Raw genomic sequence first — 119,175 nt, forward strand, 5'->3', positions numbered from 1 at the left:
AGCCTCTAGGACTTATTGCTGCTGTATAACTTTGGCACACCAGTTCACACCTGAAGACTAATCTCTCTGAAAAAGTCCTTTCTTGAAATAACCACGTTTACTCACAGTTAACTGCAGATCAGAGGCCCCACTGGCAAAGAGTCCCCTGGTACTAAGATTAGCAGTAGGTCAGAGCTGGCTCAATGGTGTACAATGCCCTCTTTCAGCACCATTCAAGGTAAGAACTACGTTCTCTAACATGGGTAACACAGGAAAGGGAACTAAAACCGGCTTACAAAAATGGCCACTACCGCATGGACTACAACAGGAAACAAAACAGGGCACACTCTGACCCAGTTAGCAGGGGGGAAAAGCCCCATGGGAGTACAGCCCAGTACCCTACACCCACCACAATGCATTGCTAATGTGACTCTGCAGGGCACTTAACAGAAAAGGTGTCACACTCACCCGAGAGCCACATCGCAACCAGGGAAAGGCTGTCGGAGTATACAACACATTCTGCTGTCATGGAGGTGGGTACGGCATTTGAGGCTGGCATAAAGGCTGGCAAAAAAGGTTTTTAGTTTTATTTTTTTAGTTTGGAAGGGGATTGGTGACCACTGGGGGAGTATGGGGAGGTCATACCCCATTCCCTCCAGTGGTCATCTGGTCAGTTGGGGCACCTTTTTGAGGCTTGGTTGTGAAAATAAAAGGACCAAGTAAAGCCGGCGAAATACTGCTTAACGCCGCTTTTTTTTTCCATTATCGGCGAAAGCCGGCCATCTGGTAGCCACGCCCATGCCCGCCCATGTACCGCCTTCGCTAATCTACTGACACGCCCCCTTGAACTTTCACCGGCGAAGCGATGGGAAAGCGGCGATGCTGTCAAAAATGCCGCTTTTGATTATACCGATTTCGCCGCTTTTAAGAAATCGACGGCCATCTCCCGATTTGTGTCGGAAGATGGCCGGCGATCACTTTCGATTATAAGCTGGATTGTGTCATCATATTAGAAGAAATTTGATCTTAGCTTTCTTCTGGTGGGAAAAGGAGATAGAGGAAGGAGCTGACACTCAGATCCCTGTAAGATAGGAGCTCCTCAGAAATTGGAGAGGAAAGAATGAGAGAGAGAGAGAGAGAGAGAGAGAGATTTCTAAGCTTTCATCTAGTGGGGAAAGTGCTACAGAAGCCAGCATCTGTCTTTTCCCTAGAAAATGAGCACTTCAGGGTTTGGTGATCCTGACAGAGGAAAGAAGAGGACCTTTCTTTTGCAAAAAACAGAGAGAAAGGGATTGAGTTTAGGATTCCAAACAGGAAAGAAAAAAGGCCCCTAGTCCTAAATTGCATTTTTTTAAAAAAGCTGTAAAGAAAGACACTTTCAGGGAGAAGGAGCAGGTAGCTACTGCAGCAGAAGGTTGGCGTGAAAGCTGTGTCAGCCTGTAAATGGTTATACCTGCAGGCAGCTCAGTGAATAAAATTCATATGAATAAACTGCACTAACTGTGATGTTCATCAGTAACCTTGACCTGACCTATCACTGTAGGAACAGAGAAGAGCACCTGGACAGTTTGCTGTAAATATTTTCATTCAATAAATATATTCAGTAAATAGACTTTTCTTTGGGAACCACAAATGCCAGTGTGCTCTGTATTATTTTTGCAGGAAAGATAGCTGAATTAATGGAGATTTAGACTGTGCTCCTGTAACAATACTTTAAAAAAAAAAAAAAGGAAAAAGAATTCATAGTTAAGTGGAATTGCAATGTCAGTTAAACCAGGCTCAGCAAGCTGGGAGAGGGTATTCCGGGGCACTTGATAGGGCAGTGCCACTGAATATTTCCTCTGACCACCCCATGGGCATAGTTTGCACAAATTCCTGGAGGAAAAGTCCACAGTCTGCTATTGAGACAGACATGGGTGAAGCCTCTGCTTGTCCTGGGATCAGTAGCATGGAATGTTGCTACTAATTGGGTTTCTGCCAGGTACTTGTGACCTGGACTGACCACTGTTGGAAGCAGGATTCTGGGCTAGATGGGCTGTTGGTCTGATGCAGTATGGCTATTCTTATGGTTCCGGACATTATGTGGGTGCTGGCAGTATTCAGTAGCAGTGCTTGCGTAGGTAACTGGGAAAGCAGGACTGCTTAAATTTGGCATGGAATGCTTATATAGCAGCTCTAACTAAATATTCAATGCTGGTGCCTGGAAATGACCCAACATTGAAAATCCAGGTCTAATTTGGCTGGTGGTGGTGAGCATTAAAAAAAACCAAACAGTTCAACCAGATGGATAATAAAATGTTATAGTCTATGCACAAATTTGTAAAATCTAGGCATGAGCATTTGCATTGGCTCTGTGGTTGGTATAAGTGTTTCCATCATGAATAAAGTTGTGCTTTCATCCAATATATGGTAGTATTCTTTTTCTTTTCTTTTCTTTTTTAATTATTCACCACAAAAGAAAATACAGTTAGAGAAAATAAGTGATCACAACAACAAAAAACATAAGCTAATTAACAAGCCCACATAATGCTGTTTCATTCAAGTCTAAACCCCAACTGCCAACTCAAACTATCCCTTTCAAAATCTCAGCTGTTTCTGAATGGACCATCAGCTGATGTTAGCTGAATATTATCTAGGAAACATTTTTAGCTTGCTGGACCAGGCCAGTTAGAACTCAAAGCAATACCGAAGTCCAAAAATCAGATCACTACCCTGTCGTCCAGTGCTGTCACTTTATTAAAGCCTTGAAGAACTTTTGGCTGTTAAGTTTTGAGTTCCTTTTGTCTTCAGAATTTTTGACTCACGTCCTTTGGCCAGTGGTTAAAAAAATGTGGGCAATATTGATAAATATGTTGATACATAAAAGTAGTTGTGGTAACAAGATTTTGATGATATGAAATTTCCTGAGTCATATTTGCAACCACTACTGCCAGTTTCTTACATATGTGATCAATCATCCATGCTTTCATGGTTTATACAGTAATCTTCATTGTTGTTATACTACTATAAATCATTTCTATAGCGCTACCAGTCGTACGCAGCGCTTCACAATTTTACATGAAGAAAAGACAGTCCCTGCTCAAAAGAGCTTACAATCTAAATCAGGACAGACAGACAGACAGACAGGACAAATAAGGGATAAGGGTAGAACAGACAGGACATAAGGGAAGGGACTAATGAAGAGAGGAAGACAAGATAAAGGTTACCAGCAGGTGACAAGTTAGGAATTAAAAGCAGCATCAAACAGGTAGGCCTTTAGCCCGGATTTGAAGGCGGCTAGGGATGGAGTTTGACGTAATGGCTCAGGAAGTCTATTCCAGGCATAAGGTGTGGCGAGATAAAAGGAACGGTGTCTGGAGTTAGCGATGGAGGAGAAGGGTGCAATTAGGAGAGATTTGCCTAGTGAACGGAGTTCCTGGGAAGGAGTGTAGGGAGAGATGAGGGTGGAGAGGTAGTGAGGGGCAGCAAAGTGAATGCACTTATAGGTTAATAAGAGGAGCTTGAACTGTATATGGAAATGGATAGGGAGCCAGTGAAGTGACTTCAGAAGAGGGCTGATATGGGCATAGCGACTTTAGCAAAATATTAATCCTGTTATCTCTTTCTACTTATAAGAACATAAGCACTGCAATATATTTCAGAGAGATCATACAGGTTCATTCCTGTCATGCTATGCACAGAACTAACACAGGCTGCGCTATCAGTTCACGCCACAGTTTTAAAGGTGGAGAAAAAAAGTCTCAGACATACGTGGAACTGACAAGGGGGTGTTTTACTAAAGTGAGCAAGCTGAAAACACTAACGCACCTTTAGTAAAAGACCGCCTAAGAGCAATACAGTCCCACTTCTGGGACTGTGTTTCTCTTAGTTACTATCACATAAGTCTGAGGCTTTTTTCATCCACCTTTAAAATTGTGATGTGAACGGATAGTGCAACCTATGATAGCTCTGCTAGACAACAGTGTATTTAGCTTTGCATGTTAGCTCTGTTGTCCCCTTTTGCAATATTGTGTGATACACACCAGTGGCGTAGCTACGTGGGCCACGGGGGCCTGGGCCCCCGTAGATTTGGCCCTAGACCCCCCCTGCTGCTGACCCTCTCAGCCCCCCCTCCTGCCGCCAACCCTCCCCCACCGTCACCGTCGCCTACCTTTGCTGGTGGAGGACCCCAACCCCCACCAGTCAAGGTCCTCTTCTTCCGGCGCAAGGCTTCGGTCTGTTTCTGTGAGTCTGACGTCCTGCACAGGGGGGGGGGGGGGGTCAAAACTGGCGGGGGAGGGGAGCTAAAATGTGCCCCCTCTCCTCGGGCTCTGGACCCCCCCCCCCCCACCAAAGTCGCTACGCCCCTGATACACACAGCTAACCCATTTGGAGAAATCCCCCAGGACAGACCAAGGGTGAATGTGGGAGCAGCATGGGCAGGTAAGAGCCATGCCCAGCATTTACGTTGCAAGCTTCTAGACCAGTATCAGTTACACCTGCAACTGCAACATTTAAGTGTGGTCATTTACACCAGCCATTGACATGGCGTAAGTGGACACAACTAAATACCGGTATAAAAATGCAGACTTACACTAGTACTCTATAATGGTGGTTACACATTGTGAGGAAGGGGGGGATAAGCAGAAGTGGCAGGGGAGAAAAGGTGCCCTTCTTCCAAAGGGGAAAGAGGGAGACTACAGAAACTACCGATCCCAGAAGGCCGAGCAGGGCCGGGGGAGGGAGGAGAGGAGAAACTACAAGTCCCAGGAGCCTGAGTTGAGGAGGACACAGGAGAGGGAGGACTTGACCTCGCAGAGGAGCCAGGGGGAGGAGGCTGATTGGGAAATGAGATCTGAGGAAGGGAATGAGGAACACCTGCTGGGGGAGGGAGGGACCGAGCATATGGACTGGCAAGTGGGAGAAGAGGGGGGAGAGCAAGAGGAGATGGATATCTCAGCTTTTGCTCGTGGCCAAGAGGGGAGACTGAAGAAAAGTAAGTCCTGGGAAAACACACAGTATGAGTTCTAGACCTGTGCGGGAGGTTGTCAGGAGTGAGTGCTGACAAATGAGGGAGGTGGGTCTCTGGGTTTAGCTGAGAAGGCATTGCTAAACCTAGGGGAATTCATACAAGAGTGAGGAAGTTGGGACTGGATATTATTTGAACTGAAAAACTGAACTTTAATGTAGAACTCTGCATTGGGTAGAGCAATGAACTGAAGGGGCCTGTGCCAGGAACAGGACCCGTACAGAGGCATTTTTGCTTCTGGTAGCCTGGCTGGGGAGAAGCCAGGGATCATACCGGTGGAGTTACAGGCCTAGAACGGAGAAGGCTTGGTCTGCTCAAAGGTAGATGACGACTGGCTAGAGTGAACCTAGCAGAAGAAGCCTGATCTGTGTTCGAATAACCGCTAGGAGGACTACTAGCGGGACAGGAAGCTTACAAGTGGTGGCAGTGGTGGGATCAACGGAGCCCAGGTTCCAGTGAGCCGCAAGCGCGGAGGCTACACCGGGAGTCGCGCCCGAGAGCTGGGGAGCTTGAACCCGAAAGCTGACCAACCTCCAGCTTCTGGTGAGCAGTTTGGGAGCTGGGGGGAGGGCGGAGTGGACAGAAAACTGAGAGTATTGTGAAGAGACCGCACTTGGTGTTTTTTTTTGTCTCTCTTTCTTGGCAGGTGGAGAGTCCGGGCGGTCAGGATGGATCCGAAGGAGATGTTTGCCTTTATGACGCACCAATTCCAAAAACAACAGGAGATGGCACACAAACTTATGGAGGAGTCGTTGGCGGCGTCCAGAGCTCAGCAGCAACCACTTTTGGACCTGTTTCAGGAATTCCTGAGAGCCGGAGGAAGAGTGCCGGGGCCTGGCGAGAGTGGTGCCACTTTTCGGGGCGAAGGGCCAGCTGGACTGGTAGGGCATGCTGGGGTGAACTGGCTTCCGTGGGGAAAGTTGACTGATGCAGATAATATTGAAGATTATCTGGGGGCTTTTGAGAGGGTGGCGGTGGCCGCGGGGTGGCCGCAGGAGCAATGGACAATAAGGCTAGCTCCTGCGCTGTCGGGGGAGGCTTTAGCTGCTTTTCGGGCGCTGCCTACTGGACATATAACCGATTACCCAAGGCTGAAAGCGGCTATTTTGGACAGGTTTGGACTAAGCAAGCATGCCTACAGGAGGAGGTTTCGGGAATTCAAGTGGGTGGAAGGGGAAACCCCAAGGGTGCTAGCTCAGAAATTAAGAGCTTTGGCGGGGAAATGGTTAGAGCCAGAACGACGGTCAATGCAGCAAATAATGGAAGACCTAGTTCTGGAACAGTTCTTGGAGTCCTTGCCCCGGGGGCTGCAAGTAGATTTAATTAAAAGGGGCTGTGGAACCCTTGAGGAAGCAATTCAGAGTATGGATTGCTTCCTAGAGTCCCAGCATTGTGCTCGCAAACTGACCCAGAAAGGGGGGGGTTTGGGTAGTCCTAAGCTGAGTACGGTACCGGAAGTAAAGGCTCTGAGGAGTGGGGAGGGCAGTAAGGTGGACGAGAGAATGTGTTATCGTTGTGGGAGGAAGGGCCATGTGAGGAGGGACTGTGCGGTTAAACTGCAATTGGTGGCGGAGGGTAGGAGGGCTGGCGGGCATGAGTTCTGCCAGCAAGTCGAAGTGATGCGGGTGGAGGTGGAGGGACTGTTGGACTCAGGAGCAGATCAAACAATGCTGGCCCAGTCCTTATGGGAACAGATGATGGGGAAGGGAGAGGGAAGAGTGGGGAGGAGGGGACGAGAGGTCACAATACAATGTGTGCATGGGGCTGCTAGTAGATACCCGCTGCGGCATGTTAGGATAGTAGGTCCTTTGGGAGCGCATTGGGTCTGGGTGGCGGTTCTGCCTAGGTTGCCGCAAGCTCTTATTTTGGGAAGGGATTGGCCACCATTTTCGGAGTATTTAAGAGAGAGAAAAGGTTTAGTGGTTACCCGGTCACAGCGGAAGGGGGAGGCGGGGCAGGAGCAGTCTTTATCTCATATATTTCCTTTTCAGATGGAGGTATTGGGGGACCCAGGGAAAACCAGAGATACAGGGGGGCATAAGAAGACAGGTCAGCGTCAGAGAGCCTTATCTATGAAAGAACTGGAGCAGGAGACAGATTTCCCTGAGGAGGCAGGCGAGGTAAGGGAGCAGTTCCCTTCTTTTGAGAGGGAGCAGCGGGCGGATCCCACTCTGCAGTATGCCTGGGAGCGAGTAAGGGATGGGGGCAGAGGGGCGCAGGGCCCAGGTTTTGTGATAGACAAGGGGCTGCTGTTCCGCGAACCTGCGGGGGAGGGGACGGGGGAAGTACGGAAGCAGTTAGTAGTGCCACGGGGGTTTCGGAACCTGCTGTTACGGTTGGCTCACGATCACCCTCTGGGGGGGCATAAAGGAGCTCAGAATACTGTCTCACAGTTGTTAAGACGGTTTTATTGGCCGGGGGTATATAAGGAGGTTGAAAAATATTGTGAGTCTTGTCCTTTATGTCAGAAGGTATCCGAGCAGAGTCCAGGGAGGGTTCCTTTGCATCCCTTGCCCCGAATAGGGACTCCACTTGGGCGGGTTGCGATGGATATAATTGGACCTATTCAGAAATCTACACGGGGGTTCTCTTATATTTTAGTGATTATGGATATGGCCACTCGCTTCCCTTGGGCAATTCCTTTACGTAACATTTCGGCTAAAGTTATTGCGGCAGAACTGATTCACATTTTCTGCGAAGTTGGGTTCCCTCGGGAGGTACTCACTGATAGGGGGTCCAATTTTAGATCGCGGGCACTGGCCCAGGTATGGGAGGCCTTTGGCATTGTCCACATTTGTACTGCTGCATATCATCCTCAGACCAATGGACTGGTCGAAAGATTTAATAAGACCCTGAAGACCCTGCTTAGGAAGGGACTGGGCTCTAACTTAGATAAATGGGATCAGTTACTGCCATTTGTTCTGTATGTAACGAGGGAGTGCGTCCAGGCCTCCCTAGGGGTGTCCCCTTTCGAGTTGTTCTTTGGTCGAGCCCCAAGGGGAGTCTTGGATATAGTGAAGGAGCGTTGGGTACCCCCGGAGCTAGGGGATAACACAGTAGTAGCTTACCTGCATGATTTAAAGGGGCGGTTAAGACGGTTGGGGGTCTACTCTAGGGACAAATGGCAGGCCGCGCAGCAATATCAGAAAGCTGTATATGACAAGAAAGCCCAGGAAAGGGAGGTGGGAATAGGCGATAAGGTGCTGATTATGGTCTCTGATAATCCGCACAAATTTAGTGGTAACTGGAGAGGACCTATGACGGTAATCCGGCGGTTGGGGCCGGTTACGTATGAGGTGAGGAATGATCAGGGAAGAAAGCAGACGTATCATATCAATTTGATAAAACCATGGCATGCCCGGGAGGTATGTTGGGCCACTGCAGAGGACTGGGCGGAGGAGGATCTGGGTCCCCAGATATCCGAGATGGATGCTCAGGGGGAGGTACAGCTGGGAGGGGCGTTAGACGGACACCAGAAGGAGCAAATAAAAGCTCTTTTGGGAGAATTTGAGGATGTGCTGACCCCTTTCCCAGGGGAAACTCGTCTGATTATGCATGACATACATACCGGGGAAGGGAAGGTGGTAAGGCAGAGGCCGCATAGGTTGTCGCCCCTAAAGCAACAGGAGGTGAATAGGCAAGTTAAGGAAATGTTGAAGTTGGGGGTGATTGAGGAATCGCACAGCCCCTGGGCAAGTCCGGTCATGCTAGTGCCCAAGTCTGACGGAACATGGCGGTTTTGTATTGATTTCCGCCAAGTTAATGCCCTCTCTGTTCTGGATGCGTATCCGATGCCGAGGATAGAGGAATTGCTAGATAGGCTAGGGTCAGCCCGGTTTTTGTCAACTCTGGACTTGACAAAAGGCTATTGGCAGATTCCGCTCTCTGCTGAAGCCAGGCCGAAAACAGCATTTTGTACGCCTCTCGGCCTGTTTCAGTTCAAGCGGATGCCATTTGGCTTGAATTCTGCTGCGGCATCCTGTCAACGCCTGCTAGATCAGGTGTTGAGGCCACATCAGGCATACGCAGCAGCCTATCTAGATGATGTCATCATTCATAGCCAGGACTGGAAGGCACATCTGTGTCAGGTGCGGAAGGTCCTGAAGGCTTTCCGGGATGCAGGGCTGACTCTCAACCCCCAGAAATGCTATTTTGCTCAGAGGGAGGTGAAATATTTGGGTCATAGGGTGGGGAATGGGCACATTAGGCCATTACAGGGTAAGGTCGAAAGCATTCAGCTATTTCCCCGCCTGGAGTCCAAGAAACAAATGAGGGGGTTTTTGGGGCTAGTGGGATATTATCGAAGGTTTATCCCTCACTTTGCTACTTTGGCCGCTCCTTTAACCGGAATGTTAAAAAAAGATACGCCCAATCGGTTGAGGTGGGGGGAGGCAGAGCAGGGGGCATTTGTGGCACTTCGGCAAGCACTGTGTGAGGAACCAGTACTTAGGGCCGTGGATTTTGACAGGGAGTTTGTTCTGCACACGGATGCTTCTGGCACCGGGTTGGGGGCAGTGCTATCACAGGTTTACGGGGAGGAAGAACACCCAGTGTTGTATTTGAGCAGAAAGTTGCTCCCTCATGAAACAAAGTATGCAACCATTGAGAGAGAATGTCTGGCAGTAAAGTGGGCCATACAGAAATGTCAGTTTTATCTGGAGGGACGGCCTTTCAAGTTGTTTACGGACCACGCTCCTTTAAAGTAGTTAGCGCAGATGAAGGATAGCAATGCTAGACTGACGAGGTGGTATCTGGCATTGCAACCCTTTCAATATCACATTGAACATAGAGCAGGGAGGTTGCTACCACATGTGGACGTGCTGAGTAGGATGACTAGCCCGGAAGGAGAAGGAAGGGGGAAGAAGCGGGCTAGCCATCACTTAAGGGGGGGGGTATGTGAGGAAGGGGGGATAAGCAGAAGTGGCAGGGGAGAAAAGGTGCCCTTCTTCCAAAGGGGAAAGAGGGAGACTACAGAAACTACCGATCCCAGAAGGCCGAGCAGGGCCGGGGGAGGGAGGAGAGGAGAAACTACAAGTCCCAGGAGCCTGAGTTGAGGAGGACACAGGAGAGGGAGGACTTGACCTCGCAGAGGAGCCAGGGGGAGGAGGCTGATTGGGAAATGAGATCTGAGGAAGGGAATGAGGAACACCTGCTGGGGGAGGGAGGGACCGAGCATATGGACTGGCAAGTGGGAGAAGAGGGGGGGGAGCAAGAGGAGATGGATATCTCAGCTTTTGCTCGTGGCCAAGAGGGGAGACTGAAGAAAAGTAAGTCCTGGGAAAACACACAGTATGAGTTCTAGACCTGTGCGGGAGGTTGTCAGGAGTGAGTGCTGACAAATGAGGGAGGTGGGTCTCTGGGTTTAGCTGAGAAGGCATTGCTAAACCTAGGGGAATTCATACAAGAGTGAGGAAGTTGGGACTGGATATTATTTGAACTGAAAAACTGAACTTTAATGTAGAACTCTGCATTGGGTAGAGCAATGAACTGAAGGGGCCTGTGCCAGGAACAGGACCCGTACAGAGGCATTTTTGCTTCTGGTAGCCTGGCTGGGGAGAAGCCAGGGATCATACCGGTGGAGTTACAGGCCTAGAATGGAGAAGGCTTGGTCTGCTCAAAGATAGATGACGAATGGCTAGAGTGAACCTAGCAGAAGAAGCCTGATCTGTGTTCGAATAACCGCTAGGAGGACTACTAGCGGGACAGGAAGCTTACAAGATGTAATTCCTGAGATAGATTTTGCACTTAGAACACTACATCCTTGCACCTAAACTTCAGTGACCTTTTTAGAATTACTTTATTTTATTTAATTTATTTTTTTTACCAAATTTCTATTTAAGTGGGTTACAAGAAATATAGGGGTCCTTTTACTAACACATTTAGCGCATGCTAATGATTAACATACACTAAATGATAAGGTGCCCATAGGAATATAATGGGTGTCTTATCATTTAGCACACACTAATTATTAGAGCTTGCTAAATCCTTTAGTGCATCATAGAAGGACCCCATAAATAATTTCAAACACACAATCGATATATTTCTTAAAACCATATGGAACTAGGTTAACTTAGGATCTCCAAACCTAACAATTTAATTCAAATCATATGCTTGCTTGAATAAAAGTTTTTAGCAGCTTTCTACAAGAGATCCAATGGGAGACTATTCCATAGAACAAGACCCCAATACAGAACTTCTAATAAACTTTTCCCTTGGGAGCGTAATAACCTTGGTGGTTGATAGATTTTCAGACTTGATGCACTAGATCAAGGTGCATTATCATTAAGGAGTCCCTTTGCAGAGCATTGCTGTGTGCTAACCAATTAGCGCAGGTTTAGCGTGTGAGTCCCTACCACTGTCAAAATAGGTGGAGGTAGGGGCTCACGCACTAATGGGAAAATGAGCATGTGGCCATTAATGGAATAATCTGAAATTCAGCCATTGTACCCCTGCAGTAAAAAAAAGGCCTCAAAGACCAGCGTAAGGGCAACCTAAGGCCACTTTTTGCCACAGCTTTGTAAAAGGCCCCCTAAGTGCCATGATAATCATAAGCAATACTTTAAAGGAGGGGGGGGGATTCTATATATAGTACCAAAAAATCAGTGCCAAAAAAAGCATTATTCTATAAGCTGCACTTAAAGTTAGGCATGGTTTATTGAATAGAGCTTAGGTGCTGGGGCCATGCAAAAATTTAGGTACAGCCATTTGCACCAACAAAAATACTAAATTTTACACGTGGAGCTTCAATTATGCATGTAATGCAATGTCTACACTTCCCCCCTGAAGCTCCTATGACCCTCCCATTTCCGCACCACTTTTTTGAGCCACACGTAAAATTTAAATTTAGGCACATATATAATAATTAAATCCAATTAGTGTCTTGTTAAAAAGCCAACTATTGGCAGTAATTAGCTCATTATTCAATTAAATTACATGCACAAATTGGGAACGCACCCCAATTTGTACGCAGAATTTTTTGGTGGGTTTTACAGAATCAGGGGGTAAATGTAATATACTATACTATCAGTAACCAATGAAGATCCTGCAGTATGGGAGTAATTAGGGCAATGCCACACACCGCCAAGGACACTAAGGTCCTCCCAATGACTTTCACTAACTACACCCTCTCCAAAAGACATTACACGATGTGATACCCGCAAGCGAGCCTTCTCCGGAGTAGCCCCCACACTCTGGAATGCATTGCCTGAAAGGCGTCGCTTAACACAAGACTACCTCTACTTCAGGAAGCAGGTGAAAGCTTGGCTCTTCAACCAAGCCTTTAATGGAAGAAGTAACTAACTTGTTAGTCTCACTCACACACACAAGGATTGACTCGGGCTGCACATACTGCAGCGGGACATGTTTATCCACTCCTACCCTAGCTGAGATAATATTTAACCATCTCTCTGACCTCACGTGCAACTTTCTTCAAATCAATCACCTTACTTTCTAATTCTTCCTACTTTCCTACTCATCTATATGTTACAACTTTGCCTTACCCTTCACTACCAATTATAATGTTCTAGTACATATTGTGTTGTCATTGCAAGTAGTATACCATTCTAATCCTTGTAATGTTTACCATGTGGTATTCAAAATATTCTGCTCCAAACATCCACAGCTGATTGTTGATCACAATTCTTAATTCTTAATTTTATTAAGAGGACCTCAATACTTCCCAGCTTGACTGTTCTATTCAGAACCCATTTGCACAATATCTTCATACGTGCACTCAAGCTGTTTGCTGAAAGTAGTTATTATCACTGGATATCTTTATCCAACACAAACAGTCTGTACTTAGCTTCAGGGCTGTTTGTGTTGGATAAAGATCCTCAAATGAAATGCTAATGACTCATGGGAAGGAGAGAATGAATGGGGAGTTCAGAGGTAACCTGTGAGACAGGGAACTGCATTAATAAGCTGGGCTGGATAAGTCAAGACTGGGCACTGTATCAAGCCGTATTCAAGTGTAAGGAAGACAGAATCAGTTGCAGAAAATATTCTGCTTGGTACATTGTGAAGCTGTATTTCCAAGGGCAGGAGTAACTGTTTTTCTCCTAATGGGAGTTTTTCCCCAATTGACTTAAGAGACCTGGCCTCTGAAAGATTTTGATAGCAAATATAGGACCAGTGATAATAACTACTTTCAGCAAACAGCTTGAATGCACGTATGAAGATATTGTGCAAATGGGTTCTGAATAGAACAGTCAAGCTGGGAAGTCTTGAGGTCCTCTTAATAAAATTAAGAATTAAGAATTGTGATCAACAATCAGCTATGGATGTTTGGAGCAGAATATTTTGAATACCACGTGGTAAACATTACAAGGATTAGAATAGAAAACCAGTGGTCTCTATTTAGAGCATTTTGTGGTTTAACACAAACTAGTATACCATGCCATACTTTGTATTGTTGTTTGAACATTTTTACTGCTCTAATTGCCTCCTGCTCATGTTTGATCTATTCTTACTGTACACCGCCTTGAGTGAATTCCTTCAAAAAGGCGGTAAATAAATCCTAATAAATAAATAAATGAGTGAAACACCTCAAGTAATCTGGCAGCTCATTCTGTGCAACCTGTAAAGCGCTCAGGGGCCCTTTTACAGAAATAATCCAGTAAAAAGAACAATATACAAATACTGAAATATGCAAATCAAATCAAATAGAGGATAAGACAAAACAAAATTGTGTATAATAATAAGGGGCCCTTTTACAGAGTGGCAGTAAGCCCAACGCAGACTTACAGCTCGCTCTTCCAGGACTACCGAAAGCCCAACGCGGCCGTCAGCTGTAGTCCCGCCCCGAGTGTGCACCATTTCCTGGGAAAAGAAAACTCCTGGAAATGGCTTGCATGGCGGTAACCCAGCAGTAGTTGGGCATCACCACACATTGCTCGGTTACCACCAGGTTAGTGCGGGAACCCTTATCTCCACCTCAGTGGGTGCTGGTAAGGGCTCCCCAATGCAAGACCATGTGGTAAGAGTTATCTCACTTTGTGGCCATTTTTTTTTTAGGGGGGGGGGTTGCCTGCTGTGGAAAAAATGGCCCTGGTGTGTGAGAAAAATGGCCTCCGTTGCTAACACAGGGCCCTTTTTCCTGCAGCTTGGTAAAAGGGCTCCTCAATAAAGTCTGATGCAACCCATTATAAAGCATGAGCCCGATATTCAGCCAGCGTTTTGATGACCGCCGCTGGCATTATGCCCGAATATTCAATGTTCAGTCTTCAGTATTGAATTTACAGATTTATTTATTATTATTGAGTTAGTTAAAAGATTTATATCCCGCTTTAATATCAAAGTAGGTTACAAAGAAACACTCATAATATCAAAACATACATTAAAATTACAAAACATCACAAAATCTCAATTATCATAATAAAAGAAAATAGGGAAAACTGCTAAAGAAATTGACGTGTCCTTATGTAATAAATGCTTTTACAAAATAAAACGTTTTTAATAATTTTTTAAATTGTTGATAGTCAGTGCAAAGTCTCAAGTAACCTGGAAGATGGTTCCACAAATTCCCCCCAGCTACTGAAAAAGTGTGATTCTGTGTTTCTGAAAAATGACAAACAGACACAGATAGCTTCTTCTTTGACATGGAACGAAGATCTCGTTGTGGTTCATACGTAATCAAATAATCCATAAAATATTGCGGAGTAACACCATATATGCATTGATGAATCAATGTCAATATTTTATACTGTACATGAAATTTCACTGGCAACCAATGTAGACATTTTAAGGTAGGTGTAAGATGCTCAAATCTCTTCTTTCCTGTAAGTAAGTGAGCTGCCGCAGTCTGTACAATCTGCAAAGCCTGTAGTTTACTTGAATTCAAGCCCAAATAAAGGGAATTGCAATAAATTTACATTTAGCAGTTAAACGGTAAGTCTCAACTATATGGTAAGCTGTATTGTAGAAAATCTTTAGCATCATGTTAGTTGAATGTTCTAATGCATGCGTATTAGGTGTATCATTAGTATTATGCTAACATTGTATTATATCTCTGGTATTTGAATTCCAGTGCTGTTAAATGTGTATATTTTTTATACTGTTTTCAAGTTTACCTCATTTATTGTATTTATGTTTATTCTTGGTTATTTTACTATTGTTAAGCTGTTAACAAAATTGTAAGTTTTATGTTAAACTGTACCTACTGTACACTGCCTTCAGTGACTCTCTTCATATAGGCGGTTAATAAATCCCAATTAAACAAAATAAATAAATCTAACTTCAATAATACTAGACTTTGCAGAACTGTTCAAATATTACTCATTGGTATCTACTTAGCACATGAAACTGAAAAAAAGCTGAGCCTGCTAACACTTGGCCAGTTGGGATCTTGGGCAAGTCACTTAAACCTCCATTGTCTCAGGTATAAAATTAGATTGTGAGCCCTCCAGAGAAGTACCCAATGTATCTGGATGTAACTACTGAAAAAGGTAAGCACAAAATATCTGCTATAATAATTTGCACCTCCAATGTTGTGAAGCTGATTCCGTGGCAGACTGCAGTGAAGGGTTCATAGGGTTCGTAACTCAGTAACCATCTCTCTCTGTCCCGTCCTCATGTCAAAACATGATGACGTCGAGGGCGGAACAGTGAGAGGGAAGGGAATGCTGCAGAGTTGCTAGGCAAAGGAACACGACATCACCAGCATGAGGGACGTATCAGAGGCAAAGAATCGGTACGACAGCAGCACAAGACAACCAACCAACAGCCTCAAAGAATCGCGTCACTCACGTGCCCAAACTGACATCCTCAAAGAACTACACCGAAGGAGAAGCGAGGGACAGCCTGTTGGATTATTTGTAGTAAATAATTAGCAGATTTTAGTACACACAGCTTCAGCTTTAGAAATGTTAATTTCTTTCTTCATCTCTCTCTCATTCACCCCTGAATAATTCACTGCTGAGTCACTTTAAAGTTGAAGTAACAAAACATCTGTTTACTCACAGTTTGTAGTTAGATTATAATCAGACAGGCTTTTATATACATATTACTATACATTTGTATTATCAGCTCCTTCCATGTGCTTAGATGGTAATGGATGCTCACACCACCATAGATCCTCTCAGGTTAGGAGAGATCATGAGCTCCATGTGCTCCATGTGCTGCATGTGCTGCATCTATCCCCCACAGGAAGTTGCATAGCTATGTGACCTCTCTAAGTAATTCACATCAGAGGTCACAGAGTAATCACAGAGAAATAATAGGTGACAGGCAATGCATGTAAAATACAATTACATTCCAACAAACCCCTTCTCATGCATAACTGTCATGCAATTATTTATTCATACAAAGTCCAAGCTTTATACGCAGATTCACAAAATGTTCTCTGGGTAACGGTTTGGTCATGATGTCAGCTGTCATCTCACTGGTGTGACAATAGTGTAGACTGATGACCCCTTCTTTCGCCAACTCTCGCACGTTGTGGTATTTCGTTGCGATGTGCTTGGTGCGTGACTGAACCTTGTCATTCTGTGACAGTCGGATGCAGCTCTGATTATCTTCCATTATCTGGATTGGTCTCTTTTCAGCTATTCCAAAATCCAGCAAAAGTTTTTCAATCCACATCAGTTCTCTGCACGCTTCCGATACGGCCACATATTCAGCTTCTGTAGAAGACAAACTCACAATACTTTGTTTATGACTGGCCCATGAAATTTGTACATTTCCATACATAAACACATATCCACTTGTGGATTTATAATTAGAATGATCCCCTGCCCAATCTGAATCACAGTAACATATTAGTTTTGGATTACTATTGGCTGAAATCTTTAATTTACAATCAATGGTACCTTTTAAATACCTTACCATCCTTTTAACTGCAGTCCAATCTGATTTGGTAGGTGAGCTGACCCTTCTGCTCAAAATTCCTACTGCATTTGCTATATCAGCCCTGTATGTGGTAGTTAGGTATAAAAGTTTACCTATGGCTGATCTATATTGGATGTTATCTGGTAAAGGTTCTCTTACTGTTTCATCCTTCAGAAAATCAGTGATCATGGGAGTGCTTACAACTTGGGCATCTTGCATACCTAAACTTTCAATAAGCTCATTTATTTTCTGCTTCTGGCTTAGAAGATAAGAACCATCATTTTGTTTCTCAATTTCTATACCAAGATAGTATGACACATTTCCAAGTTCTTTTATCTCAACATTGAGGTTTAAACACTTTACAATGTCCTTGTACTCTTGCTCACTTTTGCTTGCAATGAGCAGATCATCAACAAAAGCTAAAATGTATGCATATTGTCCATTTCTGCACCTAGTGTACAAACATTTATCTGCTTCACCTTGCTTAAATCCTAAATTTGTCAATATTTCATGCAATTTATCATTCCAACATTTTGCACTTTGCTTTAATCCATAAAGACCTTTGTTTAATTTACACACTAGCTGTCTTTGTTTTGTATTTATGAAACCTGTTGGCTGTTCCATGTACAAATCTTCAGTTATATCTCCGTGAAGAAACGCTGTTTTCACATCAATGTGGTTGACTTGCATGCCTTTTGAGACTGCAATGCTCAGAAGTGTTCTTATTGTCGTGTGTTTCACTACAGGTGCAAACACTTCATCAAAATCTTCTCCATATTTTTGAAGATATCCCTTTGCCACTAATCTGGCTTTATACCTTTCCACTTTTCCTTGTGCATTCCTTTTTAACTTGAATACCCATTTGCATCCTATAGCTTTCTTGCCAGGAGGTAATTTTGTAAGAATCCAAGTATTATTTTTATCCAATGCATCAATTTCTTCTTGTGCAGCTTTATGCCATTCAGCAGCTTCTTCTGCTGGCATTTTCTCAATCTCATCCCATGTTAAGGGCTCTTGAGCTTCTGCTGACTTTGTTAGGTAAGACAGTCTTGGGGGTGGAACACCTTTGTTTTCCCTGGATGAGCGTCTGACAACAGGTTGGTCTGACCTTTCCGCATCCTCTAAATCTGAGAGTCCTTCTCCAATTGATTCCCCTTCTCCAACTGTACTGTCTTCTTCAATGATCCTTTCTGTGTCTGCTTCCTCTGCCTGTTCCTCGTTAGATACAGGTGAGTTGCTTTCAGACATCTGCCTTGGTATGGCATTTATATACACTGGCATGTCTATTATGGTTCTAGTTTCATATTCTGGATGATAAGGCTCATCTGGGATAATCCAGCCTTTATCAACCCTTTTGTTTTCATCAAAATATGTAACATGTCTTATGCCAACAATGCCAGTTTTCAGATTCAAAATTCTATATCCTTTGTGTCCTGGAGCATAGCCAACTAAAATGCCCCTTTCTGTTGTGGAATCCAGCTTATGCCTTCTTTGCTTTGGTATATGAGCATATGCTGTACTTCCAAATGTTCTTATGTGTGACAGGTTTGGCTTCCTACCATGCCATGTCTCATGTGGTGTGCGCTCAGCGCCTTTAGTTGGCATTCTGTTTTGTAGGTACACTGCTGTGAGAATGGCTTCCCCCCATAGTCTTTTAGGGAGATTGCTATCTGACAGCATACATCTGGTCATTTCCACAAGTGACCTAAATTTTCTCTCTGCAACAGAATTTTGCTCTGGTGTATAAGCTACTGTTGTGATATGCTGAATGCCTTCTTGTTCTAGAAATGTGCGCATGCTTTGTGAAGTGAACTCACCACCATTGTCGGTCTGAAGAACCTTTGGTTTTCTTTCAAATTTATTGCTCACCATGGCTACGTATTTCTTCAGCATGTCTGTGACTTGACTTTTTTCTTTCAGCAAATAGGCCACACAATATCTAGAGAAATCATCCAAGAATATTAGCACAAATCTGTTATTTCCCAATGATGGGATATTAAACGGTCCACATAAGTCACTGTGTATTAAGTCCAGTACTTTATTACTCCTATTTCCTGTGTATGCAGGAAATGAGGGTCTCACACCCTTTTGAGTAACACAGTCTATGCATTTCTCCATTTTACCAGCATCTGCACTTATCTGAATGCCGGTGGCCAGTTGCTTACTGTAAAGATCCTGGATCACCTTAGAATCACGATGTCCCAGGCGGCGATGCCAGATTTCCAGACTACATTTACCATCATTCTTCCTTACTTGCGCCATATGTGAGGCTTCACCTGAAATGTTCAGCTTATAAACATCATTATGCATAAAAGCTTCAGCATACACTTCATCATTTTTAGAGATTGTGCACTTACTGTTTTCAAAATGAATCGCAAATCCCTTCTTATCTAATGTAGATACACTAAGCATATTGCAAACTGCTTGGGGAATATACAAGACATCACTTACAGGAATTTCTTTAACTTCATTAGACACTTTGCATTTTAAGAATCCAATACCTTTTGCTTGGATCTTAGCAGTCCCTGCGTTTGCAGTTTTAAGAATACCTTCCTCTGGACACATTTCCTGAAAGAAATCTTTACAATTGGTTAAATGGCATGTGCTCCCCGAATCCAAAATCCAAGTACTTTCATTTGAATTATTATTTACCATAGTCAAAGATTTTTCTGCCATTAGAAAGCCCTTGTGTTTATCTTTGTCCTTCATACATTTCCTGGTTTGAAAATTCTTTAGTTCCATTGGCTTAGGTGAGCTAGAGGGAGTGTTTTGTGTTTCCTTACACCATTTAGATACATGTCCCTCCTTTCCACATGAGTAGCAAATCAGCTTGCCCTTGGGTGGAGTTTTCCCATAGCTCCGCCTTCCTCTGTTCTTTGCCAAGAAATTTGTTTCATTTCTCTCTGACTGACTTTGAGAACACATCTCCTCAGAATCATTTATTATGCATTCCTGCCTTAGTTTTGATGTTGCCTGTTCAAAAGATTGCCCTTCAATGGCCTCATTTACAGACCTAAAAACATCAAACTTCTTTGATAGTGAGGTAAAAAGAAATGCTCTTTTCAATGCATCACACATGGGAATTCCAGAAAGTTCTAACTTTTGAAATGAAGACATAAGATGCATAATGTGATCATTACATTTACTTTTATCCCTTAATTTGGTTTCATTCAACTCTGCTAACCAAATTGGTTGCTGCTTTGCATATGTAGTTGCATACATAGTTCTCAGTTTATATAAAATGTCCTTTGGTGTATCTTTTCCCTCCACTAATATGGCTTGTTTCTCTGAGAGAGCTTCCAAAAGCATGCACTTCACATAATAGTTTGCATTGTCCCATTCAGCCATATTTTCAGCTGTTCTGTCTTGGTCTAAGCATATATCTAATCCTTTTGCTCGAAGGAGACATATGAATCTTAGTTCCCACTGCTGATAATTAAACTCAGTTAATCTAGGCACCTTGAGAGAATAGAACAATAGTGAATTTCTTCCCTCAGCCATTTTCTTAGCCTTCTGTCTGCTGTGTGGGGGGAGAGAGAGACAGACTGAATCTTTCCTTTAAAACTTAAGAGAAAAATGTGGCCTTTTTTTCTGCCTGGTAATATTTCTCTTCTTTTTCAATTCCTGGCCCTGGGCCCATAACCCTTTTGTTGGATTATTTGTAGTAAATAATTAGCAGATTTTAGTACACACAGCTTCAGCTTTAGAAATGTTAATTTCTTTCTTCATCTCTCTCTCATTCACCCCTGAATAATTCACTGCTGAGTCACTTTAAAGTTGAAGTAACAAAACATCTGTTTACTCACAGTTTGTAGTTAGATTATAATCAGACAGGCTTTTATATACATATTACTATACATTTGTATTATCAGCTCCTTCCATGTGCTTAGATGGTAATGGATGCTCACACCACCATAGATCCTCTCAGGTTAGGAGAGATCATGAGCTCCATGTGCTCCATGTGCTGCATGTGCTGCATCTATCCCCCACAGGAAGTTGCATAGCTATGTGACCTCTCTAAGTAATTCACATCAGAGGTCACAGAGTAATCACAGAGAAATAATAGGTGACAGGCAATGCATGTAAAATACAATTACATTCCAACACAGCCGGCATCCAACATCCCTAAAATAGCCTTCCCAAACAAATTGTGATTTAACAGCTGGGCGGGTGGTTCAGATAGAGGCGGGACCAGAGGCAGAGCTGAGACACATGCGAAGGCGGTCTGAAGCGCCACGCGCCTTCACTGTGGACCAGTGGCGTTCCTGGCCTGGATGGCACCCGGGGCGGAGCGCCAATGCGCCCCCCCCCCCCGCTAAATGACACCTTCGCCCCCCCTCCGGCGAAATGACACCCACCCAGGTGCACGCCACTGGGGGGGGGGGGGTGCTGCGGTGCGCGCCTGCTCTGAGTTCGCTAAACTTTGCGACGAAGTCCTGCAAGTTGAAGGGGAGGGGAGGGGGTCCTGGAACTCGAAGTGGAGGGGGGTCCTGGAACGCGAAGGGGAGGGAGGGAGGGAGGCGCGGGGGTGTGGAACTCGAATGAGAATGAGGGTCCTGGAACTCAGAGGGGAGGGAGGGGGTCCTGGAACTCGAAGGGGAGGGGAGGGGATCCTGGAACTCAAAGGGGAGGGGAGGGGGGCCTGGAACTCAGAGGGCACACACAGAGAGAGGTAGGGAGGGGGCCTGGAACTCAGAGGGGAGAGAGATGGAGGGAGGGGGGCCCTAGATATGGGTGGATGGAGGAAAGGCCAGGGGGGAATGCAGAGTTGATGCACATGTAGGGGGGGAGGGCAAGAAACAGAGGAGAACTGCTGCACCATGATGGATGAAGGGGGCAGGGCACAGAGGATGTTTGCTGCATATGGATGAATGCAGGGGAGAGAGCATAATTGGTGCACACAGGACACACACTATACTCTCTCACTCACACAGACAGACACACACATTCTGTCTCTCAATCACACACTCTCTCTCTCTCTCTCTCTCTGATACACACTCTCTGACACATACTCATTCACTCTCTCACACATACTCACTTACTCTCGCTCACACATACTCTCTCCTAACAGTTCCCTTAAAAACATAATTGCCATTAGAGGACAACCTTGCTAGCACCCGTTTCATTTCTTTCAGAAACGGGCCTTGTTTACTAGTAAATATATAAAATAGGCTACCACAGAAACAGGTCAAAGCATTTACCCTCGGATTCTGTATAGTGTGCCTAGCATTCCACACCAAAATCAAACGGCAAACATAACTTAATTGGCTTAACAGGCCAATCAGTGTTGCTAACAGCAATAATGAGCACTAATTGACAATAATTAGAATTTACACACATAAATCGCTAAGTGTATTCTGTAATGCAGGGCGCCTAATGTGCAGAGGCAAAAAGGGGCATGGGTGTTCCAAAATTTACCTGCATAATTATAGAAAAAGACTCAGTGCACCTAAATCTATGCACCAGGATTTACGCCATGTTTTCGTTGGTGTAAATGGACGCATATAGTTTTAGGTGCTAGGATATCAACTAAGTATATTCCATATACAGCGCCTAAATCTAGGCATCACTTATAGAATACGCTTAGGTGGAAATGTTTTCCACGTGGATTTTTTTAGACACCATATATAGAATCTCCCCCTTAGCGCTATTTGCCAGTTTGCACACTAACCCTGTGTGTTACCGATTTTTTAAAAATACTTTTGGAACGGGTGTGTCATAGACAGAGAATAGGCATGGAAGCATTAACCTGCTAGCTTGTCAAACTTAGCGTGTGCTAACTGCAGTGGCATAGCCAAAGGAGGGCCTGGGTGAGCCGGGGCCCACCTAATTAAGGCTCAGGCCCACCCAACAGTAGCACACGTTTAGCGGTAGCTGGTGGGAATCCCAAGTTCCGCCAGCTGAAGACTTCCCCCTGATGGTAATGAAAATGCTATTCTACACGATACTGACACCTGCGCATGCTCAGTTTTCAGTGCATGCCTGCTGCAGACTACTAAGGTGGAAAGAAGCATTTTCCCACTAGATGAGATTTTTGGGGGATGGTGGGTGAAGGGGAGAACACTTGATGCCCACCCCCTTCTTGCCTAGGCCCACCCAAAATCTGTTGTCTGGCTACGCCCCTGGCTAACTGGCTAATGCACAGTTAACCTAGGAGCACTTAGCCCCTCCTACACAGAAGGACGTAAGTGCTCCTACATTAACTCTACGCAAGTACCGCATGCTAACGACAACATTAGTGCAAGACCTGCACTAAAATACATTTTACAAATCCCACAAAGCGCTTCATTAAATCTGGGATTGGCGCATGGTAAAATTCTGCAGGTCCACACGTTAAGCCCAGATTCTTGCACATTTTAGTTAAAAGGCCCCTAAGCTTGTACCTGAGGAAGGTAAAGTGACTTCCCCAAATCACAAGGCACATCAGTGGGATTTGAAACCTGGCTTTGTTGGTTGTCGATCTGGTGCTCTAAACACTAGGCACAAAGCTTAGATTTTAAACCCTCTGGGGAAGGTAAACCCACAGAATACCTAAATATAACTCACCTTGAGCTAGTACTGAAAAATATAAGTACATAAGTATTGCCACACTGGGACAGAACAAAGGTCCATCAAGCCCAGCTTTTTGTTTCCTACAGTGGCCAATCCAGGTCACAAATACCTGGCAAGATCCTTAAAAAGTTCAATACATTTAATGCTGTTTATCCCAGAAATAAGCAGTGGATTTTCTCCAAGTCAATTTAATAATGGTCTATGGACTTTTCTTTTAGGAAGCAGTCCAGACCTTTTTAAAACCCGGCTAAGCTAACTGCCTTTACCACATTCTCTGGCAACGAATTCCAGAGTTTAATTACATGTTGTGTGAAGAAACATTTTCTCCAATTTGTAATAAATTTACTACTTTGTAGCTTCATCGCATGCCCCCTTCTCCTAGTATTTTTGGAAAGTAAACAAATGATTTACGTCTACCTGTTCACTCCACTCATTATTTTATGGACCTCTATCATATCTCCCCTCAGCCGTCTTTTCTCCAAGCTGAAGAGACCTAGATACTTCAGCCTTTCCTCACAGGGAAGTCATCCCATCCCCTTTATCATTTTCATTGCCCTTCTCTGTACCTTTTCTAATTCCACTATATCTTCTTTGAGATGCGGTGACCAGAATTGAACACAATATTCAAGGTACGGTCGCACCATGGACCGAAACAAAGGCATTATAACATCCTCACTTTTGTTTTCCATTCCTTTCCTAATAATACCTAACATTCTATTTGCTTTTTTAGCCGCCGCAGAAGCGGTTTACATATTATATACAGGTACCTGGGGCAATGCAAGATGAACGGTTTCCAGAAAACACAGAAAGAAAACAATGTTAAGTGTATGCTGAATGACTCATTTTGTTTTACTGGTTCTAGGGCTGGATTAAGCATACTGTAGGTAACAAAAGCACATGCCTAGGGTGCCAAATTCTGAAAGTACCCATAAAGGACTATATTCCGTAAATTGCACTGAAAAATCAGCATGGAAAAAATTATGTGTTGAGTGGTATTCTATAAAGAGCATCCACACTTTAAAGAATAGTGCTTAAGCGCCTAATCCACACCAGAATTAGGTGCGGATTGGGCGTATTCTATAAGAGTGCACTTAATTCATAGAAACACCCCCAAAATGCCCCCTAATCACTCCCCCACCAAAAAAAAGTTCACATCTTAGGATTTATGCTGATGTGCCGATTTATGCTCGCAACTTTAGTCACTATATAAAGAATTCATGGGAAAGTGGGGCTTGGGCCCCCTTCCACACTAGTCTTCTGCCTAGTGGTGCTGTAATCCTAAATCCAGCTCACAGCTCCTTTGGGTCCTATACTCAGCCACCAGGGGTCGCTGCTGTGCAATGACTATGATACTTTTCCCCAGAGTATGTGAATTCTACTGTAAAAAGGAACCCCAGTCCTGCCACAACAATGAAATAACATAGTAAGCTTTTCCCAGGCATATTGCCAGTCTCTGAAAAGATGTCTGGGAAAAGCTGCAGAATGTGTGGCCGGATGGCTCTGCCATCAGCTTGTATTGCTATGTTCATCCTCAAAAGAATTTTCATGTTATGCAAAGTGTCCAAAAAGGCAGTGTTACTAAGGGCCCCTTTTACTAAGCCGCGTAAGTGTCTACACTTGCCCAATGCGTGCCAAAATGGAGTTACCGCCCGACTACCGCGTGGCTCTTGCGGTAATTTCATTTTTGGTGTGTGTCCAATCCGCGCATCTGAAAAATATGTTTTATTTTTGGAAGCGCGTAACGGATGCATGCCAAGTGGCTTTTTGCACTTGTAGGTCATTACCGCCCAGATTCTTTACTGCTAGGTCTATGGATGGCTGTAAGGTCTCAGACCCAAAATGGATACGCGGCAATTTTGATTTTGCTGCATGTCCATTTTCAGCAAAAAAATTTAAAAAGAGGCCTTTTATACAGGTGCGCTAAAAAACGGATTGGTGTGCACCCAAAACCTGCACCTACACTACCGCAAGCCATTTTTCAGCGTGCCTTTATAAAAGGACCCCTAAGTGATTTCACCTTCAAGATCCAGGTTTAGTACAGAAATAGGTCACACTGTAGGAGCATGTTTCTCAATACAGAGCTATTTTATAAACGAAGCAATAATAATTAGCAGAAATTGACATTTCTCATTTTCTAGACCTGCCTTTGCCATATTTGCTAATATGTCTGAATGCAAGTAGCAACCTGTACTGATCTGTAGAACAAGGAGAGCAGGGCTTTTTGCTATATGAGGACACTTTCCAATGTGTATGGTAGTTGTACTATAAAGGTTGGGAAAATGTTGGTTGGACTAGTATGTTCCCACCCCCTATATAACGGAGCCAAACGCTTTTACAAAGTAATGCATTTTTAAAGCACTATTCCTTCTTCCAGCAGTAGCAAATCCAGGTCACAAGTAGCTGGCAGAATCCCAGAGAGTAGCAACAATCTATGCTACCAATCCCAGGGACAAGCAGTGGCTTCCTTGTGTCTATCTCAATAGATATGGAACTTGCCCAAACTTGTTTTTTAAACTCAGATACACTAAACCACTGTTACCACATCCTCCAGCAATGAGTTCCAGAGCTTTACTATTCGTTGAGTGAAAAATATTTCCTCCTATTCATTTTAAAAGTATTACCATGTAACTTATGTGCATCCCCTAGTCTTCGTACTTTTTGAAAGAGTAAAAAAAAAAAAATGATTCATTTTACCCTTTCTACACCACTCAGGATTTTGTAGACTTCTATCATATCCCCCCTCAGCTACCTCTTTTAACCTTTTCTAATTCTGCTATAGATGGCCAATGCAGAAAGCTACCACAAGCAGAAGCATGCGATTACTACAAGGCAAGCACACACATTAATGGGCACGCACTGCAGAAAGGGGTTCCGTGCAGTACACATGCACACAGAAGTAAACAGGGGATTTTAACACACGCACAATGCAAGAAATTCATTGCCAGGTCAGAGGCAGTGAAAAAGGGTTAGCAGAGAGGATTTAATGCCAGTTTGGGGATTTACTGCCATTTTCTGCAACCATAGCAAATGCCTGCAACTCTAAAGGACAGAATGAGAGGCCTGTATGCAGGTCTGAATAAAATGAATGTATGTGTGGGTCTGAATATATTGAAAGTACCAGCTTATATCTGTGCATGTTGTTCTGTGCATAATATAAGCCTTGCAAAACTTTTATGTGCAAAAACATTTATGCAAGGTTAATAATTCATGCACAAAAATAACATTCGCAGATGTTTGCTGTTACTTTTCATTTTGTTTGGACATGTGCATAATGAAGGTGCTCTGTCTTACTACAGAACATTTGTGTACATGTCTCCGACTGGCTTTCCCTCATTAGTGCATACGTTCTGTGTGCTTCATATTTGTATATGATTTTTTTGCTGCATGGTCGCAGAATATTTTTTTGTTAATCTCATGGTAGAAGCCGCGCGCGCTAAGCCATCAGTGCATGGCTGTACTGTGAGGTTTTCTGCGTCGGCCTGTCACGTCCCTCACCTGTTTCCCATGGTCTCCAGCAGCATTCCGAGTCAGAAGAATCTAATTTGCTTCCTGGAAACTGTACTTCCTTTATAGCCCTGTAAGAGGGCACTGACTGATCACTTCCTGTCTGGTAGTATATAAGGAAGTTCCTGACTCTCATCCAATGCCTTTGCAATGGGCCACCTAGCCTGGCCTAGTGAGAGTTGCAACCTTGTTCCAGTCCTGTTGTAGCTTTGATCCAGTCTGTATTCCAGCCCATGCCTTGTTCCAGCCGTGTTTCAGTAATCCCTGACTTCGACACCGTCAGGCCAGCCCCACGGGGCTCCTTTAAGAGTTACTTTCTGGTCTAGTCTCCGCAGGGGCATAACTTGCCTGCAACCAGCCAGGGTCTGCCTAACCTGGGTAAGATGCCACCCCGAGGCAAAGTTCCCTCGCATTCCATCTCAGAATCTTGACCCATCTTGGATCCCACAAAGATTCTTGCTGTCTTCCAGTTCACTGTACCTCCGGGGAAGACTCCAGTCCCCAAGCAGTCCAGGAAGCAGGCCTTACACAGGATATGCAACTTCAAATGTACAGGATACCCATTGAAAAAGAAGACCCTCCAATTGTGAATACATCAATACTGGTGGCCCCAAATGTCTTATGGTTTGCAAGATATTCTAGACATCAGTAGGGTAAGGGGGAGACTACACTATCCTCTTGCTTGTATGGGCTTGGGGTCTAAGGATAGTATGTGGGAACCTGCTATCAGTCTTCATGCCCTAGCACTAGGGTTACCATATAGCTCCAGAAAAAGGAGGACAGATTGAGCCAGTCTGGTTTTTACTTCCATTGCTTTCAATGGAAGCAAAACCCAGACTGGATCAATGTGTCCTCCTTTTTCTGGAGCAATATGGTAACCCTACCTAGCACTTATAAGACATTTTCATCATCTTTACCCCTCAAACCCAAAAGTGTGGGTCTGGGGGACGGGTTCAGGGAAGGGTTCTGTTATGCCTCTCACCTGTTTTCCGTGGTCTCCAGCAGCATTCTGTGCTAGAAGAGTCTGATTTACTTTCTGGAAACTCTGCACTTCTTTTATGGCCCTGCAAGAGGGCACTGACTAATGTCATCACTTTCTGTCTGGTAGTATATGAGGAAATTCCTGACTCTCATCCAGTGCCTTTGCAATGGGTCGCCTAGCCTTGGATAGTGAGAGTCGCAGCCTGTTCCAGTCTTGTTCCAGCCTTGATCCAGTCTGTTTCAAGTCCGTGCCTTGTTCCAGTACTCCCTGGCCTCAACTCCATCGGGCCAACCTCAAAGGGCTCTTTTAAGAGCTACTCTCTGGTCTAATCTCCAGAAGGGAGTGGCTCACCCGCTGCCAGCTGGAGCCTGCCTAGCCTTTGTGTTGGGTAGGCAGCGTAAACCCAACTGTGGCCCAAGGGCTCACCTACCCTGAGCCTTCACACGGCCCCATTAAGAGAATAATTTTATAACAGGAAAATTAGGCTGCCAAGGCACATAGATGCATATGCTGGGCTTATTTTATTAAAGGCAATATATGTACCTATGTGCCTTTATAAAACAGCTTACCTGAAAGATCTCACAGAAAGTTACAGCTCCTCCAAGGCAGGTGTTCCTCTGTGTATTCCTTGGTGTTTACGTGTGTATTTTCTAACATATATGCATAAGTGCTGATTGTGCCATATTCCTTCCCCACGTCACCTAGTCTCTGTTCCCCCAGGATGGCCTATGGAAATAGGGGATAATTCTATAAGGAGCCCCTAGATTTAGGTGGCAATTTTGCATGTAGTTATTAACAGGGAAGACCAGCCATAACATTTTCATTTCCTTTTGTTTCCATGCTGTTTGCAGCACTGTCCATTTTGTTTTGGCTTTGCTTTCATTTTCATTTTAGGAGCAATGTCATTAAGAGTGCACAAGTTCAAAAGAGTGCACCCTCTTTGAAAACAGTGCACACTATTTCTTTCTTTCAGAAAGAATGCACACTCTTGGATAGTTTGTATGATTCTAATTTAGCTGCATTGAGCCTGCCATGAGTGGGAAAGCGCGGGGTACAAATGTAACAAAAAATAAATAATTTAAAATGATTTACAAATAAAACGTTTAAAAAATTGTTTATAAAATCTACCAACAGATCCTGAATAGCAGAATAAAAATAAAACAGTAAAAAATGTATGTACAGACCCCAAGATTTTTCTTTTTTTGCTTTTGTTATATAGATTATATTTTCTGGGTTTTTGTTGGTGGTATAACGGATTTGAGGCTAAGTCATGTTATGAGGTTGGTAAATATTTCTAATAAAAAATAAGACAGAAATATGCAGAATATAAGTCAGCAAGACACAAATGTACTAAGATAGTCCAAATAAATCATAGCACCTGCAAGTTATTTATTACCCTTTATTCCTATTACTGATAATCCATAGGAGACAGGTAGGTGACATTTCTGATACCCTCTACAGGGCTTGCAGTCCAGTGAGTACAATGTACCAGTGGGACTACAAACACATTTTCTAAGGGAAACGTCATATGGATTTTCCCTTTGAAAAAGTGACTCACTGTAGAAATGGGGACACAGCTCTTGCACAAACACTGGCACCTGCTTTCAAGGCATGCAGTCTCCCAGGCTTGACTTAACATCCACCCACTTTCAGCCATGGATATGTGAAGTTTGTGTTGGACTAAAATGGATACTTAGTTATACCCACATGGGTGGAAGAGCAATTTTCAACTTGTCCTTTTCTCTTTTTGGTGAGTTAATTGCAGCTTGCCAGTCCTGTTAACATTGCCCCAGGACTGGTTACTTAGGGCAACAGTTCTCTGGAGTATGACAAACAACAGCTGTAGTCAAAGCAAAACAACAGATCTTGATGGCAGAGAAACTCAAAAGCCAGCCATGCTTCTACCTGCAAAGAAAGTGGGCAGTTGACAAATAGCTCATTTTTCTGGGTAGACAACTATTGAAAACTGCCTTAATTATATATGGTGAAGTGGCAATTCATTAACAAGGCACCCTGTTTTAGATGCGCCAATGCTGCATGGGGAAGCACCTATTCTAGAATGGCATCTGGAGGCATATTTTCAAAGAAGTCTAAGTGCTTTGAAAATTATCCCCTCAGTCATCCAGATTCCATTATAGAATACATAAATAGGCATAACTAGGCACCATCAACATATACCATGCAACATGCATAACTGATAGCATTCTACAGGTTGCACATGCAAATTGGAGGAAGGTAAACCACAAAAGTGGAGGACCGGAAAACACTACAAACACAAAACCAACAAAGAGTAGTGTAGCCAACACAACACTTCCAAATGAACCAGGAAATTGACGTAGGTGTAACAGGAATCTTTATTCTGTAACAGGCTGATGATCAAACCCCGGCGCTATTTTGGATAGCGCTCTGGAAATATCGCTCTTCCAGTGGTGTAGCGGCGCAAATCCCTGTAGACAGCGTAGTCAATTGAAGCTAAGTAGCTGGGACGCATGCGCACTAATAAGACCCAACACGGCACCATGTTTCGACAATAGTGCCTGCCTACCTCAGGAGTCTAGGACACATATATAAAGACATATTACATATAAGAAAATGAATCAAAAATATAAAATAATCAATAAATAAAATAGCAGGACTATTAAAATATAATATTCTATACATACAAATGGTAAACAATAAAAGAGCAAAATCATGAAAGAAACAGGAATGCCACTGACCTTTGAGAATAATTGCAATGTTATCATACAGAGAACAATTACAATCTATGAGCAGAAATAAAAACATACATCAGTTTAAGAAGAATAGGTACTGCCTTATTTTAAAAAGTGCATAATCATGTAGCAGGCGAGGGACGAGGAGGAGAAATGGTCATCTCAAATTTAAAAAAAACCCCAAATATATTAAAAATATATCTAGAAAAATCATCCTTGTGCACGTTCAATACTACAAATATATTTAAAAGGACAAGAATACTTATAATCCAAAATGAAGGAAACAGGGTGTTGTAATCAATCAAACATACAATGTTCACATTGGCTTAAAAGCATAGAAAATGTAACTACTAGGTCAGATGCAGAAATGCATTAAAAATGTCTCATATAAGGAAGAATATTTATAATAAAACCTTTGTGACAATGAGTGACATCAACTATGTGAAATGCATATGACAGGGAGATGTACAAAGAGGAACATGAAAAAAATAAGAAAAAAAAGGAGAAGATAGTGCAAAAATAAAGAGGTTTTTTTACTAAGGCACGGTAAAAAGTAACCTGCGGTAGTGTGGTTGCATCTCTTGGGTGCATGCTGGGCCACTTTTTACCGTGGCTGGGAAAAAGGCAATTTTTTAATGGGACAGGAAATAGGTCTGTGCTAATATTAAAACTAGCACGTGCCTATTTATGGCCTGAGCCCTTACCACCACCATTGGCTTAGTGGTAAGGGCTCATTCGCAACCCGCGTGGTAACCTTGCAGCATGCGCCAACATGGGTGTGCTGCTGTGGAACGCCCACCACAGTAGAAAATAGAAAATTATTTTCTACCACAGGATTTGGAACTTGCAAAAATCGGAATTACCGCCAAGTAAGCTTGTTACCCCGGTGGTAGTGCCGATTTGGCATGCACTACCCACATGTCAACCCTCCCGTGGCTTAGTAAAAGGGCCCCCAAAGGTAGCTAATACTTCAAAATCTCAAAAGAAAAGTGAAGAAATAAAAAAATATAAAAATGTGTGATGCTATACTGAAGGAATGAAATGCTTCTCTCAAACAAGTGCTATTAAATGGCAAAAGACATAGGGCCCTGTTTACTAAGGTGTGTTAGAGTTTTTAGTGCACCTACTCTTAGCACATGCACTAACCATGTAGGCGCCTGTAGGGATATTGTAGGCACATACATGGTTAACACGCGTTAAAAATGTTAATGCGCCTATAACGCTGCTTAGTAAACAGGGTTCTTAGTGCCTGGAAAGCTTAAAGTACTGAAAAAAAATCCTCATTTAAAAGCAGTGCGATCACCAAAGGATTGACAGTCATCCAAAAGTCAGTCTCGTCTTCCGCCAGGGTCGCTTTACTTATACTACCCCTCTCCTCAAGTCGCTTCACTGGCTCCCTATCCGTTTTCGCATCCTGTTCAAACTTCTTCTACTAACCTATAAATGTACTCACTCTGCTGCTCCCCAGTATCTCTCCACACTCGTCCTTCCCTACACCCCTTCCCGTGCACTCCGTTCCCTGAATAAATCCTTCTTATCTGTTCCCTTCTCCGCTACTGCCAACTCCAAACTTTGCTCCTTCTGTCTTGCTGCGCCCTACGCCTGGAATAGACTTCCTGAGCCCCTACGTCTTGCCCCATCCTTGACCATCTTTAAATCTAGATTGAAAGCCCACCGCTTTAACATTGCTTTTGACTCGTAACCACTTGTATCCACTTGCCTCCACCTACCCTCCTCTCCTCTTTCCTCTACACATTAATTGATTTGTTTGCTTTATTTTTTGCAGATGGTGTTGTTTTCCAACACGCATGAGATAACGTATGTATACAGAATTATAACATTCTCATTACCCATTAAGTTGACTGCTGAAATAGAAGTGTGGAAATAAAAAATAGCTAGCTTTAATTACAAAGCAATTCTTAAAAGACAGCATTAACAGATGACTCATATTCAGTGAGTCATTTATAATGTAACACTTTTGTATAAATCACAACAACATTCCTGTAAATCATTGACATTGTTTTCTGGTAAACAGTTGACATGGAAAATACGCAGTGTAACTGTAGCAATGCATGGGATGGCTCAGTGTATTGTGCATACCTTCTTGGCCTAATAATCCATAAAGGACAGAAAGAAAACAGGCTTCATAAGTGGGACTTTTGCCCCCAAAAGACAGCCATGGATAGTTAGTATACCCCCACCATCTGCTTTTTGGTACAGGTTGGGTCTGCATTGATTCCATAGAGAAGTGCATGTTCTTTAATGGAGTCTCCTATCAAAATGTTTTTCTAATTTGGGAACTCTTCCAAGGTTCTTAATACAGAAGATCCTGTCAGTGACTTTAATCTCTACTTTGATTGTCCCCATTGGCTGCTCCTTCTAGAGGAGCAGAAAATGGCAGGCATCTGTGATGCATTGTTCAAGTTTACCCTGGGATCTTGCCAGGTACATGTCACCTGGTTTGGTCACTTGGAAACAGGATACTGGGCTTGGCGGACCTTCAATCTGTTCCAGTATGATGATGCTTATGGTCTTATGTAACCTGCAGTAAGATAAATTTACCTTCTTTCAGAAGCCTCTGAGCCCTCAGTGCTAGATAAAGTGGTCCCTGAGTTGTTCTTTTAACCCACTCAAACTTAAGACTAATTCTGGTAATTTCTTGCTTTAACCTAGAGGACTAAACACAGATAAGGCAAAGCATCTAACTGGCCGACATTCAAAGTGAGTTAACCAGCTGGGAATGGCCGCTGACCGGCTAACTCAATGCTCGGCAGATAACCGGTCATTTTCACTAGCACTTAACAGGTTATTGCTGCTGAAAATGACTGGTTAGCGCCGAAAATAAAGTCAGCGATGTTGGAGGCATGACCGGTTAAGTCTCGATATCTGGGACTTCCAAGCTTAGTGAACAAATAAGACCGCATAAAAAGCAGTCCTATCTTTGTCCACTAAGCTAGTGGTTCCCAAACCTGGAAGTACCCCCAGCCAGTCAGGTTTTTGGGATATCTACAATGAATATTCATGAGAGATATTTACATGTACTGCCTCCATGAATATTCATTGTGGATATCCCAAAAACCTGACTGGCTGGGGTGCCTCCAGGATCAGGTTTGGGAACCACTGCACTAAGCCATTGCTGGTTAAGTAAGAATATTGACTTAACTGGTCATGCACTAGCTGGCATTGAAAAAATGGATATTCAATGCTGGTCATTGGAATTGGCCCAGCATTAGTACATAAGTACATAAGTAGTGCCATACTGGGAAAGACCAAAGGTCCATCTAGCCCAGCATCCTGTCACCGACAGTGGCCAATCCAGGTCAAGGGCACCTGGCACGCTCCCCAAACGTAAAAACATTCCAGACAAGTTATACCTAAAAATGAGGAATTTTTTCAGTCCATTTAATAGCGGTCTATGGACTTGTCCTTTAGGAATCTATCTAACCCCTTTTTAAACTCCGTCAAGCTAACCGCCCGTACCACGTTCTCCGGCAATGAATTCCAGAGTCTAATTACACGTTGGGTGAAGAAAAATTTTCTCCGATTCGTTTTAAATTTACCACACTGTAGCTTCAACTCATGCCCTCTAGTCCTAGTATTTTTGGATAGCGTGAACAGTCGCTTCACATCCACCCGATCCATTCCACTCATTATTTTATACACTTCTATCATATCTCCCCTCAGCCGTCTCTTCTCCAAGCTGAAAAGCCCTAGCCTTCTCAGCCTCTCTTCATAGGAAAGTCGTCCCATCCCCACTATCATTTTCGTCGCCCTTCGCTGTACCTTTTCCAATTCTACTATATCTTTTTTGAGATACGGAGACCAGTACTGAACACAATACTCCAGGTGCGGTCGCACCATGGAGCGATACAACGGCATTATAACATCCGCACACCTGGACTCCATACCCTTCTTAATAACACCCAACATTCTATTCGCTTTCCTAGCCGCAGCAGCAGCACACTGAGCAGAAGGTTTCAGCGTATCATCGACGACGACACCCAGATCCCTTTCTTGATCCGTAACTCCTAACGCGGAACCTTGCAAGACGTAGCTATAATTCGGGTTCCTCTTACCCACATGCATCACTTTGCACTTGTCAACATTGAACTTCATCTGCCACTTGCACGCCCATTCTCCCAGTCTCGCAAGGTCCTCCTGTAATCGTTCACATTCCTCCTGCGACTTGACGACCCTGAATAATTTTGTGTCATCGGCGAATTTAATTACCTCACTAGTTATTCCCATCTCTAGGTCATTTATAAATACATTAAAAAGCAACGGACCCAGCACAGACCCCTGCGGGACCCCACTAACTACCCTCCTCCACTGAGAATACTGGCCACGCAATCCTACTCTCTGCTTCCTATCTTTCAACCAGTTCTTAATCCATAATAATACCCTACCTCCGATTCCATGACTCTGCAATTTCTTCAGGAGTCTTTCGTGCGGCACTTTGTCAAACGCCTTCTGAAAATCCAGATATACAATATCAACCGGCTCCCCATTGTCCACATGTTTGCTTACCCCCTCAAAAAAATGCATTAGATTGGTGAGGCAAGACTTCCCTTCACTAAATCCGTGCTGACTTTGTCTCATCAGTCCATGTTTTTGTATATGCTCTGCAATTTTATTCTTAATAATAGCCTCCACCATCTTGCCCGGCACCGACGTCAGACTCACCGGTCTATAATTTCCCGGATCTCCTCTGGAACCTTTCTTAAAAATCGGAGTAACATTGGCTACCCTCCAGTCTTCCGGTATTACACTCGATTTTAGGGACAGATTGCATATTTCTAACAGTAGCTCCGCAAGTTCATTTTTTAGTTCTATTAATACTCTGGGATGAATATCTGGGTTGAATGCTACAACCCTATAGGCACTGGAGTGCAAAATTTCCCTCTTCCAGCAACTGTCAGATTTCTTTTAGTGTTGTTAAATTATAGGGTCCCCCCCCCCCACCCCCAGCCTGTTGGAGTGGAAGGCAGCTGCGTTCCAGGAGGAGCTATTCTGCCTCTTGTGAGTATGGTTGTAACCAGCCCATTCCTAGCTGTATTTTGTATTTCTGATTGGCCCAGGAGGGATCACTTCTAGGCAAGCTTAACAATTTCCGCCACACCTCTGGGCTTGTTTCCGGTAACTTTACTGTATTTTGCCTAAGTTCTTGAGGGCTAACAAATGAAAATAAATCTAAGAAGGCTCAAGGATGAAACAAAGGAAGAAGATAATGGGGTCAATACTGAGCCAGCATCAGTTAACAGTTTTTAAGTCGCTTACTACCAGGAGCTGCACCGAACCATATCCTGCTTCCAACATTGAGTATTAGGGTATGTACGGTTACCTTGAAATTAAATGGGCACCAGCCAATATTCAAACTGGAGCTCAGTTAGGTCAGCAGGTAAAGTTAGGACAGCCTTTTTACTGTCAGAATTTTATCCACTTACTAAAGTGGCTAGCAGACTGAATATTGCCGTTAACTAGTCACGTAGTGACTCCGCCCAAACTCTGCCTGCAGACCGTCCCTATATTAGCCAGTTTCACAATGGCCGATTAGAGCCAATGATCCACTACTGCTCAGCTAAACCCTTCTCAATATCTCTCACTTCTTTATACCTTTCTTATGCAGGTTGTGAGGCAAGGAATGAAGCCCTAAAAAGTGGTAATATTAAAAACGAATGAGGGCAATTTTTAATCTGCATTGTTGAAAAGTTCACAAGTACTTCTTACCCCCATTCTTTTCAGACTTTTACTTTGAAAACGGTCTAAGGAAGCAGTATACAAAGAGATTTGCACTCACCTATTCTGTGTACTGTTCCCAACATTGCCTCCAAAATGCAAAACAGAGAAAAACCCCAAAAGAGACCCTAAATTAAACTTCCTGTGAATGACATGGGAAACTAAACAAAATGAAAATCTTAGGGCAGTACACTCCAAAATAATCTACCAGGCACTTCCAATCTGGACTGGCTACTGCCAGAGATATGATGCTGAGCCTGAATGATCATTGGCCAGACCAAGTACGACACTTTTATTTTCTTTAATAACAAAAAATATAAGGGATCAATGAACATGTAATAATGTATAATTACAACTCAGTTTTGCAAATAACTCTGACAGCATTTAATATTAGCCTTTTCTCATCCTGTCTTAATGAAGATAATTGTGCTTTGCACAGTCTCTCTGCTCTTCAAACTCTGTTCCTTTGCTTGACTCAGTTTAAGAGGATAATAGTTTCAATAGATGAGTGCTCTAACAGGTGAGAGGCTGATTTCAAAACAGCAAAAAGTTTCAGCTTGTTTTCAATACCTTGCTTCTCGCGTTCAGTGATTAAAGTTATGCTGCAGGCACCAGGAAATGAAATGAAGAAACAGAAGAACAGTTCTTCAGATGCGAGATTTTCTTCCCATTTTAGACCATTCAGTTGTTCCCCCAGCCCCTTTTAATGTTGTATAATTCCAGAAGAGGCATTTTGATCCTCCTATAGGTGACGCTTTGCTGCAGGCATGTTTTCATAAAGATCATCTGTCAAAACAGACACAGAAAGTGACACGAAAGTGAGATTATTTCTATATTTGTGTACATTCCACTTTTAATAGATCATTTGATGGCCAAATCATGCAAAGAGCGAGTAGGTAGTTCATAACCAAATTCACATACGTACTGCATAGGTAGATCATGACTTCTTTTAAATTACCTTTATGTGGCCTGTATGTGTCACGATTGTGAATATTAGTGCCCTACACATTCACCATGCTCAGCAGTGAGAAACAGTTTCTCACATGGAATTGAAGGAAATTGATGAATATATAGTGAAACGAGAAACATGAAAAAGTGTCATCTCTTCCCTGTATCTCCTATCCTTTTTTCCTTTCAAACTTCAGCAACTTCTCAAAGTATGTCAAAAACTCTCCAAAACCCCTTTATGTAGCAACAACACAAACCAGGTAGTAAAAGTACAGCTGTACCGAATTGTGGTGTCCTTTTACAAAGGCGCACTGAAAAGTGGCTTGCGGTAGTGTAGGTGCGGGTTTTGGGCACACACAGAATCATTTTTCAGCGCGCATGTAAAAAAGACATCTTCCCCCCCCTTCCCGAAAATGGATGTGAGGCAAAATCAAAATTGCTGCGCATCCATTTTGGGTCTCTGTCCTTACCACCAGCAATAGACCTAGCGGTAAAGAATTTGGGCGGTAAGGCCCTACGCGTGTCAGATGCCACTTGGTGCGCATACCAGACGTGCGCCAAAAATGAAATTACTGCAAGAGCCACATGGTAGTTGGGCAGTAAGCCCATTTTGGCACACGTTGGGAGTGCGTAGGCGCCTACGCGGCTTAGTAAAAGGGGCCCTGTACATTTTAATATTCAGCCGAATACGAGTAATGAAAAATATTATTTGGCTGAATACGAATAATGGGCATTGAGCTTTAACATAACAAATTAAAAAAGAAGCAATGTGAAATCAGAGATCAACACCCTCATGATCAAAAGCAAACGCCGGCACTAGAGGCTGTTAACGCCATACTAGCGCCGACGTTTGCTGCCGCCCCATGATCAGAGCCCTCGAGCGCGTGAAACAATGCACTTGAGGGCTCTTAGCGCAAGTAGCATGCTAATGCATGCTAATCAGCGCTTAACGCATTCATCCCCAATGATCAGCAACCAGCGCGCCAAATATTGGGTCGCTGGCCGCGGCAAAACCTACGCCAGCTCCGAGCTGGCATTAGGGTTTGCAGATCATTGGGGAGGAATGGTGAGCCCTGTCCAGCATGCATTTGCATGCTGGCAGGCCCCCATTCCCCCCAACGACGCAACCCCCCCCCCCCCCCAGCGACAGGGGACAGGATGCACTGGGCAAGGCTGGGCACCGCCATTTTGCAGCATCGAAGGAAGAGGAGGGAGGCAGGCTGTGTCCCTCCTCCAACTAAGGTAGGGGGCGGGCAAAGAGGGAGGGTGGGCGTCAGATCGGATGGCAGAGCGGACCCTTGCCAATGCTGGGGGTTGGGTTGGGGGGGCAGCCCCCCTGTCGCTGGGGGGGGGGGGGGCGGCGGTGGCCACTGGACCACCGGACCACCAGGCAGGGACCATTTTCGTGGGGGTTGGGGTGGCTGGAGACCCACTGGATCTCCAGCCCTCCCTGAATCTGGGGGGGTAGGATCGTTGGGGGGACCGGAGGTCCACCGGACCTCCAGCCCCCGTTTTGCCTTGCTCGAGGCAGGGGTAGTCAGGGCCTGGTGGTGCCATGGATCTCCAGCCCCTGTGTTTGACAGGTTTGGGATTTTGACAGCCCAGACCTGTCAAACAAGTGCGGGAGGATTGTGCTGAGTGCATGCTCGGCACAATTCGCCCGCACTTCTACCCCATGAACAGAGATAATTGTGCTGCTTAAATTTCCATGCATTATCTCTGATCATCGGTGCGGTAAAGCCCCGCGCTGTTCCAGCGCTATTTTTAGAGCACTGTTTGGAACAGCGCAGGGCTTTTGATCATCTGCCCCCAAGTGTTTAATTCAGTAGGATTTAGCACAGCAGAGCACCAGATTATTCGTATTTAAATAATTAGAAATAATGCATTTGGGGCACTATTCGGGGCTGAATTGAATCAAATTCTAATCTGGTACAGCCCTAAGCAAGAGTGCTTCTGAAGTTCTCCTGCCCATCTCTCACCCAGTAACATGAATAAAGAAGAGGCAAAGTGAATCAGAACCATGCTCAATATTTAGTACAGTGACTCTGAAGTGAAAATCTAACAAAATGTAAAGGTAAATAGGCCAAATTCGAAATCCATTTGGAAGTAAAATCTGACCATCTCTGGGAAAAAGTGACTAAAGGTGTAGATCCTCAGTGTTGTGAATGGATACTTTTTCATGTCATAGATCCATGAGACTAGATGCTCAAAGGTTACCATGCTTGCAAAGTTTCATTTAGATTGGTTTTAGCCAGTCTGAATGAAATGTTATTATGCAGCTAATGTACAAAGGCTTTAGGCCACTGCTTTACCATGCACGGAAGCACTGACCAAAAGTCCCAAGATAATGAGCTTGCTAGTATTAAAATGAGCTTAGTAGAAATTCCATGCAATGCACAGAAACACTGTGCATGGAAAACCCCTGCCCTAACAACTAAAATCTACTGACAGCTCCTTAGCTGTTGGGGCAGAGTGAATTTTATAGTCCTCTCTGCCCAGGATTTCTGCTGAAGCATGAAAGTGAGGACACAGAAAGGCTGTTTGGAAAGAGGGGGGAAGTTTGTATAACAGGAGGCTGAGCCACAACTCTGAAGCACATCAGGAGCACCCCCCCCCCTTGTTTACTGCGGAAACAGGAAATGAGGGCGGGACCAGAGCTGAGAGAGAGAGAAGGGAAAACTGAACTAAGTGCCGAGCCTGCACACTTTTTACCGCTGCTGCCGCTGTAACCCCGACGAGGTAAGATAGATGACTTTTAAAATTCGGAGGGAGGGGGCCTGGAACTTGAAGGGAGGAGGGAGGGAGGGAACGAACTTCCGGTGGGTGAATTATTGGGGGTGCTCGAGCACCCACAGCACCCACGGAGTCGGCACCTATGGTTCCAACCCCTTTACTGACCAATGCTCAACACTAACAGTGTGCATATAATTTGCATACTGTTAGGGGTCCTTTTACTAAGGTGCGCCAAAAAATGTAGATGTGTGTATTGGACGCGCGCAGGTCCATTTTTCAGTGCGCCTGCAAAAAAAGCCTTTTTTTTGTCTGAAAATGGACGTGTGGCAAAATGAAAATTGGCGTGTGTCCATTTTGGGCCTGAGACCTTACCACCACCCATTGACCTAGCAGTAAAGTCTCACGCGTTAATCAGGAGGTAATGGTCTATGCATGTATAATGCTGATTACTGCCCAGTTAGTGCCATGCACCGGAAAATTTCCTGCACGCTTAATGGACGCACGTAAAAAATGAAATTACAACCCGGGCCACATGGTAGCTGGGCGGTAGTTCAAAATTGACGCACGTAGGACATGCGTACGTGCCTATGTGGCTTAGTAAAAGGGCCCCTTAGTGTTGAGAATTAGTCGCTAAAAGAAAATTGGTGTTCCAGCCAGTGTTTCCGGCACTGTAGAGAACAGCGCCAGAGTTCTGTGCATCTCTCTCAGGGTTCATTGAAACCTAATTTTTTGTTCTGGTAGCTCTAATCACCTTTTCCAAGACAGGATCACAAATAGAAATGGATGAGGCGGAGGAGAGGGCTTAGGCTGGGAGATGATTAGGAGGGGAGGGGGGAGAGAAATTGAGGTCAAGGGGGTATTTCTGGCAGTTGTTTTACTATGTTGGAAAAGTTAAAGAAAATAAAAAAATAGTAGAAAAAAAAGAAAAAGAAATGGACTCCTCTTCCCTAACTTTAGACTGGTATATCCTTGTGCATGGTGGATGCATGGAGCAGTCTCCCAATACAGCCAGTGGGGCAAAATGATATGGGGAATGGATTGGATAAAATAAGTCGGACAATTTAGAAATTTGGATAGAAGCATAACCCAGAAAGGGAAATGTGGCAGACTAGAGTCATGCCATCATTATCAATTTCCTGTAATTGCCACAATTCTGTTGTCTCCTAAAAATAACATGAAGCTGCTTACCACAGTTTCCCTTTCTCAGCCTTTTGTTCAATTTGAAGATGAAGAGGAAAATGCAAATGTACCCAAGGTATCCGGGGTACCCAAAATAACCATAGTAGCAGCAGGTCGAGGAAGAACACTCATTTGATGGTTCTGCAGGTGGAGGAAAAAAAGTAATCCTTGCTTTTATTTTGCAACAGTGACATGATCATGAATGCTATAAATTTTGTTTTGAAGGATGTGAAAAAAAGGAAAAGCTTCATTCAAAAAATAGTTGGCTAAATTAGTGAAAATACTCACAATGGACATTAATGATAGAATTTTCATTGCAAAATTGGGAAAAGGTAGCAATTAGCAGGTCTGTAACATAAAAATAAATAAATAAAAAAAGGAAGTGTTGAATAAAAGCATAAAAATGTTGAATAAAAGCATAAAAAATTGGAGTGGAATGCTTCAAAAAAACATGCAGAGCTAGCTGTTTCAACACTAAAACCTCCTGGGACATGATGGGGCCCACATTAGCCAAAGGCAGGCTCCAGAAAGTCTGTGGATAATGGGAACCAGATGCAGCATATGTTCTGCTGTAGGATTTATGGTATGGTACAGCCTGCAAGCACGTGATATCAGGAGAAGATTATAAGGAAAGTGGGAACAAAGAAATAAGTAAGCATTTTGAATTTGTCTTTGTCTGTATATAGATTTCTCTCTCTGCATATAGCATTCTGATTTCTTTGCTTTACATTGCTTTGTTTTAATCATTCATTCTGGCTTGTATATTGCTTATCAAGAAATGCTTCCTGCAATAGCCCATTGAGCTATGCAGAAAAATTGTAAATACACTGTTTATATTAAATATGAAATTCGTCTAGCCTTCTCTACAAAAGTGGCGGCATCCTTTTCTTCAAAGTGGCGAGCCAGCCAGGAGTAGGCCGCAAACGGAAAAGAGAAGGCGAGACGAAGAACAAATTAAGTGTTTGTTGTTAATGAAGTTTTTTACAGGATTTTGAGAGAGAGCAAGCGTTGTTTACGCCTGATTACTATGTACCACGGATTTGGGAGTGATCAAACTATTGAAGTGGACATACAGGTGACGACTCCTGGGCTTGCTAAAAAGAGAAATAAGAAGACGCGTGAGTAAGCTTACATTGTGGACGTATTAGTGGTATTTGTTTAGCTTTGTAGTTTTCTTTTTTGTATATTTTCTTTGTTTAAGTGCATTAGTATATTTTTGTAGATTGTGGCTCTATAGGAGAAATTGTAATAGTCAGAATAAAATGAAAGGGAAAGGGGCAGATAAGAAAGAAAAGCCTCCTGTGTATGCTATGTATTTAGATTTAGATAGTTCAAAAAAAAATGCTCCCCTTTGCAGCATGTCATAGAATTATTCCCATTAGAAAAAAAACAGATTGAAGAGAAACATGAGAAATGGATCAAATGTGATGCAAAAGATTCTGTTTTGAGCTGGTCTCAGGATGGATCATTTGATCGTCCAAAATTATTATCTCTCCTGGAATACTTACAACAAAATAAAAAGAAGAAGAAAAGCTTAGAATGCAGATGTAGAAAAAAAAAGCAACCTTGGGTTCAGCCTGAAGGTTGAGGAATGTCATCTGGTTTTGATTTAGAAAGGTCAGGAAGAACTGAAATTTGTTTTGTTCCTTTTAAAAGATTGTTTTAGATTAGATTTAAATAAGTTCTTTGTCTTATAGGGAATTCTGATCTCTGTTTATTTTAAAATATGTGTTACTCTGTTTAATTAATAAGTTCTAGTTCTCTATGTGAAATGTTTTTGCAATTTAACTTTGTTTGACTCTTTTTTAAGTGAGATTCCTGCAGTGTTAAGAGATCATCTGGTTTGAATTAGTCACTAGCTAGTTCTGTGTGTAGGTTTAATAGAAGAGGTGATTTAAAATCTTTAATAACATCTGAACAATATGATTTGTCAGCAATTTGGTCACTATGCTTCAGAATGTTATCAGAATGCAGGAATGCCCCAAGTACAAATGCAGACGCAGCAAGGATTGATGCCACAAGTAATAGGGATGCCTGTGAGTGCCCTGCAGACTGCAATACAGCAGCCGGTGATGCAATCACAGGGACCAGGAGCTGCAGTACAGAGACAGGGTACTGTAAATGCTTTTCCAACTTGGCAGAATATTCCAGACCAATGCTATTGACTGGAAGCAAACCCGTGTCAGGAAGAGGGAATGATTTTCAGATTAGACACAAGGGAACCCTTTATTACATTGACAATTGGCAAATATGGAACTCCTGTGAGATTTTTGATAGATACAGGGGCGAGTACCTCTGTGTTATGTGCAAAACCGCAGGGAGTTAAGCTTTCAAATCAGTATAGAACAACAGTGGGATTTACGGGGATAGAACAAAGAAAAAGGCTAACGGAACCGACTCTGGTGCGCTTGGAATGCCAACCGCACGGTTCAAGGGAGGCTGTGGTACCCTTCTTAGTGGCACCTGATTGCCCAGTAAATTTGTGTGGTAGAGACTTGTTGTCTCAATTAGGATTGTGTTTAGATTTTGGAAATAAAGAAATACCAAGTTTGCTCACCATGGTTCAACAGTTGAATAATGAAAATAAAGTAAGGGTTATGGAAGAATTACCACAACATATTTGGAGTACAAGTGATTCACCATATGGACTAGCCATAAATGCAAAACCCCATAAAATAGAATTAATAGAAGGGGCAAAGGGGCCGAAGCAAGACCCTTACCCCATACGACCTAAATTAGTATCCAAAACCCTGGAACACATTGGTAAATTATTGAAATGTGGTATTATCGAACCTTCAGTATCCCCGTACAATACCCCATTGTTTCCGGTCCCGAAAGGGGAAAACAATGTAAGGATAGTACATGATTTAAGAGAGCTAAATGAGATTACAAGAAATCAATTTCCGATTTGTGCAAATCCTGCTACTCGTTTGCATACCCAGAATATATATGCATATAACACTGTTATTGACTTGTCTAATGCATTCTTTTCAATACCTCTTCATCCAGAGTCTAGGGATTTGACGTCATTTATAGTACAGAATGAGGCATATAGGTGGACTAGGATGCCTCAAGGCTTTACTGATAGTCCATCGGTATTCTCAAAACAACTAATGATGGATTTAAAGGATTTCAGGAGTCACTTGCCTGACACGGTGTCATTATTTGTCTATGTAGATGATATTCTACTGTCTGCTGAGACTGAAGCAGAATGCCTAGAGTGGACTAGAAAATTATTTTTGTTATTAGGAGAGTTAGGATATAAATGTAACAGGGAAAAATGTATTATAGCTCAGTCTACTGTCACCTTTTTAGGACAAAATGTTTCAGCAGAACATAAGGTAATTATACCGGAGGTTATATCTATTTTAAATGAGACTCCGGTACCGCAAACAGTTACCCAGTTACGTGCTGTTTTGGGAATGTTAAATTACTGCAGACAATGGATACCAAATTATACACAAAAAGTAATGAGACTGTATAAACATTTGAAACTGCCCGCAGCTACACCAAAGAATACACTCATTGTATTGGAAGAGCAGGATAAGATGGTACTGGCTAAGATTGTGAGGGATTTATTATCTCCAGGACCGTTAGCAGTAATAGATATCCAATCACCTGTGCATTTGTGGGTAAAAGACATGGGAAATAGTTGGGCAGCTATGATTAATCAAAATAATGAAGTAAATACACCAGTAGCTTTTTTGTCAGGCTCTTTTAATCATGTGGAAAAGGGAATGAAAGAAATACCAAAGTTACTGACAGCTATTGTGGCAGCAATAGGCAAATGGAGAGCACAAATGCCTTTTGTTCCTATTGTAATACATACCAACCACACGATTAAAACGCTGTTGAGCCCTAGCCAAACAGCATTGACAGCTACTAGATTTGGAAAATATCAAGCAGTACTTTTAGGACAAGATATAAGAATAATACCATTAACTAAAGAACAGAGAAATAAGATAGCTCTGCTTTTTCCTGTCGATCAAGAGATTGAGATTGATACTATAGAAATCCCTACATTTCACTGTCTTACTTTTGAACCCTTATCTGATGGGTTAATATGGTTTACAGATGGAGCTTGTGAAAGGACTGTTGCAGGCTTTGCCTGCGTGCAGGTAGATGAGAATCTAAGAAAGATAATGCAAGTACAATATAAAACCCCTCCTGATCATACTGCACAGCATGCTGAACTTTTAGCCGTTATTACGGCCTTACAACACACTGATATGACTCAAAATGTCACTATATATACTGATAGTGGTTACGTTGCAAGTTCACTACAGTATCATATATTAAAATGGCAGCGTAGGGGGATGATAACCAGTGCAGGTAAAAATCTACAACATTACACATATTGGAAATTGCTGTTTGAAATTTTGGCAAGAAGGGAACGTGAAGATAGAAAAACTGCAGTTGTGTGGACCCCGGCCCACACTGAAAGGCCAACCTTTGAGGCACTAGGTAATGCAATGGCTGATGCAGCAGCAACGGAGGTGGTTAAGCAAAGTGAAAAGATTTTGTATAATACTAGACAGACACAGGAAGGGCCACTTACGAATGTAGATAAGATTGAAATGTGGCAGCCAGAGGGACAGGAAAGTGAAAAATGGTTGAAGAGAGGATGTATGAAATTGGGAAGTGAATGGTTTAATGCAGAAGAAGGATTACCTTGTATGCCAATGAGCCAGGCGATTAAGGTATTGGCTGAGTGGCATGCAACCATGCATTGGAATAAGGAAACAATGAGGCAACAGTTTGAGCAAAGATTTTGGACTTTAAAAATTGATAACTTGATTCAACAGGTTGTGCAAAATTGCATGGTATGTAATATTAACATACCTAAAAGAGGTCCTAAAATATCGCCTGGGACACTTCCAATACCAGAAGGCCCAGCAAAAGAATGGTATATTGATTTTACCGATATGATTGTTCCAGTGCAGGGAAAAAGGTATTTGTTAGTTTGGGTGGATGCTTTTTCAAGGTGGGTAGAAGCATTTCCATGTAAAAGGGAGACAGCACATGAAGTGGTACAATGCCTGGTAACTCATATTATGCCAAGACATGGGTGTCCGTCTAGAATAATTTCTGATAACGGGACACATTTTAATAACAGTGTTTTGAAAGAAATGGAAACGATTATGGGTTTAACACACAGAAAAGTATCAGTGTATCGCCCCACCTCCAATGGTTTGGTGGAACGCTACAATGGTATTTTAAAAACTAAATTGAGAGTATTACTGAAGGCTTTAAACAAGGAAACAGCAGGTAAACCATATACCTGGCTTGATTTGTTACCATTAGCTTTGATGGTTATAAGGGCCCAACCTAATGGGCGTACTAAATTGACCCCATTCCAAATTCAGACAGGACGTCATTTCTTCCCGATGCAGACAGCAAGTACTGATAGCACAGCTCAGTACTGGCAAAAGCTACAACCTATGTTGAACCTGACAAGTGATATGATCCGAACAAATGTAGTATCACAGGCAGGAACTACTAATGATGTTTGTGCTTTTAAAGTAGGTGACCTAGTGCTACGAAAGAACTTTACACATAAAACATGGAAGGATCCTGTGTATGTAGGGCCTTTTGCTATCACGGCCCTTACTCAGACCGCTGCCTGTCTGGAAGGTCATACTTCTTGGATACACTTATCAGATATTCGACGAACTAATAATATTGAAATGGACAAAGAATAAACAAACATGTCCCGAAACATGATGGTATTGGGATGTTGTTGTTTGTTAATGGACAATGAACACATATGAGAATAGACTTGTTACAGTGGCCAAAATGTTGAATTTGACTGATTGTATCATATGTGCCCACATCCTTGTCCTTGCCAGCTATGATGTATGGGACTACAATGATAAAATTGAGTGGGCACCATGACTGTGATCCCAATAATACCTGTGTAAGAGATGATGAAAACCTTCATTGGACAAATGAGACTATTTATAAGCAAGCCTTGCTTACGGACAAGTATCCACAGACATCATGTTGGTGTTTGATTAATAGTATGACAACTGAACACATTCCCCCGATAAAGTGCACTTACACGCAGAATGTTGTAACAACTGATTCAATGAATATTATGCTTTTAATTTGTGTAATTTTTAATGCCACATCAGCTAATGAAAAGTAAGAATGAATGACAGTGCACTTCCCTGTGATGAAGCTCACTGTCCTATAAATTATATACCTCAAGAGATATAAATTTTGTACCCTAGTACAATTGAATCTGTTTAATGCAACATGTATTAGCATGTTTGCAAAGATGTGCCAGGATGCTTTTAAAATGATAATGGTAACTGAAATCCAGAATGAATAGAACTTTAATATGTCAACAGATTGAAAGATGTATGATAAAGATGATGAAAAGACAGAGCTTGCAGGCACAGCATATCATAAATAACAAGGGGGAGGAGATTTAGAAGGGAGGAAAGGAAACAGACTGGAGCTAAAACAGATGTTTGAGGCCTGAAACAATCAGTCCTCAAAAGGGAGGATGTTGAATAAAAGCATAAAAATGTTGAATAAAAGCATAAAAAATTGGAGTGGAATGCTTCAAAAAAACATGCAGAGCTAGCTGTTTCAACACTAAAACCTCCTGGGACATGATGGGGCCCACATTAGCCAAAGGCAGGCTCCAGAAAGTCTGTGGATAATGGGAACCAGATGCAGCATATGTTCTGCTGTAGGATTTATGGTATGGTACAGCCTGCAAGCACGTGATATCAGGAGAAGATTATAAGGAAAGTGGGAACAAAGAAATAAGTAAGCATTTTGAATTTGTCTTTGTCTGTATATAGATTTCTCTCTCTGCATATAGCATTCTGATTTCTTTGCTTTACATTGCTTTGTTTTAATCATTCATTCTGGCTTGTATATTGCTTATCAAGAAATGCTTCCTGCAATAGCCCATTGAGCTATGCAGAAAAATTGTAAATACACTGTTTATATTAAATATGAAATTCGTCTAGCCTTCTCTACAAAAGTGGCGGCATCCTTTTCTTCAGAAGATGGTTTGGCCAGGGCAAATTTCGCCAGTTGTCTTTGGCTTTATCCAAAATAATTCTCAGGACTTACACTGCTGAAACTATTTTTGGAAAAAGGAACTCTCCAAAAAGATCACCAGAAAAGCAAAAAGTCTTCAGCCTGAATTTAAAAGCATTTCTCTTGGTAGCAACATTAGATAGATGCCACTGTGTTGTGATCCAAGTAGTGAGCCATTGGGCCACAGTCAGACAGACAGAGTACCAGGTAAGCTGCCAAAGGAAACAAATGCTTCTACCTCGGAACAAAGCTGAACCGCCTCAGGAACAGGTGCACTCTCAGGAACAAGACGGTGGTGCCTCAGGAGTAGGTGCTCACTCAGAAACAAGATGGTAGCACCTCAAGAACAAGGACCAGAGTCAGCAATCCAGGAACAAAACCGAGCATAGCATCTGAGGGTAAGATACCCTCTGGAGCAGGCAGGGCCTCAGGAACCTACTTACACAGAAACTGGAAAGCATCTCAGGAACCCACTTACACAGAAGATGGAAAGCGTCTCGGAAACCCATTCACACAGAAGCTAGAAAGCATCACAGGAACCCAGCACAAGCCAGGATTGTTCTCAGGAATGGCTTCAGGAACAAAGCAAGAGACCACGTCTTCACGAACAAGGCAAAGCCAGGAGCATTCTCAGAAGTGGTTTCCGGAACAAGGCATGAGACCGGAGTGTCTTCATGAACAAGGAAAAGCCAGGAGTGTGCAGATGCAAAGTCCATGATGTTAGGTTTGGGTGGGACTAAGTACCTCTCGGGGCATGACATCATCCTTTTGCACCCCCCCCCCCCCCCCGTGACTCCTGCTGAGAGTCCTGTGCTCTGGGCTATAGCGCATGTCTACGCCCAGAGAGGAGAGAATGTCATGCTGGCGGGGAATATGGAGCATTAGCCTCCGTCAGGGACCGCGACCCAGGAGTCATGGTAGGACCATAACACACTGACTGAGGCCAGTCACTGGTTCTATTTGGATAGTGCCAGGGTGATCCAGGTGTGCAGTCTGGGCAAAGCTGGAAAATATCTGATTAGCAAGTGGCTATATTCAGCAGTAATATCCAGATAATTAAGGACATATAAAGAAAAGGAAGTAAGAACATGGGCAGCTATGCACTGTTTATTCAGTTCTGATAGGCTGGATCCTGTGTCAGATGATTATGCCATTGGTACTGCTGAACTTAGCCATTGTTGTGCTCCCTCTCATTTCTACTTCTAAATACTTTCCTTGCTCATGTCTAAATAAAAATAGCACCTATTCCCTGCAGTAAATTCTAACGTTACCTGCAGTGCACAGCTGTAGGGCAATGTCTTGGTGTTCTTGGCTGACTTTGTTCTGGACAACACATCTGTAGTTTCCCACATCAGACTCTCGCACGTTGATGAGGGTCAGGTAAGCATTGTCCTGTGACAGGCTGGTGCCATTCCTATCTGGTACGAGCTGGTTACACTTGTGCCAGGAATAGTCAACAGTGCTTCCCATCATCTTAGTACAATGCAGAGTGACATTTTCTCCCAGAGAAGGACAAGAAGGGTTCATGGTCACATGCACATTGGAAACAGGTACTGGAAAGCACAAAAGATACTTATCCAGTTAGCAAGTAATAAGAATTGTAAGAACAACAGCCACAGGAGAACAGCTTAATGGATACTCCTGCAAAGATTATTTTTACCATTATTAACTACCACATTTGTAGGCTTCTAGAACAAAGACACATCCATCTTTTAAAGGTTTTTACAAATGTGTTATGAGGATAGTAATTTTCTAGTATTATCACAAAAACAGAGGCCATTCAATTGAATGTTTTATTAAAATTAGCCATTTTCAGGGTAACTTTGAGGCCCCTTTTATGAAGCCACAGTAGGTCTACCGCAGCAATGATGTGTGGCAAATTGACCTTACCGCAGAAACCCTGTTGTAGTTCCAGTGTGTGCTGCACGCCATTTCTGGCGCACAAAAAATAGTTTAATTTTTTTAGCGCTGGGGGCTTACCCAGCAATAATCGGGTAGCAAATGGCATGGTTACTGCCGGGTTAGTGTGGGAGCTCTCCCTCCTAATAGAAAGTGCTAAGAGCTCCCTCAGGAAATGGAAGCACAGCAAGGAAATAGCTATGAGGTAAGTTAAAGTGTTTAACTTACCTCACAGCTATTTCCTTTTTTTTTTTTTTTAAAGAAATATGCCTTTACCCACTGCGGTAAAGGGGGGTCTCGCCACATGGCAAATCCACACACTGATGCCACCACAGGGCCCCTTTTACCACAGCTTGAAGGACCCCTTTATTTATTTATTTGTAGTTTCAAAATTACATATCTTCTCATAGAAGCATTCAGTAACAAAGAAAAAAAAGAAAGTAAAGGAACTAGTCACATTATTGATACAGCTACTTGTCTCAATAATAGGAATATTTTTAACTTATACATCGACCACTATATTGGAAATACTTAAATGGATCCAAGATATACTATAATACATAAAGGAAAATAATAACAAAATTGTTACATGCTCCGGGTACTTTCTCAATCTACCATACAGTGTCCGCATGGAAATCTAAATTTTAACAATAACATTCTCAGCTTCTCTAGCACTAATAAAGTCCTCGAGTTGTTTTGGATCAGAAAATTGGTAATTATTTTGTAAATAAGTAAAACGACAAATACAAGGAAATTTAAGAGTAAATGTTGCCCCTAAATTTAATACTCTTTGACGCAGGGCCAAAAAGGCTCTGCGCCTAGCTTGGGTTTCTTTAGCTAAGTCTGGAAAAATTCTAATTTTGGCTCCAAAAAACATCGAGTCCATATGTTTAAAGAATAACTTTAACACCATCTCCCTATCTATCTCAAGTGCAAAAGTCACCACCGCTGTTGTCCTTTGTGTAACAACTTCTAGAGAGGATTCCAAAAAGGATGTTAGGTTCAGTCCTCCATCCATAACCGCCTGTTCTCCTCCAGTTTTAGATGGTATTAAAGTCTGAAGATATATCACTCTCGTAATGGGTGGTAGAGCTTCGCCCGGCATCCCCAGAACCTCTCTCAAATATCTTTTAACCATTTCAACCGCAGAAATAACAGGAGATCTGGGGAAATTGACAAGCCTCAAATTAAGTCTCCTCTGCTGATTTTCAATATATTCCAATTTCCTTTTAACGAAATTACTGTCCTTAATTGTGACTTTATTCAAGTTCTCCAGATTTGTAATTTTACTGTCAAATACTTTTATTTCAGACAACTGTTGGGCGTTAATTTGCTCCTGAGCTGACAGGGCTTCCGACAATATCTTAATCTCCGCAGCGTTTTTTTGCATTACTAACTGAAGAGAAGAATGCATTGAGAAAGTTAGATCCCAAAGTGATTCAACAGTCACTACAGCTGGTTTCACCGCTACGATATTAAACTCAGGAAGGGGAGTGTTGGAAATCCGCTGTAAATTCTCTTTCATTACTAAAGAAAAGTTTTTAAACCCCTGTCCTACCAGGTTTCCTTCACTTCCTTCACGTTCGGCTGGGCTCCTTTCTTCGAGGGTCCTTTCCACTTCGGGCTCCGGGGCTCTCGAATCACTAGCCTCTCGGGCACTTCCTGGTTGTGGTGGCGCTGCGCGGACGTCGGGGCTCAAGGAAGCCCCGTCTACACTGCTGGCCGAGTTACTAAAAACCGGTCGGGTAGCAGGAGAAGATGTAGCCCGGGGTCCCAGCGATACGCCGCAGCTTTCCAAGGTCATCTGCCTCGATAAGACGGCACCAGCAGGGGTAACAGGAGCCTCCCTCACTTTGCCGCGCCATTTCCCCATGACAAAGGGAATCCGGCTGCCTTTCTCGGCTCAAACTTGGTAAGTTGCGGAGACGCGTCTGGAGTAACAGTTTCAATCCAGCGCCATCTTGGATCCCCTGAAGGACCCCTTTAAAAGGAAATGCCTACTTTAAGAAGGCAAATAGGCACCTCCTTAGAAAGTATTTTGTAAGGACACAAAGGGGTCCTTTTACTAAGCTGTGGTGCAAAAATGTATTTATTTAATTATAACATATATGTTCTGCATAATCTTTAAACTGTAAGTCCATTTTTACAAAGCCAGAAAATGGGCAGTTTTCTATTTTATTAATGGCCGTGTTAATGTTGCACTAAGCCATTTAAAGTTGCATTAAGAATACACAAATGCTTACTGCAGCTTAGTGAAAAGAACCCCACAGGTAACAAACTAGCATAAGTGGCAGAAATCATGTCTAGATTGCTTAACAGTAGGAGTAAATGCCCGTGTCTAGATTATTTAAGTTCCCATGTAAATTAGCATATTTTATAATATTGCAGCTTTAAAGGGAAACCCCCCACTCTACAAATGTCTCTTCATGTAGTTGTGCCTCTCTACCTCAAGTGGGATTTTTTTTTTTTAAGGCAAGAGTTAACAAAACCACTAACCTCATCCAAACAATTATAAAATTATTTGGAGAAAATAAGCTAAATAATTTAGGGGAAAAAATCAAATCTAATGAATTAACTAGTTCTCTATATACTCATTCAATTAAATATATCAAACAAATTAATCTGTGTAGTTGTTTTATTACAGCTTAAAGTTTTCTGAATACAAATTGAGTCAGTTAATACACTTTCAAGTAACATGTATGCTGATGCTTGTTACTGTTAACTTGTTAAGCTGGCTAATTGCTTTATTTTAGCCATTTGTTATCATTTATAAAACACAATAAAAAATATTGGAACTAAAAAAAAGTTAATACACTTTCAATCGTTTTTCTCATGATGCTTAACAAGATCCAGTGTACTGTAATCTTTCTACAGCCAGAGTTTTATCTATCCAGACTCTCCAAGCATTATTTCAGAGAAGGATACATTTATATTTCTTTGTTTTTTAAATACTTTTAGGTTTAACATTTACTGGAAACTTTATATTAGCCAAGAACTGATTCTTCGTGTTGTTGGGTTTATTTATTTATTTGTTTATTTGTTGCAGGAGGATAGCTGCATTCGAGATTAGATTGAACCTGTTGTTGTTCTCTCTTTACTTCATTCTCTCCCCTTCTCTTTCTCTGTTGCAAGGCCTTTTTGGTGCTTGCTGAATCCATCTTGAGATCTCCCAAATCATGCTCCATTTATGGAGATCCTCTGCTTGGCATGCTGGATTTGACCAACTACCTTCAGCTCCACATGGATCACACCAACATCAGCTTGTATCTTGTTGAGTGTAGATGTTATCACTGCATCACTAGATTGAATGTTCAAAGGTAAGATCTCCATTATTGCAGAACTACTGCCCTTGTGCCTGGTGAGTCCATTACCACAGTCCCAGATATAAGAACAGAGTATGCAGTGCTCAGGCTTCTGATATCTTGATATGCCATGCATTCCGGCATGGTCTGCTTTTCAGAGGCCTTGATTCATTTAAGTACACCTGCCTTAGCTTTTCCTAACCCCTTTCCCTCCAACTTCTAAATAATCTGCAGCATGATGTCAATATCACCAGCCGTTGAACTAAAAATCAATCTTGGGTGAGAATTTCATTAGTAATTCATAAAGGGCCCACGAGCTCCATGAAGTGCAGTCACTCTTGAAGCTGCTATCACATGACTCATTCTGCAGATTTTTAATTGCTCTAATCCATAATCAGCTGGAGACCGGTATCTCCTATCACACCAATAATATAACATCTGAGGCAAAGCACCAGACTAACAACTGGAATAAATCACCTACTACTCTGGACTCACATTGACTTTCTCATCTATTCATTATCAGACGTGGAGGGGCATAATCGAACGTTGCTGGCCAAATAGTTTGTCGGCGATCTATTCTGGTGGCAGCGCTACAGGTGGCCGGAACCGTATTTTCCAAAAAGATGGCCGGCCATCTTTTTTTCGATAATACAGTTTAGCCCGGTCAAATGCCAGAGTTTGCCAGGTTTGAGATCGCCGGTTTTGTTTTTCAGTGATAATGGAAAAAATGCCGGCCATTTCAAACCCGGCGAAATCCAAGGCATTTGGTCATGGGAGGAGCCAGCATTTGTAGTGCACTCGTCCCCCTCACATGCCAGGACACCAACCGGGCACCCTAGGAGGCACTTCTAAAACTTTAACAAAATACAAAAAAAACTCCCAGATGCATAACTCCCTTCCCTTGGGTGCTGAGCCCCCCAAATCCCCCCCAAACCCACTCCCCACAACTCTACACCATTACCATAGCCCTAAGGGCTGAAGAGGGCACCTAGATGTGGGTACAGTGGGTTTGGGGGGGGGGGTTGTAGGGCTCAACACTTAGCACCACAAGTATAACAGGTAGGGGGAATGGGCCTGGGTCTGCCTGCCTGAAGTGCACTGCACCCATTAAAAACTGCTCCGGGGACTTGCATACTGCTGTCAGGGAACTGGTTATGACATTTGAGGCTGGCAAACCCCCATTCCCTCCAGTGGTCATCTGGTCAGTTGGGGCACCTTTTTGAGGCCTGGTCGTGAAAATAAAAGGACCAAGTAAACCCAGCGAAATACTGCTTAACGCCGCTTTTTTTGTTCCATTATCCGCAAAAGCTGGTCATCTGGTAGCCACACCCATGCCTGCCCATGTCCCGCCTTCGCTACACCGCCGACACGCCCCCTTGAACTTTCACTGGCGAGGCAACGGGAAAGCGGCGATGCTGTCAAAATCACCGCTTTCGATTATACCGATTTCGCCGCTTTTGCGAGATCGCCGGCCATCTCCCGATTTATGTCGGGAAATGGCCGGCGATCACTTTCGAAAATAAGCCTGATAGGGCCTTTGAATTGTAAAATATTACTATCATGTCACCTCTGTCTATCCCCTACCTCCTTTCACTGAGCCATACTATTATATACAGACAGCCTAAAACCTGGATGAGTTTGTACTATTTATACCCAGTGTAACTGCAATGTTTCTTCATTGACCTGATGAAGAGAGGACAACTCTCAAAAGCTTGTCAAAGATATATTAATTTAGCGTATTAACAAGGTTATCACCTACAGCTTGGTTATTGGCCCTTATTTCCACATATCCAAATAGACTAATATGGCAATCACAATTCTCTTTTTTTCTGAAAACCTTAAGAGATACAGAGGGACATTTTCGATATGATGTCTAAGTCCAACTTTGGACATTTTGCAAAAAACATCCAAAATCTGAATAGGGAAGAAGGTAATTTTCAAAAAACAAAAGTCTATCTTTTTTTGTGAAACACTATTTTGAATAAGGTTTTATGATTTGGACATTTTGTTTTTTGGTCTATTTTTGAAAGAAAAAAAAAAAAAACAGTCCAGGTGCAAAGCACCCAAAATCAAGCCATTGGGATGTAGGAGTAGCCAGCATTTTTAGTAGACTGGTCCCCCAGACATCCCAGGAAAGCAATAGGGTACACATCTCACCACTGCTCTCTTGTCTGCTGAGCCCCCTAACCCCCCCCCCCAAAACCCACTACCCCCAACTGTAAACCACTACCATAGCCCTTACGAGTGAAGGGGGCACCTATATGTGGGTACAGTGGGTTTCTGGTGAATTTTAGAGGGCTCACAGTTTCCTCCACAAGTGTAACAGATAGGGGGAGGTATGGAGCTAGTGAGTCCACCTGTCTGCAGTGCACTGCAACCACCACTAGACTACTCCAGGGACCTGCATGTAGTTCTAATGGACCCGAGTATAACATCTGAGGCTGGCAAGTAATGTTTTAAATCACATTTGGGGGGGATGGGAGGGGGTTAGTAACCACTGGAGAAGTAAGGTGAGATCATCCTTGATTCTCTCCAGTGGTCATCTGGTCATGTAGGGCACCTTTTTGTGCCTCATTTGTTATAAAAACAGGTCTAGCTCAAAGCGTCTTAGTTTTAGTCCTGGACGGTTTTGTTTTGTTCCATTATGGCTGAAAAACATCCAAGTGTTAGGAATGCCCAGATCCCGCCCTTAACACGCCCCTGACATGGCCCCTTGTGATTTGAATGCACTTCTGACGGACTTCATAGAAAAACATCTAAAATTTAGTTTTGAAAATACCAATTTGGCCATTTTTGTGAGAAAAATGCCCAAATGCAGATTTATGCCACTTTTTGGACGTTTTTCTCTTTTGAAAATGAGCCCTACAATATATCCAGTGTCATTTGCACTGGGGCTTATTAAGGGTCACTTACTGTGCACTGTAAGTCTTCTTTTGATTGTCACAGAACTTCCATTTTTAAAGGTGATTCTTTGAGTGTAAAGGCCATCGTCTTCAAGGTTTAGCTGAGAAATCCAAAGTGCGAAGTTTTCTTGGGAGAAGGTATATCGTTGCTTGAAATTATCATTAATAAACAGGTCATTTTGATATGAATAGGTCAGGATATAGTATTCATTGCCACTCTTACTGCTCCACATGGCCCACTCCACACTGAAGACCTGGGATTTTGATATATTTCTTCCCGGAAGCAGGACTGAATCATTTAAACACTTATAAAACTCAATGATTGACTGGTCCAAAATTACCTCTATGGAGAAGATCAAATAAAAAAATTAATTAGGTGAATGATATTTTGTATTGTGAATAAAAATCAAAAATATGCTTATCAGAAGAAAATTATTTGCACTGGGAAGACTAAGGTGCCCTTTGGCTAAGCTGCGATATAAAAAAGACTTAATCTGTCCTAATGCCAGACTTCCCCACGCACTAAGTACATTTTTCCTGCAGCTGTAAAGTAGGGCTTTTACTTTATTTTGGTTCTTTGCTAATTTTTCCATTAGCAAGAAGGACTAGCAAAAATATTAACATGGGCGCACATATCACATCCTATTTAGAAGGCAGTAAATGCTCCCATGTTAAGTCTGCGTTAACCAGTGCATAGTAATGTGAGCACATTTGCTGAATAATGCTTCCATGTCATACTCCCTCCAAAAAAAATAAATAGCTCAGGATTACTGCACACAAGCAGGAAATTACAACAGAACACAAGCTTTATTGCATCCTGTGGTAAGCCTTTTTGGTGTTCTAAGCCCCTAATAAAGCTGATGAAAGATACCTTGGTACAGGGCTTTCCAAACCTGCCCTAGTGATCCCACAGCCTGGGTTTTCAGGCTATCTGCAATGAAAGGGAAATGAGACTTGATATACTGCCTTTCTGAGGTTTTTGCAACTACATTCAAAGCGGTTTACATATATTCAGGTACTTATTGAATACGAGGAGTGGCCTAGTGGTTAGGGTGGTGGACTTTGGCCCTGGGGAACTGAGGAACTGAGTTTGATTCCCACTTCAGGCACAGGCAGCTCCTTGTGACTCTGGGCAAGTCACTTAACCCTCCATTGCCCCATGTAAGCCGCATTGAGCCTGCCATGAGTGGGAAACACGGGGTACAAATGTAACCCAAAAAAAAAATAGAGTGTAAATATCACATATACAGCATATGCTATTTGGGTGGGGGAAGGGAAAGAGAAGACGCATGCTCTGCTTCTGTTGACTCTGGCAAATCACTTAACCTTCCATTGCCCCAGATACAAAATAAGTACCATATGTAAACTGCTTTGATTGTAATCACAGAAAGATGATATTTGCTAAGGTCTGTGGGGTAGCGGTGCGGAGCCAACTTTTCAAAATTATTGGGGGTGCTAAGTCCAATGAGAATAACCCCTCCTTGGACACATACAAGGCATTTTCTCAATATTAGGGGTACTCAAGCACCCACAGAGTCGGCTCCAGTGGGATTCTTTGTTGCCCCAGCAGCCGCAGAGGCCACTACACTACCAGGGCCCTGGCCCAGAGCCGTAGCGAGGGGAGCTGACACCCGGGGCGGGTCACCGCTGCGCACCCCCCCCCCCCCCCCGGGTGCAGCACGGCACACCCTCCTCCCGCTGGAGCACACCCCCCCCCCCCGGAGCGCATACCTGCAGTGAGAGACGGACGGGCGGGAGGGCCGATCCGCCCCGACTGCACGTTGCTGGGGTGTGTCGGCTCCGCGCTGATTCACTGCTCTCTCTGTCCCGGAACAGGAAGTAACCTGTTCCAGGGCAGAGAGGGCAGTGCACCAGCGCGGAGCCGACACCCCCCAGCAGCCTGCACCCAGGGCGGACCGCCCCCCCTTCCTACGCCACTGCCCTGGCCTTCAAGGTAGGTCTTGGGAGGGCTGTAGTGTGAGGCGGCAGTGGCCAGTGGAGTGCAGCACAATGAGTAAGCATGGCAGTTTCCGGCACCCCTTGAATGTTGGCGCCCCCTACAGTGCATATCCTGCTTACTGTGTTCTGCCGGCTCTGTTCCCCTTTCCCTTTATCTCATATTTCTCAGGCCACCACAGTTTCTTGGTTGAGCAATCTTACTTTACCTATTTGTATTTGGTTTTGTATAATAACACCAATTCTAGTTCAGTGAGTTACAGGCAGTGGCGTACCGAGGGAGAGGGGGGGCGGTGGGGGCGGACCGCCCCGAGTTCAAACCAATGGGGGGGGGGTGTAACTTTTTCTGCTCCGCTGCTCCGTCTGGCGTCCGTCAGTTTGGACTTCCCCTAACGCTGCACCAGCGCGCACGCCAGCTCACTTGTCTCCTCCCAGCGGCTCCGAGTCCTCTCTCTCCAGTCTCCGAGTCGGAGTCCGAGACGAGTCCCGCCCATCTGGACTACTTCGCGTGACGACGTGATGACGCCTTCCTCCCCCCCCTGCGGCACCCTGCTCACCAGTGCGTCTTGCAGCTTGCGGCCTTCCTGCTGCAGTAACTTAAGTTGGAGCTCTTTCAAACTCTACAACTCATTTCTCTTTTGAAATCCTTGAAGAAAATTTGGCAGCACTACTAAGTTGCCATTTTGGTGAACAAAGTGGTGTCTCTTAGTGAACAAAGAGATTTATTATTTAATAATAAAAGAGGGAAGTGATCATGTTCTCAGCGGGATCAGGGAAAAGGCAGATACAAGGCAGCTCTTTCTGAATCTGAATTTACAAATGGATGATGGAAAGGTGGCTTCCTTCTATGAGGAACAAGAAACATCGTTACCGCAGGTAATCAAATTTCAGGTCCAGCTGCTCTAGCCCAAAACTGTTTACACTTTTCAGATCTCCTTTCCCTGAGATAGCAGGATTTCAAAAATGCACTTGCCCATTCACTTGGAAAAGGGCATTTTCTTATCTGATAAGATGGCCTAGGAAGCAGGACATGGCAAAAGGATCTTTGGCTCAAGTCAGAGTACAAGAAGCATCAGAGTTTATGAGGAGAGGGAGGGGGAGGGGGAGATGAGACAATGAGAAGACTACAGGGAAGGGAAGTCTTAAGAGAGAGAGGTAGGGGAAAGAAGAGAGCTGTAGGTAAGGAGAGAGAAAGGGAAATGGGACTTGATATATCACCTTTCTAGGGTTTTTGCAACTACATTCAAAGTGGTTTACATATATTCAGGTACTTATTTTGTACCAGGGACAATGGAGGGTTAAGTGACTTGCCCAGAGTCACAAGGAGCTGCAGTGGGAATCAAACTCAGTTCCCCAGGATCAAAGCCCACTGCAGTAACCACTAGGCTAGTCCTCCACTCCAAGAGGCAGTGGCGTACCAAGGACGGGGCGGTGGGGGCGGTCCGCCCCGGGTGTCAGTGGGTGGGGGGTGCTCCACTCCCACTGCTCCCACCCAACCAAAGGGCCGCTGGCACTGCAGTGCGCACTGCCTACCAGCGCCGTCGAGAGACGACAGCCCTCTTCTCCTGGATGGAAGGGGGAGGGAGAGGGAGGGCAGACCCTGGATGGATGGGAGAGGGAGGGCAAATGGTGGATTGAAGGGGTAGAGAGAAAGGGCAGGCAGTGGATGGAAGGGGGAGAGAGAGAGAGAGGGCAGATGTGTATGGAAGGGGCAGGGAGAGAGGGCATACATTGGATGGAAGGGACAGCAGAGAGGGCAGACACTGGATGGCAGAGAAAGAACGAAGACAGATGCTGGATGGAAGGAAGACAGTGAAAAGACGATGAGGAAAGCAGAAACCAGAGACAACAAACTGTAAATTATATATATATAGCTTTAGGATTTTTTATTTGTAGCATTTGTATCCCACATTTTCCCACCAGTTTGTAGGATAAAGTAGTGTTGTAGCTGTGTTAATAAATGTTTATAATAGAACATGTAAATAAGGTAATCTTTTTATTGGACTAATTTTAATAAATTTTGACTAACTTTCGGAGAACAAAACCCCCTTCCTCAGGTCAGGATAGGATACTGTAACAGCACTATACTGTATTGACCTGAGGAAGAAGATTTTGGCCTCTGACAGCTAAATGTATTAGTCCAATAAAATGATATTATTTTATTTTCTATATTTGTTTTATTTCTATTTGTTAATTTGTAATGTGGTGATTGGTATCTGTTAGTTTTTTCAAATTTACATCTGCTGTCTTTATCTTTTGCACAGTACTAGGGGACATTTTCTGTTTCTGTGGTGTTGCATTGTATGCAGAGTCTTGGGGGTTCAGTTTAATTTTTGTTTAAATAGAAAGTTTATGATTACTTATTCTATAGTGGATTAGGGTGTATCTGTGTTTGTGAAAAAGACATGGCTTTCAGTTGGCATTGACTGTGCAGGATCGACAATCTGTACTATTCTGTGTGGTTTTGTTTTACAATAGGTGAATTGATGTTCTAGTGCTCACTGTAGTGTTTAAGATGCTTTCCTTTTCCTTGTGTGACTCGTAGAAATTACTGCTTATGGTATGGTAGAATTGCTCTATAGGTCCTGAGTGATTTTTTATTCTCGGTATGCCTAATACTGGATTTTGGAGGAGGGTGTTAAAAAATGACTGGCCCCGGGTGTCAACTACCCTAGATATGCCACTGGTTACAGGAAATACAAACCACTGGTAAAATAGCTGTAAAATACTAATAAGACAGTGTGGTAACCTGAACGAGGATGGGCCTGGTGCCTAAGTAAGATAGAGCCACACAGCAGTTGTAGGTAGAGGAAAGGAGCATTTATTAAAGCTGTTAGGTCAGGGGTCTTGTTCCATTCACAGGTAGGAGGAAAAAGGCAGCATAAAACTAGTCCATAAATATAACAATGTCCTTTTGTAGCCTGCTCCTGCATGGCCACTATGTAGTTTATTGCCTGTCAATACAGTAGTATATTTTAGTTGTCTATGGCCTAGTTCCTCAAAGTTACCAGGGAAGTCTCTAACAATTACTCAGGTCAAAGCACAAAAATCTGCAAGGTTCCAAATGCAGCTTGGCCTACCTGACTGTAACAGTTGCAGTTCACTTATAAGTGGTAGAGGCACATGCCTTGGGGTGTTGCTGTGTCCCTCTGGGCATCCTTAATCAAGTTATGACCCCAGCTTATATACTTCCTTGACCATGCCCTCCTAGCTCCACCCCTCTCATGTCACTTCCTCCTTAGGTGGAACTATGGGTTTTAATGTGGCTCTGACACTGTGAGGGAGTGCAATTAAGGGAGTAGGCAGCAGGGCCACCGTGAAACTGGGCCGGGCCCCGCCCCTGCCGCCCTCGCCACCCTCCCCCGAGGCGCCGCTGCTGCTCCCCCTTCACCTCCCCTGAGGTCGCCACCGCTTCCCCCGAGATCGCCACAGCCACTGCTCCCCCCTCCACCCCCCGAGGTCGCCTCTGCCACTCCCCCCTCCACCCCCCCGAGGTCGCCACTGCTCCCCCCCTCCGTCCGCCACCGGGCCGGGCCCCCTGCATTGAAATTGCAGTGTCACCTCCGTGAAAGCAGCGCTGCAGGCAGCAGAACGCCTCCCTTCGGCCCTCCTTCCCTCCTTGTGTCCCGCCCTCGCGGAAGTTATGTCAGACGAGGGCGGACACAGGGAAAGAAGGAGGACCAAAGGGAGGCGTTCTGCTGCCTGCAGCGCTGCTTTCACGGAGGTGAGACTGCGATTTCAATGCAGGGGGCAGACGGTCGACGATGGAGGGCGGATGGGACTGCGGCGCCGGGCCCCCCTTGGAGGCCCAGGGAATTTTATCCCCCTTGCCCCCCCCCCCCCCCCCCTCTTGGCAGCTATGGTAGGCAGCATCCTATAGACTTCCTCACAGGCAGGTTAAGAAAAACGTTAAACAAAAGCTTGCTGTAAGGGCAAAAGCACAAAAGCAACTTTTTATTTATTTTGGATTTGGCTCACACACTTTAGCTCAAAGTAAATTATGTTCAGTATAGTAGATATTTCCTTGTCACTAGAGGGTTTACAATTGAAGTTTGCATCCAAGGCCAAGAAGTGTTACGTAACTTGCCCAAGCAACATCAGTGAGATTTCAGCCCTAGATCTTAGCCTGCTGTTTAATACACTTGGCTAATTTTCTAAGCCAAAAAGCCTGTTAGTCAGTTGTTTGGACTGCCAGATGACAAAGGGGTAAACAAAAGCTCAGAGAGGACAAGGAAAATGCAAAACAGCTTAGGAGGATGTTTGCTAAGCTGTCGTGCCACTCACTAGCTACCACATTGTAGCCGTTATCATGAACCCACACCAATGGCGACCACATGCTAAAACCAAACAATGTGATAAAATCTCAAGCTAGCTGTTTAGTGTTGGTAAGAGCTGATCATGGGAGGAAAAATGGCATGGCTGGCACTGACATTTAGTGTGCAGGATGGCCCCATGTGAGATGATCAAATTTGCAGATGACACTAAATTATTCAAGATCATGGAAAAGAAAATAAGATGATACCTTTTTTATTGGACATAACTTAATACATTTCTTGATTAGCTTTCAAAGGTTGCCCTTCTTCGTCAGATCATGATCATGAAAACTGCAGAAGTTTGCAAAGATTTGAAGAAGGATCTTAAGAGAATAGGAAACTAGACATCTAATTTGCAGATGAAATTTAGGGTAATGATTACTAATCTGTGTTAAGCAGCTATCATGGGTTTTAACATGTGGTAGCCATTAACACAGACCCACACTAACAGCTATTGTATGCTAAAACCTGCCAATACTGTAAAAATCCCTCAATAGCTGCTTAGCATGGGTAGGGGTGGGTTATGAGTGAAGAGGCAGTGATAGGGCATGACCAGTGGAGACAGCTAGTGTATGGGTTGTGCTGCTCACTTGCTTTCACGATTGCTGAAAGTACGTTGTATTTAATGCCACTTCAAGAGGTTGCATTAAGTGCAGCCACACTACTGGTAGGTTGGGCCTGGGTGAGCAGGAACCCACACACACTTTGGGCTCATGCACACTCATCAGCGGTGCACCCTTACTTTAGCTGGCAGGGATCCTCAAGTCCAAATAGCAAAACAAGCACCAAGAGCCTTCAAAAAAGGGACACAGTTTCTTTAATCGTATGGCTTGAACATCAATCTTCCATAAAATGAGATGAAATGTGCAGGGAACAGACATTCTCCCTTGCACATATATTAGTAGCAGAGACGTTCCCTTTGTAGACCTAATGTATGTTACAATCCAAGTTATTATTCAGGAACCTTCATGCAATACCATAATATATTCTTCTTTACCATATATGTATGCACATGGTATACATATATACCATGATCTATTCAATATATGTTACATTCCATGTATGTTACCATGTATGTATGCACCTTAACTCAATACCATTTGTAATTCTGTTACACGGAAATGGCAACCGCCATTACGGCAAATGTAAGCCACATTGAGCCTGCAAATTGGTGGGAAAATGTGGGATACAAATGCTACATATAAATAAATAAATAGTCAGATCTGTGACCCCTGATGCAGGTGCTGTGCGCCAAAACATGGCCCATGTCAGGTCATTTTATAGAAGATTGATGTTCAAGCCATACAATTAAAGGAACTGTGTCCCTTTTTGAAGGCTCTTGGTGCTTTTTTTTGCTATGTGGTCTTTGTTCTGTACTTTGGACCCTCTCTCTGCTGCTGTGGGGATCCTCAAGCCCCATCAGCTGAAAACCTCCTCTAATTAAATATAAATCAACATATGCATCCAGCTTTTCCTACATTAGCACACAACTATGGAATGCACTATCAAATGCCATAAAAACAATGCACGACCTAACAACCTTTTCTGAAAATTACTAAAAACCAACCTGTTCAAAAAGGCATACCACAATGATCCTAAATACCAGACAACAAAACTCTTCCAGAACTAGACAAAACCAAACTCTCTATACCTGACTGCTTCAGTCACTCTGTCACTAACAAACGTTAACGCACTACCACCTTATTTCTCACGCCGGAAATGAACTGATTATCTAATTTACTCTATAATTTACTCCACCATTTGTGAACATAATGCAATACCACTTTGTATTTCTCATTCCGGAAATGGCAATCGCCACTACGGCATACTGTAAGCCACATTGAGCCTGCAAAAAGGTGGGAAAATGTGGGATACACATGCAACAAATAAATAAATAAATAATTCTCCAGAGGCACCAGAATGGCACTGGCAGTGTTCCTGATCTAGCACCTAGCACATGCTCACTTCTTCATTGCAGATCTTAGTTTCATCTGAAAAAGGGCACATTTTCCCTTCTATGGCAACACTTCTAAGATATGGCTCACAAAGGTATTGAACAGAATCAGACCCAGGGGCACACAACTGCTCACCTTCCTTTCTTCTGAATGAATGCCATTTACAACTATCCTATGTCATCTCTCAGTGAACCAGTTTTTTTTTTTTTTTTAAATCCATTTGGCCACCTTGAGACTCATCTCAGATTGGTCATTTTGTTTATAAGCCTCCTTTGAGGAACCATATCAAAGGCTTTGCAGAAATCCAAGTGCACCACATCCAGTGCATGCATTTTATCTAGTTCTCTGGTCTCCCAGTTAAAATAAAAAATCAATGAGATTTCATTGGTATTATCCGCCTCTGGTAACCATATAGCTTTGGATCTTGCAACCCACTGGACTTTAAAAAATTTAACTATTCTTTCCTTCAGGCGCAATCCTCCCACACTTGTTTGACAGGTCTAGGCTGTCAAAAGCCCAGACCTGTCAAATACAGGGGCAGGAGGTCCATGGAACCACCAGACCCAAAGTACCCCCACCCTGAACCAAGTGACATGTGGGGGCTGGAGGTCCAGTGGACCTCCAGTACCCCTGACTCCCCCGACACAAGTTGGGGAACTGGAGATCCAGTGGGGGTCTCCAGCCCCCCTAACCCCCCTGTCATCCCCTCCCATGGAGCCCTGGTGGCCCAGTGGTCCGCTAGTCAATGCCCCCCCCCCCCCACTTGGTGGTCTAGCGGCCCTTCCCCACTTCCTATCTTTGTTAGAGGAGGGAGGTGGCCTCCCTCCTCTTCCATCAGCGCCACCTCAAAAATGGCAGCACCCAGCTCTGCCCAGTGCATCCTGGGATGTGCTAGGTGGGGCTTCACACCATATAAGGGAGTTTCTCCCTTATATAGTGTGAAGCCCTACACAGCGCATCCCAGGATACACTGGGCAGGGCTGGGCATCGCCATTTTCGAGGTGGTGTTGAGCATGCATGGTGCTGAAAGCAGGACAGGGCACTAGCAATATAAGACCAGCACGGGACAAACGCTTTAGCTGGTGGGGGTTAGGGACACCCGCCAGCTAAAGTACCTTCCAGTGGCAGCGGTGGGGAGGCAGAGGCGGTACCTTCCAGTGGCGGCAGGAGGGAGCAGTGGTGGCGGCAAGGAGGCAGAAGCGGCGGGGGGGGGGGGGCAGAGTTGGTGGCGGGAGGGTGGCAGGAGAAAGGCGGGTCAAAATATGCCCCCTACCTTGGGCTCTGGCTCCCCCTCCTGTCAAGGTCTGGCTATGCCCGTGATGGAGACATGGGACTGTTCCCTCCTACTTCAGGTCTCCCTGGCTTGCTTCTACTCTGCCTTATCATCTCCCTGGGCTGACCCACACCCTCCCTGCTGAGAACTCTAGGCCTCTTAAGATGGATCTGTGAGGGAGCATGATTAAGAGGGAACAGCAGTTTCCTATGTACTCCATTACAAAGTCCTATTGCATAAAATGGGACCTGCAGAAAATAACCCATATTAATTTATCTTAGAGCATGGTAATGTGGTAGCACCTTTTAGCACTGTACTTAAATGTAACTCATCTTGACATTCAACTGAAAAAGGCATGAGCTAAATTTAAAATCCCTACTAAATCTAGTCCAAACTTTGTTAAGATGCAGTTATTAGCTGGATGTTAAAATCTAGGGGAAACAGAAGAGCAGTGGGCAAAAGTGAAAGGAGCTCTTGTAAGGACAACGAACCATTTGTTGGTTAGGAAAGTAAATAAAGGTAAGAGGAAAAAAAGAGACCACTATGATTTTCTAAAAAGAAGATAAAAGGTAAGAAAAGAAGGCTAATGTTTATAAACTACAAGGGACCACAGAAAGAGGAACATAGAATATCTTAAAACCTAAGAGAAGCAACAGTAAGAAAAATAACTAATATAGTTTAATGGTGGTCTGGCGGTTAGTTTTCCTAAGCTACTTTGCAGTGTTCCGGAGGGCAGGGGAGGCACAACCTTAGGACCCTACTTGACCGCAGGTCACAGAAGTTCATTCTTTCAATAAAACAAGACAGTCCAGTTGGTGTCTTGTTCTAAAATATCTTAATGGTGAACTTCCCAAACCATGCTGTAAACCACTCTATACCAGGACCCTCCCTGTTGTGGCCAAATATAAGTTGTATAGGTTTTTGCCAGATGCTATACCCAGAGAATAGTTTCCAAAAAGAAATTACTGTATATATAATGATAGACTCAAATGGATAATATAATAGAGAGAATTTAAAATGGCATTTTTGAGTGAGTGGTTAATATTAAAATGGAATTTAACTGGGTAGAAAGGCTCCTATCCAGTTAAATCCCACTGGCTGACTTCTAAGCCGATATTCAGTGACAATTAACACAAATAGTGTTGCTGAGTGCCAGGGTGGACCAGGGATAGAGTAGGGTGACACCAGGGTTTACCCGGTTAGTGGTAACATTCAGTCCACTAACTGGGTAAGTGCCCAGATAAACATAGATCTAAGAAAGAAACAGGTAAGTCAGTGGTGTAGGAAGGGGGGGCGGTGGGGCGGTCCGCCCCGGGTGCACGCTGCTGGGAGGTGTCGGCGCCTCGCTGGTTCCTTGCTCTCTCTGCCCTGGAACCTGTTCCGGGGCAAAGAGAGCAGGGAACCAGCGAGGCGCCGACACCCCCCAGCGGCGTGCACTCGGCAGATTGGCTCTCCCGCCCACCCCTCACCACCTTCCAGATGTGTTCTCGGGGGGGGGGTTGCGCTCCAGAGGGGGGAGGGTGCGACGTGCTGCACCTGGGGGGGGTGCGCAGCGGCGACCCGCCCCGGGTGTCAGCTGCCCTCGCGACACCACTGAGGCAAGTGACCCGCAAGATCCAGTACAGCAGGAAAAAGAGCAGATCAGAGTAGAATGTCTGCTCTTTTTTCCTGCTGTAGAGTTAAGCCAGCAACACATGCCAAATACAGCAAAAAATGGTCTACCATGGGACGCGCTACAGTGTCACTCAGTAATTTGAGAATGTGCATGTGCTAGATAATTTTTAGTATTTTTGAGGGGGCATGTCAGGGCGGGGACAATGAGCACTTCTGGGCCATCCAGTCAGCATATCTACATTACTGCACACTAATTGATAGTGCACGGATAAAGCAGAAGCCCTTACCAACTACAAAATAGGTGTTGGTAAATGCTCCTGCAGTAGTTTAAAAAAATGGTCATGTGATAATGGCCATATTAGTGCATAGTCATTAATGCAAAAAAAAGAAAAATCAGGGTTTTTACAGTTGTGGTAAAAATGGCTTTAGCATGCGGGAAAGACCCATGTAAGGAGCGCTAAGGCCTATTTTTACCGCAGCTTAGTAAAAGGACCCCTAAGTTTATCCCTAAGGCAATGGAGAGTTAAGTGACAAACCCAAGATCACAAGGAGCAGCAGTGGGATTTGAACCAGGTGGAAGAGTAGCCTTATGGTTGTTGCAGCAGCCTGAGAATCAGGGGAATCATGTTCAATTCCCACTGCAGCTCTTTGTGACTCTGGGCAAGTCACTTAATCCTCCATTGCCCTAGGTACAAAATAAGTACCTGTATATAATATGTAAACTGCTGACTAACCACAGACAAGGCAGTATATCAGATCACAAATTCCTCAGTTTATAGACTATGCTTCACTCGTAAGTGAGGAACCTATTTTCAGCCAAACTTAGGGGGTCTTTTACTAAGGCGTGCTCACGTTTTTAGTGCACGCTAAACTTTAGAGATGCCCATAGGAATGCATTGGCATCTCTAATGTTTAGCGTGCGCCCAATTTTAGCATGCGCTAAACACGTGAGCGCGCCTTAGTAAAAGGGGTTCTTAGGTTCCTAGGTTTTCAGCTAAAAATTAACTACATTTAGGACCGTAAAATTTAAGCTCCTAAATTTAAGCCCATTGTTCATTTAACTAGATCTAGGTGCCGGAGTTAAGAACCTAGTACTGAAAATCAATGATAAGCCCTTAAATTTTTTTCCCTATTCTAAATCCACCATGATAGCAATCCACTGTCTGGAATCCTAAATTTAGGAACCCTAACTCTGAAATTTAGGATCCTAAACCGTTTGAATAAAAGCCTCATGGTCAGACCTTTGTAGTCCTAAATGAAAGATCTTCATCAAACCCAAGATTCCACAATCCACTAAAAAGGCATGAGTACACTACTTACCAGGTAGAATAAAGCTGAGACATTGCAGAATCAGCATATTGGCTGTCCTCTTCATGGCTTCATAAAACAAAACCCTACAAGTAGAAGTTGGAAATCTGTGACAACATGCTGCCTTTCATTTTTGTATTTAAGAGTATATATCTTGTGAAATTCTCTCACTACACTGTAAAAAATCCTTGCTACTCTTTAAAGTACTACTACTACTACTACTTAACATTTCTAGAGCACTACTAGGGTTACGCAGCGCTGTACAAAATAAACAAAAAGGACAGTCCCTGCTCAAAGGAGCTTACAATCTAAAGAACAAAATGTCAAGTTGGGGCAGTCTAGATTTCTTGGGTAGAGGTGTAGAGGTTAGGTGCCGAAGGCGAACTTGAAGAGGTGGGCTTTAAGCATAGATTTGAAAATGGGCAGGGAGGGGGCCTGCCTGGCGTATGGGCTCGGGGAGTTAATTGGGTTCCTTTTTGATTTTAGAAGCAAAGACAAGTTGGGCTCAGGAAGTACCCAGAAAGAGGTAGTTCCTCATAAAAGTCAATTTTAATATAGCAGGGTTTAAAAAATGTTTGAACAAGTTCTTGGAAGAGAAGTCCATAAATCCACTGCTTATACCTGGGATAAGCAGCATAAAATCTGTTCTACGCTTTTGGGATCTTGCCAGGTACTTGTGACTTGGATTGACACCATTGGAAACAGGATACTGGACTTGATGGACCTTTGGTCTGTCCGAGTGCAGCAAGGCTTATGTGGTTTGTTTTCTCCAGCAAAAGAAAAAGGGCCCTTTTAAGAAGCTGCAGTAAGCACTAAAGCATGCTTAGCAGAGCAAAAATGACACACCACGGGTAGTGGGGTGAGTATGGAGGCAGAGAGTGGGTATGTTCTGTGCTAACTGGTTAACGCAGCTACATTGCCACGTGATTATGAAGGGTTTAAGAAAACAATAGGACTACCTCCACGTAATTCCATAGTGGAAAAATGGACTCATGAATTTGGCAGTTATACTGTCTAAGAGCTCCAGAAAAGCCTATAGAGTGGCTCTGTATTAGTAGAGAGTTCACAAATCCGTGAATTTCATTACAGATTTCTGCTTTGAATGCATATTCACCTCTCTAGAAGAATGAAAATGGGGTACCCTACTGATGGAAAATGCAAAACTGTGGAAGGTACATTCAAGCATTTTTACATGGGAATGCCCTATGATTTTGGAAAACTTTGTGGTTGCATTTGGGCCAAATGTATGGTCGGAGTTTTGCAGCAAATCTCTCAAAGAAGTTTGTTATGCATTATGGATGACATTGTGGAAGGAGTATGGGTATCTTCTTTTATTTCTATGTAAGGAATGCTTGGTGGCTAAACGTTGCATCTTGTTACAATGGATCAAAGACCGGTCCCTGATCTTAACGCAATGGCGCAACTAGATACATGAACTGATGTGTATGGAGAGTTTCTCTGTTGATACTGCAGGTCTACACTCTAGAAAGCATTTCCTAAAACTCTGGGATCCTTATTTGAGTACGTTATCGATGTATGTTCGATCTGCTTTATTGAATGATTTAGAAGTGTAACCTTTGGTTATTAATTTTTGAGGTGTTGGGAGTGGACTTTGAGTAGGATATGGGGGTGGGGTTCTGTTGTTTTTGTCTGTGGGAGATAAGATTGGAGGGTTATAATGTAAAAAAATATGTAAGTGATTTTATTTGTATAGCTTTTTGATATTTGGCAGAGGGGCATAATCGAATGGTGCTGCCCAAATAGCTGGCCGGCCAGCTTCAGGGCCGGCTCCGCAAGGGGGCGGAGCCAACTGTATTTTCAAAATGCGGTTGGGGCCGGCTAAATCGATCGCTGGGTGTAGAGGAGATGGCCGGCTTCGTTTTTCAGCCATAATGGAAACCTGGCCCGGCCATCTCAAACCCAGCGAAATGCAAGGCATTTGGTCGTGGGAGGAGCCAGCATTTGTAGTGCACTGGCCCCCCTCACATGCCAGGACACCAACCGGGCACCCTAGGGGGCACTTCTGAAAAAAAATTAAAGTAGCTCCCAGGTGCATAGCTCCCTTAACTTGGGTGCTGAGCCCCCCAAAACCCACTCCCCACAACTCTACACCACTACCATAGCCTTAAGGGGTGAAGGGGGGCACCTACATGTGGGTACAGTGGGTTTTGGAGGGCTCAACATTAACCACCACAAGTGGAACAGGTGTGGGGGGGATGGGCCTGGGTCCATCTGCCTGAAGTGCACTGCACCCACTAAATACTGCTCCAGGGACCTGCATACTGCTGTCAGGGAGCTGGGTATGACATTTCAGGCCGGCATACAGGCTAGCAAAAAATTTAAAAAAAAATTTTTTTTGGGTGGGAGGGGGTTGGTGACCACTGGGGGAGTAAGGGGAGGTCATCCCCATTTCCCTCCGATGGTCATCTGGTCAATTGGGGCACATTTTTGTGATTTAGACCTAAAAAGAAATGGACCAAGTGCAGCCGGCGAAATGCTCGTCTGAGCCGGCCATCTTTTTTCCATTATGGGGTGAAGTTGGCTATCTCATAACCATGCCCCTGTCCCGCCCCCACCCCGCCTTCTGTACCCTCCCTTGAAGGTTGGCCAGCTCTGCGACGAAAAGCAGTTGGGGCCAGCTAAAATCGGCTTTCGATTATACCGATTTGGCCGGGATCAGGAGATCGCCGGCCATCTCCTGATTTGTGTTGGAAGATGTCCGGCGATCTCTTTCGAAAATAAGCTCAATAATGTCTTTTTGTCATGCTCATTCTCATTGTTCTAATGTTAAATGGCTTAATAAAGATACATAAACTAAAACTAATTTTATTCAGTTACAGTAAAAGTTAAAGGAGTTCACCTTGTCAGTCAAACCCAGCTATTTTCCCCCGCACTCTTTCATCAAGAAAACACCTCAGAGGATGGGAGGAGAGTCAAATGTAATACAGAATTTTCTGTTTATTTCTTGTTTTAGAAAATAACTGTAGCACTCCAAAACATTTTATACAAATAGATTCGTATATGTAGAAGGTGCTCACTTAAACATGTAAATACAACTCTAAATGAAGGCATAGGTGTTGTCACCTGTATGCAGTGCATTTTTTCTAGCAAAAAAGGTGCCGGTACTCAAATGCCTGGCCACCCTTCAGGAGTGGGGTAATCACTGAGGAACCCACCCCAAAATAGCCAGGCCCCCTACAACCAGTCACAGAACCTATGACAAGGCAGAATTGGTGTGTAGAGCCTGAGCTCTTTCATTAAAAACTTGGGGACCATGGGTCAATTTTGCAGACAAAGGAAAAGGTGCCGTACTCAGTACCCCCTCTCAACAAAAGCCCTGCCCATATGGAGGGGTAGTTACACACTTGTCCACCTTACTGGACAGACTGGATGAGCCACTTTGGCCTTCTTGAATACTGTACCAGCAATTTGCCATGTGGACAGCTGGCACTGGAAGATTTTTGAATAAGGATGATGCCAAGTTTGTGTTGCTTTTGGCAAGTTGCAATGTTAGCATGCAACTGGTAGGATTTGATATTAAAACCACACTAATACTATTAGCTCAACAGGTAACATAAGTAACATTGGAGCAGTAAATGCTGGCAGATAAAGACTAGGGCTGTGTGTTCATTTCAAATAACATGGGAATTCCTCATGTTGTTTTTTAGTTGTTTGTGTGCAGTGCACTATTTGCAGAGAGGGTACAGTCTTTCCTGATAGTGCTCCATGAACCATAGAAGCCAGCTCTGCAGATGCCATTTGGTGCTGAGCATCCCCAATATTGCTGCTAAACATCCCCTCCTGACCTGCTCAGCACAATGTAAGAAGGGAGAAGCCTCTTCTACCTGCTTAAATCATTTTGAACATTGAGTCCTAGGTGATGGCTTTAGGGTGAGAAACAATATTTAGGAGTTTAGCACTGATCTTCAGCATTAGGCACCTAAGCTATTATCCTAATTCTAGGAAAAAGTGTATCAGTCCTAATTTTAGGATGTTAGGGTTATAGAGTTTAATTTAGATATATTTTCAACCAAAAACTTAGGGGCTAATATTCAGCAGTCCAGTGACTGCATAAAGATATTGCAATGATCAAGAGGGCAAATCCCAGGATACTAAGGGGCTCATTTTCAAAAGAAAAAAAACATGTCGAAAAAGTGTCTTAAAGCACCATTTGGATGGATTACTTCTCAAAAATGTCCAAATCGGTATTTTCAAAACCAGTTTTACAGGCATCCAAATCACCAAAGGGTATGTCAGGGGCATTTTAGAGGTGGGATTAGGGCAGGCTTAGAGCATGCCTAACACTTGGATGTTTTACAAACATAATGGAACAAAACATCTAGGGTGTTCTGGTCTAGACCTGTTTTTCTAACGAATAAGACACAAAAAGGTGTTCTAAATGACCACTGGAGGGATTCAGGAATAACCCCTTACTCCCCCAGTGGTCACTGATCCCCTCCCACCACCAAAAAATGTGAATAAAAATAGCGTTCACCATTCTGTATGACAGCCTCAGTTGTTATAGCTAAGTCCATTAGAGCAGCATGAAGGTCCCTGGAATACTGTAGTGACGAGTGCAGTACACTGTAGACAGGTGGGCCCAGGCCCATACCTCCCTCTACCTGTTACACTTGTGGTGGAAACTGTGAGCCCTCCAAAACTCACCAGAAGCCCACTGTACCCACATATAGGTGCCCCCTTCACCCATAAGGGCTATTGCAGTGGTGCACAGTTGGGGGTAGTAGGTTTTGGGGTGGTTTTGGAGGGCTCAGCAGACAAGATAAGGGAGCAATGATGAGATGTGTACCTGGGAGCATTTATATGAAGTCCAGAGCAGTGCCCCCCTAGGGTGCTTCATTGCTCTCCTGGGATGTCTGAGGGACCAGTCTGCTAAAAAAGCTGGCCCCTCCTACATCCCAGTGGCTTCATTTTGTCCATTTTTAAACTTCTGCATTTCTTTTTGAAAATGGCCTGAAAAGATAAACTGAAGAAGGAAAGTGGGAATGCAAACCAGGCTAATCAAGAACAGGACCACGGAGGTTCTAAAGTGAAGCAATATTTATTAAAAAGTAAAACGACGTGACACAACGTAGTGTTTCAGCCGGAAGGCCTACATTAGGAATCTGTAGACTCATTGAAAAAAACTTTGAGTCCAGGAGTAGCATAGGTGAATTATTATGGTCTTTAGAAAGACCGTTGGTGTAAACTGATGACTAGATCATGAGCATACATAAGTACATAAGTAATGCCACACTGGGAAAAGACCAAGGGTCCATCGAGCCCAGCATCCTGTCCATGACAGCGGCCAATCCAGGCCAATGGCACCTGGTGAGCTTCCCAAACGTACAAACATTCTATACATTTTATGCTGCTTATCCTACAAATAAGCAGTGGATTTTCCCCAAATCCATTTTAATAATGGTCAATGGACTTTTCCTTTAGGAAGCCATCCAAACCTTTTTTAAACCCCACTAAGCTAACTGCTTTTACTACATTCTCTGGCAACGAATTCCAGAGCTTAATTACACGTTGAGTGAAGAAACATTTTCTCCGATTTATTTAAAATTTACTACTTTGAATCTTCATTTCGTGCCCCTTAGTCCTAGCATTTTTGGAGAGAGTAAACAAGCGATTCACGTCTACCCATTCCACTCCACTCATTATTTTATAGACCTCTATCATATCTCCCCTCAATCGTCTTTTCTCCAAGCTGAAGAGCCCTAGCCGCTTTCCTCATAGGGAAGCCATCCCATCCCCCTTTATCATTTTTGTCGCCCTTCTCTGTACCTTTTCTAACTCCACTATATCTTTTTTGAGATGCGGTAACCAGAATTGAACACAGTATTCAAGGTGCGGTCGCACCATGGAGCGATACAAAGGCATTATAATGTCCTCATTTTTGTTTTCCATTCCTTTCCTAATAATACCTAACATTCTATTTGCTTTCTTAGGCGTCACCACACACTGAGCAGAGGGATTCAATGTATCATCAACGATGACACTTAGATCCCTTTTCTGGTCTGTGACTCTAATGAGGTCTCACCAGAGGCATATACAGAGGCATTACCACCTTATTTCTGCTGGCCATTCCTTTCCCTATGCACCCAAGCATCCTTCTGGCTTTTGCCATTGCCTTATCTACCTGTTTGGCCACTTTAAAATCATTTGATACCATCACCGCCAGACTGCATAGAACCTCACTGTCTATACTACACTGCTCCCTTGGGTTTTTTGAAGCCCAAATGAATGATCCTGCATTTTTTAGCATTAAATCTTAGTTTTGCTAGATCCCTCTTCATGTTTTCCACACCTTCCAGGGTGTTTACCCTATTGCAGATTTTGGTATCATCTACAAAAAGACAAACGTTTGCTGTTAATCCTTCCACAATATTGCTCATGTATGTAAACTCTAAACCTATCCTATTTTTAAAATATTCTTTTAATGCAAATTTGAAACTTTCTATTCACATACCTTTGTTACCTTGATGCTGTGCATTCTCTGCTCGTCTCTGCTGAACACAGTAACATAGGAAATATATATACAGGAAAGAATATGAAATGCAGCAAAAAGTGTTACTTCCTACTCCCCCTTTTGCTACGTGTGGTCACAGAAGTAGAACTGAACTGTACACTGACATGTCATTCCATTATTCTTGTGAGAGGACCCCTAGGCAGGAAAGGTAGATAAGCAACATTTGGTTATGTGCCTTTATAAAATTATCCTAGGGAAACTAGCTGCACGTTGTTTTGGAATTTTCTGGCCTTTTCTTTTGGGTCTGCTTATTTCTGTGTATTTCTGTGAGTTTCCACTGATAGTTACAAGACAGGAATTTCTGGCTGACCACAAACTGACAAGGACCATTGCCATGACATACCAACCAACTGTCTTGTTACAAACAAACTGACCAGACCCCCCCAGTTGTCATGACATCCCAACTGTGTGTTACTGAGCAGAGGTGTGGCAAGGACTAAGGCCCTTTTACAGGTCTCCTATGTACTTGTAGGATTGCTGATTAGGTGATATACGAGGTGGTCGTTTGTGATGGGAAGGGTATATAAGTAACTGCTCATCAAGGTTGCCAGATGGGCGGTTTTCCGCGACCCACTGCGGGAAATTTCTGACCGCTGCGGGTTGCGTTTTTTTGGGCTGCTTTTTTTTCCCGGGCGTTTTTTTTTCTCCATGGGCGCTGCAGTTTGGGGGCATGGTTAGTGATGTTGGGGGGGTGGTTAGTGACGGGGTGGTGGTTAGTGATGTCAGGGGCGGGGCTGGTGACGGCAGGGGTGGGGCTGGTGACGGCGGGGGCTGGTGACGGCAGGGGTGGAGCTGATTATGGCGGGGGTGGAGCTGATGACTGCGGGGGCGGGGTTGATGACGACGGGGGACGGGGGTGTGAAATTTTGGGCGGGTTTTGACACTGGTTAATTGACAACACTGCTGCTCATCTAAAGAGACTCTGACAGTGTTGCTAGGGCTGCGGCGGGTGTCTCGTCCAATTGGGCTCCTTTCCGCGAGCCGTTGCGGCTTTTTCACGTCACGTCAGGTTACGGGATTTTGGCCGGTGTTTTAAAGCCCCGCTGGCATTTTTTTCGCCCACCGCGGTTTTTTCGCCCACCGCGGTTTCACCCCCCCCCCACGGCCGCAGCCAGTAGAAGCCCCATGGAGGCGGGCTTAATGATGTAATTTGTATGCAAATGGACTCATTAATATTTATTAATGGTGTCATTCACATGCAAATTGAATTTGTGCGGTTGTGGGCTGGCTTTGGGCATGACAAATTTTTTCCATCTGGCAACACTGGACTCCTCTGACATGGTCCTGATGGCAAGAGAATTTCATATCTTTGTATCAGCCTATTTCCAGAGGGGGTACTCTTCCCCCCCCCCCCCCCCCCCCCCCCCCCCCGATAGAAACTAATTCTCTATATCTAAGATTCTTTCTTCCTTTCTTTCTCTCTGTTCTGTAACCTTTGTATGAGGAATAAAACTTTCCTTCCTATTGTTAGACTCTGTACTGTAAAACTACTAATGCCAAGAGCCAATAATATTTCTTGTGCTGTTGCTGGTGAGTAATAAAGATTCCTTTTTTTCCTTCTAACTTAGCTTGAGTTTTTTTTTATAAGAAAAGCAAACCAAACGCGCAGCCTAGAACAATGTATTTACACCTGTTCTGAGACAGATGTAATTGGTGTATTACATGTTTATAATATGTGTATAACTGCCAGTCCTGCCCCAGGAATGCCTACGCATAGGCAAGGCAAGTCTTTAAGCTAGGCACTCACATTTATGAGCTACTTGAGCACTAAGGACCGGGTTCAGTAAACGGTGCTTTAAAAATTGGTGCTCGGCGCTGTTCTATACAGGTTGCTCCGCACTGAATACCCTTTATAAAAATAGCAAGTAGCACCAATTCTCACATCCAGATTTGGGCACCAGGACTTATGCCTGTTGAATCCATGTACAATTCCTGGCATCCAATTTAGGTGAATGAACCAATCAATTATATCGATCTCTATTCACTGTGTTGTAACTACGCATTCTCCCGTTTCGTTTGGAGGAAAAGCCTCAAACACAGATAAGTACTCCTATTGTTGATACCAACTTAAGGGAGCACCGTCCAATCATCACTGGCTAAAAAACCTCCTTGATTGTGAGTGTAGCCCCTAGCACATTCAGATAACAGTCTGAAAACACCACGGACCCTGATGCAGGAAGGCGAAACTCGGGCTTATGTTATGCCGTGGACAGCGTCAAGAAGTCTGACAGCAAAAAAAGATGTGACCCCTATAGGTACATTACAAAAATCTGAATGTGCTAGGGGCTACACTCACAATCAAGGAGGCTTTTTAGCCAGTGATGATTGGACGGTGCTCCCTTAAGTTGGTATCAACAATAGGAGTACTTATCTGTGTTTGAGGCTTTTCCGCCAAAAGAAACGGGAGAATACGTAGTTACAACACAGTGAATAGAGATCGATATAATTGATTGGTTCATTGACTTTGTGACTCTCTATCAGCTCATACCACTGTATAGAAGTTAATCCAAATTAGGTGCACATCCCCGGTATTCTGTAACACTGTGCAAATGTTTGCAACACCCCTGAACCGTCCATGCCTTTCCCCTGGCTGTGCCCCCTTTGGGTTGTGCGCTATGGGATTTGGGCATCCAGTGTTATAGAACAGAACACAGTTAGTGGCACAACACACACACAAATCCTAATTGATGCCAATTAACATCAATAATTAGCACCCAATTATTTCTATTAATTGGCTCTTTAACCAATTAAGTTGAGCATGCATCTCAGGATCATGCCATTTGGGTGTCCATTATAGAATACTGGCACTTATATGCATAAGCATACGCATACCCGTGAAAATGCCAGCAGGAAACCTAAGAGTTATTGGGTATGACGTGCCTAATTGACATGGTGCATAAATGCAAGAGGGCATATGCATGGGTGCGACATTGAAAGTGCCGCCACTTATGCATATAAACAGGGCTGGTCCTAGGGTATCTGGTGCCCCCTGCAGACTATGAGTTGGCGCCCCCTCCCCAGCATCTCCTTTCTCTCTTCTCCCACCCTGCCCCTGTCCAGCGATTCTCCTTCACCCCTATCCCCCTCTCATTTATGGCCACCTGCCCGCCCTCTTCTCCCCCCCAACATCCCCCTTTTTCTTCTTGCCACCCTGTGTGGTTTAAGTCTTTTTTAATTTACCTCCGTCCCAGTGGCCGTGTCATTTAAAAGCCATGCCCGTCTCTAGCCTTCCCTCCCTTCGTGAGTTCGTTCCCTCAGAGTCCCGCCCTCGAGGAAATTACATCAGAATGCGGGACTCTGCGGAATGAACTCATGAAGGGAGGGAAGGCTAGAGACGGGCAGGGCTTTTAAATGATGCGGCCGCTGGGACGGAGGTAAATTAAAGATTTAAACCCCCAAGTGCGGCGCAGTATGGCAGCGCAGCGCCACAGCACCCCCCTGTGGTGCTTACCCCGCTTACCGGGTTTGACCGGCCCTGCATATAAATTACAGAATATTGTAGGTTACATGTGCCCCTGCCATGATTAGCCGCTTGCAGTTATGTCAGGTCTATGGCTGTTGTAACTTGGGCATCTAAAGGTTAGGTGTGCTGATACCAGATTACACTAGTATGAGGTCCCTACCGCACATCCTCAGGGCACCTAAAAGGAGGTGTCTAGTTGCAGAATTGTAAAAGTGGATGCTATAGGATAAATATTAAGCCAGTGGGGGTCATTGCTTTTTTTAGCTGTCCCCGGTGTTATGCTCATGTATTCAATGCCAGGCCATGTCAGGGCAGTGGCACTATCTGGGTCGGTGCAGCTGGCTATCCCTTATCTAGTTATGTGTGATAATCAGAACTTAACCGTAAAAGTGAAACCAAAGGTAGGACTGTGTATTATGTGGTCCAATTTGTCCAGTTAACTTAGGTGGTTAAGTGCTGAAAACTGGCATAAGTGGCGACTCTGTCCCCAGACCACCCACAAAATAGCCAGCTTCATGTTTGTCAGTTAGTGTTGATATCCAGCAGCAGCAACCAGTTAAGTAAATATCAGCAGATAGCCTCACAGAGGCGAATTAACTGTAGAGGAGCCTCTCTTGTCATTACATTACATTTATATTGTGCAATTACCTAAAGTTCAATGAGAATAACAGTAAAAAAAAAAAAAAAAAAGAAAGTCCCATTATGTGGTTCAGTTTGAAAATACAGATTAACAAAAGTTCCATAGGTTATTATAATAATATCACTTTGAATATTGACTCCTATGTCTGCTCACCTAAATTTCACACATTTGTCTGCCCAGGCAATTTTAGAAGAGCTTACTTGAGCATGTGAAATGCTGTTCTACACCCTCAGGTGGCATATAAAATTATCTTAATAAACTAAGTGACCCTAATGTGGACAAAAGCATGTGTGTGATACAACAGTACACATACTTTCACAGTCACTGGAGAGTGATAGGTCTGGAGTGGGGCCTGAAAGAAGATATTCATGTTTATATTTTCAAAGATGAGCATTTTTTTTAAGTTGAAAAGCTATCCACATAAAAATGGGCTGTATTATGTGTGAGTAAGTGTGTATGTATGTGTGTGTGTGTATGTATGTGTGTGTGTGTGTGTGTGTATATATATATATATATATATTTTTTTTTTTTTTAATTTATGGCAAGACTGCAAATAAAAATTTCTTGGTACTTTGTAGCTGTGCGGTTAGTTTAAAGTTGCTCCTCCAGTGGAAAAAAGGTGACATTTTCTAATGTCACCTACACACACAGTGAAGACAAGCAGGAAACGTCCCTAACGGAACTGAGCTCAAAGCCTAAAAAGGATGCTGGGGGGAAACCAAAGATAAATGCTTCCTAACCTTCAAAGCTAACGTTTGCTTACCTAAGAGGAGCTTGGCTAACCTATGGGGGAGGGAAGAGAAAGACCCGGCCAGCCTCTAAGGAATTTAGGTCCCTTTAATTGAGCAAGATGAAGGCTGCCGACCACCTGGGAAGAAGAGGAAGACTAGGCAGTTTCCCTGTGGAAATAGAAGCAATATTCATTAGAACAGCGGTTCTTAACCGGTGTTGAACACCTGAGCGTTGTATTAGGGGGTCGGCACTCATTATTTTTTCGTAACGTTTGTACTGCAGCGTGCTTCTCCTGCCACAGGTTCAGTAGCTTCCCCTCATCCTCCCCCGCCTGGGCTGACCCTCCTTTGCTGCATCCTGCCCCTTTTGATGCACTTCCCACATACTAACTCATTCTTCTGTAAGTGACAAAGTGGCAATAAAGAGCTTTGTTAACATCTGCAAGTTTTTAAATTGCTTTTATCCGATTTAGTTTCTTTTTTCTTCCAATCTGCATTGGAGGATGTGATTAGTATCTGCGCCCTTCTTCCTCAGAACTCAGCATTTGGTGAGAGGTAAGTCACTGACTAGTCTATACCCTAAGTAAACTAGTATATTTGCTGATCCTTAGAGAAGGGTAGAAATTCGTGCTGGATTCACAGAGAGAACCACCACTGACTCTTTGGCAGCAGACTGCACAGGAGTATCACAATACACAGTGTGACATTACAGCACACATGCTCTGAAAAAGTGACAGCACAGGAAACCCCCATTTTCTATTTATGCATGGAATAGATACAGGCCATTATTTTAGAAACCCACCTATGCCTGATTTCCATGGGCCCAAAGCTCAGATCCTATCTGCAGTCATTATGTAGAGACTACAGTGGGACCCTAGGTTTGCTTTTATCATTTTGTATTTGCGGGAATATGGTTGCAGCTCTTTTAGGTGCCCTTTTACTAAAGGGTTGCCATGCGGCAAATCAGAACTACCGCTGGCCTAATGTGGCCACCAGTGGTAGATCGGCCCCCCCCCCCCCCCCCCCCAGCATGTGGCATTTCTGGCGCTACCAGAAATTTGTGAAAATTATTAGCGCAGGGGGTTACTTGGTGGTTAGCATGGGAGCCTTTATCACCACCTCAGTGGGGAACGGTAAGGGCTCTTCCCAAAATGGCCACACAGTAAGTGCATACTTACCATATGGCCATTTCATTTTGCATCATTTTTACCAGCTGTGGTAAAAGGGGCCTTGGTGCACGGCAAATCCGGGTGCCGCCGTTACCGCAGGGCCCCTTTTGCTGCAGTTTAGTAAAAGGACTCCTTGCTGTATTTGTATGTATCTCTATATAGAGATTTAATTCCCCATATTGGCTGTGTGTATTTGTAGGGCGAGTTTTGGTTAAGTACATAAGTATTTGTCATACTGGGACAGACCAAAAGTTCAGTGCAGGCAGTGGTGTGCTGGAGCAGGCTCTCACAGGCTCGCAAGAGCCGGTTGTTAAGTTTTTAAGAATTTTGGGAGCCGGTTGTTAAAGTAGGGCCCTCCATGGCTACTTTAACAACTGGCTCCCAAAATGTGGGCTTGGGCCCCCAGCTGAATTCTCTTTTACTTTGCTGGTGGGGATGCTGAGCCCTGCCAGCCAAGTAAATAGACTACTGCTGCTCTCCGCTCCTTGTTTCCAGCTCTGGGCAGCAGGCTGGGACTTCTCGAGCATGTGAGAGAAGTTCTAGCATGCTGCTCAGATCAAGACGTTGGGAGTGGTGGCAGTCCATTTATTGGCTGCCAGCAAAGGTATGCCTAGAATGCCTGCACGAAGGGAGGGAGGAGAGAGAGAGACAAGTGTTGCTCCCCCCACCCCCAGCCACCCCTGGCCCTTCCAACTGCAGAGCTGGCTAAGTCCAGAGAAAGAGCCTGTTGTTAAAAATTTACCAGCACACCCCTGAGTGCAGGTAACACAAAAAGAACACTCATTTTATATTTATCATACTGTTTTCACAACAAAATGAATAAGGATGGTGGAGTTGGCTATGTATTGCTGCTGAACTGATCATAGGAATAAATACAGACTTTGTAGCAGAATTAACTGTTTTTCTCCGTCTCTTGTAAGAAGGAGGCATATGTTACTCTTTGTAGACTGAAGGGGCCCAGTATTCTCTCCCCCTTCCCCCTCCACCCCCTCTGCCACTACAATAAAATATTACCTTTGCTGGTGGGGATGCCAAGCCCTGCCAGTCAAAGGCATCTCCTGCATGAGTCCCACCTGTGCTGAATGAGCAGCACTTAATAAGAACAGGTGTGCTTTGGCCGCTAATGCTGGCTCTCTCATGCATGTTCAGTCTAACTGAGCATGCATGGGAGAGCAGGCATTAGTGGCTGATGTGTGCCTACTGAATTAAGTGCTGCTTGCTCAGCACAGGTGGAACTCATGTAGGAGATGTCTTTGGCTGGCAGGGCTTGGTGTCCCTCCCAGCCATGAAGGCAGAGGGGACCTGAGCCCTCAAGGCCACACCACTGCTGCTATGGCATATGTAATTTTATCCTGGTTTTTCAGTCATAATGGAACAAAACAAAAACCGTCCAGGTCTAAAACTAAGATGTTTTGAGGTAGACCTGATTAATAACAAGGCACAAAAAGGTGCCCTAACTGACCAGATGACCACTGGAGGGAATCAGGGATGATCTCCCCTTACCCCCTCAGTGGTCACTGGCCCCCTCCCACGCCCCAAAAATGTGATTAAAACATTACTTGCCAGCCTCTATGCCAGCCTCAAATGTAATACTCGAGTCCATTAGAGCAGCATTCAGGTCACTGGAGTAGTCTAGTAGTGGGTGCAGTGCACTGTAGACAGGTGGACACAGGCCCATACCTCCCCCTACCTGTTACACTTGTGGTGGAAATTGTGAGCCTTCCAAAATTCACCAGAAACCCACTGTACCCACATATAGGTGCCCCTTTCACCCATAAAGGCTATTGTAATGGTGTACAGTTGCAGGGCCGTGCCTAGGGTCTCTGGCGCCCCCCTGCAGACTATCAGTTGGCGCCCCCCCCCCCCCCTGCAGACTTTCAGTTGGCGGCGGCGGCCCTCCCCCCTCCCCAGTGAAAATGATCGCTCACCACTTGCCACACTGACAGGAATTGTCAGCAATATTCTTAGAAACAAATTGCTATACATTGCAAAATAAGATAGCAGATGTAAATTCTCAAAGTGGAAATATTCCAAACACTAAAATGAAAATAAAATAATTTTTTTCTACCTTTGTTGTCTGGTGACTTTCTTTTTCTGATCATGCTGGCCCAGTATCTGATTCTGCTGCTATCTGTCCTCTTAACTCCGTTTCCAGGGCTTCCTTTCCATTTATTTCTTTCCTTTCCTCCTTTCTTCTTCATTTCTGGTCCTCAGCTTCTGCCTATTTTCTTCATCCATGTGCAGTTTTTCTCCTCTCTTCCTTTTCCTTCATTTCATCTCCTTCATCTCTCTTCCCTCCCCTCTATGTCCAGCAATTTCTCCTCTCTCCCTGAGCCCTGCCCTCCCATCCATGCCCATCCATGCTCCTCTGTCCCCTGCCCCCCTCCATTCATCCCTATCCAGCAATTCCCCTCTCTTCCTGAGCCCTGTCCTGCAATCCATATCCATCCATGCCCATCTGTCCCCTCCATTCATCCCTATCCAGCAATTCCCCTCTCTCCCTGAGCCCTGCCCTCCCATCCATGCTCCTCTGTCCCCTCCATTCATCCCTAATTCCCTATCCAGCAATTCCCCTCTCTCCCTGAGCCCTGCCCCTCCCATCCATGCCCCTCCCATCCATGCTCCTCTGTCACCCTCCATTAATCCCTATCCAGCAATTCCCCTCTCTCCCTTCCATGAACCCCCCCTCACATCCATGCTCCTCTCTCCTCTGTCCTCCTGCTCCCATGATGTCCCAGTTGGCCTGGCCCGCCCTCTTCTCCCCTCCCCCTTCGCATCCATGCTCGTCTCTCCCCTGCCCTCCTGCTCCCATTGTTCAACTGCCCGCCCTCTTCTCTCCCCCCAACATCCCTTTTCTTTTTTTCTTTTTAAATTTACCTCCGTGGCGGTCCAGCAGTGCAGCGTCAGTGAAGGAGGCGGCGCTCCCGACATCTCTAGCCTTCCCTTCGCTGTGTTCCGCCTTCTTCTGATGTCATTTCCTTGATGTCAGAAGAAGGCGGAACACAGCAAAGGGAAGGCTAGAGACGTCGGGAGCGCCGCCTCCTTCACTGACGCTGCGCTGCTGGACCGCCACGGAGGTAAATTTAAAAAGAAAAAAAAAGAAAAGGGATGTTGGGGGGGGGGGAGAAGAGGGCGGGCAGTTGAACAATGGGAGCTGGAGGGCGAGCGAGGTGAGCATGGTGCGGCTGCGCCCCCCAGAGGGAGGCGCCCCCCCTGCCATGCTTACTCCACTTACCGTGTTGGCACGGCCCTGTACAGTTGGGGGTAGTGGGTTTTGGAGGGCTTAGCAGACAAAATAAGGGAGCAAAGCTGAGATGTGTACCTGGAAGCATTTATTTGAAGTCCACTGCAGTGCCCCCTAGGGTGCCCCATTGCTCTCCTGGGATGTCTGTGTGACCAGTCTACTAAGAACGCTGGCTCCTCTGACATCCCAATGGCTTGATTTTATACGTTTTTCACTTGGACCTGTTTTTTTTTCTTTCAAAAATGGACCAAAAAGAGAAACTCATAGAGCACAAAAACATCTATCAAATAGCCACGTTATTTCTGTTTTGAAAATGGCTATATTCCCCACTTGAATTTTGATCAAAATGTCCAAAGTTGGACTTAGATGGCATATTGAAAATGCCCCTCCATGTAGCTTTGTAAGTCTACATGTGCTTTGAAAATGAGCACCTTAATGTGAGATAAATCTGTTGAAATAAATAAATAAATATTGGTACTAAATGGATATCCTCTGGCTCCATCCAAGCTCTGACAATGGACTGCCCAGGCATTGTCTAGATCAGGGGTGTCCAACTTTGGCTCTCATCAAGTCAGGTTTTCAGGATTTCCCCAATGAATATGCATGTGGACTGGTTTTTCATGTGGTTCCTCCCAGCAGCAAGCCAGACACAAACAGCTTCTTGCTATGCATGCCTGCCCAGCTCCATTCTTGCTTCAGCCTCCGGTTTTCTACCCATTAAACCCCTGATGAGGCCAGTCGGTGAAACGCATTGCAAGCGTTGGGTTTGATGGAGATCAACATATGGAAGCTGGATTTAAGTAAGATCTACTATTCAGAAATTGGAGTTGAATCTAGTGGAGATCTTATGGACTGTATAGTTGGTCGAGGAAGAATCATGGTCCCTGTATGATGGTCTTGGTGGAATTTTGAAGATTGGAGGAGATACTTCAGGAACTTCTGGACGGTTATTTGAGGGAAAGTAGATCCGGTTGGAACGGAATTTATAACACCATAATTTTCTTGTAACGAGACTTGGAGTACTCCTATGGGACTTTGTGCTACTAGAGGATCATGTTCTTACCTTGAACAAATGTATACTTGTATAGGAATGTGTTAGGAGGAATGAATGGTGTGTAGTTTGGGTGGGTAAGATTGTAAGATTGTAATGTGACAAGCACCAATAGAGTTTAGTATATTGAGGTGTATATTTGATAGTTAATAAAAGACTAGTAAAAAAGCCCCGTTTCTGATGCAAATGAAACGGGGGCTAGCAAGGTTTTCTTCTGTGTGCATGTGGGAGTGTGTGTGTCCCTGCCCTCTGCCCTCTCTCCCCTCCCCCCTCCCCCCTCTGAGTCCTTCACTGTTACAGAGCTGAGCGATTTGATTTCGTGCTTTGCTGTTTTCCTTCACTGACTGTTTGTGTTACAGAGAGGGCGGGGCAGACACTCTTGGGGAAACCGGATATCTCTCCCCCTTCACACTTCCGGCTGGAGGCTTCATAGAACGTTGGTGTTGCCTTTTATATAGAGAGATATGGATAAATGCAATGTGCAGTCACTGATGTAATGCAATGAATATGCAGGAGATCTGTTTGCATACAATGGAGGCAGAGCATGCAAATAGATCTCAGGCCTATTCTTTGGGGAAATTCTGAAAAACTGACTGGATTGCGACCCTCGAGGACTGAAGTTGGACAATCCTGGTCTAGATAGTGCTGAAGTGGTCAGAGGAAACATTGAGCTGCACTATCCGGTTAGTGACACTGAATATCCCTCTCACTAGCACCTGATAATCTAGATAAGTGCCTTCAAATGTCAGCTCCTACATGTGCACTTAAGTGACTCTGCCCATGCTCTATCCAGAACATGCCCCAGCAATGCCTATAGTAAAAGTACACAAGTGTATTCCATTGCACATAATTTCCCATTTTATACAATGTTATAAAAGCCATTTTACATGCATATATTGCCACATAGTATGACAATGCAGTCCTTGATTGGTTAACTGACAATAGACTAAGGGCCCTGTTTACTAAGCAGTGCTAAGGGCACACTAGCGTTTTTTGCGTGTGCTGTTTAGCACGAACTAAACCCTAAAGTTGTCCATAGAAACATATGGGCGACTCTAGTGTTTAGCATGCGCAAAAAATGCTAGCGCACCTTAGTAAACAGAGCCCTAAAATTGAATATTGATAAAAATGAAGTATTTTATTTATTTTATATGTATCCCGCCTTTACCCAAAGCAGGTAACAGAAAAACATATGTGGAGGGGCATTTTCGACCGAGGATGGCGCCACGAAGGGGCAGGGACGACCGTATTTTCGAACGAGATGGGCGTCCATCTTTCGTTTTGATAATACGGTTGGGGGTGCCCAAATCTCAACATTTAGGTCAACATTAAAGATGGCCACCAGGCCCCAACTACCCCTGAACCGAGCAACGGGGGCTGGAGTTCTGGCGGACCTCTGGCCCCCCCGACGATCTTTCCTCCAGGTGGGCGACCAACCAACCCCCTCCCCAGTGACAGGGGGGGGGGGGCTGGAGGTCTGCTAGACCTCTGGTCCCCTCGACAATCCCCCCCCAGGTTCAGGGAGGGCTGGAGATCCGGTGGGTCTCCAGCCCCCCAGCGAGGGGTCCCTGGTGGTCCTGTTCCCCCATACCTTGTGTGTTGGAGGAGGGAGGGTAGCCTGCTTCCTTCCTCTTCCTGCGACATCCAGCACTCTCTCCCTCCTCACCACAAAATACATAGACACCCAGTGCTCCCACCACAAAGCACATAGACCCTCAGCTCTCTCTCCCTCCCCCCACAGCACACAGACACCCAGCGCGCTCTCCCCATCCCTCTTCTCAAAGTACACAGAAACCCAGCACTTCCTCCCCCACCAGGCATGCAGACAGCTGCCTTTTACTCTCACATGCCCCCCCTCCTGGCACACAACCACCTACCTTTTCTTTCTCCTGCCCCCCCCCCCCCCCAATCGCACAGACATTCACATTTTGCCCCCCTCCGTGGCACATTTGCATCATGCTCCCGTCACCAACCCCCCTCCCCTGGCACTGATCAGAAGTGGAAGCAAACAGCATCTCATGTCGGGTCATAGCATCCTCCTTTTCCACTTTGGTGCCAAATGTAAAGTTTGAACCATGTGGTTCAAATTTTACCTTTAGCGCCTAAGCCGCAGAGGAGGGTGCTGTGGTCTGACGCGAGCCACTCTTTCCTACTTCTGATCAGCACTGGCCGGGGGGGTCTGTGTGTGTTGCAGTCCCCCCCTCCCCCCGGGTGCTGATCGGAAGTGAAAGAGTGGCTTGCTGCATTGATGTATGTACAGCTTCTGGGGTTTATTGAGTCCTACCCCCCTGTTGCAGTCCACATATCGCTCTCTCCCCCCCCTTTTTCCTGGCATCTCTAGGCCCTTCAACCTGCAACGCTGAACCATGCTGCTTCTCTCTCTATTCCAAGCCTCTCTCTGTACCTTTCTGCCAGGAAACAGGAAGTTCTGTCAGAGGAGGCGGGACGCTACAGAGAGAAGCTTGGAGTGGAGAGAGAAGCGCTGCAGCATGGTTCAGCGATAGAGCACATTAGAGAAGCAGCAGAAAAGTTAGGGTGAGGAGAAAAATGTACAGCCCTACTTTTTATGTATATTTTGTTGTACTCTAACCTGGATAATGGCGGATTAGAAATAATAACAAATTCTATTTCTAAAATTACTTTTGAAAATTATCCCCTGAAGGACTAATGTATGTGGGTGATGTCTCTTGTGCTAAATAAAGCTTCATTGACTACTGAAAACGTCTAGGCTGGGTAAATGACAACACCTTTCTGGAAAGTGTGGGAGAACTGGGAGGAGAGAGAAGAAGAGGACCTGCAGCTGCCGTCTTTTATGCAGAGAGAAAAAGTCCCCAAGTTCAAAGGTCATCTGATATGAGCAGGACACCCCCAGCACTTTACTGTAATGTACTCACAGAAAAGGTTCTAGCCCAGCACTATTGTCCTATTGCTGACAGTCCTTGTTTTAAAGTACCTGAGTCTCTTTTCTGTAACTCGGATCCTCTTCATCTCCATTATTTCTATGTGCCCAAGTTGGGAGACATCTATATGGCAGCTTCCTCATTTTCTTGTCTCGCTGTTTCCTAATGACCTGCTGTGCAGAGACTTCAAGTTTCAGCATTTTGGCTACCTCAATTTTGTCAGTGGCGTTCCTTGCCTGGATGGCACCTGGGGTGGAGCGCCGATGGTGCCTGCTCCGAATTCGCTAAACTTCTTTGCTCGTTCGCTACAGCTCCCTCTACCCCGGAACAGGAAGTAATCTGTTCCGGTGCAGAGGGAGCTGCACTGTAGTGAACGAGCAAAGAAGTTTAGCAAACTTGGAGCAGGTGCGCGCTGCGGCACCCCCCAGCGGCGTGCACCCGGGGCGTACCGCCCCCACCGCCCCCCCCTTGGTACGCCACTGCATTTTGTGCTGAAACCTGAATGTTTATGGTGTGGCTTCTTGCACCTGTGGAACTTCCAAAGATAAATCCATCCTTTAGGAAACCAGCTGAAAACCATGATAAAACAGCTGCGCAAGTTATTTATTTATAGAGGGGGTCGATATTCAAAGCTATTTAACTGGCTAGAAATGGCTCCTGGCTGGTTAAATTGCGTGTGCAGGGCCCAGCATTGAATATCCAGAATAACGCAGCTGGCAGCTAAAACAAAACACTCACCGCCTCCATCTGAATATCTATCCCCAGGGGCGTATCTGCGTGGGGCCACAGGGGCCTGGGCCCCCGCAGATTTCGCCCTGGACCCCCCTACTGCCGCCATGGGTACCTTTGCTGGCGGGGGACCCCAACCCCCACCAGCCGAGGTCCGCTTCCTCCTGCCGCTGCGAGGTTTTTAAGTTCATCGGGATTCGTCCTCCATCACTCTGCTGCTGCTGTTCAAAGAAGCTGCTAGCTGAATGCAGTTTCGGACTGAGTCTGACGTCGCTGCTGCACGTTGTACCTGAGTCTGACGTCCTGCACGTACAACGTGCAGCAGCGACGTCAGACTCAGTCCGAAACTGCATTCAGCTAGCAGCTTCTTTGAACAGCAGCACAGAGTGACGGAGGACGAATCCCGATGAAGAACTTAAAAAACCTCGCAGCGGCAGGAGGAAGCGGACCTCGGCTGGTGGGGGTTGGGGTCCCCCACCAGCAAAGGTACCCACGGCGGCAGGGGGGGTCGGAAATGGTGGCAGCGGGGGGGGGGGGGCTATAATGTGCCCCCTCACTCTGGCTTCGGCCACTGCTACCGCCGACTTTCAGATACGCCCCTGTCTATCCCAGAATTTTCTATACCACTTTCCTGAACCAAACTATGTCCAACATGGTTAAGAATCATAACATTTCAGAGGACAATTCAACTGAACCCTTTGAGAGTAAAAAATTGATATAACAAATGACTCTACATGAGCAAGAAATGGATATGACTTTGAAAATGATAATAGACCAGAAACTTTGAATAATAAAATGATATTATTATAGATGATTAATATCGAGATTATTGTTTTTCCCAGAGTTCCGGGTATGACTCCTAAAGTTTTCCTCAGAAATATTTCCTCAAATGATTACTTTAAAAGGAGTGAAGCCTGTGAAAACTGGGATTACTTTAATCAGTGGGATTTGAATTAGAGACTTAAGTATATGTATTGTTAAATAACTTCTGGTTTTTAAAAGAGAGAATGTAATCAGATGTATTATTTCTAACTAATATTGGACAATAAGTATGTTTTCAATGAAATGATTTGACTATACTCCGTATTGGCCTTGAAGAAGCCAACCAGATGATCAATGTGAAATAATGAATTAGACGAGTAATATCTGGAGATAATCAGATTAATACCACGTTTTTTTTTCTGTTTAATTGATCTCCTTATCTTGTTTCACTCTCCCCATTTAGTGGTCTAGAAAGAGAATAGAATTACCTGACTGAAATAATTCCTATATATTACTTTCTCTGTATTTCCAGCAAGTTGTTTTATCGCTTGTAAAAATTTAAATGGTTCTAAATAAAAAAAAAAAAAAAAAAAGAATCATAACATTTCAGATACCATTTTAATGAAAACAGCAATGGTGGCGATTTCATTTCACAGTTTTGTAAGTACTGTGGAAATGCATAAACAGCTCTCTAGTCATCATGAGCATGTTTACCTCTGCAGTTGCAATAAATTTTTAGCCTACTGTGAAAACCCTATTCACCATAGGGCCTTTTTACTAAGCTGCGTAGGCGCCTTTGCACGTCCAGCACACATCAATTTGGAATTACCGCCCCGGCTACCGCATAGCCCTTGTGGTAATTTAATTTTTGACGCGCTATGAGTGCTGGAAAATAATTTGTATTTTCTGGTGTGCAGCAAAAATTGAGCAGTAATTGTCATTCTACACGTGTAGACGATTGCCCCACAGTTACCGCGTGACACCTTCAAAGTCAATGGCTGGTGGTAAGGTCTCAGACCCAAAATGGATGCGCGCCAATTTTTATTTTGCTGCATGTCCATTTTCGTCAACATTTTTTTAAAAAGGTCTTTTTTTACAGGCTTGCTGAAAAATGGATTTGCGTGCACCCAAAACGCACGCTTACACTAGCGCAGCCCATTTTTCTGCGCACCTTAGTAAACGGACCCCCATATGTTACTAAACATAACAAATGCTTAATACCAGGCACCAACGGTTTGTGGGTGGGGCCTGTCCAATATTTCTTAATCCAGCCTTGTCCAGACCCCTTTCCCTGGTTTACCCTATTGAAAGAGACATTTGGTGATTAGAAGAAGGTTAACTTAACTTCTTGTTATCTATTGATCTTAATATAGATCTGCACAGGGCAAAATTTGGTTCATTTGGGCATTTTTCTCGATAGTTGGATGTTTTTTGTTTTGTTTCACATTTGTTTTAATAAAAATATTTAGCTTCTGTTATAACATTTTTATGCATGCTAATTGACTTAACATGCATTAATTCATAGGTTGCGTATTACATTGATTTAGCACACACAAAACGAGCTAATGAATGTGCATCCCTAGTTCTTAACCTGATCCTCAGGGCCTACTTGGTTAATCTTGTTTTCAGGATAGCCTCAAGGAATATGCATGATATTGTTACATGCAATGGAAGAAGCAGGCATGCAAACATCTTTCATGCATATTCTTTTTGGATATCCTGAGACTAATCAAGTGTTCCCTACAGGTTGGGTTAAGAACCATTGTTCTAAATCATCTCATGAACTGTGTAGCTAACAATGAATCCTTCCCTATTTAGATCTTTAATGACTCATAGCCTTGTTTCTTGGAAATGAAGTTGTTTATACTTTTAGTTGCAATCCACGCCCAGTGCTGCACATGGTAATCAGCCAAAGGGAAGCCAGGTGCACAATTGCAACTCTAAAAAATGTTTCTAGATTTTATATTATGGGGCTTATTTTTAAAAGAGAAAAAGTCTCAAAAATAATATAAATGGAATTTGGACATTTTCTCCAAAAGAATCCAAATCATGATTTTCTAAACTTGGATTTGAGAAGTTTTTGGTTTTTTTTTGCGCTACAGTGCATCCAAATCACAAGGGGGCATGTTGGGGGAGTGTTGGGGTGGGATCTGGGTGTTCCCAAAACTTGGATGTTTTTTCTGTCATTATGGAATAAAGCAAAAATGTATGGGGCTAAAAGTTAGGCATTTTGGTCTAGACCTGTTTCAATCACGACTAAGTTATAAAAAAAAAAGTGCCCTAAATGACCAGATGACCAGTGGAGGGATTAAGGCATGACCCCCTCCCCCCCCCGAAAGATGTGAAAGAAACAGTACATAGTAGCTTCTGACAACTTCAGATGTTATGGAGAGTCCTATTACAGAAACAAGCAGATCCCTGGACTAGCCTAGAGGTTGGTGCAGTGCACTGTATAGAAGGGGACACAGATCCATATCCCACTCTAATTGGTACAGGTGTCTTGGAAAGTGCAAGCCCCCCAAAACTCATCAAAAACCTACTGTACTCAACTGTACACCACTACAATCGCCTTTAGGCCTGTAGGTATCACCTCTATGTAGGTACGGTAGATTTTGGATCAGTTTTGGAGAGCTCACACATTCCACCACAAGTGGGATGCTGGGGGAGGGGGGCTGGAGACCCATCAGATCTCCAGACCCCCTGAACCTGTGTCGGGGGGGGGGGGTCTGGGGGACCGGAGGTCCGCCGGACCTCCAGCCCCCCTGTTGCTGGGGGGAGGGGTGGTCGGGTCTGGGCTCCTGCCGAGGCTGCTGCATTGGGGAGAATGGGGGCCAGCTAGCATGCAAATGCATGCTGGACAGGGCTCACCATTCCTCCGCAATGGTCCACAAACCCTAACTCCAGCTCCGAGCTGGCATAGGGTTTGCTGCGGCCAGTAAGCCAATCTTTGGCGCGCTGGTCGCTGATCATTGGGGATGAATAGGATAAGCATGCATTTGCATGCTACTTGCGCTAACAGCCCTGTTTTGCATGCTAGTTGCATTCAGAGCCTGTGAGCGCGTTGTTTCACGTACTCGGGGACTCTGATCATGGCGTGGTAGCAAACGCAGGCGCTTGTATGGCACTAACAGCCTCTAGCGCCTGCATTTGCTTCTGATCATTGGCCCAATAGTGAGGGACAAGCAAGCTCAGCAGAACTTCAAGGAACCTGCTTGTCCCTAGTGATTAAAACAATATTGAAGTACCACTCCCCAATGGCAGCAATGCATTTTTAAGACTCCTGTTCATCTTAAAGGGAACAGTACTTAGGACTGTAATATTAGGCTAAGCTGAGGCAAATGGAAACATGTATTTAGCCAGAACTCAAGAATGAAGCTGACTCACCAAAAGATCTTCACCACAATTCATAAGGAGTGAGATCCCCTCTCCCCGCTATCTCTGTCCACCCCATCCCCTTTAAAACTGTGGAAGTTTTAAAGGCAGATAGTGAGTAACATACATGTCTGTGTGTCCGAGTGAAAGTGAAAGCTCACATTGGTGCCTGTTTTGCAAAATGTAAAGTGCAGACAGTTTTGAAAGGCGCATATTTAGGCGCTGAAGATCAGGCACCAACGTGTATTGATACTTTCAGTTTTGGTTCAGATATGCTCACAAGAAGCCACACTTACTGCAAAATCTTGGATGCATTCTTCCAGCATGCACCCTCCCCTCACTTTTGCCGCACATAAAATTTGCCTACAATTAATTTGTGGCATTCCTTGCTAATACATTCGCGGTAGAAGCCATGCGCTCAGACATCCACGTTCGGCTCTACCGTGAGCCTTTCTATATCTGCACCCTTGTCTGTACAACCAATTGCTCGTAGTCCTTTCCACCTCTTCATTTGAGTTGAACAGATGCCTCTGAAGGCATTCCTTCAATTTTGGGAAAAAGATGAAAATCGCATGGCACTAATGGCCCAATGCTCAGAACTTCTTAACAGTGTAGAAAATTAGCCCACCAATGCTCAAAGAAAATGATATGCAAATCATATGTGTGCTGTTAAAGGGAAAGCAAGGAGGGGGATGTGCTTAGCACATGCACAGAAGAGTTTCATGGTGAGCCCAGCTCCTGTGCGCATGCATCAGGCAAACCCAAACATGAAGCACACATTGGCATCTGATTTTTGTGAGTTTAAATATAAGCATTTCAATTTTTTTTAAACTTGGAAAGTTTATATTTAAACACAGGAAACAGTCTAGGTGCCAATGTCTGCTTTCACTTTCAGGTGTGCTGGACTGATGCACACATTTGTTTCTCACTACTGGCTTGCATAGACTTCCTTATGCTTCAAAATGAAAGAAAAACCATCAGATTTTAAAGACAGAACCATGAAAAACTCTCTGTTCAAAGACCCCAAAGCCTGCTCTGGTGTTATTTTTTCAGCAGTAAGGGTGACTTTTTTGTGCGCTGTTCTCTGAGCATTGAGAAGGAATAGGAAATGACCTCATTAACATCCATTTGACTACATTAACATCCTATTTGTGCTAATCTTTGGCACTCATTTCCCGCATTAGAGCTTTTGAGCATTGCGCCCTCACTAATGGTAATGGCCTCTAGCATCCGTGTTTGCTTCTGAGCGTCAGGGTCTATGTCTGGGCTATATGGTGGATGGGTTAAGACAGTGAAATACAAACTTGATAAGAGTCAGCAGGATAAATATAAAGAAACACAACAGGCAACAAACCAATCCTGCTTCACTTCACAATGTGCTAAATGACTGCTAAAAGATACACTTAGGGCCCCTTTACTACAACTTTGATCCTGGGGAACTGGGTTCCATTCTCACTCCATATATATTACTACTACTACTTATTTCTATAGCGCTACAAGACATACGCAGCGCTGTACACCATACACAAAAAGACAGTCCCTGCTCAAGAGCTTACAATCTAGATAAGACAGGTAAACAGACAGAACAATAAGGGTAAGGGAATAAAGAGGTGAGGATAAAAAGGCAAGGCAAGTGAGTAGTGGTAAAGAGGTGAGCTTTAAGTTTGGAATATGTAAACCACTTTGAATGCAGGCAGTATACTTCACAGAGCTCATCTTTGCAATTGCTTCCAAATCATTCTTTTTTAGGGTTACAATGTATTGCTTTATGTGATCCTCTGATTGTAGTTCACGAGTTCGTCAACCTTTCTTGTGTGAGACTTGTCCATTGCCCAGCGACACATAGTATTCACATCAACATGGTCATCACCATAAAAAGCCTGCATGCAGTGGTGAATTACAATTGGAGGGACTCCTTCAACTGTCAAAAACTGTACTACAGCACACTGCTTAAATCTTACTGATGCAGTACTTATTGCATGCTTCCATTTCACAAGCAATGCAAAGTAGCCTCTCCACTCAGACATTTCTTGCCAACTGAGGAAAAGGAAAAGATTTCAAATAACAAGTGAACACTTGTTGCATGTCAGTGCTGCCATCTGTTGATCAATTATGGAGGTGCAGACATTATTTTTCATGTAGCCTTCATACTTACCACACACATCAATTGTGCAGTTAGCCTCAGACAAATTCTGACCCTCCAGTGGTAGCCTCACACAAACCTCTCCACCCTCTGATTAATGTTGGCATTACCCCACTTCTCTCATCCCCCCCAAAAAAAGACATCCCAGTCCCACTCACCCCCCAAGCCTCCCTCTCAAGTTCCCTCAGCACTTACTGGGATTTCTGTGGTGGGCTAGTGACAGGGCAGGAGTAAGCCCTGGCCTGAGTTCAGAATGACAGCTTTGACCCTTAGTGGTAGTCCTACAGTACTACCCATGATGTGGTAAAAGGGGGCCTTGGCACGTGGCACTTTCATGCGCTGACGCCACCACAGACCCCCTTTTACCACAGCTTGGTAAAAGGACCTCTAAATCATCAAACATACAAACGGCGAGTGACCGTACTCACTCGCAAATGCGCAGTAGAGACCTTCTCTGCCCCGCCCCCACGTCAATACGTGATGACGGGGGGCGGAACACAGAGGGTCTGTACTGCGCATTGCTGAGGGAGGGACACCGCCGTCTAACGCTCCCCCCACCCGAGTCGCCGCCGCCACCCACCTTCTACCCGGTCGGGCCCTCGCTCCACTATTGAAACAGCGAGGGTCTGGGAACGCAGCACTGAGCTCTGCTGAGCTGCCGACATCGCCCTTCCTTTTTCTTCTCTGCCTCTGTCCCGCCCTCGACGACGTTACGTCACACGAGGGCGGGACAGGCAGCTGCAGGCAGAGAAGAAGAACGAAGGCCGACGTTGGCAGCTCAGCAGAGCTCAGTGCTGCATTCCCGGACCCTCGCTGTTTCAATAGCGGAGCGAGGGCCCGGCCGGGTGGAAGGTGGGTGGTGACGGCTCGGTGGTGGGGGCGCGAACTCGGAGGGGGAGGGGCAGCGGCGAACTCGGCGGTGGGGGCGGGCCTTTCAACCCCCCTTCCTATAATAGCCCGTTTTTACGGGCTCAAAGTCTAGTACTTTAATATTGTACAATTATCATGGTCATTTCCGCCTTTATTTTTGGTAGCTTCCCCGGGGGCATATTCAATAATAACATTTTGTAATGAGGACTTGAATTATTGAGGTAAATGTTCCAACACAGGAAAATCTATATAAGGCATTTTAGAGCCCTTTTACTAAAGCTTAGCATGTGCTAAATGCTGCATGTCCTATTTTATACCTATGGGTCATGTGGCAGTTAGTACATGCTAATATCCGTTAGCAGATGCTAAGCTTTAATAAAAGGGCCCCTTAACCTGGTATATACTATTCTGTAATACTGCACTTATGATTAAGGCTTCTGATCCTCAGTGTTTAGAAATTGCAGATATACGCAGATTATCAGAATCGTGGTGCTTCTTTGCATTTTGGCTTTCAGAAATTTACATTTTGAGTTCCTGATGAAGATTTTTCGAAACTCTGCAGTATTGAACTCGTGATGATACCAGCTATAGAAGAGAGTTCGGAACAGCTGGGGATTACGTATTACTATTGAAAAGTTGAGAGAAGTTCATGCCTGCTGGGTGTGGTGCACACACCCAGTGGCACTGAGATAAGTGTGCCTTTATTACTTTGAGAATTGCTTATTAAGAAATGTTTAGATTTGTAATATCACAGTTTTGAAATGTATACTACTCTATTGTGTTAGAGCATATATACAGTATGTGTGAAAACACTTAGGGAAGTTATATACATGACGATATGACAAGATATGATATGAGTAACGCATATCTCTCTATATAAAACGCACCTCCAACGTTCTAATGAAGCCTCAAGTCTCCCAACGTTCTAAATTTGTAGTTGTGTAGATTGCTTTTTCTCCATGAGAGTCTGCCCCACCCTTGCATCACAACGTGATGACGTCAAGGGCAGAGCACTGACAATCAGCGAATCGCATCCCTCGACGAAATGTGACGTCAAACGCATCACGGACCCATGAGAATGACCTGCAAGAAATAAGGAACGACTACCATCGCCGAAACGTTGCTAGGCGACGGAACGAAACGTAAGACGCATGACGGACCAATCAACGGAGTGGAGGAGTGGCCTAGTGGTTAGGGTGGTGGACTTTGGTCCTGGGGAACTGAGGAACTGAGTTCGATTCCCGGCACAGGCAGCTCCTTGTGACTCTGGGCAAGTCACTTAACCCTCCATTGCCTGCCGCATTGAGCCTGCCATGAGTGGGAAAAAGTGCGGGGTACAAATGTAACAAAAAAATAAAATAAACATTGCTCTTGGACAGCTGAATGGTAGCGGAGACACGGCAGCGGGGAAAAAAGAAGACCGGGAGCCACTTCTGAATGGCAGCAGCAAAAAAAGGTAACCCACAAAAAGAAAACTCACACACACTGTCTCTGGAGCCTGGGATGGGGACAGACAAAGGAAAGAATTGAAAGCAGATTGGGATTGGGGAACAGCAGTGATTGATTGGGAGGATGGAGATGGAGACTTGGACATTGGGTAAAAAGGGTGAGCAGGTAATGAGATAATGGAAGACAGGATGGGGAGCTACAAGGAAAAGGATGATGCACTGAGGTTGAGGAACATGATGGGAAAAGGGGGAATTGATGTGCAAGGGAGTGCCCACACACTCACTCTCTTTTCTCTCTCTCTCTCACACACACATACACGTGTTTCTTGCGGGTCCTGAGACAAGAGGGGGAAGGGGGTCCCTAAAACCACAGAGAGGGGGGGAAGGGGGTCCCTAAGACCTGAGAGGGGGGAGAGGGGAGGACACTCACTGTCTCACATACGCACTCGCACACACTCATTCTCACATACACACACTCTCACTCTGTCACACACACACACTTGCACATTCACTCTCTCTCTCTCTCACATAGTCACTCTCACAAACACTCTATCAATCATACACACTCCGCGGAAAACCTTGCTGGCACCCGTTTCATTTGTGCCAGAAACGGGCCTTTTTTACTAGTACAAATATAAATGCAAATAAAGAGGAGTACATATGATACACAGTGCATAGACACATCCATTATATCATCATATACATATACACAAAAAATCAGCTCGAGAACATGAGCGTTTGTTTTTGAAATAAATTTTCAGAACTTGTGATAGAACATGACTACTACTACTACTACTACTATTTAGCATTTCTATAGCGTTACAAGGCGTACGCAGCGCTGCACAAACATAGAAGAAAGACAGTCCCTGCTCAAAGAGCTTACAATCTAATAGACAAAAAATAAAGTAAGCAAATTAAATCAATGTGTACAGGAAGGAGGAGAGGAGGGTAAGTGGAGGCGAGTGGTTACAAGTGGTTACGAGTCAAAAGCAATGTTAAAGAGGTGGGCTTGCAGTCTAGATTTAAAGGTGGCCAAGGATGGGGCAAGACGTAGGGGCTCAGGAAGTTTATTCCAGGCGTAGGGTGCAGCGAGACAGAAGGCGCAAAGTCTGGAGTTGGCAGTAGTGGAGAAGGGAACAGATAAGAAGGATTTATCCATGGAGCGACATGAGTGACAAATGCTAGAGGGGGTATGACCCCGTAAGTGCTGAAAGTATTGGTATGAATGAGGTTTATTGAGAATATGAGTAGATAGACTTTGAAGTTAACATTTGTGAAAATTTTTATTTTGCTTGTTTTTATCACAGCGAATTTAGGAGCAGTGGTTTTGTTTGCTCACATTATATTGAAAAATTTGGAGACGTTCAATGATTGAGAAACTTGTCCAACCTTAGGAGCAGACATTTACCTTCAGGTACTGCTCCGTTTGTCAGAGTGTTAACTTACCCAATCTCTCATTCACTTTTTAAAAAGATTTATATTACTTTTTTTTGCATTTAAACTTTACATTAATCTATTAAACATAAATGTAGGACAATTGAAAAAAAATAATATTACAAATCTTACATAGAAATAAATTTACATAATATTTAGACCACAACTATGGGGCAAGAAACAAAGAAAAATTTAGTATTTAGAAAAATTATGCAAAAGATAGAACAAGTACCCGCAGCCAAACCTCTCAGCACAGTCTCTCCCTATTGGGCATTCTGGTTCGATCTTTCATTACTTTCTTTTGAAATTAAAAAATCCCTTATTTTCTTAGGGTCCATAAACATATGATTGACTAAATTCAAGGATATTATACAATGACATGGAAATATTAACTTAAACAATCCCCCTAATGCGAGAGTTCTTGTCTTTAAACTCATGAACTCTCGCCTGCGGGCCTGAGTATCCTTGCTTAAATCAGGAAATATTCGAACGGTCTCCCCTAGAAATTTATCATTCAGATGTTGAAATACAATTTAAAGGTATTATTTTCTATCCATTTCAAGTGCAAATGAAACTATGAGGGTAGTCCTTTCCATCACTATTTCCATAGAATTTTCCAAAAATTCTGTTAAGTTCAATTCAGGTTGTTGCTGAAGATTCAAAGGACTTAACTTCCTTCCAGTTATATACTGAGTTCGTACAATAGGAGGAAACCCCTCTATTGGAACTCCTAAAATTTCTCTGAAGTATTTATGTAGCATCTCCATAGCTGGGATTAAAGGTGATTTGGGAAAATTAATAAACCGTAAATTGTTTTTCCTCCCTTGATTTTCGAGAAACTCTAGCTTCCTTGCCAGAGTTTCTCTATCCTTAGCAACAGAACCTGTAGAATTCTGAATAGTAGAAAGTTCAGTCCATAAAGATTCCATTTGTCCTTCTTGGCTCTGAATTTTCTCTGTTAACAACTTTTGAGTTTGTTTCAAGTTATTCATATCATCAGCAATGGAATTGGTTACCTGTGTAAGTAACGAGTTCATACCCTGAATGGCATCCCATAGGACGTCCAACGTTACCACAGTTGGTCTTTTCATCTCCATTATCACTGAAGTAGCTCCCATTAGTGTAGGGGTCGAAGTTGTCACAACCCTCCCTTGTTCCATTGCACCCACTAATGGGGTAAGATCAGTTACGAGGCCTCCTCGAGTCGGGTGGCTCCTCTCCACTTCGGGCATACCATCCGATTCCACCATCAAAGTCATTCTATTTCCGGGTCGTGGAGGAACTGTGCTCCCCGGCGGGCTCAACGAGATTGCCTCTGTGCTGTAGTCTGCCGATGAAAATGTGAAACAGTCTGAAGCGGGTACCTGCATAACCAATGGCTGGACCCCAAACTGCTCCAGAACTGTCTGCTGAGAAGGGCTGAGGAGACTGGCTCCCTGGGCTTCCCCTTCCGTTTCCCCATGATTAACTCAGGGGTTAGGCTCAACTTCTCCGCTGACACACATACGTCTGCTCTAGTCGGCCATCTTGCCATGAACCGATCTGCTGCTAAACTCATTGAGATTAAGCTGAGCTGTGGATATAGCCTATACTGAATTGGCACCAAATCTAAACAGAAATTTGGGCACACAACTTTATAGAATCTGGGGGATTATGATCAGAACAAGGAGTCTCAGGGTCTTGAGGCAATATTGCCTTCGCTGATGTTGCTCAGCTCTAGGTCCCTAATTTTGTGACCTGGAAGAAAAGCTTCTTCCTTTGCTTCTCTATTACCAGTTTCTGGGGACCTCAGACTGTCTTTGCCATCATAGAAATATCAGGGAAGCAGAAACACTGCAAGCTGGAATCCAGAGCATTCTTAATAAAAATTTATATGCACATAAAATTATAAGGAATCCTGGCTCAAGCTACATTTCCTGAAGACTGACAAAATGGCAAACTTGGTGTTTTGCTTTCAGAGTTCTTTTTCCTACAACCCCTTGCAACTGGAGCATTGTTACTGAGTTTACTACGATATCTGTTTGTTTCACCGAATAAGCATTAGGATACCTATTGCTAAAAACTTACTTTGTCTGAAATTTTGTATTATAGATTTAATTACTTGCCTTGTTGAACTCAAGGTAAGTTATAATCATGTACGATATGAGTATAGGGAGATTGGGGCTATCACTCAGAACTGTTGTCCCCTGACGCTACTCTGATAGGTATAAGGGCCAGCGGCATCCTTAGGAGAGGAGGTAGAAGGGCTGCATACTTCAGGACCCAGAGTGGTGATGCGTAAAAGTAGAAGATGGCAACAGTATAGCAGGAAGAACTGGCAGAATGAGAAGAAAAGTTGTCTGGCTATCTGTGGGACCTGGGTGATTAGGTGGATCAGGCCTGAGGTGGCTGTAAGACCGGAGGAGAAACTTCAGCAGCAGCTGACAGTGAGTACATGCACATGAGCACCAGAAGGAGAGGTTGTAGGATTGCTGACAGCCATGGCTGGGGAAAGGAATTCCAGAACATAGGACATAGGAGTGTACACTGGACAGTGAAAGAGCAGGAAGAAGGGAGATGACTGAGTAAAGTGGCATGGAGCATAAGAAGGGGAGAAACAGAGGGAGTATGAGTGGTGAGACCAATACTGGGGTGGGGCAATGTAATTATGTTTGGGAAGGAAAGAACTGAAGATGGCATTTGAGGGGAAAGAGAGAGAGAAGTTGTTGGGGATGTTCAGCCTGGTAGGGTATGAAGCTTAGAGACCGGGGTTGAGCCTGTGGAAAGAAATAAAATGGTAGGAACAACCTAGGGGGCGAGAGGGAAGAGAAAAAGAGAAACTGTAGACAGGGCAGAATTAAGGCATAGGCAACCTAGGTACATGCCTAGGGCCCAAATGTTTAGGGAGGGCCCTCTCAGATGTGTAATTTAATAACTGCCAAAAGCATAAGTTAGTTTCTGGTAGAAAGAATGGGGGGGTTGAGGGGCTAGGAATGGGAGGGTGCATCCACCCTTGCTAGTACAGGTATGTTTATTCCACAGATATCAAGTTACCCATGTCAGGAAGGAGACTTTAGACCATTCCTGGATTTTTCACAACCCCATCCTGATGCATTAAGGGACCTAGGACACCGGAACTCAACAGGTAGAATCAGGGACAAAAACCACACCCTGCTTTAGTAGGTAAGTTCAAAACCAAGATTGAACAGAAAGTCTTCCTTTAAGAACTGGATAACTTGGCAGCGCTGTTATCCCCACCCACTGTACATAATTGTCAGCGAGCAGTGCTTCTTACCTGCTTCTTTATCCTCTGCAGTTAGAAATGTACAGAGCCTCATTTGTTACAGTTTTAAAATGTATTTATATTACAAGGGGGAGGGGAGAACGGCACTTGCTTGGTTAAGGCCCACAAACAGGTTAATCCTGCTCTGACTGTGAAGGAGAGGATAGAGGCTAGTAGTGCTAGAGGAGACACTGAATGATGTGAGTGAGGGTGGAGAGACTGTTAATGTCAGTATGAAGGCATGAAGGACTTACGATGCCTCCAGGTAATTTATGCAAGTGTCAAATAGTGTTTGGCATATATAAATAGTGCTTACTTTCAAAGTACGTAGACTTACAAAGTTACATGGTAGTCTATTTAAGTTGTAAGTGTATGTGCTTTGAAAATGAGCCTCTAAACATTACAAGCCTCTAAACTATACAAGCTTTCAATAAAAAGGACAGGAATAATGTAATAACTGTACATAATGCAGTCAGCATTTTCCCTCTAAATGTGATTAAGCTTTCAATAGCGAGGACAGGAATAATGTAACAACTGTATGATACTTTAAAAAATAATAATAAATAAGTAAATAAATATACATTCTCCACCCTCTCAAAACACTATCTTCTACTATATTTAAAGAAATTAAAAAATGTTTTTTTTTTTTAAATTGTGCTCATATCCGGTGCAGGCGCCAGCCTCACAAGAGGTTAGAGAATGCCCAACTTTTTTTCACCATATTTAAATCACTTCACAATATCATCTAACTTAATTCAAAAATCATAAACACTGGTTCAACCAGAGTGTGAATAAGTGCTTATCTTTTTAATGCAAAGGCAGCTCCAACAACAGTAAATCACGAGAGCTTGATTTCTTTCATAGAATCAATTAAAAAGGTCATAGATTCCCAACACAGACCATGTTTCACATAAGTTGCATCAGGGAGACCCACAAGTCCACTAAAATTCAAATAGAAATAACATTAATGAGTAACCAGAGTAGTGCAAACCTGATAAACTCTCCCAAAATAATAAACTCCAAAAATTACATGGGTATTTGGCAATATCTCACTTTTACAACCAAGTGATGTGAATGCTGGAAACAACTCTCTGGCAGTTTAAATACCTCATCGTACACCCTGATTGGACCAAAAGACTGAGTTATTAACTCAAAAAAAAAAAAATAGAAAAAAAACAATATACAAAAACATAAATAAAAGTATACAAAAATACACAAAAAATCCCCAAAGTGGTCCTTTATAGAAAAGCTTGCCACTCGACCTCCTTGTTCAGACCATATAGTTCTGCTATATGCCACGAAAATGTCCACCATTGTTCACATATCTGAAGGTATTGTGAGATGTCTCCACCCCTCAGGGGTGGACCGACCATTCGGGCACCCGGGTAGTGCCCAAGGACCCAGAGGCTCTGCCCGGATGCCTTTCACACACTTCAGCCCTCCCTGGTCCTACCTTTAAAGGCACACCACTGGTGACCTAGTGGCCTCTGCGGGGGGAGCATGTTCTTTCCTGCCCATTGAGCTGCTGCTATTCATCCTGCCTAGCACCACCATACTTTCAAAATGGCAGCCGAGACTCTCTAGACCTGTGAGACTACCGCGGGAAAACACAGGGATGCAGGCAGAGGAATAGTGGCAGCACAGCAGGCAGGAAAGAACATGCTCCTCCCCCTACTTCCCGCGGAGACCACTAGACCACCAGGGCCCTTCAGGTAGGACAGGGGCAGCGGAGGCATTGGCTGCGGCGGTAGGGGGACAACAGCGCGGTGGTAGGAGGTGTGTCAGGCAGCAGCCAGATGAGGGGCCCAGACTGCCCCTGCTACCCCTAGATTCAACACTGTAAAGTGTAAATCCTGCACTGAGTGAAGGAATTTCAACCAATGATGTACCCAAGGAGCATCCATTACCTATTTTTTTTTTTAAGACATCTGATTTTACATGAAAGATTACACAGTTTTAATGTGAGGTTTATTAAAGGTGTTAAACATTTAGGAAATCTGGCATTAAAATTGGATTTAATATGGATGTGTTACTGCTGCCAAGAAACAGATAATTGAACTTTGGCATTGTTATTCAAGAGAGTGGCAAATGGAATGCAGTAGCAGCCTAATGTTTAGAGCAGTAGTCTGAGAGCCAAATAAAGCCTGGTTTATTTAAAATTCTTATGTACGGTCTACAAGTCTCAAAGAAGCCATCAAAGTGGTTCAAAAACGCACAATCATTCTTCCTCCCCCCCCCACCCCCATCAAAAACCCAACCTACTCTCACCTGCAGTGGAGAGGAGAGCACCCCATAAAATCATTACCCTTCTTGTCCTGGAAACAACCAGGTCTTCAAAACATCTATGAAAGTGCACATAATTTGTTTCCTTCCTCAGAAACTCGAGCAACTTGTTCTACAATTTCAAAGTCACTAGTTCACCTAAGGACCATGATTCACAGAAGGCACCTGAAAAAATTGCACCTTGACTAAATCATAACCACCACCCAGGAACATAAGTAACCTACGTCCTAGACAAATACACAGGCCCTTCATCATGCAAAGCCTGAAAAGCCAAACATAACAACTTAAATTTTATCCAGGCCAAAATAAGCAACCAGTGCAGAGAAAATAGTTTAGTTTATTGATCATTTGCTTAACTGCCTTTCCAGTGAAATCAAAGCAGTGTACAATCTAAAAGGTAAAAGGGAAGAACCTACAGAATCCAAACAGAGAAGGATAGGGTGAAAAGAAAAAGAGAAAAGACATACACACATGAAGAAAATACAACAACAAAATACTTCATCATGAGTTACAGAATTGATTCTCGTATTGATTTCTGCAATGTGTTATATCTGGGGTTATCAAAATATGAGATGCAAGCATTGCAGTTGATACAGAATGCTCCGGCTCGACTGATATCAGGTACTTCTCATATATCCCTGATCCTTCATTCATTGCACTGGCTGCCAGTACACTCTTGAGTGCAGTATAAGGAAAAATTATGTTCTTACCTGATAATTTTCTTTCCTTTAATCATACCAGACCAATGGGTTTTATAATTACACTAGTAAAAAAGGCCCGTTTCTGACACAAATAAAATGGGCGCTAGCAAGGTTTTCCTCGGAGTGTGTATGTTTGGGAGAGTGTATGTGAGAGTGACTGTTTGAGAGTCAGAGTGAAAGTGTGAGTGTGTGAGAGAGAGAGTGAGTCTGGGTGTGAGTGTGTTTGTGAGAGAGTGTGTGTGTGTGAGAATGAGAGTGTGTGCAAGTGTGTATGTGAGACACAGTGTGAGAGAGAGAGTGTGTGTGTGGGCGAGAGAGAGAGAGTGTGTGTGAGACACAGATTCTCTGTGAGAGTGAGTGTATGAGACCAAGCGAGTGTGTGAGTGACTGTGTGGCACATAGAGAGTGAATGTGATACAGTATGAGACAGAGTGTGTGAGAGTGAGAGTCAGAAAGACATTGTATATGAGAGAGTGTGAGCCCTGCCCTCCCAATCCATGCCCATCTGTCCCCTGCCCCCTCCATTCATCCTTTTCCAGCAGTTCCCCTCTTTCCCTGAGCCCTGCCCTCCCAATCCATGCTCCTCTGTCACCTGTCCCCTCCATTCATCCCTATCCAGCAATTCCTCTCTCTCCCTGAGGCCTGCCCTGCAATCCATATCCATCCATGCCCATCTGTCCCCTCCATTCATCCCTATCCAGCAATTCCCCTCTCTCCATGAGCTCTGCCCTCCCAATCCATGCCCATCCATGCTCCTCTGTCCCCTGCCCCCTCCATTCATCCCTTTCCAGCAATTCCCCTCTCTCCCTGAGCCCTGCCCTCCCAATCCATGCCCATCCATGTTCCTCTGTCACCTCCCCCTCCATTCATCCCTATCCAGCAATTCCCCTCTCTCCCTGAGCCCTGCCCTGCAATCCATATCCATCCATGCCCATCTGTCCCCTCCATTCATCCCTATCCAGCAATTCCCCTCTCTCCCTGAGTCCTGCCCTCCCAATCCATGCCCATCCATGCTCCTCTGTCCCCTGCCCCCTCCATTCATCCCTTTCCAGCAATTCTCCTCTCTCCCTGAGCCCTGCCCTCCCAATCCATGCCCATCCATGTTCCTCTGTCACCTGCCCCCTCCATTCATCCCTATCCAGCAATTCCCCTCTCTCTCTGAGCCCTGCCCTGCAATCCATATCCATCCATGCCCATCTGTCCCCTCCATTCATCCCTATCCAGCAATTCCCCTCTCCCTGAGTCCTGCCCTTCCAATCCATGCCCATCCATGCTCTTCTGTCACCTGGCCCCTCCATTCATCCCTATCCAGCAATTCCCCTCTCTCCCTGAGGCCTGCCCTGCAATCCATATCCATCCATGCCCATCTGTCCCCTCCATTCATCCCTATCCAGCAATTCCCCTCTCTCCCTGAGTCCTGCCCTCCCAATCCATGCCCATCCATGCTCCTCTGTCCCCTGCCCCCTCCATTCATCCCTTTCCAGCAATTCCCCTCTCTCCCTGAGCCCTGCCCTCCCAATCCATGCCCATCCATGCTCCTCTGTCCCCTGCCCCCTCCATTCTTCCCTTTCCAGCAATTCCCCTCTCTCCCTGAGCCCTGCCCTCCCAATCCATGCCCATCCATGCTCCTCTGTCCCCTGCCGCCTCCATTAATCCTTTTCCAGCAAGTCCCCTCTCTCCCTTCCATGACCCCCCTCGCATCCATGCTCCTCTCTCTCCCATGTCCCAGCCTGGGCCGCCCTCTTTCCCCCCCCTTCGCATCCATGCCCCCCCCCTTCGCATCCATGCTGTCGTTTCTCCCCTGCCCTCCCGCTCCCATTGTTCTTCTTTACTGGCCACCCTCTTCTCTCCCCCCAACATCCCTTTTTGTTTTTTTTCTTCTTTTTAAATTTACCTCCGTGGCGGTTCCGGCAGCGAAGCGTCAGGGAAGGAGGCGGCGCTCCCGACGTCTAGCTTTCCCTTCGCTGTGTTCCGCCTTCTTTTGACGTCAGAAGAAGGCGGAACACAGCGAAGGGAACGCTAGACGTCGGGAGCGCCGCCTCCTTCCCTGACGCTTCGCTGCCGGATTTGTTTGGGTTTTTTTTCCGCCCTCGACGTCATGACGTTTGACGTGAGGGCGGGGCAGAGACGGCTGGCTGGATTGAAGGCTTCACACCACGAATCCACGAACCCTTCAGCCTGGGAGTGACGTCAGATGGCTTCATGGCTTCAGAACGTTGAGGGTGCGTTTTATTATATTAGATTGTGACCTCACCTTCAAGGATGATTGTTTACCTTATTATATCCAGTTGAATACCTCAGGGAAACTCTCATCAAAACGGAGGTGAAGTACAACTATTAAAACTAACCCCTCTGTTCTATTTCTAAAATAGAAGGGATAATAAAAATCTAAAAAGAACAAGTAACTCAGGATCACAAGTGAGTTACATTAATGAAATCCAATAAAATTTTATTTTATTTTATTTTTTATTTTTAGAAGTCTTTATTGAGGTATGGAATACAGAACAAAAAGGAAATACGTTCAATTCAATTCAACTCAGCTCATATCAATACAAGCAACAATTCACCAATGGCAGTCTTGAAAAGATAATGAAATTCTGTGTCCACTCAAATTTATATCAAATTACACTTCAAAACATTTTTAATTTTATTATTAACCCTATCCCCCCCCTTAACCTACTCCCTCCCGAGCCTTGTTCCCTTCATCAAACACTTGCATTCAAAAAAGGTTTCCAGGCTTTTTCCCACTTTGGCAAGCTTTTATGTTTAATCGCTGTCAATCTCTCCATCTCACAAATATATTTCACTTTTGTAATCCAGGACACCAATGAGGGGACCCGCACCACTTTCCACTGCTGAGCCAAATTCATGCGGGCAGCGTGCAAAGACCCCCTCACCAGAACCCACTGATCAGCCGTAAGACCAGCTGGCCTCCGGCCCAGAATGAAAGTCAAAGGATGCCACTGCACAGCCCTTCCCATCCAGACCTGAACTCGCTTCCGTACACTTCTCCAATATGCCTGCGCTTTAGGGCAGGTCCACCAGATGTGACCCATAGTTCCTACTCCTCCACATTGTCTCCAACAGTCCTTTGATACATGGTTGTACATATGATGTAGCCTTAGCGGGGTAAGATACCATCTATAAAATATTTTAATGGCATTCTCCTTTACTGATACGGCCCGGGAGGAGCGCAAAATCTTCCTCTCAAGCCTAAGCCAGTCCGCCTCCGGTAATGTGAAATTTAACTCCTGTTCCCACCGCCACCTGTGCAATGTGTATGGCTTAATCTGTGTGCCCACTAGCTCATACAAGTGAGTAATCATACCCCGCATAGGCCTTGAATTTACACATACCTCCTCTAGAGGATGTACCTCTCTTTTCATGCATTCTAAATAGTTTGGTCCCTGCAGAAAATGCTGTAATTGTATGTATGCATATCTGTCCTCTGGTCTAAGTCCATAGTCTTCTACCAGTCTGTCAAATGATATCATGTCTGCACCCACATGTAACTGTCCGCACATATCTAACCCCAAGTCAGCCCACCTGCGAAACGTGGTATTCCCCACTCCCGGGCTAAAGCTTGGATTATCTACTATGGGCGCTAACCCAGACACCACAGGCTGGTGGCCCTCAAACATACGATCCCAATAGTGGAATGTAGCTTGAACGGTCGGTGGGAACTTGTCCACCTGTCCTCTATGTTTACTCGGAAGCCACATTAAATGCCCTAATGTTCGAGTCCCAACCAATGCGTGTTCAATGTTCACCCATATTTTATGATCTTCCTTTCGGAACCACTCCACCGCTGCTCTCGACTGTGCAGCGCAGTAATAACCATATAGGTTGGGCACCCCCAGGCCCCCATCCCTTTTATTTTTATATAAGAAAACTCGTGGCAAACGCGGTCTTTTGTTGTTCCAGATAAATCTGACCAGACTAACCTCGACAGAAAGGTTCTTGGGAGTCTAAGTGGTATAACCTGGAACAAGTGCAACAGCCGAGGCAAAATATTCATTTTAAGGGCCGCTATTCTCCCCATCCAAGATAAGCTCATTGGCATCCATCTCTCCAGATCCCGCCATATTTCTTTCTGAAGACTCGGGTAATTAGCGTCAAACAACGCCGACAAGTTATTCGGAATCTGCACCCCCAAATATCTTAGTTCCCGTTCCTCCCATTTAAAAGTAAAGGATGTTTTCAATGATTCTAACATGGCCTCTGGCACACCCACCGGTAGCCCAATCGACTTACTCGCGTTAAGTTTGTATCCTGACACTCGAGTATATCTCTCTATCTCTCGCATAACATTAGGAAGGGATATCAGGGGTTTGGTTAGTGACAATAGTACGTCATCCGCGAATAATGCAATTTTGTATTCCCGTCCTCCCACGCTGACACCCGCTATGTCTATATTCTCCTGTATGGCCTCCGCCAGAGGCTCCATCGCCAATGCAAATAGGAGAGGGGACAAAGGGCATCCCTGCCGTGTACCACGTTCCAGTTTGAAAGCCTCTGAGTTCCCCCCGTTAACTCGTACACACCTCCTTGGGGAAGTATAAAGCGCCCGAATCCAAGTTCTGTAATACTGTCCAATCCCTACTCTCTGCAGAACCTTGTCCAGATAGCCTCAGTGGACCCTATCGAATGCCTTTTCAGCATCTAGTCCTAACAGCACCATTGGGCTAGCTTTCTTTTGTGCTTGAAACACCAGGTCCAGCGTTCTACGAATATTGTCTCCTGCCTGTCTTTTAGTCACGAAGCCAACTTGGTCCGGGTGAATCAAGCATGGTAACACACTTCCCAGTCGATTCGCTAGTACCTTTGCTAATATTTTGACATCTGCGTTAAGTATTGAAATTGGTCTATACGCTGCACAGTCAGTTTTATCTTTGCTTGGCTTCGGTATGACTGCCACCCATGCCTCCATCATGGACTTAGGGAGAGGAAAGCCCTCTCTCACCGAGTTGATGACCAGTGCAAGGTATGGGGCCAACATTCCCTCAAATGTTTTAAAAAACTCATTGGTAAATCCGTCAAGACCCGGCACCTTCCCGGTTGGCAGATCTTTGATAACCTGAAGCACTTCAGCCACCTGCACAGGAGCTTCCAACTCACTCTTTTGTTGTTCTGTCAGACCCCTTAGTCCCCTATCATTCAGGTAGTCCTCAATTTCACCTGTCTGTACAGCGGCATCCTCCGAATACAAAGATTCGTAATACTGTGCAAATCTTTCCCTAATCTGTGTTGAGGTATGTAACATAGTTCCCTTATCATCCTTCACTCTCAGAATGTGTCTATCAGCTCTCAGCTTTCTTAATTTATTAGCCAATAACCTCCCAGGTTTATTTGTGGGCTCATAATACACCTGTTTCAAACGTGCACGTACAAATTTTAAGCTTTCCTCATGTATGTCTGCTATCTCCATTCTCAGCGCTTGGAGCCTTCGATAATCAGACACAGAACCAGAGGCCCTGTATCCGGCCTCCAAGGCTCCCAATCTCTCCATGCACTGGGCCAGCCGTTCCTTACGTATTCTATTCTTCTGGCTAGCACATTTTATAAAATATCCCCTAGCCACCGCCTTAAAGGCATCCCACACTACGTCCAAGGCCGGCCCTGAGTCCATGTTATGCATAAAATACTCTTGCAATACCGCTATAAATTTAGCCACAACTGCTGGGTCTTGCAGAAGAGAGTTATTAAGTGTCCATCGTTTATCTCTCATCTCTTCTCTCAGAGAGGGGAGGTCAGCCCACGTCGGCGTGTGGTCTGAAATAGTAATATGGCCTATGTGTGAATCCCCTCCCCCCTCCGAGAGAGTCTTATCAACAAATATGTAATCCAATCTAGAGTAAGACTGATGCACCTGGGAATAATAAGTATAATCTCTCCTTCTAGGGTGTCCCACTCTCCACACGTCATACAACCCCATCTCCTCTACAAAAATCTTCAGGGATCGAGATATCTTCCAGTTGCTTGGAGCTGGAAACTTTGACCTGTCTAGTCCAGGTTGCATGGTAGCATTGAAATCTCCAGCCACCAGCAACTTCCCTCTGGTAAAATCCTGCAGGTCTCTACGGAGTCGCCCAAAAAAGCGCTCTTGTCTCTCGTTCGGAGCATACACATTAACTAGAGTGTACTCCTCCTGCTCTAATAGGACGTGTAAGAAGATATATCTTCCCTCCGCTTCCCTTCTCACATGTAGTATCTGGGCCTGTACATCCCTATGGAACATAATAGCCACCCCTCTCTTTTTGGCTCTCTTGGCGTCAGAGGCAAAGTACACTGTCGGGTATTGTTTAAAGGCCAAACACCTCTCATGTGTTTTTAAAAAATGAGTTTCTTGTAGGAATACCACATGTGGATGCATCATACGTAATTCCCTCCCCAAGGCATGTTGTTTATACGGAGAGTTCAGGCCCTTTACATTATAAGTTAGCAACTTAAAATTAGCCATGAACCTCTGCTTTTACATTGCCTTTTTTTGATGAAAAGTTTATGCGAACCTCATAGTCCACACTCTTGTGATCCTCTCCCTCCCCCCTGCTCCCCTCCTAATCTATCCCCTTAACCTTATCCCTCCCTCTCTCTACCCCTTCCCCTCCCCCATCCCTAATCCTCCCCCTATCATTGCCCACCAACTAGCGCTTACTAGCACTACTTGGGAACCAGGAGAAAGAACCCCCCAGCCGAATTGAAAATAAGATTGGATTCTATGAACCCCCAGAATATGACACTCGATCCCCCACACCCCAACCCCCCCCCCCCCAAATACCTCTCTTAATTCAACTGCGAGCCTCTCCCCAAACTCTTATGCAACCCTTATTATCATCCCTCCAAATTCAGAATGCCCCCCCATACTTCCCGGTAAGCAGAAACTTAGTTAATTCACCCAGTCCAGAGTCCAATCTCTCATGTCTTGTCCACAGTCTTTTTGCTTGTTTTCTCCACTCGTTTCCACTTCTGCATCCGATTCTTGGTAGATGATGCCATACCCACAGGCACTGTGTCTGTCGGGGTCAATCCCGCTTCGTTCAGGGCCTTCCATGCTGCCTCTACCTTTCTGCAGCGGACATTTTCTCCTTTAAACGCAAAGCAAAGAGCGAATGGGAAACCTCATCTGTAGGCTATTTTTTCCTTCACCAGGATCTCTATAACCGGTTTCATGGCTCTCCTCTGGGTGAGGGTAAATGTAGATAAATCCTGGTAAATCGCCACTCGTGCTCCATTAAACTCCAGAGAAGGGTTCTGGCGCGCCCTCTGCCATATTTGCTCTTTGCTGACATATGAAGTGAATCGGACCACTATCCTGCTTATAATCGAAATAGAAAAACGCCTATATTGTGACCCAAATCGGGAGATAGACGTTTATCCCACAAAAACGAATAAAGCGGTATAATCGAAAGCCAAATTTGGACGTTTTCAACTGCACTCCGTCGCGGATGCGGACAAAGTTGATGGGGGCGTGTTGAAGGCGTGGTGAAGGCGGAACTGGGGCGTGGTTATCGGCCGATCAGAGATGGGCGCCTTTCGCCGATAATGCGAAAAAAATATGCGTGTTTAGCGAGAATTTAGGGCACTTTTCCTGGACCCTGTTTTTCCACGAATAAGGCCCCAAAAAGTGCCCTAAATGACTAGATGACCACTGGAGGGAATCGGGGATGACCTTCCCTGACTCCCCCAGTGGTCACAAACCCCCTCCCACCACAAAATATGTCGTTTCACAACTTTTTATTTTCACCCTCAAATGTCATACCCACCTCCCTGGCAGCAGTATGCAGGTCACTGGAGCAGTTATTAGGGGGTGCAGTGGACTTCAGGCAGGTGGACCCAGGCCCATCCCCCCCGTTACACTTGTGCTGGTAAATGGGAGCCCTCCAAACCGCCCCCCAAACCCACTGTACCCACATGTAGGTGCCCCCCCTTCACCCCTTAGGGCTATAGTAATGGTGTAGACTTGTGGGCAGTGGGTTTTGAGGGGGATTTGGGGGGCTCAACACCCAAGGGAAGGGTGCTATGCACCTGGGAGCTGTTTCAGCTTTTTTTTTTTTTGTAAAAGTGCCCCCTAGGGTGCCCGGTTGGTGTCCTGGCATGTGAGGGGGACCAGTGCACTACGAAACCTGGCCCCTCCCATGAATAAATGTCTTGGAGTTATTCATTTTTGAGCTGGGCGCTTTCGGTTTCCATTATCGCTGAAAAACAAAAACGCCCAGCTCAAAAAAAGATAAACATCTATGTTTTTCGAAAATACGCTTCGGTCCGCCCTTTCACGGACCCGTTCTCGGAGATAAACTCCCGTGGAGATAGACGTTTCCGTTCGATTATGCCCCTTTATGTCTCTTGGCCTGTTGTCTCTGTTTTACCCAGCGCTCTATGGGCTCTGTCCATGCCCATGGCTGCTGCGTCGAAGCTCTCTCCCATCAGCTGCTCGCATATGGTTCTCACCACCTTCTGGACATCTCACATATCCTCACATTCCGGGACTCCCCTGAATCATAGATTCTGTCTGCGCCCTCGATTCTCAAGGTCATCCATCTGGTACTGTAGCTCCTTCGCCCTCTCGTCCAGCATCCTTAGTCTCCTGTCCACCTCTACATTCTTTCCCTTCTGTTCATCTGCTTTCTCTTCCAGCAGCTCCACCCTGCTCCCCAGCTCCCTCAAGTCCGCACTCAGCGCATCTACGTGCTCCAGAATTTCGTCCTTGGATGCACGGATTTTGGCGCGAATTACCTCCAAGCATTTTGTCAGGTCAGCCGGGAGAGCTGGTATCAGGCAGAGTCGCCGTCGCGGGAACAAGCAGCTTCGGAGTCGGCCATCAGTGAGCCTCGTGGTTTAGGAGAGGCTGGCTGCATTAGGCCCTGCGCCAACTGCCTCGTTGAAAGGCGCTCATTATCTCGCGGGAGGGCAGCGATTTTTTTGCTCATATTAATGTCGAGGTATTTCCCGTCACGCCAATGCCGTTTTCGCCCGATATATTGGGGATTAGCGCAGTTACTGCTGTATAAATGGCGAGGGATCGCGGAGCGAGAGGATCAAGCGTCCATTCGGCTGCGTGATGTCACTTCCTCCCAAAATTTTATTTTTTAAATTCAATTATAACATTAACTTCTGAATAAATCAATCAAGAGCCCAGGGGATTAAATTTGTCCATACAGTGGGCAGCATTTCTTTAATTTTTATTTTTTCTCAGCGCTACATTAGCGATTTCTAGTGATTTTTTTATATCAGCTGTTTCCCTGAGTCCGTTTGCCACGTCATTATGTTTTGACGTGGTGAGTCCTGATTGGGTGATTTTTTTATTTAAATTTAGCCTAGTCCTGTTACTCGGATGTCAACTGATTTAATTTCCAGCAGGCGGTATCTCATGTTAAATTGCTGTCTATATATTTTGGTTTATTATATTTTATTAAGCTGTTTTTGAACCAAGACTCTTGTTTTTTTAGTGTCATCAGTTTCCCTTTGTTCCGCGTTATGGTTCCCTGAAGAAGAATCTCAAAATGGGACCGTCGGAATCCAAACGTGAGTAGGCACAGACTGGGATTTATACCACAAAGATAAGATAAGTGGTTTTTTGGCATGTTTACACACAAGTTGGTTTTGATTGTCGATGCATGAATTTTACAGCATGGCACTAACACTTTTTGGACTATTAAAACAGCATTAAAAAAAAAATTTTTAAATTATTTTTTTCATTGGAGGTTTTCAGTCAATGACGACTCGTTGTGTGTGCAATAGGTTTCATGTTTAAATAATTGCCGCACTTGTTGAGACTTTTCCCCCTGGGATTTTTTGATATATAGACAGTATTACTCTGCTTATATTGTTTTTTGATTTTTCAACATCATTAGCAGTAGTGTGGATCTGACTTTACTTTCAGATTTTTAAATGACCATTTGGATATATATGCTAATCGCAAACATGTTTCAGACATATCCATATACTTGCTCCCGTGATGTTACTGAATTCTATCATTCTGTCTCACTGTATTTTCAAATGTAAGCCACATTGAACCCAAGCTTGCATGGGATAATGTGGGGTATGTGTGTGTGTATATATATATATATATATATATATATATATCTTCCACTTTTTAAGACACTGCCTATCCAACTGGATGGTGATGGCACAAGGCAGGCAAGGGCCCTGTTTACTAAGGTGCGTTAGTGTTTTTAGCACGCCTTCACTTAGCATGCGCACTAACCATAGGGATATTGTAGGCACATACATGGTTAACGGGCATTAAAAATGTTAACGTGCCTACAATGTTGCTTAGTAAACAGGGCCCCAAGTGTGGATCAGTGAAGACTAACTCAAATTAACCTGTTCTTTAGCTGGGCTCTAGTATTACCATATTTAAAATGCGACCATACCATGCCTTTGTGGTTATGTTCACTAATAAGTTAACAATTAACTGGCTTTCTTGAAAGGATTATATAGCCTTTGGATTCATGACTAAGGAACACAAACATATACTTATTTATTCAATATCACAATTCCTCCTGTACAGCCACACAACATCCTTTTAGGGTGGATAGTGTTTACAATGAGCCCCTTTTATTATTGACCATTTAGAAGAGATAAGAGTCTTTAGTTGTGGCAAAGTAGAAGTCAGCACAAGAACAAACTATAAGAAAACCATTTGACTGCATTAAGGGCTTAGAGCTCATTTAGTTATGTTTAAACAAATGAGAGATCTGCATGAAACAAAATATTTATTTTTATTTTGACTTATTAAACCACTTATCCCTGAAATATGCTCAAAACTGAATAATCAATTTGTGTATTTAAAATGTAAATTTCAACAAAACAGATTAAATGAAGGTGTGATTCCACCCGTCCCATTGAAAGGGGAGTTTAATTTTACTTCCATTTAATTTCAATATAGTCCATCTTTATAACACCAGGCTTTCCAAGGCAGATTACAACAACAGTTAAGATGAACCCATCAGCAAACAGGATATCCTCACTGAAATTTGGCCATCTGTATTGTAGAAAAATGAGCACAAAATACAGAGTTTATAACTGCTGTTTCCACCAGCTACAATAAATTTTAAGCTGCTGATATTCAATTTTTATTTCATGATATTTATATCTACATATGGGAAGCTTTCAAAAAAATGAAAAGCTGTCAAATAAAAAAAAACTTTGTCCTCTACCCTTTAAGGCACTGCCTATCCAACTGGAACAGCTTTTGACTTTTTATAGATGGACCACACATAGGCAGTCCCTTATTTGTAATAATCTTTTGCTATTGTTTTGGGTGGCTTCAGCCCAAATAATGGGCTAGATAGGCTCATACTGTCTCCTGTTCTCAATGATCTAACCACCTTCCAGCAGACCTCTCTCCCTTCCACCTCCCAAGCCCAACCCAGCAGAGTAACACTTCTTTATTGAATCCAACACCATTCCCTCTCCCTCTCCGTAGTTTTCCTACCTTGCCTCCATAGCGGCACCTCAGCGATTGAAGCAGGGCTGCCTCGGGCTTCTCTGGAAATACCCTGCCCTACTGTCCTCTGAAGTAACTTCTTGTTTCCACGTTGGTGGGCAGAAATGAAATTACAGTGGAGGGTGGGGTATGCTCCAGGGAAGGGTGAGGCTCTGAGGCAACTCTGCTGTCTGTCCTGCTTCAATCACTGTAGTGCCGGCTACAGAGGCGAAGTGGAAGGACTGCGGGGAGAGAGAAGGAGAGACGCCTGCATCAGGAGCATCCGTGGACAGTCGGGAGCAGGGATGCAGTGCACGGACATGCAGGCACCTGGCTGGCCACCATCGTTGAGGGGGGAGGAGGGGGGGCTGAGACAGGCCCCCTGTAGCTACGCCACTGACCCACAGCATCTCTGTGCCACCACTGTTGTATTCTGTAATTAGCTGTGAAATAAACTTCTAAATTTTCAATTTATAAACATCTAATAACAGAAACCATCCACCTGATATTCAACTGATATGGATGGTGTTTTGATTAAATGCTAGCTGCAATGGGAACAATAAATCCAGATATTTAGCACTGGTATCTGGACTGGAGCTGGTGCTTAATATCAGGACAGAATGGTAAGCGCTGCTGCTTTCTTTGCACAATTGCCTCTTTGCTTCACCTATATAGAGGGTGACAGCTGACAGTATACTTTGGGAAGGGAGATTATTAACTTTGCAGCTGATTAGCAGATGCACCTTAGTGAACTGATTTACTACAGTTTCTTTGCCCCCAGCCACAAAATAGGAGGAAAATCTTAGTCAATTTCGAAAGGAGCTACTGCCAATCTAGGAGGGGATTCCAACCCCCCTCCCTCCCCCACACAAATTTCATTGGGGACAATTTTGGAATGGTGGGAAATAAGTACATAAGTACTGGGTCCATCGAGCCCAGCATCCTGTCCACGACAGCGGCCGATCCAGGCCAAGGGCACCTGGCATGCTTCCCAAATGTACAAACATTCTATACATGTTATTCCTGGAATTATGGATTTTTCCCAAGTCCATTTAGTAGTGGTTTATGGACTTGTCCTTTAGGAAACCGTCTAACCCCTTTTAAAACTCTGTCAAGCTAACCACCTTCACCACTTTCTCCAGCAACGAATTCCAGAGTTTAATTATGCATTGGGTGAAGAAACATTTTCTCCGATTTGTTTTAAATTTACTACACTGTAGTTTCATCGCATGCCCCCTAGTCCTAGTATTTTTGGAAAGCGTGAACAGATGCTTCACATCTACCTGTTCCACTCCACTTATTATTTTATATACCTCTATCATGTCTCCCCTTAATTGTCTCTTCTCCAAGCTGAAAAGCCCTAGCCTCCTTAGTCTTTCTTCATAGGGAAGTTGTCTCATCCCCGCTATCATTTTAGTCGCCCTTCACTGCACCTTTTCCAATTCTGCTATATCTTTCTTGAGATGCGGCGACCAGAATTGAACACAATTCTCAAGGTGCGGTCGCACCATGGAGCGATATAACGGCATTATGACAACCTCACACCTGTTTTCCATACCTTTCCTAATAATACCCAACATTCTATTCGCTTTCCTAGCCGCAGCAGCACACTGAGCAGAAGGTTTCAGTGTATTATCGACGACGACACCCAGATCCCTTTCTTGGTCCGTAACTCCTAACGTGGAACCTTGCATGACGTAGCTATAATTCGGGTTCTTTTTTCCAACGTGCATCACCTTGCACTTGCTCACATTAAAGGAGAAGTAAAAATGGTCTTAAACTCTGGCTCCTAAGTTTTTGGGTTGGCTCCTAGATTTAATGAAAATTTGTCGAGGCCTGGAATAAATACTAAAAGATTAAACAAGGCAGTGGAATAGACATAATGCTGATTTGCTTTTTGGTATGGTAAGATTGTTATACTGCTGAGCTTTAAAGATCTTAATATTGTAGGAGCAGACTGAATAATGCTGCTCATCAGCTAAATGCCAACTGCACCCAGGCTCTGCCTCAGACTGCTAGGCCACAATTCTGATAGTGGAAAGACAGTCCCCTCAAATTTTCAGGGCATTAACTGGATAGTACAGCCAAAAATCAAGGTACAAATCCAATGAGCAGGACTTATCCACACAGGAGCTATTGTTATCCAAGTAAATCCCCTAGATTGTAAGCCCTCTGGGGACAAGGAAATACCTAGTATACCTGGAATGTGCTTCTACTGGAAAGGTGTGAGGTAAATCCAAATAAATAGCTTCAAAATACCACTGCAGAAAGGCACA

General features: G+C 44.2%; 1 protein-coding gene across 1 annotated transcript; it reads right to left on the bottom strand.

Moving 5' to 3' along the window:
- Positions 1-37,037: 37,037 nt before the first annotated feature.
- LOC115474995 (carcinoembryonic antigen-related cell adhesion molecule 5-like) lies at positions 37,038-75,275 on the bottom strand. The gene is made up of 6 exons (XM_030210736.1): positions 75,210-75,275; positions 68,750-68,823; positions 56,329-56,661; positions 49,486-49,767; positions 41,165-41,296; positions 37,038-37,081 (listed from the first exon to the last, which is right to left on the bottom strand). The coding sequence occupies exons 2-6, from the start codon at positions 68,802-68,804 to the stop codon at positions 37,038-37,040; spliced, it is 846 nt and encodes a 281-aa protein (XP_030066596.1). The 5' UTR covers positions 68,805-68,823; positions 75,210-75,275.
- Between the last annotated feature and the right edge of the window lie 43,900 nt (positions 75,276-119,175).

The sequence above is a fragment of the Microcaecilia unicolor genome, chromosome 7 (genome assembly GCF_901765095.1).
Source record: "Microcaecilia unicolor chromosome 7, aMicUni1.1, whole genome shotgun sequence".
Lineage (NCBI taxonomy): Eukaryota > Metazoa > Chordata > Amphibia > Gymnophiona > Siphonopidae > Microcaecilia > Microcaecilia unicolor.

Bases quoted from the DNA above. Each gene is read 5' to 3' on its own strand.
- LOC115474995 (XM_030210736.1), bottom strand. From the start codon at position 68,804: ATGAAGAGGACAGCCAATATGCTGATTCTGCAATGTCTCAGCTTTATT. The intron at 56,662-68,749 runs GTAAGTAGTGTA...TCTTCTCCATAG, and splicing joins TCTCAGCTTTATTCTACCTG to AGGTAATTTTGGACCAGTCA. The intron at 41,297-49,485 runs GTAACGTTAGAA...CTCCACCTGCAG, and splicing joins CCTACAGCTGTGCACTGCAG to AACCATCAAATGAGTGTTCT.